Source organism: Heterodontus francisci, unplaced genomic scaffold (assembly GCF_036365525.1).
Source record: "Heterodontus francisci isolate sHetFra1 unplaced genomic scaffold, sHetFra1.hap1 HAP1_SCAFFOLD_1194, whole genome shotgun sequence".
Taxonomy (NCBI): Eukaryota; Metazoa; Chordata; class Chondrichthyes; order Heterodontiformes; family Heterodontidae; genus Heterodontus; species Heterodontus francisci.
In genome coordinates this window covers 1-129,594 of record NW_027141049.1, presented here as the reverse complement: position 1 = coordinate 129,594, position 129,594 = coordinate 1, and the positions used below count along the sequence as shown (strand labels likewise).

At 53.7% G+C, this 129,594-nt stretch overlaps 2 protein-coding genes across 3 annotated transcripts; one reads left to right on the top strand and one right to left on the bottom strand.

Moving 5' to 3' along the window:
• Positions 1 to 14,719: 14,719 nt before the first annotated feature.
• On the top strand, positions 14,720 to 80,250 carry LOC137361891 (serine/threonine-protein kinase TAO2-like). 2 transcript variants are annotated; one of them, XM_068026491.1, is made up of 16 exons: positions 14,720 to 15,166; positions 16,639 to 16,710; positions 19,041 to 19,142; positions 19,564 to 19,609; positions 20,585 to 20,681; positions 23,530 to 23,643; positions 28,217 to 28,308; positions 34,286 to 34,379; positions 48,865 to 48,946; positions 57,588 to 57,755; positions 59,770 to 59,976; positions 65,166 to 65,306; positions 66,330 to 66,566; positions 67,656 to 67,784; positions 73,804 to 74,007; positions 78,455 to 80,250. In XM_068026491.1, exons 1-16 carry the CDS (start codon positions 15,035 to 15,037, stop codon positions 80,126 to 80,128), a joined length of 3,591 nt encoding a protein of 1,196 aa, XP_067882592.1. In that variant the 5' UTR covers positions 14,720 to 15,034; the 3' UTR covers positions 80,129 to 80,250. The 2 variants fall into 2 exon arrangements, with proteins under 2 accessions (XP_067882592.1, XP_067882593.1); XM_068026492.1 differs by lacking the exon at positions 67,656 to 67,784.
• A 22,446-nt stretch (positions 80,251 to 102,696) lies between these two features.
• LOC137361892 (dynein assembly factor with WD repeat domains 1-like) lies at positions 102,697 to 118,056 on the bottom strand (the record flags this gene model as incomplete). Its single annotated transcript, XM_068026493.1, has 7 exons — positions 102,697 to 104,067; positions 104,323 to 104,415; positions 105,870 to 105,935; positions 106,031 to 106,130; positions 111,020 to 111,051; positions 116,034 to 116,142; positions 117,867 to 118,056. Coding segments are annotated over 7 exons (824 nt in total), but the record flags the coding sequence as incomplete, so codon positions are not given.
• Positions 118,057 to 129,594: the final 11,538 nt, after the last annotated feature.

Sequence of the window (129,594 nt, the reverse complement as noted above, 5' to 3'; positions counted from 1 at the left end):
TCAGAGTGATGACAGGATAATTAATCAGTGATGACAGGATAATTAATCAGTGATGACAGGATAATTAATCAGAGAGATGACAGGATAATTAATCAGAGAGATGACAGGATAATTAATCAGAGTGATGACAGGATAATTAATCAGTGATGACAGGATAATTAATCAGTGATGACAGGATAATTAATCAGAGTGATGACAGGATAATTAATCAGAGAGATGACAGGATAATTAATCAGAGTGATGACAGGATAATTAATCAGTGATGACAGGATAATTAATCAGAGTGATGACAGGATAATTAATCAGAGAGATGACAGGATAATTAATCAGAGAGATGACAGGATAATTAATCAGTGATGACAGGATAATTAATCAGAGAGATGACAGGATAATTAATCAGAGTGATGACAGGATAATTAATCAGAGAGATGACAGGATAATTAATCAGAGAGATGACAGGATAATTAATCAGAGTGATGACAGGATAATTAATCAGAGATGACAGGATAATTAATCAGAGTGATGACAGGATAATTAATCAGTGATGACAGGATAATTAATCAGAGTGATGACAGGATAATTAATCAGTGATGACAGGATAATTAATCAGAGTGATGACAGGATAATTAATCAGTGATGACAGGATAATTAATCAGAGTGATGACAGGATAATTAATCAGAGAGATGACAGGATAATTAATCAGAGTGATGACAGGATAATTAATCAGAGAGATGACAGGATAATTAATCAGAGAGATGACAGGATAATTAATCAGAGTGATGACAGGATAATTAATCAGTGATGACAGGATAATTAATCAGAGTGATGACAGGATAATTAATCAGTGATGACAGGATAATTAATCAGAGTGATGACAGGATAATTAATCAGAGAGATGACAGGATAATTAATCAGAGTGATGACAGGATAATTAATCAGAGAGATGACAGGATAATTAATCAGAGAGATGACAGGATAATTAATCAGAGTGATGACAGGATAATTAATCAGTGATGACAGGATAATTAATCAGTGATGACAGGATAATTAATCAGAGAGATGACAGGATAATTAATCAGTGATGACAGGATAATTAATCAGTGATGACAGGATAATTAATCAGAGAGATGACAGGATAATTAATCAGAGAGATGACAGGATAATTAATCAGTGATGACAGGATAATTAATCAGAGAGATGACAGGATAATTAATCAGTGATGACAGGATAATTAATCAGAGTGATGACAGGATAATTAATCAGTGATGACAGGATAATTAATCAGTGATGACAGGATAATTAATCAGAGAGATGACAGGATAATTAATCAGAGAGATGACAGGATAATTAATCAGTGATGACAGGATAATTAATCAGTGATGACAGGATAATTAATCAGAGAGATGACAGGATAATTAATCAGTGATGACAGGATAATTAATCAGAGAGATGACAGGATAATTAATCAGAGAGATGACAGGATAATTAATCAGTGATGACAGGATAATTAATCAGTGATGACAGGATAATTAATCAGAGTGATGACAGGATAATTAATCAGTGATGACAGGATAATTAATCAGAGAGATGACAGGATAATTAATCAGAGATGACAGGATAATTAATCAGAGTGATGACAGGATAATTAATCAGTGATGACAGGATAATTAATCAGTGATGACAGGATAATTAATCAGAGTGATGACAGGATAATTAATCAGAGATGACAGGATAATTAATCAGTGATGACAGGATAATTAATCAGAGTGATGACAGGATAATTAATCAGTGATGACAGGATAATTAATCAGAGAGATGACAGGATAATTAATCAGTGATGACAGGATAATTAATCAGAGAGATGACAGGATAATTAATCAGTGATGACAGGATAATTAATCAGAGATGACAGGATAATTAATCAGTGATGACAGGATAATTAATCAGTGATGACAGGATAATTAATCAGAGTGATGACAGGATAATTAATCAGAGAGATGACAGGATAATTAATCAGAGTGATGACAGGATAATTAATCAGTGATGACAGGATAATTAATCAGAGAGATGACAGGATAATTAATCAGAGAGATGACAGGATAATTAATCAGTGATGACAGGATAATTAATCAGAGTGATGACAGGATAATTAATCAGTGATGACAGGATAATTAATCAGAGTGATGACAGGATAATTAATCAGTGATGACAGGATAATTAATCAGAGAGATGACAGGATAATTAATCAGTGATGACAGGATAATTAATCAGAGTGATGACAGGATAATTAATCAGTGATGACAGGATAATTAATCAGAGATGACAGGATAATTAATCAGAGAGATGACAGGATAATTAATCAGTGATGACAGGATAATTAATCAGAGTGATGACAGGATAATTAATCAGTGATGACAGGATAATTAATCAGAGAGATGACAGGATAATTAATCAGTGATGACAGGATAATTAATCAGTGATGACAGGATAATTAATCAGAGAGATGACAGGATAATTAATCAGTGATGACAGGATAATTAATCAGAGTGATGACAGGATAATTAATCAGTGATGACAGGATAATTAATCAGAGAGATGACAGGATAATTAATCAGTGATGACAGGATAATTAATCAGTGATGACAGGATAATTAATCAGAGAGATGACAGGATAATTAATCAGTGATGACAGGATAATTAATCAGAGTGATGACAGGATAATTAATCAGTGATGACAGGATAATTAATCAGAGTGATGACAGGATAATTAATCAGTGATGACAGGATAATTAATCAGAGTGATGACAGGATAATTAATCAGTGATGACAGGATAATTAATCAGAGTGATGACAGGATAATTAATCAGTGATGACAGGATAATTAATCAGAGAGATGACAGGATAATTAATCAGTGATGACAGGATAATTAATCAGAGTGATGACAGGATAATTAATCAGTGATGACAGGATAATTAATCAGAGTGATGACAGGATAATTAATCAGTGATGACAGGATAATTAATCAGAGTGATGACAGGATAATTAATCAGTGATGACAGGATAATTAATCAGAGTGATGACAGGATAATTAATCAGTGATGACAGGATAATTAATCAGAGAGATGACAGGATAATTAATCAGTGATGACAGGATAATTAATCAGTGATGACAGGATAATTAATCAGAGTGATGACAGGATAATTAATCAGAGAGATGACAGGATAATTAATCAGTGATGACAGGATAATTAATCAGAGAGATGACAGGATAATTAATCAGTGATGACAGGATAATTAATCAGAGTGATGACAGGATAATTAATCAGTGATGACAGGATAATTAATCAGAGAGATGACAGGATAATTAATCAGTGATGACAGGATAATTAATCAGAGTGATGACAGGATAATTAATCAGTGATGACAGGATAATTAATCAGAGAGATGACAGGATAATTAATCAGAGAGATGACAGGATAATTAATCAGTGATGACAGGATAATTAATCAGAGTGATGACAGGATAATTAATCAGTGATGACAGGATAATTAATCAGAGTGATGACAGGATAATTAATCAGTGATGACAGGATAATTAATCAGAGTGATGACAGGATAATTAATCAGTGATGACAGGATAATTAATCAGAGTGATGACAGGATAATTAATCAGAGTGATGACAGGATAATTAATCAGTGATGACAGGATAATTAATCAGAGTGATGACAGGATAATTAATCAGTGATGACAGGATAATTAATCAGAGTGATGACAGGATAATTAATCAGTGATGACAGGATAATTAATCAGAGAGATGACAGGATAATTAATCAGAGATGACAGGATAATTAATCAGAGAGATGACAGGATAATTAATCAGTGATGACAGGATAATTAATCAGAGTGATGACAGGATAATTAATCAGTGATGACAGGATAATTAATCAGAGAGATGACAGGATAATTAATCAGAGATGACAGGATAATTAATCAGAGAGATGACAGGATAATTAATCAGTGATGACAGGATAATTAATCAGAGTGATGACAGGATAATTAATCAGTGATGACAGGATAATTAATCAGAGTGATGACAGGATAATTAATCAGTGATGACAGGATAATTAATCAGTGATGACAGGATAATTAATCAGAGTGATGACAGGATAATTAATCAGAGTGATGACAGGATAATTAATCAGAGAGATGACAGGATAATTAATCAGTGATGACAGGATAATTAATCAGAGTGATGACAGGATAATTAATCAGTGATGACAGGATAATTAATCAGAGTGATGACAGGATAATTAATCAGAGTGATGACAGGATAATTAATCAGTGATGACAGGATAATTAATCAGAGTGATGACAGGATAATTAATCAGTGATGACAGGATAATTAATCAGAGTGATGACAGGATAATTAATCAGAGATGACAGGATAATTAATCAGTGATGACAGGATAATTAATCAGAGTGATGACAGGATAATTAATCAGAGATGACAGGATAATTAATCAGAGATGACAGGATAATTAATCAGAGAGATGACAGGATAATTAATCAGTGATGACAGGATAATTAATCAGTGATGACAGGATAATTAATCAGAGATGACAGGATAATTAATCAGAGAGATGACAGGATAATTAATCAGTGATGACAGGATAATTAATCAGTGATGACAGGATAATTAATCAGAGAGATGACAGGATAATTAATCAGTGATGACAGGATAATTAATCAGTGATGACAGGATAATTAATCAGAGAGATGACAGGATAATTAATCAGTGATGACAGGATAATTAATCAGAGTGATGACAGGATAATTAATCAGTGATGACAGGATAATTAATCAGAGATGACAGGATAATTAATCAGAGAGATGACAGGATAATTAATCAGAGAGATGACAGGATAATTAATCAGTGATGACAGGATAATTAATCAGAGTGATGACAGGATAATTAATCAGTGATGACAGGATAATTAATCAGAGAGATGACAGGATAATTAATCAGAGTGATGACAGGATAATTAATCAGAGAGATGACAGGATAATTAATCAGTGATGACAGGATAATTAATCAGAGAGATGACAGGATAATTAATCAGAGTGATGACAGGATAATTAATCAGAGAGATGACAGGATAATTAATCAGTGATGACAGGATAATTAATCAGTGATGACAGGATAATTAATCAGAGATGACAGGATAATTAATCAGAGAGATGACAGGATAATTAATCAGAGTGATGACAGGATAATTAATCAGTGATGACAGGATAATTAATCAGTGATGACAGGATAATTAATCAGAGTGATGACAGGATAATTAATCAGTGATGACAGGATAATTAATCAGTGATGACAGGATAATTAATCAGAGTGATGACAGGATAATTAATCAGTGATGACAGGATAATTAATCAGAGTGATGACAGGATAATTAATCAGTGATGACAGGATAATTAATCAGAGTGATGACAGGATAATTAATCAGAGATGACAGGATAATTAATCAGAGATGACAGGATAATTAATCAGTGATGACAGGATAATTAATCAGAGTGATGACAGTATAATTAATCAGTGATGACAGGATAATTAATCAGAGATGACAGGATAATTAATCAGAGATGACAGGATAATTAATCAGTGATGACAGGATAATTCATCAGAGTGATGACAGGATAATTAATCAGTGATGACAGGATAATTAATCAGAGAGATGACAGGATAATTAATCAGTGATGACAGGATAATTAATCAGAGAGATGACAGGATAATTAATCAGAGTGATGACAGGATAATTAATCAGTGATGACAGGATAATTAATCAGAGAGATGACAGGATAATTAATCAGAGTGATGACAGGATAATTAATCAGTGATGACAGGATAATTAATCAGAGAGATGACAGGATAATTAATCAGTGATGACAGGATAATTAATCAGAGTGATGACAGGATAATTAATCAGAGAGATGACAGGATAATTAATCAGAGAGATGACAGGATAATTAATCAGAGATGACAGGATAATTAATCAGAGTGATGACAGGATAATTAATCAGTGATGACAGGATAATTAATCAGTGATGACAGGATAATTAATCAGAGTGATGACAGGATAATTAATCTGTGATGACAGGATAATTAATCAGAGATGACAGGATAATTAATCAGTGATGACAGGATAATTAATCAGAGTGATGACAGGATAATTAATCAGTGATGACAGGATAATTAATCAGTGATGACAGGATAATTAATCAGAGATGACAGGATAATTAATCAGTGATGACAGGATAATTAATCAGAGAGATGACAGGATAATTAATCAGTGATGACAGGATAATTAATCAGTGATGACAGGATAATTAATCAGAGTGATGACAGGATAATTAATCAGTGATGACAGGATAATTAATCAGAGATGACAGGATAATTAATCAGAGTGATGACAGGATAATTAATCAGAGATGACAGGATAATTAATCAGTGATGACAGGATAATTAATCAGAGAGATGACAGGATAATTAATCAGAGATGACAGGATAATTAATCAGTGATGACAGGATAATTAATCAGAGTGATGACAGGATAATTAATCAGAGATGACAGGATAATTAATCAGTGATGACAGGATAATTAATCAGAGAGATGACAGGATAATTAATCAGAGTGATGACAGGATAATTAATCAGAGAGATGACAGGATAATTAATCAGTGATGACAGGATAATTAATCAGAGATGACAGGATAATTAATCAGAGAGATGACAGGATAATTAATCAGAGAGATGACAGGATAATTAATCAGTGATGACAGGATAATTAATCAGAGAGATGACAGTATAATTAATCAGAGATGACAGGATAATTAATCAGTGATGACAGGATAATTAATCAGAGATGACAGGATAATTAATCAGAGAGATGACAGGATAATTAATCAGAGATGACAGGATAATTAATCAGAGTGATGACAGGATAATTAATCAGAGATGACAGGATAATTAATCAGAGAGATGACAGGATAATTAATCAGTGATGACAGGATAATTAATCAGAGATGACAGGATAATTAATCAGAGAGATGACAGGATAATTAATCAGTGATGACAGGATAATTAATCAGAGTGATGACAGGATAATTAATCAGAGAGATGACAGGATAATTAATCAGAGTGATGACAGGATAATTAATCAGAGATGACAGGATAATTAATCAGAGAGATGACAGGATAATTAATCAGAGTGATGACAGGATAATTAATCAGAGTGATGACAGGATAATTAATCAGAGATGACAGGATAATTAATCAGTGATGACAGGATAATTAATCAGAGTGATGACAGGATAATTAATCAGAGAGATGACAGGATAATTAATCAGAGTGATGACAGGATAATTAATCAGTGATGACAGGATAATTAATCAGAGAGATGACAGGATAATTAATCAGAGTGATGACAGGATAATTAATCAGTGATGACAGGATAATTAATCAGAGAGATGACAGGATAATTAATCAGTGATGACAGGATAATTAATCAGAGAGATGACAGGATAATTAATCAGAGTGATGACAGGATAATTAATCAGAGTGATGACAGGATAATTAATCAGAGATGACAGGATAATTAATCAGTGATGACAGGATAATTAATCAGAGAGATGACAGGATAATTAATCAGAGTGATGACAGGATAATTAATCAGAGTGATGACAGGATAATTAATCAGTGATGACAGGATAATTAATCAGAGAGATGACAGGATAATTAATCAGAGAGATGACAGGATAATTAATCAGTGATGACAGGATAATTAATCAGAGAGATGACAGGATAATTAATCAGAGTGATGACAGGATAATTAATCAGAGAGATGACAGGATAATTAATCAGAGTGATGACAGGATAATTAATCAGAGTGATGACAGGATAATTAATCAGTGATGACAGGATAATTAATCAGAGAGATGACAGGATAATTAATCAGTGATGACAGGATAATTAATCAGAGATGACAGGATAATTAATCAGAGATGACAGGATAATTAATCAGAGAGATGACAGGATAATTAATCAGAGTGATGACAGGATAATTAATCAGTGATGACAGGATAATTAATCAGAGAGATGACAGGATAATTAATCAGAGATGACAGGATAATTAATCAGAGATGACAGGATAATTAATCAGAGAGATGACAGGATAATTAATCAGTGATGACAGGATAATTAATCAGAGAGATGACAGGATAATTAATCAGAGTGATGACAGGATAATTAATCAGAGTGATGACAGGATAATTAATCAGTGATGACAGGATAATTAATCAGAGAGATGACAGGATAATTAATCAGTGATGACAGGATAATTAATCAGTGATGACAGGATAATTAATCAGAGATGACAGGATAATTAATCAGAGATGACAGGATAATTAATCAGAGAGATGACAGGATAATTAATCAGTGATGACAGGATAATTAATCAGAGAGATGACAGGATAATTAATCAGTGATGACAGGATAATTAATCAGTGATGACAGGATAATTAATCAGAGATGACAGGATAATTAATCAGAGATGACAGGATAATTAATCAGTGATGACAGGATAATTAATCAGAGAGATGACAGGATAATTAATCAGTGATGACAGGATAATTAATCAGTGATGACAGGATAATTAATCAGAGAGATGACAGGATAATTAATCAGTGATGACAGGATAATTAATCAGAGAGATGACAGGATAATTAATCAGAGTGATGACAGGATAATTAATCAGAGAGATGACAGGATAATTAATCAGAGATGACAGGATAATTAATCAGAGTGATGACAGGATAATTAATCAGTGATGACAGGATAATTAATCAGAGAGATGACAGGATAATTAATCAGAGAGATGACAGGATAATTAATCAGTGATGACAGGATAATTAATCAGAGTGATGACAGGATAATTAATCAGTGATGACAGGATAATTAATCAGAGAGATGACAGGATAATTAATCAGAGAGATGACAGGATAATTAATCAGTGATGACAGGATAATTAATCAGTGATGACAGGATAATTAATCAGAGAGATGACAGGATAATTAATCAGTGATGACAGGATAATTAATCAGTGATGACAGGATAATTAATCAGAGTGATGACAGGATAATTAATCAGTGATGACAGGATAATTAATCAGAGAGATGACAGGATAATTAATCAGAGAGATGACAGGATAATTAATCAGTGATGACAGGATAATTAATCAGAGTGATGACAGGATAATTAATCAGTGATGACAGGATAATTAATCAGAGAGATGACAGGATAATTAATCAGTGATGACAGGATAATTAATCAGTGATGACAGGATAATTAATCAGTGATGACAGGATAATTAATCAGAGAGATGACAGGATAATTAATCAGAGAGATGACAGGATAATTAATCAGTGATGACAGGATAATTAATCAGTGATGACAGGATAATTAATCAGTGATGACAGGATAATTAATCAGAGAGATGACAGGATAATTAATCAGAGTGATGACAGGATAATTAATCAGAGTGATGACAGGATAATTAATCAGTGATGACAGGATAATTAATCAGAGTGATGACAGGATAATTAATCAGAGTGATGACAGGATAATTAATCAGTGATGACAGGATAATTAATCAGAGAGATGACAGGATAATTAATCAGTGATGACAGGATAATTAATCAGAGATGACAGGATAATTAATCAGAGATGACAGGATAATTAATCAGTGATGACAGGATAATTAATCAGAGAGATGACAGGATAATTAATCAGAGAGATGACAGGATAATTAATCAGTGATGACAGGATAATTAATCAGAGATGACAGGATAATTAATCAGTGATGACAGGATAATTAATCAGAGAGATGACAGGATAATTAATCAGAGAGATGACAGGATAATTAATCAGTGATGACAGGATAATTAATCAGAGAGATGACAGGATAATTAATCAGTGATGACAGGATAATTAATCAGAGATGACAGGATAATTAATCAGTGATGACAGGATAATTAATCAGTGATGACAGGATAATTAATCAGAGAGATGACAGGATAATTAATCAGTGATGACAGGATAATTAATCAGAGAGATGACAGGATAATTAATCAGAGTGATGACAGGATAATTAATCAGAGTGATGACAGGATAATTAATCAGTGATGACAGGATAATTAATCAGAGAGATGACAGGATAATTAATCAGAGAGATGACAGGATAATTAATCAGTGATGACAGGATAATTAATCAGAGAGATGACAGGATAATTAATCAGAGTGATGACAGGATAATTAATCAGAGTGATGACAGGATAATTAATCAGTGATGACAGGATAATTAATCAGAGAGATGACAGGATAATTAATCAGTGATGACAGGATAATTAATCAGTGATGACAGGATAATTAATCAGAGTGATGACAGGATAATTAATCAGAGTGATGACAGGATAATTAATCAGAGAGATGACAGGATAATTAATCAGAGAGATGACAGGATAATTAATCAGTGATGACAGGATAATTAATCAGTGATGACAGGATAATTAATCAGAGTGATGACAGGATAATTAATCAGAGTGATGACAGGATAATTAATCAGAGAGATGACAGGATAATTAATCAGTGATGACAGGATAATTAATCAGAGAGATGACAGGATAATTAATCAGAGAGATGACAGGATAATTAATCAGTGATGACAGGATAATTAATCAGAGAGATGACAGGATAATTAATCAGAGTGATGACAGGATAATTAATCAGAGTGATGACAGGATAATTAATCAGTGATGACAGGATAATTAATCAGAGTGATGACAGGATAATTAATCAGTGATGACAGGATAATTAATCAGTGATGACAGGATAATTAATCAGAGAGATGACAGGATAATTAATCAGAGTGATGACAGGATAATTAATCAGAGAGATGACAGGATAATTAATCAGAGAGATGACAGGATAATTAATCAGTGATGACAGGATAATTAATCAGAGAGATGACAGGATAATTAATCAGAGTGATGACAGGATAATTAATCAGAGTGATGACAGGATAATTAATCAGTGATGACAGGATAATTAATCAGAGAGATGACAGGATAATTAATCAGAGTGATGACAGGATAATTAATCAGTGATGACAGGATAATTAATCAGAGTGATGACAGGATAATTAATCAGTGATGACAGGATAATTAATCAGAGAGATGACAGGATAATTAATCAGTGATGACAGGATAATTAATCAGAGAGATGACAGGATAATTAATCAGAGTGATGACAGGATAATTAATCAGTGATGACAGGATAATTAATCAGAGAGATGACAGGATAATTAATCAGAGTGATGACAGGATAATTAATCAGTGATGACAGGATAATTAATCAGAGTGATGACAGGATAATTAATCAGTGATGACAGGATAATTAATCAGAGAGATGACAGGATAATTAATCAGAGTGATGACAGGATAATTAATCAGAGTGATGACAGGATAATTAATCAGTGATGACAGGATAATTAATCAGAGAGATGACAGGATAATTAATCAGAGTGATGACAGGATAATTAATCAGTGATGACAGGATAATTAATCAGAGTGATGACAGGATAATTAATCAGTGATGACAGGATAATTAATCAGAGAGATGACAGGATAATTAATCAGAGTGATGACAGGATAATTAATCAGTGATGACAGGATAATTAATCAGAGTGATGACAGGATAATTAATCAGTGATGACAGGATAATTAATCAGAGAGATGACAGGATAATTAATCAGAGTGATGACAGGATAATTAATCAGAGTGATGACAGGATAATTAATCAGTGATGACAGGATAATTAATCAGAGAGATGACAGGATAATTAATCAGAGTGATGACAGGATAATTAATCAGTGATGACAGGATAATTAATCAGAGTGATGACAGGATAATTAATCAGTGATGACAGGATAATTAATCAGTGATGACAGGATAATTAATCAGTGATGACAGGATAATTAATCAGAGAGATGACAGGATAATTAATCAGTGATGACAGGATAATTAATCAGAGTGATGACAGGATAATTAATCAGAGTGATGACAGGATAATTAATCAGAGAGATGACAGGATAATTAATCAGTGATGACAGGATAATTAATCAGAGATGACAGGATAATTTATCAGAGAGATGACAGGATAATTAATCAGTGATGACAGGATAATTAATCAGTGATGACAGGATAATTAATCAGAGTGATGACAGGATAATTAATCAGTGATGACAGGATAATTAATCAGAGTGATGACAGGATAATTAATCAGTGATGACAGGATAATTAATCAGTGATGACAGGATAATTAATCAGAGTGATGACAGGATAATTAATCAGTGATGACAGGATAATTAATCAGAGAGATGACAGGATAATTAATCAGTGATGACAGGATAATTAATCAGAGTGATGACAGGATAATTAATCAGTGATGACAGGATAATTAATCAGTGATGACAGGATAATTAATCAGAGAGATGACCGGATAATTAATCAGTGATGACAGGATAATTAATCAGAGTGATGACAGGATAATTAATCAGAGATGACAGGATAATTAATCAGAGATGACAGGATAATTAATCAGTGATGACAGGATAATTAATCAGTGATGACAGGATAATTAATCAGAGAGATGACAGGATAATTAATCAGTGATGACAGGATAATTAATCAGAGAGATGACAGGATAATTAATCAGTGATGACAGGATAATTAATCAGAGAGATGACAGGATAATTAATCAGTGATGACAGGATAATTAATCAGAGATGACAGGATAATTAATCAGTGATGACAGGATAATTAATCAGAGTGATGACAGGATAATTAATCAGTGATGACAGGATAATTAATCAGTGATGACAGGATAATTAATCAGAGAGATGACAGGATAATTAATCAGAGAGATGACAGGATAATTAATCAGAGTGATGACAGGATAATTAATCAGTGATGACAGGATAATTAATCAGTGATGACAGGATAATTAATCAGAGTGATGACAGGATAATTAATCAGTGATGACAGGATAATTAATCAGAGAGATGACAGGATAATTAATCAGTGATGACAGGATAATTAATCAGAGTGATGACAGGATAATTAATCAGTGATGACAGGATAATTAATCAGAGAGATGACAGGATAATTAATCAGTGATGACAGGATAATTAATCAGAGATGACAGGATAATTAATCAGTGATGACAGGATAATTAATCAGTGATGACAGGATAATTAATCAGAGAGATGACAGGATAATTAATCAGTGATGACAGGATAATTAATCAGAGTGATGACAGGATAATTAATCAGGTTTTTGTATCAGTAAATAATCCGGGTCAAGGGGCTGAATGGCCTCCTCCTATTGTTCCTGTGTAACAGGGATGAGGGGCTGAATGGACTCCTCCTGTTGTTCCTGTGTAACAGGGACGAGGGGCTGAATGGCCTCCTCTTGTTGTTCCTGTCTAACAGGGTCGAGGGGCTGAATGGCCTCTGCTGTTGTTCCTGTGTAACATGGTTGAGGCGCTGAATGGCCTCCTGCTGTTGTTCCTGTGTAACAGGGTCGAGGGGCTGAATGGCCTCCTCCTGTTGCTCTTTCTGCCTCTTTGTGCAGCCTGTGTCTTGGGCTCATAGCAACGTAGAAAATATGAGCCGGAGTAATCCATTCGGCCCTTCGAGCCATGGCTGATCATCCAACTCAGTAACCTGTTCCCTCTTTCTCCCCATACCCTTTGATCCCTTTAGCCCCAAGAGCTATATCTAACTCCTTCTTGAAAACATACAATGTTTCGGCTTCAACCGCTTTCTGTAGTAGTGAATTCCACAGGCTCACCACTCTGGGTGAAGAAATTTCTCCTCATCGCAGTCCTGAAAGGTTTACCCCGTATCCTTAGACTATGACCCCTGGTTCTGGGCTCCCCCACCATCGGGAACATCCTTCCTGCATCTACCCTGTCAAGTCCTGTTAGAATTTTATAGGTTTCTATGAGATCCCCCCTCACTCTTCTGAACTCCAGTGAATATAATCCTAACCGACTCAATCTCTCCTCATGCGTCAGTCCCGCCATCCCAGGAATCAGTCTGGTAAACCTTCGCTGCATTCCCTCTATAGCAAGAACATCCTTCCTCAGATAAGGAGACCAAAACTGCACACAATATTCCAGGTGTGGCCTCACCAAGGCCCTGTATAATTGCAGCAAGACATCCCTGCTCCTGTACTCGAATCCTCTCACTATGAAGACCAACATACCGTTTGCCTTTTTTACCGTCTGTTGCACCTGCATGCTTACCTTCAGCGACTGGTGTACGAGAACACCCAGGTCTCGCTGCATATTCCCCTCCCTCAGTTTATAGCCGTTCAGATAATCTGCCTTCCTGTTTTTGCTACCAAAGTGGATAACCTCACATTTATCCACATTATACTGCATCTGCCATGCATTAGCCCACTCACTCAACTTGTCCAAATCACCCTAAAGCCTCACTGCATCCTCCTCACAACTCACCCTCCCACCCAGTTTTGTGTCATCTGCAAATTTGGAGATATTACATTTAGTTCCCTCATCTAAATCATTAATGTATATTGTGAATAGCTGGGGTCCTAGCAACGATCCCTGCGGTACCCCACTAGTCACTGCCTGCCATTCGGGAAAAGACCCATTTATCCCTACTCTTTGTTTCCTGTCTGCCAACCAATGTTCTATCCATTGCAATACACTACCCCCACTCCCTGGACTCTGCATTGACATTGTCTCTCACTTTCTCTCTCTCTCTAGCTCTCTATGTGACGCTCACTCATCGACTGCATCGATCCCCACCCCCCCCCCCCCCCCCCCCACCACCGCTGCCCAGGCGGAGGAGTCGGGCTCTGACCCCTGACCCTAGGCTCCAGTATCCATTATGCTCTCCAATTCCCGAGCTGGAAATCTGAAAGACCCGGAGGTGGCGGAGCTTTTCTACAAGGATGATCCGGAGAAGCTGTTTGTGGACCTGCGGGAGATTGGCCATGGCAGCTTCGGAGCGGTGTACTTCGTGAGTGCTGGGGCTGGGGGGGGGGTGTGTCAACACCGGTGTCCTTCCATCCCCCTCTCCCGTCCATCCCACCATCTCCCCCCCACCCCACCCCACCACCATCTACCTCAAGTCACAGTGTGGGTGGGGGCAGGGAGTCAGTGGGGAACAGGGGAGACTGTGGGGGTGAAAGGGGAGTCAGCGGGGGAGGAGACAGCGGGGGAGGGGGGAGACGGGGTGGGGCAGGGGGAGTCAGCGGGGGAGGAGACAGCAGGGGAGGGGGGAGATGGGGTGGGGCAGGGGGAGTCAGCGGGGGAGGAGACAGCAGGGGAGGGGGGAGATGGGGTGGGGCAGGGGGAGTCAGCGGGGGAGGGGGGAGATGGGGTGGGGCAGGGGGAGTCAGCGGGGGAGGAGACAGCAGGGGAGGGGGGAGATGGGGTGGGGCAGGGGGAGTCAGCGGGGGAGGGGGGAGATGGGGTGGGGCAGGGGGAGTCAGTGGGGAACAGGGGGAGACTGTGGGAGTGAAAGGTGAGTCAGCGGGGGGGGGAGACAGCGGGGGTGGGGGAGTGGGAGACAGCAGGGAACTGGGGGAGTCAGTGGGATCAGGGGGAGATTCTCTCTCCAAGTGGAGCTCAGACTGTCGACTTGTTCTGTGTCTGCAGGGGGGGGGGAGACAGCGGGGGTGGGGGAGACAGTGGGATCAGGGGGAGTTAGCGGGGGAGGGGGGAGACGGGGTGGGGCAGGGGGAGTCAGTGGGATCGGGGAGATTCTCTCTCCAAGTGGAGCTCAGACTTTCGACTTGTTCTGTGTCTGCAGGGGGGGGGGAGACAGCGGGGGAGGGGGGGGTGACAGTGGGGGTGGGGGAGACAGCGGGGGTGGGGGAGACAGTGGGATCAGGGGGAGTTAGCGGGGGAGGGGGGAGACGGGGTGGGGCAGGGGGAGTCAGTGGGATCGGGGAGATTCTCTCTCCAGGTGGAGCTCAGACTTTCGACTTGTTCTGTGTCTGCAGGGGGGGGGGGAGACAGCGGGGGAGGGGGGGTGACAGTGGGGGTGGGGGAGACAGCGGGGGTGGGGGAGTGGGAGACAGCAGGGAACTGGGGGAGACAGTGGGATCGGGGGGAGATTCTCTCTCCAAGTGGAGCTCAGACTGTCGACTTGTTCTCTGTCTGCAGGGGGGGGGAGACAGCGGGGGAGGGGGGGGACAGTGGGGGTGGGGGAGACAGCGGGGGTGGGGGAGTGGGAGACAGCAGGGAACTGGGGGAGACAGTGGGATCAGGGGGAGATTCTCTCTCCAAGTGGAGCTCAGACTGTCGACTTGTTCTCTGTCTGCAGGGGGGGGGGAGACAGCGGGGGAGGGGGGGGACAGTGGGGGTGGGGGAGACAGCGGGGGTGGGGGAGTGGGAGACAGCAGGGAACTGGGGGAGACAGTGGGATCAGGGGGAGATTCTCTCTCCAAGTGGAGCTCAGACTGTCAACTTGTTCTGTGTCTGCAGGCGCGGGACATGCGAAGCAGTGAAGTGGTCGCCATTAAGAAGATGTCGTACAGCGGGAAGCAGTCCAATGAGGTAATGGCGGCAAGTGTGTGAGCGTCAGACGGGGGTGTCTGCGCGTCTCAGACGGGGGTGTCTCTGCGTCTCAGACGGGGGTGTCTCTGCGTCTCAGACAGGGGTGTCGGCGCCTAAGACGGGGATGGCTCTGCGTCTCAGACAGGGGTGTCGGCGCCTCAGACGGGGATGGCTCTGCGTCTCAGACGGGGGTGTCTCTGGGTCTCAGATGGGGTGTCTGCGCGTCTCAGTCAGGGGTGACTGTGTCTCAGACGGGGGTGTCTGTGCCTCAGACGGGGTGACTCTGTCTCAGACGGGGGTGACTCTGTCTCAGACGGGGGTGTCTCTGCGTCTCTGACAGGGTGTCTGTGTCTCAGACGGGGGTGTCTGTGTCTCAGACGGGAGTGTCTGTGTCTTAGACGGGGTGACTCTGTCTCAGACGGGGGTGTCTCTGCGTCTCTGACGGGGTGACTCTGTCTCAGACAGGGGTGTCTGTGTCTCAGACGGGGTGACTGTGTCCAGACGGGGTGACTCTGTCTCAGACGGGGTGACTCTGTCTCAGACGGGGGTGTCTGTGTCTCAGACGGGGTGACTGTGTCCAGACGGGGTGTCTGTGTCTCAGATTGGGGTGTCTGTGCCTCAGACGGGGTGACTCTGTCTCAGACGTTGGTGTCTCCGACGGGGTGTCTGTGTCTCAGACGGGGTGACTCTGTCTCAGACGGGGTGACTCTGTCTCAGACAGGGGTGTCTGTGTCTCAGACGGGGGTGTCTATGTCTCAGACGGGGTGACTCTGTCTCAGACGGGTGTCTCTGCGTCTCAGACGGGGTGTCTCTGCGTCTCAGACGGGGTGTCTCTGCGTCTCAGACGGGGGTGTCTGTGTCTCAGACGGGGTGTCTCTGCGTCTCAGACGGGGGTGTCTGTGCCTCAGACGGGGGTATCGGTGTCTCAGACGGGGTGTCTCTGCGTCTCAGACGGGGTGTCTCTGCGTCTCAGACGGGGTGTCTCTGCGTCTCAGAAGGGGGTGTCTGTGTCTCAGACGGGGTGTCTCTGCGTCTCAGACGGGGTGTCTCTGCGTCTCAGACGGGGGTGTCTGTGTCTCAGACGGGGTGTCTCTGCGTCTCAGACGGGGTGTGTCTGCGTCTCAGACGGGTGTGTCTGCGTCTCAGACGGGTGTCTCTGCGTCTCAGACGGGGGTGTCTGTGTCTCAGACGGGATGACTGTCTCAGACGGGGGTATCTGTGTCTCAGACGGGGTGTCTCTGCGTCTCAGACGGGGTGTCTCTGCGTCTCAGACGGGGGTGTCTGCGTCTCAGACGGGGTGTCTCTGCGTCTCAGACGGGGTGTCTCTGAGTCTCAGACGGGGTGTCTCTGCGTCTCAGACGGGGGTGTCTGTGTCTCAGACGGGGTGTCTCTGCGTCTCAGACGGGGTGTCTCTGCGTCTCAGACGGGGGTGTCTGTATCTCAGACGGGGTGTCTCTGCGTCTCAGATGGGGTGTCTCTGCGTCTCAGACGGGGTGTCTCTGCGTCTCAGACGGGGGTGTCTGTGTCTCAGACGGGGTGTCTCTGCGTCTCAGACGGGGGTGTCTGTGCCTCAGACGGGGGTATCGGTGTCTCAGACGGGGTGTCTCTGCGTCTCAGACGGGGTGTCTCTGCGTCTCAGAAGGGGGTGTCTGTGTCTCAGACGGGGTGTCTCTGCGTCTCAGACGGGGTGTCTCTGCGTCTCAGACGGGGTGTCTCTGCGTCTCAGACGGGGTGTCTCTGCGTCTCAGACGGGGGTGTCTGTGTCTCAGACGGGGTGTCTCTGTGTCTCAGACGGGGTGTCTCTGCGTCTCAGACGGGGTGTGTCTGCGTCTCAGACGGGTGTGTCTGCGTCTCAGACGGGGTGTCTCTGCGTCTCAGACGGGGGTGTCTGTGTCTCAGACGGGATGACTGTCTCAGACGGGGGTATCTGTGTCTCAGACGGGGTGTCTCTGCGTCTCAGACGGGGTGTCTCTGCGTCTCAGACGGGGGTGTCTGCGTCTCAGACGGGGTGTCTCTGCGTCTCAGACGGGGTGTCTCTGCGTTTCAGACGGGGTGTCTCTGCGTCTCAGACGGGGGTGTCTGTGTCTCAGACGGGGTGTCTCTGCGTCTCAGACGGGGTGTCTCTGCGTTTCAGACGGGGTGTCTCTGCGTCTCAGACGGGGGTGTCTGTGTCTCAGACGGGGTGTCTCTGCGTCTCAGACGGGGGTGTCTGTATCTCAGACGGGGTGTCTCTGCGTCTCAGACGGGGTGTCTCTGCGTCTCAGACGGGGGTGTCTGTGTCTCAGACGGGGTGTCTGTCTGTGGTGTCTGACAGTTTTTCTCTCTGACAGAAATGGCAGGACATTATTAAAGAGGTGAAATTTCTGCAGAATCTTCGCCACCCGAACACCATTGAGTATAAAGGCTGCTACCTCCGGGAACACACCGCCTGGGTAGGTCGGCGTTAAGAGGAGGGGGCTTCCAGCCTGACCCCGATCCGGACCCTGACCCCCGACCCTGATCCCGACCGCGATCCGGACCCAGACCCTCAATCCGGATCCTGACACCTCTCACCCCCCCGATCCTGACCCTCGACCCTGACCGCCGATCCGGACCCTGACCCCCGACCGCGATCCGGACCCAGACCCTCAATCCGGATCCTGACCCCCCCCGATCCTGACCCTCGACCCTGACCTCCGATCCGGATCTCGACCCTCGACCCTGACCCCCATCTGGACCTCGACCCTGACCCTCAGTCCAGACCCTGAACCTCGATCTGGACCCGAACCCCGACCCTCGACCCGGACCCTGGCCTGTGATTTTCGCTGTCTCTTATTCAGCCTCTGGCTGAAGTTTTTGTTTGTTTTTTTCCAGTTGGTTATGGAATACTGCCTGGGTTCAGCCTCCGACCTCCTGGAGGGTGAGTACAAGCTTCGATCACATTGCCTGTTGTCCCCCGCTGCCCCCTGACCCCCGGCCTCTGCTGCCTCACCGCCCCGGGCTGCAGCTGTCCCCCAAAGGGGTCCATGTTCCGGCAGCCCGGTGTCACCGTCCCGGCGTTCCGGTGTCTCTGTGTCTCAGGCAGTCCATGTGCCGGCGTCCCGGTGTTTCCGGATCCCGGTCAGTCCATGTGCCGGCGTCCCGGTGTCTCTGGATCCCGGTCAGTCCGTGTGCCGGCGTCCCGGTGTCTCCGGTTCCTGGTAAGTCCATGTGCCGGCGTCCCTGTGTCTCCGGATCCCGGTCAGTCCGTGTGCCGGTGTCTCGGTGTCTCCGGATCCCGGTCAGTCCGTGTGCCGGCGTCTCGGTGTCTCCGGATCCCGGTCAGTCCGTGTGCTGGCGTTCCAATGTCTTTGTGTCCGGTCAGTCCATGTGCCCGCGTCCCTGTGTCTCCGGATCCCGGTCAGTCTGTGTGCCGACGTCCCGGTGTCTCCGGATCCCGGTCAGTCCGTGTGCCGACGTCCCGGTGTCTCCGGATCCCGGTCAGTCTGTGTGCCGGCGTCCTGGTGTCTCCGGATCCCGGTCAGTCTGTGTGTCGGTGTCCCGGTGTCTCCGGATCCCGGTCAGTCTGTGTGTCGGTGTCCCGGTGTCTCCGGATCCCGGTCAGTCTGTGTGTCGGTGTCCCGGTGTCTCCGGATCCCGGTCAGTCTGTGTGTCGGTGTCCCGGTGTCTCCGGATCCCGGTCAGTCTGTGTGTCGGTGTCCCGGTGTCTCCGGATCCCGGTCAGTCTGTGTGCCGACGTCCCGGTGTCTCTGTGTCCCAGGCAGTCTAGGTGTCTCCAGGTCCCGGTGTCTCTGTCTCCCGGGCAGTTCCTGTGCCGGCATTCCGGAATTCCCATGTCACGGGCAGTCCGTGTGCCAGCGTTCCTGTGTCTGAAGCTATTTTCCTTATTTTCCAGTTCACCGGAAACCGCTACAAGAAGTGGAGATTGCTGTCATCACCCATGGTGCCTTGCAGGGCTTGGCGTATCTACACTCTCACAACATGATCCACAGGTGAGGGGGCACGGTATGATTGGGATCCGTATCCTGGGGAGAGTCGGTGCCCGTGGGGACCTGTATCCTGGGGAGAGTCGGTGCCCGTGGGGATCTGTATCCTGGGGAGAGTCGGTGCCCGTGGGGACCTGTATCCTGGGGAGAGTCGATGCCCGTGGGGATCTGTATCCTGGGGAGAGTCGGTGCCCCTGGGGACCTGTATCCTGGGGAGAGTCGGTGCCCGTGGGGATCTGTATCCTGGGGAGAGTCGGTGCCCGTGGGGATCTGTACCCCGGGGAGAGTCGGTGCCCGTGGGGATCTGTACCCCGGGGAGAGTCGGTGCCCGTGGGGATCTGTATCCTGGGGAGAGTCGGTGCCCATGGGGATCTGTATCCTGGGGAGAGTCGGTGCCCGTGGGGATCTGTATCCTGGGGAGAGTCGGTGCCCGTGGGGATCTGTATCCTGGGGAGAGTCGGTGCCCGTGGGGACCTGTATCCTGGGGAGAGTCGGTGCCCGTGGGGATCTGTATCCTGGGGAGAGTCGGTGCCCGTGGGGACCTGTATCCTGGGGAGAGTCGGTGCCCGTGGGGATCTGTATCCTGGGGAGAGTCGGTGCCCGTGGGGACCTGTATCCTGGGGAGAGTCGATGCCCGTGGGGATCTGTATCCTGGGGAGAGTCGGTGCCCCTGGGGACCTGTATCCTGGGGAGAGTCGGTGCCCGTGGGGATCTGTATCCTGGGGAGAGTCGGTGCCCGTGGGGATCTGTACCCCGGGGAGAGTCGGTGCCCGTGGGGATCTGTACCCCGGGGAGAGTCGGTGCCCGTGGGGATCTGTATCCTGGGGAGAGTCGGTGCCCATGGGGATCTGTATCCTGGGGAGAGTCGGTGCCCGTGGGGATCTGTATCCTGGGGAGAGTCGGTGCCCGTGGGGATCTGTATCCTGGGGAGAGTCGGTGCCCGTGGGGATCTGTACCCCGGGGAGAGTCGGTGCCCGTGGGGATCTGTATCCTGGGGAGAGTCGGTGCCCGTGGGGACCTGTATCCTGGGGAGAGTCGGTGCCCGTGGGGATCTGTATCCTGGGGAGAGCCGGTGCCCGTGGGGATCTGTACCCCGGGGAGGGTCGGTGCCTATGGGGACCCGTATGCCGGGGAGAGTCGGTGCCTGTGGAGACCCGTATCCTGGGGAAAGTTGGAGCCTGTACCCCGGGGAAAGTCGGTGCCCGTGGGGATCTGTATCCTGGGGAGATTCGGTGCCCATAGGGACCTGCACCCCGGGGAGAGTCAGTGTCCGTGGGGATCTGTACCCCGGGGAGAGTCGGTGCCTATGGGGACCCGTATGCCGGGGAGAGTCGGTGCCTGTGGAGACCCGTATCCTGGGGAAAGTTGGAGCCTGTACCCCGGGGAGAGTCGGTGCCCGTGGGGATCTGTATTATGGGGAGATTCGGTGCCCGTGGGGACCTGTATCCTGGGGAGAGTCAGTGTCCGTGGGGATCTGTACCCCGGGGAGAGTCGGTGCCTATGGGGACCCGTATGCCGGGGAGAGTCGGTGCCTGTGGAGACCCGTATCCTGGGGAAAGATGGTGCCTGTACCCCGGGGAGAGTGGGCTCCCGAGGGGACCCGCACCCCGAGGGAGTGGGTGCCCATGGGGATCTGTATCCTGGGGAGAGTCGGTGTCAGTGGGGACCCGTATCCCGGGGACAGTTGATTCCCATGAGGACCTGTACCCCGGGGAGAGTCGGCACCTTGGGGACCCGTAACCCAGGGAGAGTCGGTGCCTCCGGGGATCCGTACCCCAGGGAGAGTCGGTGGTAGAATTCACTACCACAGAAAGCAGTTGAGGCCAAAACATTATATGTTTTCAAGAAGGAGTTAGATATAGCTCTTGGGTCTAAAGGGATCAAAGGGTATGGGGAGAAAGCGGGAACAGTTTACTGAATTGGATGATCAGCCATGATCACAATGAACGGCAGAGCTGGCTCGATGGGCCGAATGGCCTACGCCTGCTCCTATTTTCTATGTTTTTATGTTTCTGTGGTGCCCGTGGGTGACCCGTACCCCGTGGAGAGTCTGTGCCCGTGGGGACCCGGAGCCCGGGGAGAGTTGGTGCCCGTGGGGGAACTGTACAGAGCAGAGAGTCGGTGCCCATGGGGTCCCGTACCCCGCAGAGACCCTGTGCCCGTGGGGACCCGGACGGAGCGAATCGGTGCCCATGGGGTCCCGTACCCCGTGGAGAGTCGGTGCCCGTGGGGGACCCGGAGCCAGGAATATGGTGCCCGTGGGGGACCTGTACACAGCATAGAGTCGGTGCCCATGGGGGACCCGGAGCCCACGGGGACCCGTACCCCGCAGAGAGTCGGTGCCCATGGGGAACCTGTATCCCGCGGAGAGTCGGTGCCCTTGGGGGGTCCGGAGCCCGGGGAGACTCGGTGCCCATGGTGAGCCTGTATCCCGTGGAGAGTCGGTGCCCTTGGGGGGTCCGGAGCCCGGGGAGACTCGGTGCCCATGGGGGACCTGTACCCCGCGGAGAGTTGGTGCCCGTGGGGGACCCGTACCCCGCGGAGAGTCGGTGCCCATGGGGGACCCATACCCCGCGGAGAGTCGGTGCCCATGGGGGACCCGTACCCCAGGGAGACTCGGTGCCCATGGGGGACCCGTACCCCACGGAGAGCCGGTGCCTGTGGGGGAACCCGTACCCCGCGGAGAGTCGGTGCCCATGGGGGACCCGTACCCTGCGGAGAGTCGGTGCCCGTGGGGGACCCGTACCCCAGGGAGAGTCGGAGCCCGTGGGGATGCAGAGCCCGGGTGAGAAAAGGATTGTTCTGAGCAGTAATGCCAGTTTCTGACTTTTCCTCCCACCCCCACTCCCTGTAGAGATGTGAAGGCTGGCAATGTGCTGCTGACAGAGCTGGGACAAGTCAAACTAGCAGACTTTGGCTCTGCTTCCATCGTTGCTCCCGCCAACTCCTTCGTGGGGACGCCATATTGGTATGTACGACTGTCTCTCTCCCTCCCTGCCTCCCTCTTTCCCTCCTCCTGCCTCCCTCTTTCCCTCCCTCCCTCCCTCCTCCTGCCTCCCTCTTTCCCTCCCTCCCTCCCTCCCTCCTCCTGCCTCCCTCTTTCCCTCCCTCCCTCCCTCCTCCTGCCTCCCTCTTTCCCTCCCTCTTTCCCTCCCTCCTCCTGCCTCCCTCTTTCCCTCCCTCCCTCCCTCCTCCTGCCTCCCTCTTTCCCTCCCTCTTTCCCTCCCTCCTCCTGCCTCCCTCTTTCCCTCCCTCACTCAAAGAGCAAAGAGCAAAGAAAATTACAGCACAGGAACAGGCCCTTCGGCCCTCCAAGCCTGCGCCGATCCAGATCCTCTATCTAAACCTGTCGCCTATTTTCTAAGGGTCTGTATCTCTTTACTTCCTGCCCATTCATGTATCTGTCTAGTTACATCTTAAAAGACGCTATCGTGCCCGCGTCTACCACCTCCGCTGGCAACGCGTTCCAGGCACCCACCACCCTCTGCGTAAAGAACTTTCCACGCATATCCCCCCTAAACTTTTCCCCTTTCACTTTGAACTCGTGTCCCCTAGTAATTGAATCCCCCACTCTGGGGAAAAAGCTTCTTGCTATCCACCCTGTCTATACCTCTCATGATTTTGTACACCTCAATCAGGTCCCCCCTCAACCTCCGTCTTTCTAATGAAAATAATCCTAATCTACTCAACCTCTCTTCATAGCTAGCGCCCTCCATACCAGGCAACATCCTGGTGAACCTCCTCTGCACCCTCTCCAAAGCATCTACATCCTTTTGGTAATGTGGCGACCAGAACTGCACGCAGTGTTCCAAATGTGGCCGAACCAAAGTCCTATACAACTGTAACATGACCTGCCAACTCTTGTACTCGATACCCCGTCCGATGAAAGAAAGCATGCCGTATGCCTTCTTGACCACTCTATTTACCTGCGTTGCCACCTTCAGGGAACAATGGACCTGAACACCCAAATCTCTGTACATCAATTTTCCCCAGGACTTTTCCATTTACTGTATAGTTCACTCTTGAATTGGATCTTCCAAAATGCATCACCTCACATTTACCCTGATTGAACTCCATCTGCCATTTCTCTGCCCAACTCTCCAATCTATCTAGATTCTGCTGTATTCTCTGACAGTCCCCTTCACTATCTGCGACTCCACCAATCTTAGTGTCGTCTGCAAACTTGCTAATCAGTCCACCTATACTTTCCTCCAAATCATTTATGTATATCACAAACAACAGTGGTCCCAGCACGGATCCCTGTGGAACACCACTGGTCACACGTCTCCATTTTGAGAAACTCCCTTCCACTGCTACTCTCTGTCTCCTGTTGCCCAGCCAGTTCTTTATCCATCTAGCTAGTACACCCTGGACCCCATGCGACTTCACTTTCTCCATCAGCCTACCATGGGGAACCTTATCAAACGCCTTACTGAAGTCCATGTATATGACATCTACAGCCCTTCCCTCATCAATCAACTTTGTCACTTCCTCAAAGAATTCTATTAAGTTGGTTAGACATGACCTTCCCTGCACAAAACCATGTTGCCTATCACTGATAAGCCCATTTTCTTCCAAATGGGAATAGATCCTATCCCTCAGTATCTTCTCCAGCAGCTTCCCTACCACTGACGTCAGGCTCACCGGTCTATAATTACCTGGATTATCCCTGCTACCCTTCTTAAACAAGGGGACAACATTAGCAATTCTCCAGTCCTCCAGGACCTCACCCGTGTTTAAGGATGCTGCAAAGATATCTGTTAAGGCCCCAGCTATTTCCTCTCTCGCTTTCCTCAGTAACCTGGGATAGATCCCATCCGGACCTGGGGACTTGTCCACCTTAATGCCCTTTAGAATACCCAACACTTCCTCCCTCCTTATGCCGACTTGACCTAGAGTAATCAAACATCTGTCCCTAACCTCAACATCCGTCATGTCCCTCTCCTCGGTGAATACCGATGCAAAGTACTCGTTTAGAATCTCACCCATTTTCTCTGACTCCACGCATAACTTTCCTCCTTTGTCCTTGAGTGGGCCAATCCTTTCTCTAGTTACCCTCTTGCTCCTTATATATGAATAAAAGGCTTTGGGATTTTCCTTAACCCTGTTTGCTAAAGATATTTCATGACCCCTTTTAGCCCTCTTAATTCCTCGTTTCAGATTGTGCCTACAATCCCGATATTCTTTCAAAGCTTCGTCTTTCATCAGCCGCCTAGACCTTATGTATGCTTCCTTTTTCCTCTTAGCTAGTCTCACAATTTCACCTGTCATCCATGGTTCCCTAATCTTGCCATTTCTAGCCCTCATTTTCACAGGAACATGTCTCTCCTGCACGCTAATCAACCTCTCTTTAAAAGCCTCCCACATATCAAATGTGGATTTACCTTCAAACAGCTGCTCCCAATCTACATTCCCCAGCTCCTGCCGAATTTTGGTATAGTTGGCCTTCCCCCAATTTAGCACTCTTCTTTTCGGACCACTCTCGTCTTTGTCCATGAGTACTTTAAAGCTTACGGAATTGTGATCACTATTCCCAAAGTAGTCCCCTACTGAAACGTCAACCACCTGGCCCGGCTCATTCCCCAACACCAGGTCCAGTTTGGCCCCTTCCCGAGTTGGACTATTTACATACTGCTCTAGAAAACCCTCCTGGATGCTCCTTACAAATTCTGCTTCATCTAGACCTCTAACACTAAGTGAATCCCAGTCAATGTTGGGAAAATTAAAATCTCCTATCACCACTACCCTGTTGCTCCTACAGCTTTCCATAATCTGTTTACATATTTGTACCTCTATCTCACGCTCGCTGTTGGGAGGCCTGTAGTACAGCCCCAACATTGTTACCGCACCCTTCCTATTTCTGAGTTCTGCCCATATTGCCTCACAGCTCGAGTCCTCCATAGTGCCTTCCTTCAGCACAGCTGTGATATCCTCTTTGACCAGTAATGCAACTCCTCCACCCCTTTTACCTCCCTCTCTATCCCGCCTGAAGCATCGGTATCCTGGGATATTTAGTTGCCAATCATGCCCTTCCCTTAACCAAGTCTCAGTAATAGCTGCTCCTCCTGCCTCCCTCTTTCCCTCCCTCCCTCCTCCTGCCTCCCTCTTTCCCTCCCTCCCTCTCTCCCTCCTCCTGCCTCCCTCTTTCCCTCCCTCCCTCCCTCCTCCTGCCTCCCTCTTTCCCTCCTCCTCCTGCCTCCCTCCCTCTGTCTGTCTCTCTGGATTTGTTAAGGGAAGATCTTGTTTGACCAACTTGATTGAATTTTTTGAAGTAACAAGGAAGATAGATGAGGGTAGTGTAGTTGATGTGGTCTACATGGATTTTGACAAGGTCCCACAAGGCAGACTGGTTAAAATAATAAAATCCCTTGGGATCCATGGAAATGCAGCAAGGTGGATACAAAATTGTCTCAGTGGCAGGAAACAAAGGGTAATTGTTGACGGGTGTTTTAGCAACTGGAGGGCTGTTTCCAGTGGTGTTCCATAGGGCTCAGTACTGGGTCCCCTGCTTTTTGTGGTATATATTAACAATTTGGATGTAAATGTAGGGGGCACGATCGAGAAGTTTTCAGACGACACAAAGATTGGTCGTGTGGTAGACAGTGAGGAGGATAGCTGTAGGCTGCAGGAAGATATTTATGGTCTGGTCAGATGGACAGAAAAGTGACAAATGGAATTCAACCCGGAGAAGTGTGAGGTGATGCATTTGGGGAGGTCAAACAAGGGAAAGGAATACACGATTAATGGGAAAATACTGAGAAGTGTAGAGGAAGTGAGGGACCTGGGAGTGAATGTCCTCAGAACCCTGAAGGTAGCAGGACAGGTCGATAAGGTGGTTAAGAATACATATGGAATCCTTTCCTTTATTAGCCAGGGTATAGAATGTAAGAGCAGGGAGGTTATGCTGGAACTGTATAAATCATTGGTTAGGCCACAACTTGAGTACTATGTGCAGTTCTGGTCACCTCACTACAGAAAGGATGTAATTGCACTGGAGAGGGTACAGAGGAGATTTACGAGGATGTTTCCAGGACTGGAAAAATGCAGCTATGAGGAAAGATTGGATAGGCTGGGGTTGTTCTCCTTGGAACAGAGAAGGGAGACCTGATTGAAATGTACAAAAGGTTGTGGGACCTGGATAGAGTGGAGGTGAAGGGTCTATTCACCTTAACAGAGAGGTCAGTGACGAGGGGGCAGAGATTTAAAGTGATTGGTAGAAGAATTAGAGGGGAGATGAGGAAAAGCGTTTTCACCCAGAGGGTGGTGGGGGTCTGGAAAGGGTAGTTGAGGCAGAAACCCTCAACTCATTTAAAAGGAGTCTGGGTGTGAACTTCAAGTGCTGTAATCTGCAGGGCTACGGACCAAATGCTGGAAGGTGGGATTAGAATGGGTGGATCGTTTTTCGGCCAGCACAGACACGATGGGCCAAGTGGCCTCTTTCGGTGCCTTAAACCTCCTATGATCTCTGATTCCCCCGCCCCCCCCCCCCCCACCCGTCTCTCTCCCTCCCCCCGCTCACTCACTCCCCTTTCTGTTTATAGGATGGCCCCTGAAGTAATCCTGGCCATGGATGAGGGACAGTATGATGGCAAAGTTGATGTCTGGTCCCTTGGGATCACCTGCATTGAACTTGGTGAGTGCTCCGTCGCGGCGTGCAGTCACGGTTACAGTGTGCACTCACGGTGCGCGGTTACAGTGCTCGGTCACGGCGTACAGTCACGGTTACAGTGCTCAGTCTCGGCGTGCAGTCACGGTTACAGTGCTCGGTCACGGCGTACAGTCACGGTTACAGTGTGCACTCACGGTGTGCGGTTACAGTGCTCGGTCACGGCGTACAGTCACGGTTACAGTGCTCGGTCACGGCGTGCAGTCACGGTTACAGTGCTCGGTCACGGCGAACAGTCATGGTTACAGTGCTCAGTCTCGGCGTGCAGTCACAGTTACAGTGCTCGGTCACGGCGTGCAGTCACGGTTACAGTGCTCAGTCACGGCGTGCAGTCACAGTTACAGTGCTCAGTCACGGTGTGCAGTCACAGTTACAGTGCTCGGTCACGGCGTGCAGTCACGGTTACAGTGCTCGGTCACGGCGTACAGTCACGGTTACAGTACTCAGTCACGGCGTACAGTCACGGTTACAGTGCTCGGTCACGGCGTGCAGTCACGGTTACAGTGCTCGGTCACAGCGTGCAGTCACGGTTACAGTGCTCGGTCACGGCGAACAGTCATGGTTACAGTGCTCAGTCTCGGCGTGCAGTCACGGTTACAGTGCTCAGTCACGGCGTACAGTCACGGTTACAGTGCTCGGTCACAGCGTGCAGTCACGGTTACAGTGCTCGGTCACGGCGAACAGTCATGGTTACAGTGCTCAGTCTCGGCGTGCAGTCATGGTTACAGTGCTCAGTCACGGCGTACAGTCACGGTTACAGTGCTCGGTCACGGCGTGCAGTCACAGTTACAGTGCTCAGTCACGGCGTGCAGTCACAGTTACAGTGCTCAGTCACGGCGTGCAGTCACAGTTACAGTGCTCGGTCACGGCGAACAGTCATGGTTACAGTGCTCAGTCTCGGCGTGCAGTCACGGTTATAGTGCTCGGTCACGGCGTGCAGTCACGGTTACAGTGCTCAGTCACGGCGTACAGTCATGGTTACAGTGCTCAGTCTCGGCGTGCAGTCACAGTTATAGTGCTCGGTCACGGCGTGCAGTCACGGTTACAGTGCTCAGTCACGGCGTACAGTCATGGTTACAGTGCTCAGTCACGGCGTACAGTCACAGTTACAGTGCTCGGTCACAGCGTGCAGTCACGGTTACAGTGCTTAGTCTCGGCGTGCAGTCACAGTTACAGTGCTCAGTCACGGCGTGCAGTCACAGTTACAGTGCTCAGTCACGGCGTGCAGTCACAGTTACAGTGCTCGGTCACGGCGTGCAGTCACGGTTACAGTGCTCAGTCATGGCGTGCAGTCACGGTTACAGTGCTCAGTCACGGTGTACAGTCACAGTTACAGTGCTCAGTCACGGCGTGCAGTCACAGTTACAGTGCTCAGTCACGGCGTGCAGTCACGGTTACAGTGCTCAGTCACGGCGTACAGTCACGGTTACAGTGCTCGGTCACGGCGTACAGTCACGGTTACAGTGCTCAGTCTCGGCGTGCAGTCACAGTTACAGTGCTCAGTCACGGCGTGCAGTCACAGTTACAGTGCTCAGTCACGGCGTGCAGTCACGGTTACAGTGCTCAGTCACGGCGTACAGTCACGGTTACAGTGCTCGGTCACGGCGTACAGTCACGGTTACAGTGCTCAGTCACGGCGTGCAGTCACGGTTACAGTGCTCAGTCACGGCGTACAGTCACAGTTACAGTGCTCAGTCACGGCGTGCAGTCACAGTTACAGTGCTCAGTCACGGCGTGCAGTCACAGTTACAGTGCTCGGTCACGGCGAACAGTCATGGTTACAGTGCTCGGTCACGGCGTACAGTCACAGTTACAGTGCTCAGTCACGGCGTGCAGTCACAGTTACAGTGCTCAGTCACGGCGTGCAGTCATGGTTACAGTGCTCGGTCACGGCGAACAGTCATGGTTACAGTGCTCGGTCACGGCGTACAGTCACGGTTACAGTGCTCAGTCACGGCGTGCAGTCACAGTTACAGTGCTCAGTCACGGCGTGCAGTCACAGTTACAGTGCTCAGTCTCGGCGTGCAGTCACGGTTACAGTGCTCAGTCACGGCGTGCAGTCACAGTTACAGTGCTCAGTCACGGCGTGCAGTCACAGTTACAGTGCTCAGTCACGGCGTGCAGTCACGGTTACAGTGCTCGTTCACGGCGTACAGTCACGGTTACAGTGCTCAGTCACGGCGTGCAGTCACGGTTACAGTGCTCGGTCACAGCGTGCAGTCACGGTTACAGTGCTCGGTCACAGCGTGCAGTCACGGTTACAGTGCTCGGTCACAGCGTGCAGTCACGGTTACAGTGCTCAGTCACGGCGTGCAGTCACTGTTACAGTGCTCAGTCACGGCGTGCAGTCACGGTTACAGTGCTCGGTCTCGGCGTACAGTCACAGTTACAGTGCTCAGTCTCGGCGTGCAGTCACGGTTACAGTGCTCAGTCACGGCGTGCAGTCACAGTTACAGTGCTCAGTCACGGCGTGCAGTCACAGTTACAGTGCTCAGTCACGGCGTGCAGTCACGGTTACAGTGCTCGTTCACGGCGTACAGTCACGGTTACAGTGCTCAGTCACGGCGTGCAGTCACGGTTACAGTGCTCGGTCACAGCGTGCAGTCACGGTTACAGTGCTCGGTCACAGCGTGCAGTCACGGTTACAGTGCTCGGTCACAGCGTGCAGTCACGGTTACAGTGCTCAGTCACGGCGTGCAGTCACTGTTACAGTGCTCAGTCACGGCGTGCAGTCACGGTTACAGTGCTCGGTCTCGGCGTACAGTCACAGTTACAGTGCTCAGTCACGGCGTACAGTCACGGTTACAGTGCTCAGTCACGGCGTACAGTCACGGTTACAGTGCTCAGTCTCGGCGTGCAGTCACAGTTACAGTGCTCGGTCACGGCGTGCAGTCATGGTTACAGTGCTCAGTCACGGCGTGCAGTCACAGTTACAGTGCTCAGTCACGGCGTACAGTCACGGTTACAGTGCTCAGTCTCGGCGTGCAGTCACAGTTACAGTGCTCAGTCACGGCGTACAGTCACGGTTACAGTGCTCAGTCACGGCGTACAGTCACGGTTACAGTGCTCAGTCTCGGCGTGCAGTCACGGTTACAGTGCTTAGTCACGGCGTGCAGTCACGGTTACAGTGCTCAGTCACGGCGTGCAGTCACGGTTACAGTGCTTAGTCACGGCGTGCAGTCACGGTTACAGTGCTCAGTCACGGCGTGCAGTCACGGTTACAGTGCTTAGTCACGGCGTGCAGTCATGGTTACAGTGCTTAGTCACGGCGTACAGTCACGGTTACAGTGCTTAGTCACGGCGTACAGTCACGGTTTCAGTGCTCGGTCACAGCGTGCACTCACAGTGCGTGGTTACAATGCTCGGTCGCTGTTTGCAGTCACGGTGCGTGGTTACAATGCTCGGTCACGGCGTGCACGCACGGTGCATGGTTACAGTGCTCGGTCGCGGTGTGCACTCACGGTGCATGGTTACAGTGCTCGGTCGCGGTGTGCACTCACGGTGCATGGTTACAGTGCTCGGTCACGGCGTGCAGTCACAGTGCGTGGTTACAGTGCTCGGTCGCGGTGTGCAGTCACGGTGCGTGGTTACAGTGCTCGGTCGTGGTGTGCAGTCACGGTGCATGGTTACAGTGCTCGGTCACGACGTACACTCACGGTGCGTGGTTACAGTGCTCGGTCACGGCGTGCACTCACGGTGCGTGGTTACAGTGCTCGGTCACGGCGTGCACTCACGGTGCGTGGTTACAGTGCTCGGTCGTGGTGTGCACGCACGGTGCATGGTTACAGTGCTCGGTCACGACGTACACTCATGGTGCGTGGTTACAGTACAGTGTGATGGCACGCAGTCACGGTGCGCGGCTGTGGTGCTTGGTCGAGGCACATGGTCACGGTGTGCATTTGTGGAGCGCAGTCAGTTTGTGGGCGTTTGTGGGTCTGTGTATCACTCTGCTGGTCTGAGTGGGTCTGTGTATCGCTCTGCTAGTCTGTGTATCACTCTGCTGGTCTGAGTGGGTCTGTATATCGCTCTGCTGGTCTGTGTATCGCTCTGCTGGTCTGTGTGGATCTGTGTATTGCTCTGCTGGTCTGTGCTGGTCTGTGTATCACTCTGCTGGTCTATGCGGGTCAGTGTATCACTCTGCTGGTCTGTATGGGTATGTGTATCACTCTGCGGGTCTGTATATCACTCTGCTGGTCTGTGTATCACTCTGCTGGTCTGTGTGGGTCTGTGTATCACTCTGCTGGCCTGTGTGGATCTGTGTAACCACTCTGCTGGCCTGTGTGGGTCTGTGTATCACTCTGCTGGCCTGTGTGTCACTCTGCTGGCCTGTGTGTCACTCTGCTGGCCTGTGTATCACTCTGTTGGCCTGTGCAGGTCTGTGTATCACTCTGCTGGTCTGTGTATCACTCTGCTGGTCTGTGTATATCTCTGCGGGTCTGTGTATCACTCTGCTGGTCTGTGTGGGTCTGTGAATCACTCTGCTGGTCTGTGTATCACTCTGCTGGTCTCTGCGGGTCCGTGTATCTCTCTGCGGGTCCGTGTATCTCTCTGCTGGTCCGTGTATCTCTCTGCTGGTCTATGTATCACTCTGCTGGCCTGTGTGGGTCTGTGTGTCACTCTGCTGGTCTGTGTGTCACTCTGCTGGTCTGTGTGTCACTCTGCTGGTCTGTGTGTCACTCTGCTGACCTGTGTGGGTCTGTGTGTCACTCTTCTGGCCTGTGTATCACTCTGCTGGTCTGTGTGGGTCTGTGTATCACTCTGCTGGTCTGAGTGGGTCTGTGTATCACTACTGTTTTGTGTGGGTCTGTGCATCACTCTGCTGGTCTGTGCGGGTCTGTGTATCGCTCTGCTGGTTGGTGTTGTGTCTGTGTATCACTGCTGGTCTGTGTGGGTCTGTGTGTCACTGCTGGTCTGTGTGGGTCTGTGTGTCACTCTGCTGGTCTCTACGGGTCTGTGTATCACTCTGCTAGGCTGTGTATCTCTCCTGGTCTGTGTGGATCTGTGTATCACTCTGCTGGTCTGTGTGTCACTCTGCTGGTCTCTGTGGGTCTGTGTATCATTGCTGATCTGTGTGGGTCTGTGTATCGCTCTGCTGGTCTGTGTATCACTCTGCTGGTCTGTGTGGGTCCGTGTATCACTCTGCTGGTCTGTGTATTACTCTGCTGGTCTGTGTGGGTCTGTGTATCACTCTGCTGGTCTGTGTGGGTCTGTGTATCACTCTACTGGTCTCTGCTGGCCTTTGTGCTCCCAGATCCACACATTCTTGCCCCACCGCTGAGATTTCTGCTCTTGCTGCCAACACACACTCAGCCCCCTCCCCCCGCTGTCCTGCCCCCCTTCTCTCCCTCTCTCTCTGTCTCCCCCTCGCTTCCTCTCTCTCTCCCTCTCGACTTCTCTCTCTATCTTCTTCTCTCTCTCTCTGTCTGTATCACTCCCCCCTCCTCTCTCTCTCCCTCTCGACCTCTTTCTCTTTCTCTCTCTCTCTCTCTCTCTCTCCTCCCTTTTCTCTCTCCTCCTCTCTCTGTCCCTCTCCTCCTCTCTCTCCTCTCTCTCTCTGCTCCCTTTTCTGTCTCCTCTCTTTCTCTCTCTCTATGTCCCCTTTTCTCTCTCTCTCTCCCTCTCCTCCTCTTTCTCTCTCTCTCTCTCTGTCTCTCCCTCGCTTCCTCTCCCTATCTTCTTCTCCTCTCTCTCTGTCTGTATCTCTCCCCCTCCCCTCTCTCTCTCTCTCTATGTTCCCTTTTCTCTCTCTCTCCCTCTCCTTTCTCTCTCTCTCTCCTCCTCTCTCTCTCCTCCTCTCTTTCTCTCTCCTCTCTCTCTCTCTGTCTCACCTTGCCCCTCACTCTCTCTCTCTCTCTCTCTCTCCCTCTCCTTTCTCTCTCTCTCTCCTCCTCTCTCTCTCTCTGTCTCACCTTGCCCCTCACTCTCTCTCTTTCTCTGCTTACAGCTGAGAGGAAACCTCCTCTATTTAACATGAATGCAATGAGTGCCTTATATCACATTGCACAGAATGAGTCGCCTGTTCTACAGTCCAATCACTGGTAAGATCTGCATTATTCACATTCCCTTCGTGGTCTGTCAGATTGAGGAGCTCATTCTGGGTTGGTGATGTACCATAAGGTGGAGCTGTCAGCTCTGACAGTCAGTTCCCAGTCCCTGTCAGCTCTGACAGTCAGTTCCCAGTCTCTGTCCGCTCTGACAGTCAGTTCCCAGTCCCTGTCAGCTCTGACAGTCAGTTCCCAGTCCCTGTCCGCTCTGACAGTCAGTTCCCAGTCTCTGTCCGCTCTGACAGTCAGTTCCCAGTCCCTGTCCGCTCGGACGGTCAGTTCCCAGTCTCTGTCCGCTCTGACAGTCAGTTCCCAGTCTCTGTCCGCTCTGACGGTCAGTTCCCAGTCTCTGTCCGCTCTGACAGTCAGTTCCCAGTCTCTGTCCGCTCTGACAGTCAGTTCCCAGTCCCTGTCCGCTCTGACAGTCAGTTCCCAGTCTCTGTCCGCTCTGACAGTCAGTTCCCAGTCCCTGTCCGCTCTGACAGTCAGTTCCCAGTCCCTGTCAGCTCTGACAGTCAGTTCCCAGTCTCTGTCCGCTCTGACAGTCAGTTCCCAGTCTCTGTCCGCTCTGACAGTCAGTTCCCAGTCCCTGTCCGCTCTGACGGTCAGTTCCCAGTCCCTGTCCGCTCTGACGGTCAGTTCCCAGTCTCTGTCAGCTCGGACGGTCAGTTCCCAGTCTCTGTCAGCTCTGACAGTCAGTTCCCAGTCTCTGTCCGCTCTGACGGTCAGTTCCCAGTCTCTGTCAGCTCGGACGGTCAGTTCCCAGTCTCTGTCAGCTCTGACAGTCAGTTCACAGTCTCTGTCCGCTCTGACAGTCAGTTCCCAGTCCCTGTCCGCTCTGACGGTCAGTTCCCAGTCTCTGTCCGCTCTGACAGTCAGTTCCCAGTCCCTGTCAGCTCTGACAGTCAGTTCCCAGTCTCTGTCAGCTCTGACAGTCAGTTCCCAGTCTCTGTCCGCTCTGACAGTCAGTTCCCAGTCTCTGTCCGCTCTGACGGTCAGTTCCCAGTCTCTGTCAGCTCTGACAGTCAGTTCCCAGTCCCTGTCCGCTCTGACAGTCAGTTCCCAGTCCCTGTCAGCTCTGACAGTCAGTTCCCAGTCCCTGTCCGCTCTGACAGTCAGTTCCCAGTCTCTGTCCGCTCTGACAGTCAGTTCCCAGTCTCTGTCAGCTCTGACAGTCAGTTCCCAGTCCCTGTCCGCTCTGACGGTCAGTTCCCAGTCTCTGTCCGCTCTGACGGTCAGTTCCCAGTCCCTGTCCGCTCTGACGGTCAGTTCCCAGTCTCTGTCTGCTCTGACGGTCAGTTCCCAGTCCCTGTCCGCTCTGACAGTCAGTTCCCAGTCCCTGTCCGCTCTGACAGTCAGTTCCCAGTCTCTGTCCGCTCTGACAGTCAGTTCCCAGTCTCTGTCCGCTCTGACAGTCAGTTCCCAGTCCCTGTCCGCTCTGACGGTCAGTTCCCAGTCTCTGTCCGCTCTGACAGTCAGTTCCCAGTCTCTGTCCGCTCTGACAGTCAGTTCCCAGTCTCTGTCCGCTCTGACAGTCAGTTCCCAGTCCCTGTCCGCTCTGACGGTCAGTTCCCAGTCTCTGTCCGCTCTGACAGTCAGTTCCCAGTCCCTGTCCGCTCTGACAGTCAGTTCCCAGTCTCTGTCAGCTCTGACAGTCAGTTCCCAGTCCCTGTCAGCTCTGACAGTCAGTTCCCAGTCTCTGTCCGCTCTGACAGTCAGTTCCCAGTCTCTGTCCGCTCTGACAGTCAGTTCCCAGTCCCTGTCAGCTCTGACGGTCAGTTCCCAGTCTCTGTCAGCTTTGACAGTCAGGTCCCAGTCCCTGTCCGCTCTGACAGTCAGTTCCCAGTCCCTGTCCGCTCTGACGGTCAGTTCCCAGTCTCTGTCAGCTTTGACAGTCAGGTCCCAGTCCCTATCCGCTCTGACAGTCAGTTCCCAGTCCCTGTCCGCTCTGACAGTCAGTTCCCAGTCTCTGTCCGCTCTGACGGTCAGTTCCCAGTCTCTGTCCGCTCTGACGGTCAGTTCCCAGTCTCTGTCCGCTCTGACAGTCAGTTCCCAGTCCCTGTCCGCTCTGACAGTCAGTTCCCAGTCCCTGTCAGCTCTGACAGTCAGTTCCCAGTCTCTGTCCGCTCTGACAGTCAGTTCCCAGTCTCTGTCCGCTCTGACAGTCAGTTCCCAGTCTCTGTCCGCTCTGACAGTCAGTTCCCAGTCTCTGTCCGCTCTGACGGTCAGTTCCCAGTCCCTGTCCGCTCTGACGGTCAGTTCCCAGTCTCTGTCAGCTCTGACTGTCAGTTCCCAGTCTCTGTCCGCTCTGACAGTCAGTTCCCAGTCTCTGTCCGCTCTGACAGTCAGTTCCCAGTCTCTGTCCGCTCTGACAGTCAGTTCCCAGTCCCTGTCAGCTCTGACAGTCAGTTCCCAGTCTCTGTCAGCTCTGACGGTCAGTTCCCAGTCTCTGTCCGCTCTGACAGTCAGTTCCCAGTCTCTGTCCGCTCGGACGGTCAGTTCCCAGTCCCTGTCAGCTCTGACAGTCAGTTCCCAGTCTCTGTCCGCTCTGACAGTCAGTTCCCAGTCTCTGTCCGCTCTGACAGTCAGTTCCCAGTCTCTGTCCGCTCTGACGGTCAGTTCCCAGTCTCTGTCCGCTCTGACAGTCAGTTCCCAGTCTCTGTCCGCTCTGACAGTCAGTTCCCAGTCTCTGTCCGCTCTGACAGTCAGTTCCCAGTCTCTGTCCGCTCTGACGGTCAGTTCCCAGTCTCTGTCCGCTCTGACAGTCAGTTCCCAGTCCCTGTCAGCTTTGACAGTCAGTTCCCAGTCCCTGTCAGCTCTGACAGTCAGTTCCCAGTCCCTGTCAGCTCTGACAGTCAGTTCCCAGTCTCTGTCCGCTCTGACAGTCAGTTCCCAGTCCCTGTCAGCTCTGACAGTCAGTTCCCAGTCCCTGTCAGCTCTGACGGTCAGTTCCCAGTCCCTGTCAGCTCTGACGGTCAGTTCCCAGTCCCTGTCCGCTCTGACAGTCAGTTCCCAGTCCCTGTCAGCTCTGACAGTCAGTTCCCAGTCTCTGTCCGCTCTGACAGTCAGTTCCCAGTCCCTGTCAGCTCTGACAGTCAGTTCCCAGTCTCTGTCCGCTCTGACGGTCAGTTCCCAGTCTCTGTCCGCTCTGACAGTCAGTTCCCAGTCCCTGTCCGCTCTGACGGTCAGTTCCCAGTCTCTGTCCGCTCGGACGGTCAGTTCCCAGTCTCTGTCCGATCTGACGGTCAGTTCCCAGTCTCTGTCCGCTCTGACGGTCAGTTCCCAGTCTCTGTCCGCTCTGACAGTCAGTTCCCAGTCTCTGTCCGCTCTGACAGTCAGTTCCCAGTCTCTGTCCGCTCTGACAGTCAGTTCCCAGTCTCTGTCCGCTCTGACAGTCAGTTCCCAGTCCCTGTCAGCTCTGACAGTCAGTTCCCAGTCTCTGTCCGCTCGGACGGTCAGTTCCCAGTCTCTGTCCGCTCGGACGGTCAGTTCCCAGTCTCTGTCCGCTCTGACGGTCAGTTCCCAGTCTCTGTCCGCTCTGACGGTCAGTTCCCAGTCTCTGTCCGCTCGGACGGTCAGTTCCCAGTCTCTGTCCGCTCTGACGGTCAGTTCCCAGTCCCTGTCAGCTCTGACGGTCAGTTCCCAGTCCCTGTCAGCTCTGACGGTCAGTTCCCAGTCCCTGTCAGCTCTGACGGTCAGTTCCCAGTCTCTGTCAGCTCTGACGGTCAGTTCCCAGTCTCTGTCCGCTCTGACGGTCAGTTCCCAGTCCCTGTCAGCTCTGACGGTCAGTTCCCAGTCCCTGTCAGCTCTGACGGTCAGTTCCCAGTCTCTGTCCGCTCTGACAGTCAGTTCCCAGTCCCTGTCCGCTCTGACAGTCAGTTCCCAGTCTCTGTCCGCTCTGACAGTCAGTTCCCAGTCCCTGTCCGCTCTGACAGTCAGTTCCCAGTCCCTGTCAGCTCTGACAGTCAGTTCCCAGTCTCTGTCCGCTCTGACGGTCAGTTCCCAGTCTCTGTCCGCTCTGACGGTCAGTTCCCAGTCCCTGTCAGCTCTGACAGTCAGTTCCCAGTCTCTGTCCGCTCTGACAGTCAGTGCCCAGTCTCTGTCCGCTCTGACAGTCAGTTCCCAGTCCCTGTCCGCTCGGACGGTCAGTTCCCAGTCTCTGTCCGCTCTGACAGTCAGTTCCCAGTCCCTGTCCGCTCGGACGGTCAGTTCCCAGTCCCTGTCAGCTCTGACAGTCAGTTCCCAGTCTCTGTCCGCTCTGACAGTCAGTTCCCAGTCTCTGTCAGCTCTGACAGTCAGTTCCCAGTCTCTGTCCGCTCTGACGGTCAGTTCCCAGTCTCTGTCCGCTCTGACAGTCAGTTCCCAGTCCCTGTCCGCTCTGACAGTCAGTTCCCAGTCCCTGTCCGCTCTGACAGTCAGTTCCCAGTCTCTGTCCGCTCTGACAGTCAGTTCCCAGTCCCTGTCCGCTCTGACGGTCAGTTCCCAGTCCCTGTCCGCTCTGACGGTCAGTTCCCAGTCTCTGTCAGCTCGGACGGTCAGTTCCCAGTCTCTGTCCGCTCTGACAGTCAGTTCCCAGTCCCTGTCCGCTCTGACAGTCAGTTCCCAGTCCCTGTCCGCTCTGACAGTCAGTTCCCAGTCTCTGTCCGCTCTGACAGTCAGTTCCCAGTCCCTGTCCGCTCGGACGGTCAGTTCCCAGTCTCTGTCCGCTCTGACAGTCAGTTCCCAGTCTCTGTCCGCTCTGACAGTCAGTTCCCAGTCTCTGTCCGCTCTGACAGTCAGTTCCCAGTCCCTGTCCGCTCTGACAGTCAGTTCCCAGTCTCTGTCCGCTCTGACAGTCAGTTCCCAGTCTCTGTCCGCTCTGACAGTCAGTTCCCAGTCTCTGTCCGCTCTGACAGTCAGTTCCCAGTCTCTGTCCGCTCTGACGGTCAGTTCCCAGTCCCTGTCCGCTCTGACAGTCAGTTCCCAGTCCCTGTCAGCTCTGACAGTCAGTTCCCAGTCTCTGTCCGCTCTGACAGTCAGTTCCCAGTCTCTGTCCGCTCTGACAGTCAGTTCCCAGTCTCTGTCCGCTCTGACAGTCAGTTCCCAGTCCCTGTCCGCTCTGACGGTCAGTTCCCAGTCTCTGTCCGCTCTGACAGTCAGTTCCCAGTCTCTGTCCGCTCTGACAGTCAGTTCCCAGTCTCTGTCCGCTCTGACAGTCAGTTCCCAGTCCCTGTCCGCTCTGACGGTCAGTTCCCAGTCTCTGTCCGCTCTGACAGTCAGTTCCCAGTCCCTGTCCGCTCTGACAGTCAGTTCCCAGTCTCTGTCCGCTCTGACGGTCAGTTCCCAGTCCCTGTCCGCTCTGACAGTCAGTTCCCAGTCTCTGTCCGCTCTGACGGTCAGTTCCCAGTCTCTGTCCGCTCTGACGGTCAGTTCCCAGTCTCTGTCCGCTCTGACAGTCAGTTCCCAGTCCCTGTCAGCTCAGACAGTCAGTTCCCAGTCCCTGTCCGCTCTGACGGTCAGTTCCCAGTCTCTGTCCGATCTGACAGTCAGTTCCCAGTCCCTGTCCGCTCTGACAGTCAGTTCCCAGTCTCTGTCCGCTCTGACAGTCAGTTCCCAGTCCCTGTCCGCTCAGACAGTCAGTTCCCAGTCCATGTCCGCTCTGACGGTCAGTTCCCAGTCTCTGTCCGCTCTGACAGTCAGTTCCCAGTCCATGTCCGCTCTGACAGTCAGTTCCCAGTCCCTGTCCGCTCTGACAGTCAGTTCCCAGTCTCTGTCCGCTCTGACAGTCAGTTCCCAGTCTCTGTCAGCTCTGACGGTCAGTTCCCAGTCTCTGTCCGCTCTGACAGTCAGTTCCCAGTCTCTGTCCGCTCTGACAGTCAGTTCCCAGTCTCTGTCAGCTCTGACAGTCAGTTCCCAGTCCCTGTCAGCTTTGACAGTCAGTTCCCAGTCCCTGTCCGCTCTGACAGTCAGTTCCCAGTCTCTGTCCGCTCTGACAGTCAGTTCCCAGTCTCTGTCCGCTCTGACAGTCAGTTCCCAGTCCCTGTCAGCTCTGACAGTCAGTTCCCAGTCCCTGTCCGCTCTGACGGTCAGTTCCCAGTCTCTGTCCGCTCTGACAGTCAGTTCCCAGTCACTGTCCGCTCTGACAGTCAGTTCCCAGTCTCTGTCCGCTCTGACAGTCAGTTCCCAGTCTCTGTCCGCTCTGACAGTCAGTTCCCAGTCTCTGTCCGCTCTGACAGTCAGTTCCCAGTCCCTGTCCGCTCTGACAGTCAGTTCCCAGTCCCTGTCCGCTCGGACGGTCAGTTCCCAGTCCCTGTCAGCTCTGACGGTCAGTTCCCAGTCCCTGTCCGCTCTGACGGTCAGTTCCCAGTCCCTGTCCGCTCTGACAGTCAGTTCCCAGTCCATGTCCGCTCTGACGGTCAGTTCCCAGTCCCTGTCCGCTCTGACAGTCAGTTCCCAGTCCCTGTCCGCTCTGACAGTCAGTTCCCAGTCCCTGTCAGCTCTGACGGTCAGTTCCCAGTCTCTGTCCGCTCTGACGGTCAGTTCCCAGTCTCTGTCCACTCTGACAGTCAGTTCCCAGTCTCTGTCCGCTCTGACAGTCAGTTCCCAGTCCATGTCCGCTCTGACGGTCAGTTCCCAGTCCATGTCCGCTCTGACGGTCAGTTCCCAGTCCCTGTCCGCTCTGACGGTCAGTTCCCAGTCCCTGTCCGCTCTGACAGTCAGTTCCCAGTCTCTGTCCGCTCTGACGGTCAGTTCCCAGTCCATGTCCGCTCTGACGGTCAGTTCCCAGTCTCTGTCCGCTCTGACAGTCAGTTCCCAGTCCCTGTCCGCTCTGACAGTCAGTTCCCAGTCTCTGTCCGCTCTGACAGTCAGTTCCCAGTCTCTGTCCGCTCTGACAGTCAGTTCCCAGTCCCTGTCCGCTCTGACGGTCAGTTCCCAGTCTCTGTCCGCTCTGACGGTCAGTTCCCAGTCCCTGTCCGCTCTGACGGTCAGTTCCCAGTCTCTGTCCGCTCGGACGGTCAGTTCCCAGTCCCTGTCAGCTCTGACAGTCAGTTCCCAGTCTCTGTCCGCTCTGACAGTCAGTTCCCAGTCCCTGTCAGCTCTGACAGTCAGTTCCCAGTCTCTGTCCGCTCTGACAGTCAGTTCCCAGTCTCTGTCCGCTCTGACAGTCAGTTCCCAGTCTCTGTCCGCTCTGACAGTCAGTTCCCAGTCTCTGTCCGCTCTGACAGTCAGTTCCCAGTCCCTGTCCGCTCTGACGGTCAGTTCCCAGTCTCTGTCCGCTCTGACAGTCAGTTCCCAGTCCCTGTCCGCTCTGACAGTCAGTTCCCAGTCTCTGTCAGCTCTGACGGTCAGTTCCCAGTCCCTGTCCGCTCTGACAGTCAGTTCCCAGTCTCTGTCCGCTCTGACGGTCAGTTCCCAGTCTCTGTCCGCTCGGACGGTCAGTTCCCAGTCTCTGTCCGCTCTGACAGTCAGTTCCCAGTCCCTGTCCGCTCTGACAGTCAGTTCCCAGTCTCTGTCCGCTCTGACGGTCAGTTCCCAGTCTCTGTCCGCTCTGACAGTCAGTTCCCAGTCCCTGTCCGCTCTGACAGTCAGTTCCCAGTCTCTGTCCGCTCTGACGGTCAGTTCCCAGTCTCTGTCCGCTCTGACAGTTAGTTCCCAGTCTCTGTCCGCTCGGACGGTCAGTTCCCAGTCTCTGTCCGCTCTGACAGTCAGTTCCCAGTCTCTGTCCGCTCTGACAGTCAGTTCCCAGTCCCTGTCCGCTCTGACGGTCAGTTCCCAGTCTCTGTCCGCTCTGACAGTCAGTTCCCAGTCTCTGTCCGCTCTGACGGTCAGTTCCCAGTCTCTGTCCGCTCTGACAGTCAGTTCCCAGTCTCTGTCCGCTCTGACAGTCAGTTCCCAGTCCCTGTCCGCTCTGACGGTCAGTTCCCAGTCTCTGTCCGCTCTGACAGTCAGTTCCCAGTCTCTGTCCGCTCTGACAGTCAGTTCCCAGTCCCTGTCCGCTCTGACGGTCAGTTCCCAGTCCCTGTCCGCTCTGACGGTCAGTTCCCAGTCTCTGTCCGCTCTGACAGTCAGTTCCCAGTCTCTGTCCGCTCTGACAGTCAGTTCCCAGTCCCTGTCCGCTCTGACGGTCAGTTCCCAGTCTCTGTCCGCTCTGACAGTCAGTTCCCAGTCTCTGTCCGCTCTGACAGTCAGTTCCCAGTCCCTGTCCGCTCTGACGGTCAGTTCCCAGTCTCTGTCCGCTCTGACAGTCAGCTCCCAGTCCCTGTCCGCTCTGACGGTCAGTTCCCAGTCTCTGTCCGCTCTGACGGTCAGTTCCCAGTCTCTGTCCGCTCTGACAGTCAGTTCCCAGTCTCTGTCCGCTCGGACGGTCAGTTCCCAGTCTCTGTCCGATCTGACGGTCAGTTCCCAGTCCCTGTCAGCTCTGACGGTCAGTTCCCAGTCCCTGTCAGCTCTGACGGTCAGTTCCCAGTCTCTGTCCGCTCTGACAGTCAGTTCCCAGTCCCTGTCAGCTCTGACAGTCAGTTCCCAGTCCCTGTCCGCTCTGACGGTCAGTTCCCAGTCTCTGTCCGCTCTGACAGTCAGTTCCCAGTCCCTGTCCGCTCTGACAGTCAGTTCCCAGTCCCTGTCCGCTCTGACAGTCAGTTCCCAGTCCCTGTCAGCTCTGACAGTCAGTTCCCAGTCCCTGTCCGCTCTGACGGTCAGTTCCCAGTCTCTGTCCGCTCTGACAGTCAGTTCCCAGTCCCTGTCCGCTCTGACAGTCAGTTCCCAGTCCCTGTCCGCTCTGACGGTCAGTTCCCAGTCTCTGTCCGCTCTGACAGTCAGTTCCCAGTCCCTGTCAGCTCTGACGGTCAGTTCCCAGTCCCTGTCCGCTCTGACAGTCAGTTCCCAGTCCCTGTCCGCTCTGACAGTCAGTTCCCAGTCCATGTCCCCTTTGACAGTCAGTTCCCAGTCCCTGTCAGCTCTGACAGTCAGTTCCCAGTCTCTGTCCGCTCGGACGGTCAGTTCCCAGTCTCTGTCCGCTCGGACGGTCAGTTCCCAGTCTCTGTCCGCTCTGACGGTCAGTTCCCAGTCTCTGTCCGCTCTGACGGTCAGTTCCCAGTCTCTGTCCGCTCGGACGGTCAGTTCCCAGTCTCTGTCCGCTCTGACGGTCAGTTCCCAGTCCCTGTCAGCTCTGACGGTCAGTTCCCAGTCCCTGTCAGCTCTGACGGTCAGTTCCCAGTCCCTGTCAGCTCTGACGGTCAGTTCCCAGTCCCTGTCAGCTCTGACGGTCAGTTCCCAGTCTCTGTCAGCTCTGACGGTCAGTTCCCAGTCTCTGTCCGCTCTGACGGTCAGTTCCCAGTCCCTGTCAGCTCTGACGGTCAGTTCCCAGTCCCTGTCAGCTCTGACGGTCAGTTCCCAGTCTCTGTCCGCTCTGACGGTCAGTTCCCAGTCTCTGTCCGCTCTGACGGTCAGTTCCCAGTCTCTGTCCGCTCTGACGGTCAGTTCCCAGTCTCTGTCCGCTCTGACGTTCAGTTCCCAGTCTCTGTCCGCTTTGACAGTCAGTTCCCAGTCCCTGTCCGCTCTGACAGTCAGTTCCCAGTCTCTGTCAGCTCTGACGGTCAGTTCCCAGTCTCTGTCAGCTCTGACGGTCAGTTCCCAGTCTCTGTCCGCTCTGACAGTCAGTTCCCAGTCCCTGTCCGCTCTGACAGTCAGTTCCCAGTCCCTGTCCGCTCTGACAGTCAGTTCCCAGTCCCTGTCCGCTCTGACGGTCAGTTCCCAGTCTCTGTCCGCTCTGACGGTCCGTTCCCAGTCCCTGTCCGCTCTGACGGTCAGTTCCCAGTCTCTGCCCGCTCCGGTGGCCAGTTCCTGGTCTCTGTCCGGTCCGGTGGTCGGTTCCCGGTTTCTGTCAGTTCTGACAGTCAGTTCCCAGTCCCTGTCTGCTCTGACAGTCAGTTCCCAGACCCTGTCCGCTCTGACAGTCAGTTCCAAGTCCCTGTCAGCTCTGACGGTCAGTTCCCAGTCTCTGTCCGCTCTGACAGTCAGTTCCCAGTCCATGTCCACTCTGACAGTCAGTTCCCAGTCCCTGTCCGCTCCGACAGTCAGTTCCCAGTCCCTATCAGCTCTGACAGTCAGTTCCCAGGCTCTGTCCGCTCTGACGGTCAGTTCCCAGTCTCTGCCCGCTCCGGTGGCCAGTTCCCGGTCCCTGTCCGGTCCGGCGGTCGGTTCCTGGTTTCTGTCCAGTCCGGCGGTCAGTTCCTGGTCTCTTTTCGGTCCAGCGGTCAGTTCCCGGTCTCTGTCCAGTCCGGCGGTCAGTTCGGAGTCTCTCTCCAGTCCGGCGGTCATTTCCCGGTCTCTGTCCAGTCCGGCGGTCAGTTCGGAGTTTGTCTCCAGTCCGGCGGTCACTTCCCTGTCTCTGCCCAGTCTGGCTCTCAGTTCCCGATCTCTGCCAAGTCCGGCGGTCGGTTCCCAGTCTCTGCGGGTCCGGCGGTCAGTTCCCGGTCTCTGCCCGGTCTGGCGGTCGGTTCCCGGTCTCTGCCCGGTCCGGCGGTCAGTTCCCGATCTCTACCAAGTCCGGTGGTCAGTTCCCGATCTCTGCCAAGTCCGGCGGTCGGTTCCCGGTCTCTGCCATGTCCGGCGGTCGGTTCCCGGTCTCTGCCCGGTCCGGCGGTCGGTTCCCGGTCTCTGCCCGGTCCGGCGGTCGGTTCCCGGTCTCTGCCCGGTCCGGCGGTCGGTTCCCGGTCTCTGTCATGTCCGGCGGTCGGTTCCCGGTCTCTGCTCGTTCCGGCGGTCGGTTCCCGATCTCTGCCCGGTCCGGCGGTCGATTCCCGATCTCTGCCAAGTCCGGCGGTCAGTTCCCGGTCTCTGCCCGGTCCGGCGGTCAGTTCCCGGTCTTTGCCCGGTCCGGCGGTCGGTTCCCGGTCTCTGCCCGATCCGGCGGTCGGTTCCCGGTCTCTGCCAAGTCCGGCGGTCGGTTCCCGGTCTCTGCCCGGTCCGGCGGTCAGTTCCCGATCTCTGCCAAGTCCGGCGGTCGGTTCCCGGTCTCTGCCCGGTCCGGCGGTCAGTTCCCGGTCCCTGTCCGCTCTGACAGTCAGTTCCCAGTCCCTGTCCGCTCTGACGGTCACCCCAGTCTCTGTCAGCTCTGACAGTCAGTTCCCAGTCCATGTCCGCTCTGACGGTCAGTTCCCAGTCTCTGTCCGCTCTGACAGTCCGTTCCCAGTCCCTGTCCGCTCTGACAGTCAGTTCCCAGTCTCTGCCCGCTCCGGTGGCCAGTTCCTGGTCTCTGTCCGGTCCGGTGGTCGGTTCCCGGTTTCTGTCAGTTCTGACAGTCAGTTCCCAGTCCCTGTCTGCTCTGACAGTCAGTTCCCAGACCCTGTCCGCTCTGACAGTCAGTTCCCAGTCCCTGTCAGCTCTGACGGTCAGTTCCCAGTCTCTGTCCGCTCTGACAGTCAGTTCCCAGTCCATGTCCACTCTGACAGTCAGTTCCCAGTCCCTGTCCGCTCCGACAGTCAGTTCCCAGTCCCTATCAGCTCTGACAGTCAGTTCCCAGGCTCTGTCCGCTCTGACGGTCAGTTCCCAGTCTCTGCCCGCTCCGGTGGCCAGTTCCCGGTCCCTGTCCGGTCCGGCGGTCGGTTCCTGGTTTCTGTCCAGTCCGGCGGTCAGTTCCTGGTCTCTTTTCGGTCCAGCGGTCAGTTCCCGGTCTCTGTCCAGTCCGGCGGTCAGTTCGGAGTCTCTCTCCAGTCCGGCGGTCATTTCCCGGTCTCTGTCCAGTCCGGCGGTCAGTTCGGAGTTTGTCTCCAGTCCGGCGGTCACTTCCCTGTCTCTGCCCAGTCTGGCTCTCAGTTCCCGATCTCTGCCAAGTCCGGCGGTCGGTTCCCAGTCTCTGCGGGTCCGGCGGTCAGTTCCCGGTCTCTGCCCGGTCTGGCGGTCGGTTCCCGGTCTCTGCCCGGTCCGGCGGTCAGTTCCCGATCTCTACCAAGTCCGGTGGTCAGTTCCCGATCTCTGCCAAGTCCGGCGGTCGGTTCCCGGTCTCTGCCAAGTCCGGCGGTCGGTTCCCGGTCTCTGCCCGGTCCGGCGGTCGGTTCCCGGTCTCTGCCCGGTCCGGCGGTCGGTTCCCGGTCTCTGCCCGGTCCGGCGGTCGGTTCCCGGTCTCTGTCATGTCCGGCGGTCGGTTCCCAGTCTCTGCGGGTCCGGCGGTCAGTTCCCGGTCTCTGCCCGGTCTGGCGGTCGGTTCCCGGTCTCTGCCCGGTCCGGCGGTCAGTTCCCGATCTCTACCAAGTCCGGTGGTCAGTTCCCGATCTCTGCCAAGTCCGGCGGTCGGTTCCCGGTCTCTGCCAAGTCCGGCGGTCGGTTCCCGGTCTCTGCCCGGTCCGGCGGTCGGTTCCCGGTCTCTGCCCGGTCCGGCGGTCGGTTCCCGGTCTCTGCCCGGTCCGGCGGTCGGTTCCCGGTCTCTGTCATGTCCGGCGGTCGGTTCCCGGTCTCTGCTCGTTCCGGCGGTCGGTTCCCGATCTCTGCCCGGTCCGGCGGTCGATTCCCGATCTCTGCCAAGTCCGGCGGTCAGTTCCCGGTCTCTGCCCGGTCCGGCGGTCAGTTCCCGGTCTTTGCCCGGTCCGGCGGTCGGTTCCCGGTCTCTGCCCGATCCGGCGGTCGGTTCCCGGTCTCTGCCAAGTCCGGCGGTCGGTTCCCGGTCTCTGCCCGGTCTGACAGTCAGTTCCCAGTCCCTGTCCGCTCTGACGGTCACCCCTGTCTCTGTCAGCTCTGACAGTCAGTTCCCAGTCCATGTCCGCTCTGACGGTCAGTTCCCAGTCTCTGTCCGCTCTGACAGTCCGTTCCCAGTCCCTGTCCGCTCTGACAGTCAGTTCCCAGTCTCTGCCCGCTCCGGTGGCCAGTTCCTGGTCTCTGTCCGGTCCGGTGGTCGGTTCCCGGTTTCTGTCAGTTCTGACAGTCAGTTCCCAGTCCCTGTCTGCTCTGACAGTCAGTTCCCAGACCCTGTCCGCTCTGACAGTCAGTTCCCAGTCCCTGTCAGCTCTGACGGTCAGTTCCCAGTCTCTGTCCGCTCTGACAGTCAGTTCCCAGTCCATGTCCACTCTGACAGTCAGTTCCCAGTCCCTGTCCGCTCCGACAGTCAGTTCCCAGTCCCTATCAGCTCTGACAGTCAGTTCCCAGGCTCTGTCCGCTCTGACGGTCAGTTCCCAGTCTCTGCCCGCTCCGGTGGCCAGTTCCCGGTCCCTGTCCGGTCCGGCGGTCGGTTCCTGGTTACTGTCCAGTCCGGCGGTCAGTTCCTGGTCTCTTTTCGGTCCAGCGGTCAGTTCCCGGTCTCTGTCCAGTCCGGCGGTCAGTTCGGAGTCTCTCTCCAGTCCGGCGGTCATTTCCCGGTCTCTGTCCAGTCCGGCGGTCAGTTCGGAGTTTGTCTCCAGTCCGGCGGTCACTTCCCTGTCTCTGCCCAGTCTGGCTCTCAGTTCCCGATCTCTGCCAAGTCCGGCGGTCGGTTCCCAGTCTCTGCGGGTCCGGCGGTCAGTTCCCGGTCTCTGCCCGGTCTGGCGGTCGGTTCCCGGTCTCTGCCCGGTCCGGCGGTCAGTTCCCGATCTCTACCAAGTCCGGTGGTCAGTTCCCGATCTCTGCCAAGTCCGGCGGTCGGTTCCCGGTCTCTGCCAAGTCCGGCGGTCGGTTCCCGGTCTCTGCCCGGTCCGGCGGTCGGTTCCCGGTCTCTGCCCGGTCCGGCGGTCGGTTCCCGGTCTCTGTCATGTCCGGCGGTCGGTTCCCGGTCTCTGCCCGGTCCGGCGGTCGGTTCCCGGTCTCTGCTCGTTCCGGCGGTCGGTTCCCGATCTCTGCCCGGTCCGGCGGTCGATTCCCGATCTCTGCCAAGTCCGGCGGTCAGTTCCCGGTCTCTGCCCGGTCCGGCGGTCAGTTCCCGGTCTTTGCCCGGTCCGGCGGTCGGTTCCCGGTCTCTGCCCGATCCGGCGGTCGGTTCCCGGTCTCTGCCAAGTCCGGCGGTCGGTTCCCGGTCTCTGCCCGGTCCGGCGGTCAGTTCCCGATCTCTGCCAAGTCCGGCGGTCGGTTCCCGGTCTCTGCCCGGTCCGGCGGTCAGTTCCCGGTCTCTGCCCGGTCCGGCGGTCAGTTCCCGATCTCTGCCAAGTCCGGCGGTCAGTTCCCGGTCTCTGCCCGGTCCGGCGGTCAGTTCCCGGTCTCTGCCCGGTCCGGCGGTCGGTTCCCGGTCTCTGCCCGGTCCGGCGGTCGGTTCCCGGTCTCTGCCCGATCCGGCGGTCGGTTCCCGGTCTCTGCCAGGTCCGGCGGTCGGTTCCCGGTCTCTGCCCGGTCCGGCGGTCAGTTCCCGATCTCTGCCAAGTCCGGCGGTCAGTTCCCGGTCTCTGTCCGCTCAGGCCGTCGGTTCCCGGTCTCTGCCCGATCCGGCAGTCAGTTCCCGATCTCTGCCAAGTCCGGCGGTCAGTTCCCGGTCTCTGTCCGCATAGGCCGTCGGTTCCCGGTCTCTCTTCCCACTGTTTGTTCTGCTCTCATCTTTTCCCAGGTCAGATTATTTTCGGAATTTTGTGGATTCCTGCTTACAGAAGATTCCGCAGGATCGACCCACCTCTGATGTCCTTCTCAAGGTATCTGATCCTACAACCCTCCCGATCCCTGTCACCTCCTCCAGTCCCTACAACCCTCCCGATCCCTGTCACCTCCTCCAGTCCCTACAACCCTCCCGATCCCTGTCACCTCCTCCAGTCCCTACAACCCTCCAGATCCCTGTAACCTCCTCCAGTCCCTACAATCCTCTCTATCTCTGTAACCTCCTCCAGTCCCCACAACCCTCCCGATCCCTGTCACCTCCTCCAGTCCCTACAACCCTCCCTATCTCTGTAACCTCCTCCAGCCCCTACAACCCTCCCGATCCCTGTAACATCCTCCAGTCCCTACAACCCTCCCTATCTCTGTAAGCTCCTCCAGCCCCTACAACCCTCCCTATCTCTGTAACCTCCTCCAGCCCCTACAACCCTCCCTATCTCTGTAAGCTCCTCCAGCCCCTACAACCCTCCCTATCTCTGTAACCTCCTCCAGTCCCTACAACCCTCCCGATCCCTGTAACCTCCTCCAGTCCCTACAACCCTCCCTATCTCTGTAACATCCTCCAGTCCCGACAACCCTCCCGATCCCTGTAACCTCCTCCAGTCCCTACAACCTTCCCTATCTCTGTAACCTCCTCCAGTCCCTACAACCCTCCCGATCCCTGTAACCTCCTCCAGTCCCTACAACCCTCCCGATCCCTGTAACCTCCTCCAGTCCCTACAACCCTCCCGATCCCTGTAACCTCCTCCAGTCCCAACAACCCTCCCTATCCCTGTAACCTCCTCCAGCCCCTACAACCCTCCAGATCCCTGTAACTTCCTCCAGTCCCTACAACCCTCCCTGTCTCTGTAAGCTCCTCCAACCCCTACAACCCTCCCTATCTCTGTAACCTCCTCCAGTCCCTACAACCCTCCCTATCTCTGTAACATCCTCCAGTACCTACAACCCTCCCGCTCCCTGTAACCTCCTCAAGTCCCTACAACCCTCCCGATCCCTGTAACCTCCTCCAGTCCCTACAACCTTCCCTATCTCTGTAACCTCCTCCAGCCCCGACAACCCTCCCTATCTCCTCCTCCAGTCCCTACAACCCTCCCTATCTCTGTAACCTCCTCCAGCCCCTACAACCCTCCCTATCTCCTCCTCCAGCCCCTACAACCCTCCCTATCTCCTCCTCCAGCCCCTACAACCCTCCCTATCACTGTAACCTCCTCCAGCCCCTACAACCCTCCCTATCTCTGCAACCTCCTCCAGCCCCTACAACCCTCCCTATCTCTGTAACCTCCTCCAGCCCCGACAACCCTCCCTACAGAGTACTGGGCTAATGGAAAGATTCTTGGTAGTGTAGATGAACAGAGAGATCTTGGTGTCCAGGTACATAAATCCCTGAAAGTTGCTACCCAGGTTAATCGGGCTGTTAAGAAGGCATATGGTGTGTTAGCTTTTATTAGTAGGGGGATCGAGTTTCGGAGCCACGAGGTCATGCTGCAGCAGTCCAAAACTCTGGTGAGACTGCACCTGGAGTATTGCGTGCAGTTCTGGTCACCGCATTATAGGAAGGATGTGGAAGCTTTGGAAAGGGTGCAGAGGAGATTTACTAGGATGTTGCCTGGTATGGAGGGAAGGTCTTACGAGGAAAGGCTGAGGGACTTGAGGTTGTTTTCGTTAGAGAGAAGGAGGAGGAGAGGTGACTTAATAGAGACATATAAGATAATCAGAGGGTTAGATAGGGTGGATAGTGAGAGTCTTTTTCCTCGGATGGTGATGGCCAACACGAGGGGACATAGCTTTAAGTTGAGGGGTGATAGATATAGGACAGATGTTAGAGGTAGTTTCTTTACTCAGAGAGTAGTAGGGGCGTGGAACGCCCTGCCTGCAGCAGTAGTAGACTCGCCAACTTTAAGGGCATTGAAGTGGTCATTGGATAAACATATGGATGAAAATGGAATAGTGTAGATCAGATGGTTTCACAGGTCGGCGCAACATCGAGGGCCGAAGGGCCTGTACTGCGCGGTAATGTTCTAATTCTATCTCCTCCTCCAGCCCCTGCACCCCTCCCTATCCCTGTAACCTCCTCCAGTCCCGACAATCCTCCCGATCCCTGTAACCTCCTCCAGCCCCTGCACCCCTCCCTATCCCTGTGACCTCCTCCAGCCCCTACAACCCTCCCTATCTCTGTAACCTCCTCCAGCCCCTGCACCCCTCCCTATCCCTGTAACCTCCTCCAGTCCCGACAATCCTCCCGATCCCTGTAACCTCCTGCAGCCTTACAACCCTCCCTATCTCTGTAACCTCCTCCAGCCCCCTGCAACCCTCCCTATCTCTATAAACTCCTCCAGCCCCCTTCAACCCTCCCTATCTCTAAACTCCTCCAGTCCCTACAACCCTCCCTATCTCTGTAAACTCCTCCAGCCCCCGGCAACCCTCCCTATCTCTGTAACCTCCTCCAGCCCCTACAACCCTCCCTATCTCTGTAACCTCCTCCAGCCCCTACAACCCTCCCTATCTCTGTAACCTCCTCCAGCCCCTGCAACCCTTCCTATCTCTGTAACCTCCTCCAGCCCTACAACCCTCCCTATCTCTGTAACCTCCTCCAGTCCCTACAACCCTCCCTATCTCTGTAACCTCCTCCAACCCCTACGACCCTCCCTATCTCTGTAACCTCCTCCAGCCCCTACAACCCTCCCTATCTCTGTAACCTCCTCCAGCCCCTGCAACCCTTCCTATCTCTGTAACCTCCTCCAGCCCTACAACCCTCCCTATCTCTGTAACCTCCCCCAGCCCTACAACCCTCCCTATCTCTGTAACCTCCTCCAGCTTTACAACCTGTGTCTGCGTGGGTTTCCTCCGGGTGCTCCGGTTTCCTCCCACATGCCAAAGACTTGCAGGTTGATAGGTTAATTGGCCATTATAAAATTGCCCCTAGTATAGGTAGGTGGTAGGGAAATATATAGGGACAGGTGGGGATGTGATAGGAATATGGGATTAGTGTAGGATTAGTATAAATGGGTGGTTGATGGTCGGCACAGACTCGGTGGGCCGAAGGGCCTGTTTCAGTGCTGTATCTCTAAACTAAACTAAACTAAACTAAACCCTCCCTATCTCTGTAACCTCCTCCAACCCCTGCAACCCTTCCTATCTCTGTAACCTCCTCCAGCCCTACAACCCTCCCTATCTCTGTAACCTCCTCCAACCCCTACAACCCTCCCTATCTCTGTAACCTCCTCCAGCCCTACAACCCTCCCTATCTCTGTAACCTCCTCCAACCCCTACAACCCTCCCTATCTCTGTACCCTCCTCCAGCCCCTGCAACCCTTCCTATCTCTGTAACCTCCTCCAGCCCTACAACCCTCCCTATCTCTGTAACCTCCTCCAGCCCTACAACCCTCCCTATCTCTGTAACCTCCTCCAGCCTTACAACCCTCCCTATCTCTGTAACCTCCTCCAGCCCTACAACCCTCCCTATCTCTGTAACCTCCTCCAGCCCTACAACCCTCCCTATCTCTGTAACCTCCTCCAGCCCTACAACCCTCCCTATCTCTGTAACCTCCTCCAGCCTTACAACCCTCCCTATCTCTGTAACCTCCTCCAGCCCTACAACCCTCCCTATCTCTGTAACCTCCTCCAGCCCTACAACCCTCCCTATCTCTGTAACCTCCTCCAGCCTTACAACCCTCCCTATCTCTGTAACCTCCACCAGTTCCTACAACCCTCCCTATCTCTGTAACCTCCCTCCATACCCTACACCTCTCCCTATCTCTGTTACCTCCTTCAGCCCCTACAACCCTCCCTATCTCTGTAACCTCCTCCAGTCCCTACACCCCTCCCTATCTCTGTAACCTCCCTCCATACCCTACACCTCTCCCTATCTCTGTTACCTCCTTCAGCCCCTACAACCCTCCCTATCTCTGTAACCTCCTCCATACCCTACACCTCTCCCTATCTCTGTTACCTCCTTCAGCCCCTACAACCCTCCCTATCTCTGTAACCTTCCTCCAGTCCCTACACCCCTCCCTTTCTCTGAAACCTCCCTCCAGTCCCTACACCCCTCCCTATCTCTGTAACCTCCCTCCAGCCCCTACAACCCTCCCTATCTCTGTAACCTCCCTCCATTCCCTACGACCCTCCGAGATCTCTGCAGTCCTCCAATACCGGCCTCTTGACCATTCCCCGATTCCCATCGCTCTGCCATTGGCGGCCGTTGCTTCAGCTGCCTGGAGCCCAGAGCTCTGGGATTCCCTCCCTAACCCTCTCCCCACCCCTGCCACCTCCCCCCCCCCACCCCCCCGCCCCCGCTGCCCCTCTCCTCGTCTAAGGCGCTTCTGAAAACCGATCTCTTTGACTGAGCTTTTGGTCGCCTGTCCCTGATATCTCCTGACCTGGTTTGGGGTTAAATTCTGTCTGATTTACACTCCTGTGAAGAGCTTTGGGACATTATATACAGTTAAAGGTGATATATAAATGTAAGTTGTGCGTAGTCCTGCAGTGTCTGTGGGCAGTTTGTGAATTAGATTTGAGTTTGAATAAGCTAGTCTCAGTAACGGAGACGACGAAACCATCACCGATTGTTGGAAAACCCCATCTGGTTCACTAATGTCCTTTAGGGACGGAAATCTGCCATCCTTACCCGATCTGGCCTACATGTGACTCCAGGCCCACAGCCAGTGTGACCAGCTGCCCTCTGAAACCCCCCGGGGAGGGGGATGGGGGTTATCGCGGGTCTGACCCCCGGGGAGGGGGATGGGGGTTACCGAGCGTCTAATCCCGGGGAGGAGGATGGGGGTTATCGCGGGTCTGACCCCCGGGGAGGGGGATGGGGGTTACCGAGGGTCTGATCCCGGGGAGGGGGATGGGGGTTACCGAGGGTCTGATCCCGGGGAGGGGGATGGGGGTTACCGAGGGTCTGACCCCCCGGGGAGGGGGATGGGGGTTTATCGAGGGTCTGACCTCCGGGGAGGAGGATGGGGGTTACCGAGGGTCTGATCCCGGGGAGGGGGATGGGGGTTTATCGAGGGTCTGACCCCCGGGGAGGGGGATGGGGGTTACCGAGGGTCTGATCCCGGGGAGGGGGATGGGGGTTTATCGAGGGTCTGACCCCCGGGGAAGAGGATGGGGGTTACCGAGGGTCTGATCCCGGGGAGGGGGATGGGGGTTTATCGAGGGTCTGACCTCCGGGGAGGAGGATGGGGGTTACCGAGGGTCTGATCCCGGGGAGGGGGATGGGGGTTTATCGAGGGTCTGATCCCGGGGAGGGGGATGGGGGTTATCGAGGGTCTGACCCCCCCAGGGAGGAGGATGGGGGTTACCGAGGGTCTGATCCCCGGGGAGGGGGATGGGGGTTATCGAGGGTCTGATCCCCGGGGAGGTGGATGGGGGTTATCGAGGGTCTGACCCCCCCGGGGAGGGGGATGGAGGTTACTGAGGGTCTGACCCCCGGGGAGGGGGATGGGGGTTACCGAGGGTCTGATCCCCGGGGAGGGGGATGGGGGTTATCGAGGGTCTGACCCCCGGGGAGGGGGATGGGGGGTTATCGAGGGTCTGATCCCCGGGGAGGGGGATGGGGGTTTATCGAGGGTCTGATCCCCGGGGAGGGGGATGGGGGTTTATCGAGGGTCTGACCCCCGGGGAGGGGGATGGGGGTTTATCGAGGGTCTGACCCCCGGGGAGGGGGATGGGGGTTTATCGAGGGTCTGATCCCCGGGGAGGGGGATGGGGGTTTATCGAGGGTCTGATCCCCGGGGAAGGGGATGGGGGTTATCGAGGGTCTGATCCTGGGGAGGGGGATGGGGGTTTATCGAGGGTCTGATCCCGGGGAGGAGGATGGGGGTTTATCGAGGGTCTGATCCCCGGGGAGGGGGATGGGGGTTTATCGAGGGTCTGACCCCCGGGGAGGGGGATGGGGGTTTATCGAGGGTCTGACCCCCGGGGAGGGGGATGGGGTTTATCGAGGGTCTGACCCCCGGGGAGGGGGATGGGGTTACCGAGGGTCTGATCCCCAGGGAGGGGGGATGGAGGTTATCGAGGGTCTGATCCCCAGGGAGGGGGATGGGGGTTTAATCGAGGGTCTGATCCCGGGGAGGAGGATGGGGGTTTATCGAGGGTCTGATCCCCGGGGAGGGGGATGGGGGTTTATCGAGGGTCTGACCCCCGGGGAGGGGGATGGGGGTTTATCGAGGGTCTGACCCCCGGGGAGGGGGATGGGGGTTATCGAGGGTCTGACCCCGGGGAGGGGATGGGGGTTACCGAGGGTCTGACCCCTGGGGAGGGGGGTGTGGGTTTATCAAGGGTCGACCCCCGCGGAGGGGGATGGGGGTTACTGAGGGTCTGACCCCCGGGGAGGGGGGTGTGTGTTATCGAGGGTCTGACCCTCCCGGGGAGGGCGATGGGGGTTATCGAGGGTCTGACCCCCCCGGGGAGGGGCGTGTGTGTTTATCGAGGTCTGACCCCCCCGGGGAGGGGGATGGAGGTTACTGAGGGTCTGACCCCCGGGAGGAGGATGGGGGTTACCGAGGGTCTGATCCCCCGGGGAGGGGGATGGGGGTTATCGAGGGTCTGATCCCCCGGGGAGGGGGATGGGGGTTATCGAGGGTCTGATCCCCGGGGAGGAGGATGGGGGTTACCGAGGGTCTGATCCCCAGGGAGGGGGATGGGGGTTATCGAGGGTCTGATCCTGGGAGGAGGATGGGGGTTTATCGAGGGTCTGATCCCGGGGAGGAGGATGGGGGTTTATCGAGGGTCTGATCCCCGGGGAGGAGGATGGGGGTTTATCGAGGGTCTGACCCCCGGGGAGGGGGATGGGGGTTTATCGAGGGTCTGACCCCCGGGAGGGGGATGGGGGTTTATCGAGGTCTGATCCCCGGGGAAGGGGATGGGGGTTATCGAGGGTCTGACCCCGGGGAGGGGGATGGGGGTTACCGAGGGTCTGACCCCTGGGGAGGGGGGGTGTGGATTATCAAGGGTCTGACCCCCGCGGAGGGGGATGGGGGTTACTGAGGGTCTGACCCCGGGGAGGGGGGTGTGTGTTATCGAGGGGTCTGACCCTCCCGGGGAGGGGGATGGGGGTTATCGAGGGTCTGACCCCCCCGGGGAGGGGGATGTGTGTTATCGAGGGTCTGACCCCTGGGGAGGGGGGGTGTGGGTTATCAAGGGTCTGACCCCCGCGGAGGGGGATGGGGGTTACTGAGGGTCTGACCCCCGGGGAGGGGGGTGTGTGTTATCGAGGGTCTGACCCTCCCGGGGAGGGGGATGGGGGTTATCGAGGGTCTGACCCCCCCGGGGAGGGGGATGTGTGTTATCGAGGGTCTGACCCCCCCGGGGAGGGGGGATGGAGGTTACTGAGGGTCTGATGACCCCCGGGGAGGTGGATGGGGGTTATCGAGGGTCTGACCCCCCCCGGGGAGGAGGATGGGGGGTTACCGAGGGTCTGACCCCCGGGAGGGGGATGGGGGTTATCGAGGGTCTGACCCCCGGGGAGGGGGATGGGGGTTATCGAGGGTCTGACCCCCGGGGAGGGGGATGGGGGTTTATCGAGGGTCTGATCCCCGGGGAAGGGGATGGGGGTTTATCGAGGGTCTGATCCCCGGGGAGGGGGATGGGGGTTTATCGAGGGTCTGACCCCCGGGGAGGGGGATGGGGGTTATCGAGGGTCTGACCCCCGGGGAGGGGGATGGGGGTTTATCGAGGGTCTGATCCCCGGGGAAGGGGATGGGGGTTATCGAGGGTCTGACCCCGGGGAGGGGGATGGGGGTTACCGAGGGTCTGACCTCCGGGGAGGTGGATGGGGGTTACCGAGGGTCTGAGCCCCGGGGAGGTGGATGGGGGTTACCGAGGGTCTGACCCCCCCGGGGAGGTGGATGGGGGTTACCGAGGGTCTGAGCCCCGGGAGGTGGATGGGGGTTACCGACGGTCTGACCCCCCCGGGGAGGGGGGTGTGTGTTATCGATGGTCTGACCCCCCCGGGGAGGGGGATGGGGGTTACCGAGGGTCTGACCCCCGGGGAGGTGGATGGGGGTTACCGAGGGTCTGACCCCCGGGGAGGTGGATGGGGGTTACCGAGGGTCTGACCCCCCCGGGGAGGTGGATGGGGGTTACCGAGGGTCTGAGCCCCGGGGAGGTGGATGGGGGTTACCGACGGTCTGACCCCCCCGGGGAGGGGGGTGTGTGTTATCGATGGTCTGACCCCCCCGGGGAGGGGGATGGGGGTTACCGAGGGTCTGACCCCCGGGGAGGTGGATGGGGGTTACCGAGGGTCTGACTCCTGGGGAAGTGGGGTATGTTATCAGAGTAAATAATGAGAAACTGTTCCCAGTGGTGGGTGGGTCGGTAACCGGGGTTGGGGAGGCGGTGGTGGGTGGACACAGCGATGGGTGAAAGAACCAGAGGTGACGCGAGGAAACATTGTTTTAACGGCGTGAGTTGTTGTGATCTGGAACGAGCTGCCTGAAAGGGAGGAGGAAGGAGATTCAATAGTGACTTTCAAAAGGGGGAAATCGGAGAAATACTGGAAAGGGGGAAAAATTTACAGGGGAAGGGGGGGGGGGGGTGGTGGAGTGGAATTAACTGGATCGATCTTTCAAACAGACAGCACAGGCTCGATGGGCCGAATGGCGGTCAGATTTGTTCAGGGAGCAGGAAGCTTCTCGTCTTGGGTGCCGATTGACCTCGATTCTGTGTCTTTGTTCCCAGCACGTGTTTGTAAAGAGAGATCGGCCTCAGACTGTAATCATGGATCTCATTCAGCGAACAAAGGACGCAGTTCGTGAACTTGACAACCTGCAGTACCGCAAAATGAAGAAGATCCTTTTCCAGGAAACCCGCAATGGCCCCACGGCCGAGACACAAGAGGATGACGAGGTATTAAATAACGGCAAGATGCCCCATCGTCAAGAACCTGAGTGACCAGTCCCAGTGCTGTCTGTCTCTCCGATCCCCCACACAGAGTGACCGGTCCCAGTGCTGTCTGTCTCTCCGATCCCCCACACAGAGTGACCGGTCCCAGTGCTGTCTGTCCCTCCAATCCCTCACACAGAGTGACCGGTCCCAGTGCTGTCTGTCTCTCCGATCCCCCACACAGAGTGACCAGTCCCAGTGCTGTCTGTCCCTCCGATCCCCCACACAGAGTGACCGGTCCCAGTACTGTCTGTCTCTCCGATCCCCCACACAGAGTGACCAGTCCCAGTGCTGTCTGTCTCTCCGATCTCCCACACAGAGTGACCAGTCCCAGTGCTGTCTGTCCCTCCGATCCCCCACTCAGAGTGACCAGTCCCAGTGCTGTCTGTCTCTCCGATCCCTCACACAGAGTGACCAGTCCCAGTGCTGTCTGTCTCTCCGATCCCCCACTCAGAGTGACCGGTCCCAGTGCTGTCTGTCCCTCCGATCCCCCACTCAGAGTGACCGGTCCCAGTGCTGTCTGTCCCTCCGATCCCTCACTCAGAGTGACCGGTCCCAGTGCTGTCTGTCCCTCCGATCCCCCACTCAGAGTGACCGGTCCCAGTGCTGTCTGTCCCTCCGATCCCCCACACAGAGTGACCGGTCCCAGTGCTGTCTGTCCCTCCGATCCCACACTCAGAGTGACCGGTCCCAGTGCTGTCTGTCCCTCCGATCCCCCACTCAGAGTGACCGGTCCCAGTGCTGTCTGTCCCTCCGATCCCCCACTCAGAGTGACCGGTCCCAGTGCTGTCTGTCTCTCCGATCCCCCACACAGAGTGACCGGTCCCAGTGCTGTCTGTCTCTCCGATCCCTCACACAGAGTGACTGGTCCCAGTGCTGTCTGTCCCTCCGATCCCTCACTCAGAGTGACCGGTCCCAGTGCTGCCTGTCCCTCCGATCCCTCACTCAGAGTGACCGGTCCCAGTGCTGTCTGTCTCTCCGATCCCCCACACAGAGTGACCAGTCCCAGTGCTGTCTGTCTCTCCAATCCCTCACACAGAGTGACCAGTCCCAGTGCTGTCTGTCCCTCCGATCCCCCACACAGAGTGACCGGTCCCAGTGATGTCTGTCCCTCCGATCCCTCACTCAGAGTGACCGGTCCCAGTGCTGTCTGTCTCTCCGATCCCTCACTCAGAGTGACCGGTCCCAGTGCTGTCTGTCTGTCCGTTCCCCCACTCAGAGTGACCGGTCCCAGTGCTGTCTGTCTCTCCGATCCCTCACTCAGAGTGACCGGTCCCAGTGCTGTCTGTCCCTCCGATCCCTCGCTCAGAGTGACCGGTCACAGTACTGTCTGTCCCTCCGATCCCTCACTCAGAGTGACCGGTCCCAGTGCTGTCTGTCTGTCCGTTCCCCCACTCAGAGTGACCGGTCCCAGTGCTGTCTGTCTCTCCGATCCCTCACTCAGAGTGACCGGTCCCAGTGCTGTCTGTCCCTCCGATCCCTCACTCAGAGTGACCGGTCCCAGTGCTGTCTGTCTCTCCGATCCCTCGCTCAGAGCGACCGGTCACAGTACTGTCTGTCCCTCCGATCCCTCACTCAGAGTGACCGGTCCCAGTGCTGTCTGTCTGTCCGTTCCCCCACTCAGAGTGACCGGTCCCAGTGCTGTCTGTCTCTCCGATCCCTCACTCAGAGTGACCGGTCCCAGTGCTGTCTATCCCTCCGATCCCTCGCTCAGAGTGACCGGTCACAGTACTGTCTGTCTCTCCGATCCCTCACTCAGAGTGACCGGTCCCAGTGCTGTCTGTCCCTCCGATCCCTCGCTCAGAGTGACCGGTCACAGTACTGTCTGTCTCTCCGATCCCTCACTCAGAGTGACCGGTCCCAGTGCTGTCTGTCCCTCCGATCCCTCGCTCAGAGTGACCGGTCACAGTACTGTCTGTCTCCGACCACTGTGTATAACGGAATACTGGATGTGTTGACCATGCTCTCTCTCCTCCAGGAGTTGGATGGCTCTGCAGGACGGACAGGGACTATAAACAGTGTGGAGAGCAGTCACTCTGTGCCCAGCATGTCCATTAGTGCCAGCAGCCAGAGCAGTAGTGTTAACAGCCTCGCGGACGCATCTGATGACAACAGTGAGATTGCTATGATGCAAGAAGGGGATCACACGGTCACCTCCAACAGCTCGGTGATCCACCTGCGGCCGGTCAGTACCCGGGGGGTGGGGGGGGGGGGGGGGAATCACATGGTCACCTCCAACAGCTCGGTGATCCACCTGCGGCCGGTCAGTACCCGGGGGTGGGGGCGTGGAATCACACTGTCACCTCCAACAGCTCGGTGATCCACCTGCGGCCGGTCAGTACCCGGGGGGTGGGGGGGGGGGGAATCACACTGTCACCTCCAACAGCTCGGTGATCCACCTGCGGCCGGTCAGTACCCGGGGGGTGGGGGGGGGGGAATCACACTGTCACCTCCAACAGCTCGGTGATCCACCTGCGGCCGGTCAGTACCCGGGGGGTGGGGGGGGGGGAAATCACATGGTCACCTCCAACAGCTCGGTGATCCACCTGCGGCCGGTCAGTACCCGGGGGGTGGGGGGGGGGGAAATCACATGGTCACCTCCAACAGCTCGGTGATCCACCTGCGGCCGGTCAGTACCCGGGGGTGGAGGGGGGGGGGGAATCACATGGTCACCTCCAACAGCTCGGTGATCCACCTGCGGCCGGTCAGTACCCGGGGGTGGGGGGGTGGAATCACACGGTCACCTCCAACAGTTCGGTGATCCACCTGCGGCCGGTCAGTACCCGGGGGTGGGGGGGTGGAATCACACTGTCACCTCCAACAGCTCGGTGATCCACCTGCGGCCGGTCAGTACCCGGGGGGAAGAGTGATCACAAGCTGTCTGTCTGTGGACTTGGGGCTGTTTTGGGGTTTGGTCTGTGTCTATGTTCACCCAGAGGGTGTTTGGAATCTGGAACACAATGTCTGAAGGGGTGGTAGAGGCACAACATTTAAGAACTATTTAGATGAGCACTGGAAATGTCATAGCGTACAAGGCTACGGGCCACGTGCTGGGAAATGGGATTAGAATAGATAGGTGCTTGATGGCCGGCACAGACACGATGGGCTGAAGAGTCTGTTTCTGTGCTGTATAACTCTATGGGCTGTTTTGGGGTTCGGTCTGTGTCTGTGGGCTGTTTTGGGGTTCAGTCTATGTGGACTGTTTTGGGGTTTGGTCTGTGTGGGCTGTTTTGGGGTTCGGTCTGTGTCTGTGGGCCATTTTGGGGTTCAGCCTGTGTCTGTGGGCTGTTTTGAGGTTCGGTCTGTGTCTGTGGGCTGTTTTGGGGTTCGGTCTATGTGGGCTGTTTTGGGGTTCGGTCTGTGGCTGTGGGCTGTTCTGGGGTTCGGTCTGTGTGTGTGGGCTGTTTTGGGGCTCGGTCTGTGTCTGTGGGCTGTTTTGGGGCTCGGTCTGTGTCTGTGGGCTGTTTTGGGGTTCGGTCTGTGTGTGTGGGCTGTTCTGGGGTTCGGTCTGTGTCTGTGGGCTGTTTTGGGGCTCGGTCTGTGTCTGGGCTGTTTTGGGGTTCAGTCTGTGTGTATGGACTGTTTTGGGGTTCTGTCTGTGTCTGTGGGCTGTTTCTGGTTCAGCCTGTGTCTGTGGGCTGTTTTGGGGTTCAGCCTGTGTCTGTGGGCTGTTTTGGGGTTCTTTCTGTGTCTGTGGGCTGCTTTGGGGTTCGGTCTGTGTCTGTGGGCTGTTTCGGGGTTTGGTCTGTGTCTGGGCTGCTTTGGGGTTCGCTCTGTGTGTATGGACTGTTTTGGGGTTCGGTCTGTGGGCTATTTTGGGGTTTGGTGTGTGTCTTTGGGCTGTTTTGGGGTTCTGTCTGTGTCTGTGGGCTGTTTTGGGGTTTGGTCTGTGTCTGTGGCCTGTTTTGGGGTTCGGTCTGTGTCTGTGGGCTGGTTTGGGGTTCGGTCTGTGTCTCTGGGCTGTTTTGGGGTTCGGTCTGTGTCTCTGGGCTGCTTTGGGGTTCGGTCTGTGTCTGTGGGCTGTTTTGGGGTTCAGTCTGTGTGTCTGGGCTGTTTTGCGGTTCGGTCTGTGTCTGTGGGCTGTTTTGGGGTTCAGTCTGTGTCTGTGGGCTGTTTTGGGGTTCGGTCTGTTGCTGTGGGATGTTTTGGGGTTCGGTCTGTGTCTGTGAGCTGTTTTGGGGTTCGGTCTGTGTCTGTGGGCTGGTTTGGGGTTCGGTTTGTGTCTCTGGGCTGTTTTGGGGTTCGGTCTGTGTCTGTGGGATGTTTTGGGGTTCGGTCTGTGTCTGTGGGATGTTTTGGGGTTCGGTCTGTGTCTGTGGGCTGGTTTGGGGTTCGGTCTGTGTCTCTGGGCTGTTTTGGGGTTCGGTCTGTGTCTGTGAGCTGTTTTCGGGTTCGGTCTGTGTCTGTGGGCTGATTTGGGGTTCGGTCTGTGTCTCTGGGCTGTTTTGGGGTTCGGTCTGTGTCTGTGGGCTGATTTGGGGTTCAGTCTGTGTGTCTGAGCTGTTTTGGGGTTCGGTCTGTGTCTGTGGGCTGTTTTGGGGTTCAGTCTGTGTCTGTGGGCTGTTTTGGGGTTCGGTCTGTTGCTGTGGGATGTTTTGGGGTTCGGTCTGTGTCTGTGAGCTGTTTTCGGGTTCGGTCTGTGTCTCTGGGCTGTTTTGGGGTTCGGTCTGTGTGTGTGGGCTGTTTTGGGGTTCGATCTGTGTGTGTGGGCTGTTTTGGGGTTCGGTCTGTGTCTGGGCTGTTCTGGGGTTCGGTCTGTGTGTATGGACTGTTTTGGGGTTCTGTCTGTGTCTGTGGGCTGTTTTGGGGTTCAGCCTGTGTCAGTGGGCTATTATGGGGTTCGGTCTGTGTCTGTGGGCTGTTTTGGGGTTCGGTCTGTGTCTGTGGGCTGTTTTGGGGTTTGGTCTGTGTCTGTGGGCTGTTTTGGGGTTCGGTCTGTGTTTGTGGGCTGTTTTGGTGTTCGGTCTGTGTTTGTGGGCTGCTTTGGGGTTCGGTCTGTGTGTATGGACTGTTTTGGGGTTCGGTCTGTGTCTGTGGGCTGTTTTGGGGTCCGGTTTGTGTCTGTGGGCTGTTTTGGGGTTCGGTCTGTGTTTGTGGGCTGTTTTGGGGTTCGGTGTGTGTCTGTGGGCTGTTTTGGGGTTCGGTGTGTGTCTCTGGGCTGTTTTGGGGTTCGGTCTGTGTTTGTGGGCTGTTTTGGGGTTCAGTCTGTGTTTGTGGGCTGTTTTGGGGTTCGGTCTGTGTCTGTGGGCTGTTTTGGGGTTCAGTCTGTGTCTGTGAGCTGTTTTCGGGTTCGGTCTGTGTCTGTGGGCTGTTTTGGGGTCCGGTTTGTGTCTGTGGGCTGTTTTGGGGTTCGGTCTGTGTTTGTGGGCTGTTTTGGGGTTCGGTGTGTGTCTGTGGGCTGTTTTGTGGTTCGATGTGTGTCTTTGGGCTGTTTTGGGGTTCAGTTTGTGTTTGTGGGTTATTTTGGGGTTCGGTCTGTGTTTGTGGCCTGGTTTGGGGTTCAGTCTGTGTCTGTGGGCTGTTTTGGGGTTCGGTGTGTGTCTTTGGGCTGTTTCAGGGTTCTGTCTGTGTCTGTGGGCTGTTTTGGGGTTTGGTCTGTGGCCTGTTATGGGGTTCTGTCTGTGTCTGTGGGCTGGTTTGGGGTTCGGTCTGTGTCTGTGGGCTGTTTTGGGGTTCGGTCTGTGTCTCTGGGCTGATTTGGGATTCATTCTGTGTGTCTGGGCTGTTTTGGGGTTCGGTCTGTGTCTGTGAGCTGTTTTGGGGTTCGGTCTGTGTCTCTGGGCTGTTTTGGGGTTCAGTCAGTGTCTGTGGGCTGTTTTGGGGTTCGGTCTGTTGCTTTGGGATGTTTTGGGGTTCGGTCTGTGTCTGTGGGCTGTTTTGGGGTTTGGTCTGTGTCTGTGGGCTGTTTTGGGGTTTGGTCTGTGTCTGTGGGCTGTTTTGGGGTTCGGTCTGTGTCTGTGGGCTGCTTTGGGGTTCGGTCTGTGTGTGTGGGCTGTTTTGGGGTTCGGTCTGTGTGTATGGACTGTTTTGGGGTTCGGTCTGTGTCTGTGAGCTGTTTTGGGGTTCGGTCTGTGGGCTGTTTTGGGGTTCGGTCTGTGTCTGTGAGCTGTCTTGGGGGTTCGGTCTGTGTCTGTGAGCTGTTTTCGGGTTCGGTCTGTGTCTCTGGGCTGTTTTGGGGTTCGGTCTGTGTCTGTGGGCTGTTTTGGGGTTCGGTCTGTGTCTGTGGGCTGTTTTGGGGTTCGGTCTGTTTGCTGTGCGATGTTTTGGGGTTTGGTCTGTGTCTGTGAGCTGTTTTCGGGTTCAGTCTGTGTCTCTGGGCTGTTTTGGGGTTCTGTCTGTTGCTGTTGGCTGTTTTGGGGTTCGGTCTGTGGGCTGTTTTGGGGTTCGGTCTGTGTCTGTGAGCTGTCTTGGGGGTTCGGTCTGTGTCTGTGAGCTGTTTTCGGGTTCGGTCTGTGTCTCTGGGCTGTTTTGGGGTTCGGTCTGTGTGTGGGCTGTTTTGGGGTTCGGTCTGTGTCTGTGAGCTGTCTTGGGGTTCGGTCTGTGTCTGTGGGCTGTTTCTGGGTTCGGTCTGTGGGCTGTTTTGGGGTTCTGTCTGTGTCTCTGGGATGTTTTGGGGTTCGGTCTGTGTCTGTGAGCTGTTTTCGGGTTCGGTCTGTGTCTGTGGGCTGTTTTGGGGTTCTGTCTGTTGCTGTTGGCTGTTTTGGGGTTCGGTCTGTGGGCTGTTTTGGGGTTCGGTCTGTGTCTGTGAGCTGTCTTGGGGGTTCGGTCTGTGTCTCTGAGCTGTTTTCGGGTTCGGTCTGTGGGCTGTTTTGGGGTTCGGTTTGTGGGCTGTTTTGGGGTTCGGTCTGTGTCTGTGGGCTGTTTTCGGGTTCGGTCTGTGTCTGTGGGCTGTTTTGGGGTTCGGTCTGTGGGCTGTTTTGGGGTTCGGTCTGTGGGCTGTTTTGGGGTTTGGTCTGTGTCTGTGGGCTGTTTTGGGGTTCGGTCTGTGGGCTGTTTCTGTGTTCGGTCTGTGGGCTGTTTTGGGGTTCGGTCTGTGAGCTGGTTTGGGGTTCGGTCTGTGTCTGTGGGCTGTTTCTGTGTTCGGTCTGTGGGCTGTTTTGGGGTTCGGTCTGTGTCTGTGAGCTGTCTTGGGGTTCGGTCTGTGAGCTGTTTTCGGGTTCGGTCTGTGTCTTTGGGCTGTTTTCGGGTTCGGTCTGTGTCTCTGGGCTGTTTTGGGGTTCGGTCTGTGGGCTGTTTTGGGTTTGGTCTGTGTCTGTTGGCTGTTTTGGGGTTCGGTCTGTGGGCTGTTTTGGGGTTCGGTCTGTGGGCTGTTTTGGGGTTCTGTCTCTTTCTCTGGGCTGTTTCATGTTTCTCTTCTCCTGCCTGTTGCTCCAGGGTAGTGATGATCTCTACGATGACCCGTACTCGGGTGAGATGGAACCTCAGCCGCCATCCTCTTCCTCCTCGTGTGCCGCCCGCCGGAGAGCTCATTACCGAAACCGGGAGCACTTCGCCACCATCCGCACAGCATCGCTGGTGAGTTCATCGATCCGGGACACCCCAGTCTCTCCCACTGTTCCACCCCACCCCAACCGCTCTCCCCTCCCGCCTCTCCCGCACTCTGCCCCCGTCCCTCCCACCCCGTCTCTCCCCCCTCCTCCCGTCTCTCCCTCCTCCCCCTGTCTCTCCCTCCTCCCCCGTCTCTCCCCCCTCCCTCCCCCGTCTCTCCCCCCTCCCTCCCTCCCCCCGTCTCTCCCTCCTCCCCCCGTCTCTCCCTCCTCCCCCCGTCTCTCCCCCCTCCCCCGCCTCTCCTTCTCTCCCCCCCGCCTCTCCCGCTCTCCCCCCAGCCTCTCCCGCTCTGCCCCCTCTCCCCGCCTCTCCCGCTCTCCCCCCGCCTCTCCCGCTCTCCCCCCGCCTCTCTCGCTCTCCCCCTGCCTCTCTCGCTCTCCCCCGAGCCTCTCCCACTCTCCCCTCTCCCCTTGTCTCTCCCACTCTCCCCCCCGCCTCTCCCGCTCTTTCCCCCTCTCCCTGTTTCTCCCGCTCTCCCCCCCGCCTCTCCCGCTCTCCCCCCTCTCCCTGTCTCTCTCGCTCTCCCCCCGCCTCTCCCGCTCTCCCCCCTCTCCCTGCCTCTCCCGCTCTCCCGTCTCTCCCGCTCTCCCCCCCGCCTCTCCCGCTCTCCCCCCTCTCCCTGTCTCTCCCGCTCTCCCCCCGCCTCTCCCGCTCTCCCCCCTCTCCCTGTCTCTCTCGCTCTCCCCCCTCTCCCTGCCTCTCCCGCTCTCCCCCCTCTCCCGCTCTCCCCCCTCTCCCTGTCTCTCCCGCTCTCCCCCCCCGCCTCTCCCGCTCTCCCCCCCCGCCTCTCCCGCTCTCCCCCCTCTCCCTGTCTCTCTCGCTCTCCCCACTCTCCCTGCCTCCCCCGCTCTCCCCCCTCTCCCTGTCTCTCTCGCTCTCCCCCCGCCTCTCTCGCTCTCCCCTCTGCCTTCGATGCTATCTTGTCTTTTGCTGCTTGTCTCTTGATATTCCTGTATCCCACTGTCGGAGCTGATGGTTCTTTCTGGGCAGGTGACGAGGCAGATTCAGGAACATGAGCAGGATTCGGCGCTGCGTGAGCAGATGACGGGCTACAAGAGGATGAGACGACAGCACCAGAAACAGCTGATGGCACTGGAGAACAAGCTTAAAGCAGAAATGGACGAACACCAACTGAGACTTGACAAAGAGCTGGAGACACAACGCAATAACTTCGGGGCTGAGTGTGATAAAGTGGTTAAGAAACAGCAAGTCCTTATGGAGAAAGAGGTGAGGGGAAGGGAGGAGGGAGAGGGGGAGAGAGAGAGAGAGAGTGGGAGAAAGAGGGAGTGAGGGGGAGAGAGAGAGGGAGGGAGGGATAGATAGTGCGGGGAAGGGGGGTGGAGAGAGTGTGGGGAGGGAGAGAGAGAGAGAGGAGTGGGGAGGGGGAAAGAGGGAGGAAGGAAGAGGGAGTGTGGGGAGGAGCAAGGACGGAGGGAGGAGCTAGTGGGAGAAGGTGTTGAGATGAGATTCAGGGGCCCGGGTGGGTTCGGGACCCGGGGGGAATGGGGGCGGATTCGGGACCCGATGTGAACGGGGACACGTTCGGGACCCAGGTGAACGGGGGCGGGTTCGGGACCCAGGTGAACGGGGCCGGGTTCGGGACCCAGGTGAACGGGGCCGGGTTCGGGACCCAGGTGAACGGGGGCGGGTTCGGGACCCAGGTGAACGGGGCCGGGTTCGGAACCGGGCGGGTTCGGAACCGGGCGGGTTGGGGACCGGGCGGATTGTGGACCGGGCGGGTTCCGGTCCAGGCGGGTTGGGGACCGGGCGGGTTCGGGACCCAGGCAGTTTCCGGACCGGGTGGATTCGGGTCCGGGCGGGTTGGGGACCGGGTGGGTTCGGGACCGGGCGGATTCGGGTCCCAGGCAGATTCCAGACCGGGCGGGTTCGGGTCCGGGCGAGTTCGGGTCCGGGCGGGTTCGGGACCGGGCGGGTTCGGGACACGGCGGATTGCGGACCGGGCGGGTTCGGGACCAGGCGGGTTCGGGACCAGACGGGTTCGGGACCGGGCGGATACTGGACCGGGCGGGTTCGGGACCGAGAGGATTCGGGACCGGGCGGATTCGGGACCGGGAGGAATCCGGACCGGGCGGATTTGGGCCCGGGCAGATTTCGGACCGAGCGGATTCGGGACCGGGCGGATTCGGTACCGGGCAGATTCTGGACCGGGCGGATTCAGCACCCAGGCGGTTACGGAACCGGGAGGATATGGGTCCGGGCGGGTTCGGGACCGGGAGGATACAGGACCCAGGCGGATTCGGGACCCGGGCGGATTCCGGACTTGTTGGAGCTGAATTCTGATCCTACTCTTCATAGGGAAAGGCAGCTGGAATCGATGAGAAAAAATTCCAGCAGCACATCCTGAGCCAGCAGAAGAAGGAACTGAACAGTTTGTTAGAGTCACAGAAACGGCAGTACAAACTGCGCAAAGAACAGCTCAAGGAGGTGAGAGCAAAGAGGGAGAGTGAGAAACCCATAACCCGGGGAGAGTTGGTGCCCGTGGGGACCCGTACGCTGGGGAGAATTGGCGCCCACGTGGGGGACCCATGACTCAGGGAGAGTCGGTGCCCGTGGGGAACCCATAGCCCGGGGAGAGTTGGTGCCCTTGGGGGTCTCGTATCCTGGGGAGTTTATTGTCCCCCCCTCTCTGTTTATTGCCCCCATTCTCTCTCTGTTTATTGCACCCTCTCTCTCTCTGTTTATTATCCCCCCCTCTCTGTTTATTGCACCCTCTCTCTCTCTGTTTATTATCCCCCCCTCTCTGTTTATTGCCCCCTCTCTCTCTCTGTTTATTGCACCCTCTCTCTCTCTCTCTCTTTATTATCCCCCCCTCTCTGTTTATTGCCCCCTCTCTCTCTCTGTTTATTGCACCCTCTCTCTCTCTCTCTGTTTATTGCACCCTCTCTCTCTCTGTTTATTGTCCCCCCTATCTGTTTATTGCCCCCTCTCTCTCTGTTTATTGCCCCCTCTCTCTCTCTGTTTATTCCTTCCACTCTCTCTGTTTATTGCCCCCTCTCTCTCGCTCTGTTTATTGCTCCCTCCCCCTCTCTCTCTCTGTTTATTGCTCCCTCTTTCTCTCTCTGTTTATTGCTCCCTCTCTCTCTCTGTTTATTGCTCCCTCTCTCTCTCTCTGTTTATTGCTCCCTCTCTCTCTCTCTGTTTATTGCTCCCTCTCTCTCTCTCTGTTTATTGCACCCTCTCTCTCTCTCTTTATTGCTCCCTCTCTCTCTCTGTTTATTGCACCCTCTCTCTCTCTCTCTCTCTCTGTTTATTGCACCCTCTCTCTCTCTCTCTCTGTTTATTGCTCCCCCTCTCTCTCTCTGTTTATTGCCCCCTCTCTCTATCTGTTTATTGCACCCACTCTCTCTCTGTTTATTGCACCCTCTCTCTCTCTGTTTATTATCCCCCCCTCTCTGTTTATTGCCCCCTCTCTCTCTCTCTCTGTTTATTGCTCCCTCTCTCTCTCTCTCTCTCTGTTTATTGCTCCCTCTCTCTCTCTCTCTGTTTATTGCACCCTCTCTCTCTCTCTCTCTGTTTATTGCATCCTCTCTCTCTCTCTCTGTTTATTGCTCCCTCTTTCTCTCTCTGTTTATTGCTCCCTCTCTCTCTCTCTCTCTCTGTTTATTGCTCCCTCTCTCTCTCTCTCTGTTTATTGCACCCTCTCTCTCTCTCTCTCTGTTTATTGCATCCTCTCTCTCTCTCTCTGTTTATTGCTCCCTCTTTCTCTCTCTGTTTATTATCCCCCCCTCTCTGTTTATTGCCCCCTCTCTCTCTCTCTCTGTTTATTGCTCCCTCTCTCTCTCTCTCTCTCTGTTTATTGCTCCCTCTCTCTCTCTCTCTGTTTATTGCATCCTCTCTCTCTCTCTCTGTTTATTGCTCCCTCTTTCTCTCTCTGTTTATCGCTCCCTCTCTCTCTCTCTCTGTTTATTGCACGCTCTCTCTCTCTCTCTCTCTGTTTATTGCTCCCTCTCTCTCTCTCTGTTTATTGCACCCTCTCTCTCTCTCTCTCTCTCTGTTTATTGCACCCTCTCTCTCTCTCTCTCTGTTTATTGCTCCCTCTCTCTCTCTCTGTTTATTGCCCCCTCTCTCTCTCTGTTTATTGCACCTTCTCTCTCTCTGTTTATTGCACCCTCTCTCTCTCTCTCTCTGTTTATTGCACTCTCTCTCTCTCTCTGTTTATTGCACCCTCTCTCTCTGTTTATTATCCCCCCCTCTCTGTTTATTGCCCCCTCTCTCTCTCTGTGTTTATTGCCTCCTCTCTCTCTGTTTATTATCCCCCCCTCTCTGTTTATTGCCCCCTCTCTCTCTCTCTCTCTCTGTTTATTGCCCCCTCTCTCTCTCTCTGTTTATTGCACCCTCTCTCTCTCTCTCTCTGTTTATTGCTCCCTCTCTCTCTCTCTCTGTTTATTGCCCCCTCTCTCTCTCTGTTTATTGCACCCTCTCTCTCTCCCTCTGTTTATTGCACCCTCTCTCTCTCCCTCTGTTTATTGCACCCTCTCTCTCTCTGTTTATTGCACCCTCTCTCTCTCTGTTTATTGTCCCCCCCTCTCTGTTTATTGCCCCCTCTCTCTCTCTCTGTTTATTGCCCCCTCTCTCTCTCTCTCTCTCTGTTTATTGCTCCCTCTCTCTCTCTCTGTTTATTGCCCCCTCTCTCTCTCTGTTTATTGCCCCCTCTCTCTCTCTCTCTCTGTTTATTGCTCCCTCTCTCTCTCTCTCTCTCTCTCTGTTTATAGCCCCCTCTTTCTCTCTGTTTATTGCCCTCTCTCCCTGTTTATTGCTCCCCCTGTCTCTCTTTCTCTCTGTTTATTGCTCTCTCTCTCTCTCTGTTTATTGCTCCCTCACTCTCTCTCTCTCTGTTTTTTGCTCCCTCTCTCTCTTTATTGCTAACTCCCTCTCTCTCTCTGTTTATTGCTCCCTCTCTCTCTCTCTGTTTATTGCTCCCTCTTTCTCTCTCTGTTTATTGCTCCCTCTCTCTCTCTGTTTATTGCTCCCTCTCTCTCTCTGTTTATTGCTCCCTCTTTCTCTCTCTGTTTATTGCTCCCTCTCTCTCTCTGTTTATTGCTCCCTCTCTCTCTCTCTGTTTATTGCTCCCTCTCTCTCTCACTGTTTATTGCTCCCTCTCTCACTCTCTGTTTATTGCACCCTCTCTCTCTCTCTCTCTGTTTATTGCTCCCTCTCTCTCTCTCTGTTTATTGCACCCTCTCTCTCTCTCTGTTTATTGCACCCTCTCTCTCTCTCTCTCTGTTTATTGCTCCCTCTTTCTCTCTCTGTTTATTGCTCCCTCTCTCTCTCTGTTTATTGCTCCCTCTCTCTCTCTCTGTTTATTGCTCCCTCTCTCTCTCTCTGTTTATTGCACCCTCTCTCTCTCTCTGTTTATTGCTCCCTCTCTCTCTCTCTGTTTATTGCACCCTCTCTCTCTCTGTTCATTGCACCCTCTCTCTCACTCTCTGTGTTTATTGCTCCCTCTCACTCTTTCTCTGTTTATTGCACCCTCTCTCTCTCTCTGTTTATTGCACCCTCTCTCTCTCTCTCTCTCTGTTTATTGCTCCCTCTCTCTCTGTTTATTGCCCTTGCTCTCTCTCTGTTTATTGCCCCCTCTCGCTCTCTGTTTATTGCTCCTACTCTCTCTCTCACTTTATTGCCCCCATTCTCTCTGTTTTTTGCCCCCTCTCTCTCTCTCTCTCTGTTTATTGCTCCCTCTCTCTCGCTCTCTCTTTCTCTCTGTTTATTGCTCTCTCTCTCTCTCTCCTTATTGCCCCCCCTCTCTCTCTCTCTCTTATTGCCCCCCTCTTCCTCTTTATTGCCCCCTCTCTCTCGCACTCTCTGTTTATTTCGCTCTCTCTTTCTGTTTATTGCCCACTCTCTCGCTGTTGTTGCCCCCTCTTTCCCTCTCTCTCTGTCTGTTTATTGCTCCCTCTCTCTCTCTCTCTGTTTATTGCCCCCTCTATCTCTCTGTTTATTGCCCCCTCTCTCTCTCTCTCTCTCTCTGTTTATTGCTCCCTCTCTCTCTCTGTTTATTGCTCCCTCTCTCTCTGTTTATTGCACCCTCTCTCTCTCTCTCTCTCTCTCTCTCTCTCTGTTTATTGCACCCTCTCTCTCTTTCTCTGTTTATTGCTCCCTCTCTCTCTCTCTCTGTTTATTGCTCCCTCTCTCTCTCTCTCTCTGTTTATTGCTCCCCCTCTCTCTCTGTTTATTGCTCCCTCTCTCTCGCTCTCTGTTTATTGCCCTCTCTCTCTCTCTCTCTCTCTCTCTGTTTATTGCTCACTCTCTCTCTCTCTGTTTATTGCCCCCTCTCTCTCTCTGTTTATTCCTTCCTCTCTCTCTGTTTATTGCTCCCTCTCTCTCTCTGTTTATTGCTCCCTCCCTCTCTCTCTCTGTTTATTACTCCCTCTCTCTCTCTCTGTTTTTTGCTCCCTCTCGCTCTCTCTCTCTTTCTCTCTGTTTATTGCCCCCTCTCTCTTTCTCTCTGTTTATTGCTCCCTCACTCTCTCTCTCTCTGTTTATTGCTCCCTCACTCTCTCACTCTCTCTCTCTCTGTTTATTGCTCCCTCACTCTCTCTCTCTCTCTGTTTTTTGCTCTCTCTCTCTCTTTATTGTTAACTCTTTCTCTGTCTCTCGCTGTTTATTGCTCTCTCTCTCTCTCTCGCTGTTTATTGCTCTCTCTCTCTCTGTTTATTGCCCCCTCTCTCTCTCTGTTTATTGCTCCCTCACTCTCTCTCTCTCTGTTTTTTGCTCTCTCTCTCTCTCTTTATTGCTAACTCTTTCTCTGTCTCTCGCTGTTTATTGCTCTCTCTCTCTCTCACTCTCTCTCTCTCTGTTTATTGCCCCCTCTCTCTCTCTCTCTCTGTTTATTGCTCCCTCACTCTCTCTCTGTTTTTTGCTCGCTCTCTCTCTCTTTATTGCTAACTCTTTCTCTGTCTCTCGCTGTTTATTGCTCTCTCTCTCTCTCTGTTTATTGCTCCCTCTCTCTCTCTCTCTCTGTTTATTGCTCCCTCTCTCGCTCTCTGTTTATTGCTCTCTCTGTGTTTATTGCTCCCTCTCTCTCTCTCTCTCTCTTTCTCTGTTTATTGCTCCCTCTCTCGCTCTCTGTTTATTGCTCTCTCTCACTCTCTCTCTCTCTGTTTATTGCTCCCTCTCTCTCTGTTTATTGCCCCCTCTCTCTCTCTCTCTGTTTGTTGCCCCCCTTTCTCTCTCTCTCTGTCTGTTTATTGCTCCCTCGCTCTCTATTTATTGCTCCATCTCTCTCTCTCTGATTATTGCTCCCTCTCTCTCTCTCTGTTTATTGCTCCCACTCTCTCTCTGTTTATTGCTCTCTCTCCCTCTCTCTCTCCCTGTTTATTGCTCCCTCTCTCTCTCTCTCTGTTTATTGCTCCCTCTCTCTCTGTTTATTGCTCCCTCTCTCTTTGTTTATTGCCCCCTCTCTCTCTCTCTCTCTGTTTGTTGCCCCCCTTTCTCTCTCTCTCTGTCTGTTTATTGCTCCCTCGCTCTCTGTTTATTGCTCTCTCTCTCTCTCTCTCTGTGTTTATTGCTCCCTCTCTCTCTGATTATTGCTCCCTCTCTCTCTCTCTGTGTTTATTGCCCTCTCTCTCTCTCTCTTTATTGCTCCCTCTCTCTCTCTCTCTTTATTGCTCCCTCCCTCTCTTTCTCTGCGTTTATTGCTCCCTCTCTCTCTCTCTGTTTATTTCCCCCTCTCTCTCTCTCTGTTTATTGCTCCCTCTCTCTCTCTGTTTATTGCTCCCTCTCTCTCTCTCTCTGTTTATTGCTCCCACTCTCTCTCTCTCTTTATTGCCCTCTCTCTCTCTGTTTATTGCCCCCTCTCTCTCTTTCTCTCTGTTTATTGCTCTCTCTCTCTCTCTCTGTTTATTGCTCCCTCTCTCTCTGTTTATTGCTCCCTCTCTCTCTCTCTGATTATTGCTCCCTCTCTCTCTCTCTGATTATTGCTCCCTCCCTCTCTCTCTCTCTGATTATTGCTCCCTCTCTCTCTCTGATTATTGCTCCCTCTCTCTCTCTCTGATTATTGCTCCCTCTCTCTCTCTCTGTGTTTATTGCTCCCTCTCTCTCTCTGTGTTTATTGCTCCCTCTCTCTCTCTCTGATTATTGCTCCCTCTCTCTCTCTCTGTGTTTATTGCTCCCTCTCTCTCTCTCTGATTATTGCTCCCTCTCTCTCTCTCTCTCTGTTTGTTGCACCCTCTCTCTCTCTGTTTATTGCTCCCTCTCTCTCTGTTTATTGCCCCCACTCTCTCTCTGTTTATTGTCCCCCTCTCTCTCTCTGTTTCTTGCCCCCCTCTCTCTCTCTGTTGCCCCCTCTCTCTCTCTGTTTATTGCTCCCCCTCTCTCTCTGTTTATTGCCCCCACTCTCTCTCTCTCTTTATTGTCCCCCCTCTCTCTTTCTCTCCGTTTATTGCCCCCTCTCTCTCTCTCTTTCTCTCTGTTTATCGTCCCCCCTCTCTCTCTGCCCCCACAGGAGCTGCAGGAGAACCAGAGCACCCCGAAGCGTGAGAAACAGGAATGGCTGCTGCGTCAGAAGGAAAATCTGCAGCATTTCCAGGCAGAGGAGGAAGCAAATCTGCTGCGGAGACAGAGACACTACCTGGAGTTACAGTGTCGGCAGTACAGGCGCAAGGCCTTGCTGTCTCGACATAACCTGGAGCAGGATCTGCTCCGCGAGGTGAGCCAAGGGGAGGGTGGGGAGTGTCGGGGGGAGGGGAATGTCGTTGGAGGGGGAGAGTGTGTGTCGGAGGGGGAGGGAGGGAGGGGAGTTTTGGGTGAGTAGTGTCGGCGGAGTCGGGGGTGGGGGGGGTGTAGATTATGTACAGGATTTCCAGTCATTCCCTGCACCCAGTTTGGTCAACGGTAGTGAACAAAACTCCCTCTCTCTCTGACTCTCTGTCTCTGTCTCCTTTCCTCTCTGTCTCTCTCTCTGTCTCCCTCTCTCTCTTTCTCCCTCCCTCCCTCTTTCTCTGTCTCCCTCCCTCCCTCTCTCTCTGTCCCTCTCTGTCTCCCTCCCTCTCCTTCCCTCCCTCTCTCTGTCTCTCTCTCTCTCAGCCTCCCTCCCTCTCTCTCTGTCTCCCTCCCTCCCTCTCTGTCTCCCTCCCTCTCTTTCTGTCCCTCTCTGTCTCACTCCCTCTCTCTCAGCCTCCCTCCTTCCCTCCCTCTCTCTGTCTCTTTCTGTCTCCCTCCCTCTATGTTTTTTTCTCTCTCTCTCTGTTTCCCTCCCTCTCTCTCTGTCCCTCTCTGTCTCCTTCCCTCCCTCTCTCTGTTTTTCTCTCTCTCTCTCTCCCTCCCTCTCTGTCTCCCTCCCTCTCTCTCTGTCCCTCTCTGTCTCCCTCCCTCCCTCTCTCTGTTTTTCTCTCTCTCTCTCCCTCCCTCTCTGTCTCCCTCCCTCTCTCTCTGTCCCTCTCTGTCTCCTTCCCTCCCTCTCTCTGTTTTTCTCTCTCTCTCTCTCCCTCCCTCCCTCCCTCTCTTACAGAATCACAATCATTACAGTGCAGAAGGAGGCCTTTCAGCCCATCGTGTCTGCACTGGCTCTGTGAATGAGCAGTTCCTCAGTTCCATTTCCCCCCCCTTCTCAAACCCTGCACATTCTTCTATTTCCCTTTTGAATGCTTCAATTGAACCTGCCTCCACCACACTCTCAGGCAGTACATTCCAGACCTTAACCACTCGCTGCATGAACCAGTTTTTCCTCGTGTCGCTTTTGCTTCTCTTACCAATTACCTTAAATCTGTGTCCTCTCGTTCCGATCCTTTCACAGAGCAGGAACAGTTTCTCTCGATCTACTCTGTCCAGACCCCTCATGATTTTGAACACCTCGATCAAATCACCTCTCAGCCTTCTCTTCTCCAATGAAAACAGTCCTAACTTCTCCAATCTATCTTCATAACTGAAATTCCTCATCCCTGAAACCATTCTCCTGAATCTTTTCTGTACTCTCTCCAATGTCCTCACATCTTTACTAAAGTACGGTGCCCAGAACTGGACACAATACTTCGGCTGAGGCTGAACTAGTGTCTTATACAAGTTCAACATAACTTCCTTGCTCTTGTTCTCTATGCCCCTATTATTAAAGCCAGGATACTGTATGTAATCAGCGAGCTCGTCCCTGGTATCAGACCCACCGGCCGTCCATGTCTCCGCTTTAAAGACGTCTGCAAACGTGACATGAAGCCCTGTGACATTGATCACAAGTCGTGGGAGTCAGTTGCCAGTGATCGCCAGAGCTGGCGGGCAGCCATAAAGGCGGGGCTAAAGAGTGGCAAGTCGAAGAGACTTAGCAGTTGGCAGGAAAAAAGACAGAAGCGCAAGGGGGGAGCCAACTGTGTAACAGCCCAGACAACCAATTTTATCTGCAGCGCCTGTGGAAGAGTCTGTCATTCTAGAATTGGCCTTTATAGCCACTCCAGGCGCTGCTCCACAAACCACTGACCACCTCCAGGCGCTTGCCCATTGTCTCTCAAGACAAGGAGGCCAAAGAAGACTGTATGCTTCATGAACCACTCTCTCAACCTGTCCTGTCACCTTCAATGATTTATGCACATATACCCCTAGGTCCCTCTGCTCCTGAACCCCCTTTAGAATTGTACCCTTTATTCTATATTGTGTCCATGTTCTTCCTACCAAAATGAATCACTTCACATTTCTCTGCATTGAACTTCATCTGCCACCTGTCTCCCCATTCCACCAACTTGTCTATGTCCTTTTGAATTTCTACACTATCCTCCTCACAGTTCACAATGCTTCCAAGTTTCGTATCATCTGCAAAGTGTGAAATTGTGCCCTGTACACCAAGGTCGAGGTCATTAATATATATGGGGAAAAGCAAGGGTCCCAACACTGATCCCTGGGGAACTCCACTACAAACCTTCCTCCTGCCCGAAGAACATCATTAACCACTACTCTCTGTTTCCTGTCACTGCCAATTCCGGATCCACATTGATACCGTCCCTCTTAGTCCATGAGCTACAAGTTTGTTCACAAGTCTGTTGTGTGGCACTCTATCAAACACCTTTTGAAAGTCCATGTACACCACGTCAACAGCATTGCCCTCAACAACCCTCTTTGTTACCTCCTCAAAAAACTCCAGCAAGTTAGTTAAACATGATTTTCCCGGTCCATGCTGGATTTCCTTAATTAACTCACATTTGTCCATGTGACTATTGATTTTGTCCCGAATTATTTTTTCTAGAAGTTTTTTCCCACCACCGAAGTTAAACTGACTGGCCTTTAATTGCTGGGCTTATCTTTACACCTTTGTTTGAACAAGGGTGTAACGTTTGCAATTCTCCAGTCCTCTGGCACCACCCCCGACTCTAAGGAAGACTGAAAACTTATGGCCAGTGCCTCTGCAATTTCCACCCTCACTTCCCTCAGTATCCTTGGATGCATCTCATCTGGTCCTGGAGCTTTATCCACTTTAAGTACAGACAGTCTATCTGATACTTCCTCTTTATCAATTTTAAACCCCTCTTGTGTCTGACTTACCTCCTCTTTCACCATTTCATGGTTTGCAACTTCTTCCTTGGTAAAGACAGATGCAAAGTATTCATTTAATAATTCAGCTATGCCCTCTGCCTCCATGTATAAATCCCCTTTCTGATCCCTAATCAGCCCCAATCCTCCTTTTACCACCCTTTTACTATTTATATGCCTATAGAAAACTTTGGTATTTCCTTTAATGCTAGCTGCCAGTCTCTTCTCATGCTCTCTCTTTGCTTCTCTTATTTGCTTTTTCACTTCCCCTCTGGACCTTCCATATTCAGCCTGGTTCTCAATAGTATTTTCTACCTGACATCTGTCATAAGCACACTTTTTCTTCTTTATCTTAATCTCTACCTCTTTTGTCATCCAGGGAGCTCTGGATTTATTTGCTCTACTTTTCCCCTTCGCGGGAACACATCTCGACTATGCCCGGACTATCTCTTCTTTGAAGGTAGCCCATTGTTCATCTAGCAGTTTTCCTGCCAGCTTTTGACTCCAATTTATTCGCCCCAGTTCCATTCTTACCCCATTGAAGTTGGCCTTTCCCCCAGTTAATTATTCTTACTCTGGATTGCTCTTTGGCCTATAGACAACACTGAGCAATGTAACTGCACCTAACTTGCTCTTTTTCTCCATCACTGCAATACTCTCCTTAATCAATACCCCCACCCCCACCCCCTTTATTCCCTTCCCTACCTTTCCTGAACACCTTGTATCCAGGAATATTTAACACCCAGTCCTGCCCTTCTTTGAGCCAGGTCTCTGTTATAGCCACAACATCATATTTCCACATGTCAATCTTCCCTTTACCTCACCAGTCTTAGTAACCACACTCCCTGCATTCACATACATGCACATTCACTCTGATTCAGACTTTATTACTTTGTCCCTTACTCTGACCCCAAATAATAACGTACTATTTCCTACTCTAGTGCTATCTATCTCCCCCAGTATTCTGTGCACCCTGGTATTCCTCTGTAATACTTGCTCCTGGTTCCCGCACCCCTGACAAGTTACCAGTTTTGCTTCCCTCCAATCTGAGCTCCCTCCCCCTCTCTCTCCCCCCTCTATCTGCCTGTCTTTCTCTCTCTCTCTGTTTCTCTCTCTGTCTGTTTCTTTCTGTCTCTCTCCCTCCCTCTCTCTGTCTCTCTCTCTGTCATAGTAAATAGGAGCAGGAGTAGGCCATTCGGCCCTTCGAGCCTGCTCCGCCATTCATTATGGTCATGGCCGATCATCCAACTCAGTAACCTGTTCCCGCTTTCTCCCCATACCCTTTGATCCCTTTAGACCCAAGAGCTATATCTAACTCCTTCTTGAAAACATACAATGTTTTGGCCTCAACTGCTTTCTGTGGTAGCGAATTCCACAGGTTCACCACTCTCTGGGTGAAGAAATTTCTCCTCATCTCAGTCCTGAAAGTTTACCCCGTGTCCTTAGACTATGACCCCTGGTTCTGGGCTCCCCCACCATCGGGAACATCCTTCCTGCATCTACCCTGTCAAGTCCTGTTAGAATTTTATAGGTTTCTATGAGATGCCCCCTCACTCTTCTGAGCTCCAGCGAATATAATCGTATCCTAACTGTCTCTCTCTGTGCTCTGTGTCTAATGGATTCTCTCTCTTTCCCTCTCTCCACAGGAACTGAACAAGAAGCAAACTCAAAAGGACTTGGAGTGTGCAATGTTACTTAGACACCACGAGTCTACACAGGAGCAGGAGTTCCGTCACCTGAACACGGTGCAGCGAACTCGCACGGAGCTGATTCGATTGCAGCACCAGACTGAGCTCAGCAACCAGCTCGACTACAACAAGCGGCGGGAGCAGGAACTCAGGCAGAAGCACGTAGCCGAGATTCGGCAGCAGCCCAAGTGTCTGAAAGTAGGTTCCAGGGGGGATTCGGACGGTGAACGGGAGGATCGGGAGGGCTCTCTCGAGGACCTGAGACTAGGCTGGGGCCCCAGGGAGGGGGAGAGGGGCAGGGGAGCTGCCCTGGGGGGTTCCCTCGAGGACCTGAGACTGGGCTGGGACCCCGGGGAGGGGGAGAGGGGCTGGGGAGCTGCCCTGGGGGGTTCCCTCGAGGACCTGAGACTGGGCTGGGACCCCGGGGAGGGGGAGAGGGGCTGGGGAGCTGCCCTGGGGGGTTCCCTCGAGGACCTGAGACTGGGCTGGGACCCCGGGGAGAGGGGCGGGGGAGCTGCCCTGGGGGGTTCCCTCGAGGACCTGAGACTGGGCTGGGACCCCGGGGAGAGGGGCAGGGGCGATGGCTCTCCAGCTGAAGTGCCCTACTTTGAACTGCAGTCGTCTGACCCTGGGCCTCAGCCCCACCCACTGCCCTCAGCCCACTCCTTCCCCGACTCCTACGAGGACGGCCTGGAGCTGCCCGACCTGGATGACACACAGCTGCTGGAGGCTCCCCACCAGCACCCGACCTCCCTGATCCCGCTCCTGTCCTCCCCCCACCTGCTGTGCGCTTCCCTGGCTTTGCTGGTGGCTTCGTGCCCCAGTTCAGTGCTACTCTTCTTCCTGCTGGTCATTCTGCTGGCCCTGTCACAGACAGGTCCCCAGAGTCGCCTGGGTTCCCTGCTGCTGGCTGTCGAGGTAGTTGTGGTCAGCTTAGCTGCCTCCTATGTCCTGCTCCACCTTCTATTCTCCATTTCCACATCCCTTTTCCTCCTCCTGGTCAGGCTGGTCAGCGGCCTCAGCGTGCTGGCCCTCAGCTGCCGCCTCTCCCTCTACTATGTCCCCGTCATGCTGGGGGCTGCTTATTTCTTCACCTCTCCCGGGCTCTTCCTCTCCCTCTACCTGCTTATCGTGCTGGTACTGCAGCCAGCCCACCGCTGGGTCCGGTGCATCCCCAGGAGAGGCCGCAGGCTCTGGGTGCGTCTCCTCCTCCGACTGCCCCGGCCTGTCTTCCTGGCGGCCCAGCGCTGCGGCCTGGCCGACGAGAAGAGCCTCTTCTCCGTCTTCCCCAAGGCAGGCCGGGATTTGTCCAGGAGCCGGCTGCCCGTCCCAGCCCGAGGCCGGTCGGAGAGGAAGGGGCTGCGGGCCTGGGCGTGCGGCCTGGCCGCCGGTGCCAAACGCCAGCTCTGCAACCTGCCCAGGGCGCTGGTGTCCAGGCTGCCCCACTCCGGCCTCCGCTGGCTTAGGCGGGTCGGCCTACTGAGAGCCAGGAGGCCGAGCCGCATCCCGCGGCTGCTGCCCAGGGAGAAACGCAAACCGAAGCCCAGGCTCCGGTCCGGAGTCAGGCCCAGGGCAACGGGTAGGGAGCAGGCCCGAAACTCCTTCCGTCGCTCAGCCATCTGGATCCCCTAGGAGGCCCCAGACTGTGAGGGGCCGGATAACTGGTGCAAGTTGGGGGACTGGTCAGTCCCGGGGAGGGTGGGAGACCGAGGGTCACTGGTCAGTCCCGGGGAGGGTGGGAGACCGAGGGTCACTGGTCAGTCCCGGGGAGGGAGGGAGACTGAGGGTCACTGGTCACTCCCGGGGAGGGAGGGAGACTGAGGGTCACTGGTCAGTCCCGGGGAGGGTGGGTGACCGAGGGTAACTGGTCAATCCCGGGGAGGGAGGGAGACCGAGGGTCACTGGTCAATCCCAGAGAGGGAGGGATCAAGGGTCACGGGTCAGTCCGGGCAGAGGGAGGGAGAGGGGGAAACAGGGGTCACTGGTCAGTCCGGACAGAGGGAGGGAGTGGGGGAAACAGGGGTCACTGGTCAGCACCGGCAGAGGGAGTGAGAGGGGGGACCAAGAGTCACTGGTCAGTCTGGACAGAGGGAGGGAGTGGGGGAAACAGGGGTCACTGGTCAGCACCGGCAGAGGGAGGGAGAGGGGGAACTGAGGGTCACTGGTCAGTCCTGGGGAAGGAGGGAGGACAGTGTCAGTTGTCTGTAGGACGGTGTCTGGAGTCTGGGATATAGTCAGGAGCAGAGTCTGGGGGAGTGTCTGGGGCGGAGTCTGGGGGAGTGTCTGGGGCGGAGTCTGGGGGAGTGTCTGTGGTGGAGTCTGGGGGAGTGTCTGTGGTGGAGTCTGGGGGAGTGTCTGGACAGAGGTCATGGGCGGAGTCTGGGGAAGTGTCTGGACAGGTCTGGGGTGGAGTCTGGGGGAGTGTCTGGGGTGGAGACTGGGGGAGTATCTGGACAGAGGTCTGGGGCAGAGTATGGGGGAGTGTCTGGGGTGGAGACTGGGGAAGTGTCTGGGGTGGAGTCTGGGGGAGTGTCTGGGGTGGAGTCTGGGGGAGTGTCTGGGGCAGAGTCTGGGGAAGTGTCTGGACAGATCTGGGGTGGAGTCTGGGGGAGTGTCTGGGGTGGAGACTGGGGGAGTGTCTGGGGCGGAGACTGGGGAAGTGTCTGGGGTGGAGTCTGGGGGAGTGTCTGGGGCAGAGTCTGGGGAAGTGTCTGGACAGATCTGGGGTGGAGTCTGGGGGAGTGTCTGGGGTGGAGACTGGGGGAGTGTCTGGGGCAGAGTCTGGGGAAGTGTCTGGACAGATCTGGGGTGGAGTCTGGGGGAGTGTCTGGGGTGGAGACTGGGGGAGTGTCTGGGGCGGAGACTGGGGAAGTGTCTGGGGTGGAGTCTGGGGGAGTGTCTGGGGCAGAGTCTGGGGAAGTGTCTGGACAGGTCTGGGGTGGAGTCTGGGGGAGTATCTGGACAGAGGTCTGGGGCGGAGTATGGGGGAGTGTCTGGGGTGGAGACTGGGGAAGTGTCTGGGGTGGAGTCTGGGGGAGTGTCTGGGGCAGAGTCTGGGGAAGTGTCTGGACAGGTCTGGGGTGGAGTCTGGGGGAGTGTCTGGGGTGGAGACTGGGGGAGTATCTGGACAGAGGTCTGGGGCGGAGTATGGGGGAGTGTCTGGGGTGGAGACTGGGGGAGTGTCTGGGGAAGTGTCTGGGGTGGAGTCTGGGGGAGTGTCTGGGGGAGTGTCTGGGGCAGAGTCTGGGGAAGTGTCTGGACAGGTCTGGGGTGGAGTCTGGGGGAGTGTCTGGGGTGGAGACTGGGGGAGTATCTGGACAGAGGTCTGGGGCGGAGTATGGGGGAGTGTCTGGGGCGGAGTCTGGGGGAGTGTCTGGGGGAGTGTCTGGGGCAGAGTCTGGGGAAGTGTCTGGACAGGTCTGGGGTGGAGTCTGGGGGAGTGTCTGGGGTGGAGTCTGGGGGAGTGTCTGGGGCAGAGTCTGGGGAAGTGTCTGGACAGGTCTGGGGTGGAGTCTGGGGGAGTGTCTGGGGTGGAGACTGGGGACTGGGGGAGTATCTGGACAGAGGTCTGGGGCGGAGTATGGGGGAGTGTCTGGGGTGGAGACTGGGGGAGTGTCTGGGGAAGTGTCTGGGGTGGAGACTGGGGGAGTATCTGGACAGAGGTCTGGGACAGAGTATGGGGGAGTGTCTGGGGCGGAGACTGGGGAAGTGTCTGGGGAAGTGTCTGGGGTGGAGTCTGGGGGAGTGTCTGGGGCAGAGTCTGGGGAAGTGTCTGGACAGGTCTGGGGTGGAGTCTGGGGGAGTGTCTGGGGTGGAGACTGGGGGAGTGTCTGGGGAAGTGTCTGGGGGAGTGTCTGGGGTGGAGACTGGGGGAGTGTCTGGGGTGGAGACTGGGGGAGTGTCTGGGGAAGTGTCTGGGGTGGAGACTGGGGGAGTGTCTGGGGAAGTGTCTGGGGTGGAGACTGGGGGAGTGTCTGGGGTGGAGACTGGGGGAGTGTCTGGGGAAGTGTCTGGGGGAGTGTCTGGGGTGGAGACTGGGGGAGTGTCTGGGGTGGAGACTGGGGGAGTGTCTGGGGTGGAGACTGGGGGAGTGTCTGGGGTGGAGACTGGGGGAGTGTCTGGGGTGGAGTCTGGGGGAGTGTCTGGACAGAGGTCTGGGGCGGAGACTGGGGGAGTGTCTGGGGTGGAGACTGGGGGAGTGTCTGGGGTGGAGTCTGGGGTGGTGTCTGGGGAAGTGTCTGGGGAAGTGTCTGGGGTGGAGACTGGGGGAATGTCTGGGGAAGTGTCTGGGTTGGAGTCTGGGGGAGTGTCTGGACAGAGGTTTGTGCTGGAGTCTCTGCTCCTGCTACGTGTTTGTTTACATATGAATTATTTTCTTTTCTCCATTATTAAATTATTATATGTTGATTTTCTTTTCCCTGTGGATTCTGTATCTATTGTTTTTGTCCCGATTTGTTTTGGTGATTTTATTTTTGAAATAAACGTCATAAAATTTGTTTAAGCTTCATCTGACATCAGCGGATTTATTTCAATTAGAAGAACAGAGAGATGAAGGGGGGACAATAGGGGGTGAGGAGGGGGAGAGTGTGGAGGATAGGGGGTGAGGAGGAGAGAGTGGGGTGGATAGGGGGAGAGGAGGGGGAGAGTGTGGAGGATAGGGGGTGAGGAGGGGGAGAGTGTGGAGGATAGGGGGTGAGGAGGGGAGAGTGGGGTGGATAGGGGGAGAGGAGGGGTGAGTGGGGTCTATAGGGGGGGAGTGGGGTGGTTCAGGGGTGAGATGGGGGGGGTGGGTTGGATAGGGGGTGAGGAGGGAGTAATGGGGTGGTTAGGGGGTGAGGAGGGGGGAATGGGGTGGATAGGGGATGAGGAGGGAGGGTGGGGTGGATAGGGGGTGAGGAGGGGGGAGAGTGGGGACGATAGCGGGTGAGGAGGGGGGACAATTACCACAGCTGCCCCCTGTAGGGTTTACACAGAGCAGTCGTGGACAATTAGCAGTGATCACATTTTGAGTGAACTCACGAGAATCACCATCCTATCTTCACCCTGACGCCACCCCGAGTTCCTGCTCCTGATCACTGTCCAGTGACCCCTGGGTTAGAGAGAGAGAGGGGGAAATCAACCAGGGTTCCTGCTCCTGATCACTGTCCAGTGACCCCTGGGTTAGAGAGAGAGAGGGGGAAATCAGTCAGGGTTCCTGCTCCTGATCACTGTCCAGTGACCCCTGGGTTAGAGAGAGAGGGGGAAATCAGCCAGGGTTCCTGCTCCTGGTCACTGTCCTGTGACCCCTGGGTTAGAGAGAGAGAGGGGGAAATCAACCAGGGTTCCTGCTCCTGATCTCTGTCCAGTGACCCCTGGGTTAGAGAGAGAGAGGGGAAATCAGCCAGGGTTCCTGCTCCTGATCACTGTCCAGTGACCCCTGGGTTCGAGAGAGCGGGGGAAATCAGCCAGGGTTCCTGCTCCCGATCACTGTCCACTGACCCCTGGGTTAGAGAGAGGGGGAAATCAGCCAGGGTTCCTGCTCCTGATCACTGTCCAGTGACCCCTGGGTTAGAGAGAGAGAGGCAAATCAGCCAGGGTTCCTGCTCCTGATCACAGACCAGTGACCCCTGGGTTAGAGAGAGAGGGGAAATCAGCCAGGGTTCCTGCTCCTGATCACTGTCCAGTGACCCCTGGGTTAGAGAGAGGCAAATCAGCCAGGGTTCCTGCTCCTGATCACTGTCCAGTGACCCCTGGGTTAGAGAGAGAGAGGGGAAATCAGCCAGGGTTCCTGCTCCTGATCACTGTCCAGTGACCCCTGGGTTAGAGAGAGAGGGGAAGTCAGCCAGGGTTCCTGCTCCTGATCACTGTCCAGTGACCCCTGGGTTAGAGAGAGAGAGGGGGAAATCAGCCAGGGTTCCTGCTCCTGATCACTGTCCCGTGACCCCTGGGTTAGAGAGAGAGGGGAAATCAGCCAGGGTTCCTGCTCCTGATCACTGTCCAGTGACCCCTGGGTTAGAGAGCGAGGGAAATCAGCCAGGGTTCCTGTTCCTGATCACTGTCCAGTGACCCCTGGGTTCGAGAGAGGGGGGAAATCAGCCAGGGTTCCTGCTCCTGATCACTGTCCACTGACCCCTGGGTTAGAGAGAGAGGGGAAATCAGCCAGGGTTTCTGCTCCTGATCACTGTCCAGTGACCCCTGGGTTAGAGAGAGAGGAAATCAGCCAGGGTTCCTGCTCCTGATCACTGTCCACTGACCCCTGGGTTAGAGAGAGGGGTGAAATCAGCCAGGGTTCCTGCTCCTGATCACTGTCCAGTGACCCCTGGGTTAGAGAGAGAGGAAATCAGCCAGGGTTCCTGCTCCTGATCACTGTCCAGTGACCCCTGGGTTAGAGAGAGAGAGAGGGGAAATCAGCCAGGGTTCCTGCTCCTGATCACTGTCCAGTGACCCCTGGGTTTGAGAGAGAGAGAGGGGGAAATCAGGCAGGGTTCCTGCTCCTGATCACTGTCCAGTGATTCCTGTCTCGGGACAGTTTCCGCAATGGCTCTCCTGGACTCCAGTGACTGTTGAGGTTGTGATGAATGTTTTCTGTTATCCATCTCTCCCTTTCCCCCTTCACTTCCACCCTTCTCCCTCTTGCACGCTCTCTCCATCCGCGCTTGCTTCCTCTGCTAACCCCCCCCCCCCGCTTGCACGCTCTCCCCCTTTCACTGTCTCTCTCCCCCTTTCACTGTCTCTCTACCCCTCTCTATCTTGCTCCCCTCTTTCTGCCTCACTCTACGACCCTGAGCCTATCACTTACCCTCCCACAGTCGAAGGAGTTGCAGATTAAGAAGCAGTTCCAGGACACGTGTAAGATTCAGACTCGACAATATAAAGCCCTGAGAAACCACCTGCTTGAAACGACAGTGAAGAGTGAGCACAAAGCGGTCTTAAAACGGCTGAAGGATGAACAGACTCGCAAACTGGCCATCCTGGCTGAACAGTATGACCACAGCATCAACGAGATGTTGTCCACCCAGGCAGTGAGTGTCGGCTGTCAGGGGTCAATTACACTGCGTTGGGGCGTAATCATAGAGTACAGCTCGCGTTACCCCTGGGGAGAGTCCAGCTCCCGTTGCCCCCGGGGAGAGTCCAGCTCCCGGTGCCCCCGGGGAGAGTCCAGCTCCCGTTACCCCCGGGGAGAGTCCAGCTCCCGGTGCCCCCGGGGAGTGTCCAGCTCCCGTTACCCCCGGGGAGAGTCCAGCTCCCGGTGCTCTCGGGGAGAGTCCAGCTCCTGTTACCCCGGGGAGAGTCCAGCTCCCGTTACCTCCGGGGAGAGTCCAGCTCCCGGTGCCCCCGGGGAGAGTCCAGCTCCCGTTACCTCCGGGGAGAGTCCAGCTCCCGGTGCCCCCGGGGAGAGTCCAGCTCCGTTACCCCTGGGGAGAGTCCAGCTCCCGGTGCCCCCGGGAAGAGTCCAGCTCCCGGTGCCCCCGGGGAGAGTCCAGCTCCCGTTACCCCCGGGGAGAGTCCAGCTCCCGGTGCTCTCAGGGAGAGTCCAGCTCCTGTTACCCCGGGGAGAGTCCAGCTCCCGTTACCTCCGGGAAGAGTCCAGCTCCCGGTGCCCCCGGGGAGAGTCCAGCTCCCGTTACCTCCGGGGAGAGTCCAGCTCCCGTTACCTCCGGGGAGAGTCCAGCTCCCGGTGCCCCCGGGGAGAGTCCAGCTCCCGTTATCCCCGGGGAGAGTCCAGCTCGCGTTACCCCCAGGGAGAGTCCAGCTCCCGTTACCCCCCGGGGAGAGTCCAGCTCGCGTTACCCCCGGGGAGAATCCAGCTTCCGTTACCCCGGGGAGAGTCCAGCTCCCATTACCCCCGGGGAGAGTCCAGCTCCCATTAACCCCGGGGAGAGTCCAGCTCCCGTTACCCTGGGGCGAATCCAGCTCCCATCCCCCAGGGAGAGTCGGTGCCCGTGAAGGACCCGTACCCTGGGGAGAGTTGGTGCCCGTGGAGGACCCGTACCCCGGGAATAGTCGGTGCCTGTGGGGACTTGTAGCCCGGGGAGAGTCGGTGCCCGTGGAGACTTGTACCCTGGGGAGAGTCGGTGCCTGTGGGGACCTGTACCCTGGGGAGAGTCGGTGCCCGTGGAGGACCCGTACCCTCGGAATATTCGGTGCCTGTGGGGACTTGTACCCCGGGGAGAGTCGGTTCCCGTGGAGACTTGTACCCTGGGGAGAGTCGGTGCCCGTGGGGACCTGTACCCCGGGGAGAGTTGGTGCCCATGGCGACCCGTACCCCGGGGAGAGTCGGTGCCCGTGGAGACTTGTACTCCAGGGAGAGCAGGTGCCCGATGAGACTTGTACCCCGGGGAGAGTTGGTGCCCGTGGAGACTTTTACCCCGGGGAGAGTCGGTGCCCGTGGGGGCCCGTACCCTGGGAAGAGTCGGTGCCTGTGGGGACTTGTACCGCATGAGAGTAGGGAGTGGATTGGACTTCATCCATCTTCTTCCATGATGTGTTTTCTTGTTTGCATTTTGATTTACAGCTGTAAGATAAATCTCCCTGTCTCCTCCCCGCCCCCCGTCTCCTCCCCATCTCCCTGTCTCCTCCCCCCTCCCTCTCCTCCCCATCTCACTCCGTCTCCACCCCCCTCCCTGTCTCCTCCCCCCTCCCTGTCTCCTCCCCATCTCCCTGTCTCCTCCCCCCCTCCCTGTCTCCTCCCCCCCTCCCTGTCTCCTCCCCCCCTCCGTCTTTTCCCCCCTCCCTGTCTCCTCCCCATCTCCCTGTCTCCTCCCCCCTCCCTGTCTCCTCCCCCCCTCCGTCTTTTCCCCCCTCCCTGTCTCCTCCCCATCTCCCTGTCTCCTCCCCCCTCCCTGTCTCCTCCCCATCTCCCTGTCTCCTCCCCATCTCCCTGTCTCCTCCCCCTCCCTGTCTCCTCCCCCCTCCGTCTTTTCCCCCCTCCCTGTCTCCTCCCCCCTCCCCATCTCCTCCCCCCTCCGTCTCCACCCCCCTCCCTGTCTCCTCCCCATCTCCCTGTCTCCTCCCCCCCCTCTCTGTCTCCCCCCCCCCCCCGTCTCCCACCCCGTCTCCTCCCCCCTCCGTCTCCACCCCCCTCCCTGTCTCCTCCCCATCTCCCTGTCTCCTCCCCCCCTCCCTGTCTCCTCCCCATCTCCCTTTCTCCTCCCCCCCTCCGTCTTTTCCCCCCTCCCGTCTCCTCCCCCTCTCTGTCTCCTCCCCCCCGTCTCCCACCTCGTCTCCTCCCCCCTCCTGTCTCCCTCCTCCCCCTCTCTGTCTCCCTTTCCCCTCCTCTGTCTCCCACCCCCCTCTCTGTCTCCCCCTCCTCTATCTCCCCCCCTCTGTCTCCCCCCCTTGTTTCCCCCCTCTCTGTCTCCCCCCCGTCTCCCTCCCTCTCCTCTGTCTCTCTTCCCCACCTCTCTGTCTCCTCCCTCCCCTCTCTGTCTCCCTACCTCCATCTCTGTCTCCCTCCCTCCAACTCTGTCTCCCTCCCCCCTCTCTGTCTCCCTCCCTCCTCTCTCTGTCTCCCACTCCCCCGTCTCTGTCTCCCCCCCCCCCCGTCTCCCTCCCCCCCTTCCCTGTCTCCCTCCTCATCCTCTGTCTCCCTCCCCCTCTCTGTCTCCTCCCCCCCGTCTCCCACCTCGTCTCCTCCCCCCTCCTGTCTCCCTCCTCCCCCTCTCTGTCTCCCTTTCCCCTCCTCTGTCTCCCACCCCCCTCTCTGTCTCCCCCTCCTCTATCTCCCCCCCTCTGTCTCCCCCCCTTGTTTCCCCCCTCTCTGTCTCCCCCCCGTCTCCCTCCCTCTCCTCTGTCTCTCTTCCCCACCTCTCTGTCTCCTCCCTCCCCTCTCTGTCTCCCTACCTCCATCTCTGTCTCCCTCCCTCCAACTCTGTCTCCCTCCCCCCTCTCTGTCTCCCTCCCTCCTCTCTCTGTCTCCCACTCCCCCGTCTCTGTCTCCCCCCCCCCCCCGTCTCCCTCCCCCCCTTCTCTGTCTCACTCCTCATCCTCTGTCTCCCTCCCCCTCTCTGTCTCCTCCCCCCTCCTGTCTCCCTCCCCCCCTCCATGTCTCCCTCCTCCCCCTCTCTGTCTCCCTTCCCCCTCCTCTTGTCTCCCACCCCCTCTCTGTCTCCCCCTCCTCTATCTCCCCCCCTCTGTTTCCACCCCTCTCTCTCCCACCCTTCTGTTTCCCCCCTCTCTCTCTCCCCTCCGTCTCTCTCCCCCTCTCTTTCTCCCTCTCACCTCTCTGTCTCCCTCCCTCTCTTTCTCCCTCCCCTGTCTCCCTCCCTCTCCTCTGTCTCTCTCCCCCACCTCTCTGTCTCCTCCCACCCCTCTCTGTCTCCCTACCTCCATCTCTGGCTCCTTCCCTCCAACTCTGTTTCCCTCCCCACCTCTCTGTCTCCCTCCCCCCTCTCTGTCTCCCTCCCCCCTCTCTGTCTCCCTCCCCCCGCTCTCTATCTCCCTCCCCCCCTCTCTGTCTCCCCTCCCCCCCCGTCTCCCTCCCTCCTCTCTCTGTCTCCCTCCCCCCGTCTCCCTCCCTCCTCTCTCTGCCTCCCACTCCCCCGTCTCTGTCTCCCCCACCCCCCCGTCTCCCTCCCCCCATCTCTGTCTCCCTCCCCCCCACTTCTCTGTCTCCCTCCCCCTCCTCTGTCTCCCTCCCCCCCCGGTATCCCTCCCCCCCGTCTCCCTCCCCCTCCTCTGTCTCCCTCCCCCCCCGGTATCCCTCCCCCCCGTCTCCCTCCCCCTCCTCTGTCTCCTCCCTCCCCTCTCTCTCTCCCTACCTCCATCTCTGTCTCCCTCCCTCCAACTCTGTCTCCCACTCCCCCGTCTCTGTCTCCCCACCCCCCCCATCTCTGTCTCCCTCCCCCCACTAATCTGTCTCCCCCCACTAATCTGTCTCCCCCCCCTCCTCTGTCTCCCTCCCCCTCCTCTGTCTCCTCCCCCGTCTCCCACCCCGTCTCCTCCGCCCTCCCGTCTCCCTCCCCCCCTCCATGTCTCCCTCCTCCCCCTCTCTGTCTCCCCCCCTTCTGTTTCCACCCCTCTCTCTCCCCCCCTCTCTCTCTCCCCTCCGTCTCTCTCCCCCTCTCTTTCTCCCTCTCACCTCTCTGTCTCCCCCCCCCCCGTCTCCCTCCCCTGTCTCCCTCCCCCTCCTCTGTCTCTCTCCCCCACCTCTCTGTCTCCTTCCTCCCCTCTCTCTCTCTCCCTACCTCCATCTCTGTCTCCCTCCCCCCCTCTCTGTCTCCCTCCCCCCCTCTCTGTCTCCCTCCCCCCTCTCTGTCTCCCTCCCCCCTCTCTGTCTCCTCCCTCCCCTCTCTGTCTCCCTACCTCCATCTCTGTCTCCCTCCCTCCAACTCTGTCTCCCTCCCCCCCTCTCTGTCTCCCTCCCCCCGCTCTCTATCTCCCTCCCCCCTCTGTCTCCCCTCCCCCCCGTCTCCCTCCCTCCTCTCTCTGTCTCCTTCCCCTCATCTCACTCCCTTCTCTTTCTGTCTCCCACTCCCCCGTCTCTGTCTCCCCCCCCCCGTCTCCCTCCCCCCCGATCTCTGTCTCCCTCCCCCCCCTCTGTCTCCCTCCTCATCCTCTGTCTCCCTCCCCCCCGTCTCCCTCCCCCCCTCTCTGTCTCCCTCTCCCCCCCTCTCTGTCTCCCTCCCCCCCATCTGTCTCCCTCCCCCCCCTCTGTCTCCCTCCTCATCCTCTGTCTCCCTCCCCCCCGTCTCCCTCCCCCCCTCTCTGTCTCCCTCTCCCCCCCTCTCTGTCTCCCTCTCCCCCCCTCTCTGTCTCCCTACCCCCCTCTCTGTCTCCCTCTCCCCCCCTCTCTGTCTCCCTACCCCCCTCTCTGTCTCCTCTCTAGCTACGACTGGACGAGACGCAGGAGTCTGAGTATCAGGTTCTCCGTTTGCAGCTGCAGCAGGAGCTGGAACTGCTCAATGCTTACCAGAGCAAAATCAAGATTCACACAGACGCCCAGCACGAGCGAGAGATCAAGGAGCTGGAGCAGAGAGTGTCCATCCGACGGGCTCTCTTAGAGCAAAGGGTAAGGGTCCGCAGGGCGTCTGCGGGCTGGGAGTGCGGGTCAGGGTTTAGAGGTCAGGTGGGTCACCTCGTGCTCTCTAACCTCCCCTGTTGTGCTCTGCAGATTGAGGAAGAGATGCTAACATTACAGACTGAGCGTTCAGATCGAATCCGGAGTTTACTGGAACGTCAAGCCCGGGAAATCGAAGCCTTCGACTCCGAGAGCTTACGGCTGGGTTTTAGTAACATGTCCCTGAGTGGCCTCCCCCCGGCTTCAGCTTTCACCCACTCCTACCAGGTCTCTAACCCTGCCTGGGGCTCCCGGCCCCCTACCCGGGGAGTAGTCCAGTGGAGCCAAGGAGGGATTCCGGGCGCAGTCCCGGGGCCGGGCCCTGGCTCTGGGATGCCTCAGTCCTGGAGACAGCCTCCGGTCCTGGGCCCGGGAGCCTGGGCTCACCCAGCGCCTGTGCCCGGCTCTCGAGGAAGCAGCCTCGCCCTTCGCAACAGCCCTCAAGCCCTGCGGCGGACAGCATCGGGTGGACAGGCTGAGCCTGGGATCAGCCGCAGCACCAGCATCACATCCCAGATCTCCAACGGTTCACAGCTGTCCTACTGTTCACAGCTGTCCTACTCCTGACCCCTGACCCCGAACCCCACCGGCCGCCCAGCGCTGACCCCTTCGGAATCATCACTGCCCGAGCCCGCCCATACTCGACCTCCTCTCCCCTAACTCCCTTAACTCGCCCTCCCCTCCCTCAACCCCGCCCTCCCCAACACCCTCGCCCTCTCCTCTGCCCTCCCCTCCCCTGTCCCCCTCTCCTCTCTCTCTCTGACAGACCCACCCCTGTCCCCCTCTCCCCTCTCTCTCTGACAGACCCTCCCTGTCCCCCCTCTCCCTCTCTCTCTCTGACAGACCCTCCCCTGTCCCCCTCTCCCTCTCTGACAGACCCTCCCCTGTCCCCCTATCCCTCTCTCTCTCTGACAGACCCTCCCCTGTCCCCCTCTCTCTCTGACAAACCTCCCCTGTCCCCCCACCTCTCTCTCTCTGACAGACCCTCCCCTGACCCCCCCTCTCTCTCTGACAGACCCTCCCCTGTCCCCCCCCTCTCTCTCTCTGACAGACCCTCCCCTGTCCCCCCCCCCTCTCTCTCTCTGACAGACCCTCCCCTGTCCCCTCTCTCTCTCTCTGGGCAGACCCTCCCCTGTCCCCCTCTCTCTCTCTCTCTCTCTGACAGCCCCTCCCCTGTCCCCCCCTCTGTCTCTCTCTCTCTGACAGACCCTCCCTGTCCCCCTCTCTCTCTCTCTGACAGACCCTCCCCTGTCCCCCTCTCTCTCTCTCTCTCAGACAGACCCTCCCCTGTCCCCCTCTCTCTCTCTCTGACGGACCCTCCCCTGTCCCCCCCCCTCTCTCTCTGACAGACCCTCCCCTGTCCCCCTCTCTCTCTCATCTCTCTGACAGACCCTCCCCTGTCCCCCCCCCTCTCCCTCTCTCTCTCTGACAGACCCTCCCCTGTCCCCCTCTCCCTCTCTGACAGGACCCTCCCTGTCCCCCTATCCCTCTCTCTCTCTGACCAGACCCTCCCCTGTCCCCCTCTCTCTCTGACAAACCTCCCCTGTCCCCCCACCTCTCTCTCTCTGACAGACCCTCCCTGACCCCCCTCTCTCTCTGACAGACCCTCCCCCTGTCCCCCCCCTCTCTCTCTCTGACAGACCCTCCCCTGTCCCCCCCCCCTCTCTCTCTCTGACAGACCCTCCCCTGTCCCCCTCTCTCTCTCTCTGGGCAGACCCTCCCCTGTCCCCCTCTCTCTCTCTCTCTCTCTGACAGACCCTCCCCTGTCCCCCTCTCTCTCTCTCTGGGCAGACCCTCCCCTGTCCCCCTCTCTCTCTCTCTCTCTGACAGCCCCTCCCCTGTCCCCCCCTCTGTCTCTCTCTCTCTGACAGACCCTCCCCTGTCCCCCTCTCTCTCTCTCTGACAGACCCTCCCCTGTCCCCCTCTCTCTCTCTCTCTCAGACAGACCCTCCCCTGTCCCCCTCTCTCTCTCTCTGACGGACCCTCCCCTGTCCCCCCCCCCTCTCTCTCTGACAGACCCTCCCCTGTCCCCCTCTCTCTCTCTCTCTCTGACAGACCCTCCCTGTCCCCCTCTCTCTCTCTCTCTGACAGACCCTCCCCGTCCCCCTCTCTCTCTGGGCAGACCCTCCCCTGTCCTCTCTCTCTCTCTCTCTGACAGACCCTCCCCTGTCCCCCTCTCTTGACAGACCCTCCCCTGTCCCCCTCTCTCTCTCTCTCTCTGACAGACTCTCCCCGTCCCCCTCTCCCTCTGACAGACCCTCCCCTGTCCCCCTCTCTCTCTGACAAACCTCCCCTGTCCCCCCCTCTCTCTCTCTCTGACAGACCCTCCCCTGACCCCCCCTCTCTCTCTGACAGACCCTCCCCTGTCCCCCCCCCCCTCTCTCTCTCTGACAGACCCTCCCCTGTCCCCCCCCCTCTCTCTCTCTGACAGACCCTCCCCTGTCCCCCCCTCTCTCTCTGACAGATCCACCCCTGTCCCCCCCCTCTCTCTCTCTGACAGACCCTCCCCTGTCCCCCTCACTCACTCTGACAGACCCTCCCCTGTCCCCCGCCCCCCTCTCTCTCTCTCTGACCGACCCTCCCCTGTCCCCCTCACTCTCTCTCTCTCTGGGCAGACCCTCCCCTGTCCCCCTCTCTCTCTCTCACTTTCTGGGCAGACCCTCCCCTGTCTCCCCCCACCCCCCTCTCCCACTCTCTCTCTGGGCAGATCCTCCCCTGTCCCCCTCTCTCTCTCTTTGGGCAGACCCTCCCCTGTCCCCCTCTCTTGCTCTCTGGGCAGACCCTCCCCTGTCCCCCTCTCCCTCTCTCTCTGACAGACCCTCCCCTGTCCCCCTCTCTCTCTCTCTCTCTCTGACAGACCCTCCCCTGTCCCCCTCTCTCTCTCTCTGGGCAGACCCTCCCCTGTCCCCCTCTCTCTCTCTCTCTCTCTCTGACAGCCCCTCCCCTGTCCCCCCCTCTCCCTCTCTCTCTCTGACAGACCTCCCTGTCCCCCCTCTCCTCTCTGACAGACCCTCCCTGTCCCCCTATCCCTCTCTCTCTCTGACAGACCCTCCCCTGTCCCCCTCTCTCTCTGACAAACCTCCCCTGTCCCCCCACCTCTCTCTCTCTGACAGACCCTCCCCTGACCCCCCCTCTCTCTCTGACAGACCCTCCCCTGTCCCCCCCCTCTCCTCTCTGACAGACCCTCCCCTGTCCCCCCCCCCTCTCTCTCTCTGACAGACCCTCCCTGTCCCCCCCTCTCCTCTCTCTGGGCAGACCCTCCCCTGTCCCCCTCTCTCTCTCTCTCTCTCTGACAGACCCTCCCCTGTCCCCCTCTCTCTCTCTCTGGGCAGACCCTCCCCTGTCCCCCTCTCTCTCTCCTCTCCTCTGACAGCCCCTCCCCTGTCCCCCCCTCTGTCTCTCTCTCTCTGACAGACCCTCCCCTGTCCCCCTCTCTCTCTCTCTGACAGACCCTCCCCTGTCCCCCTCTCTCTCTCTCTCTCAGACAGTCCCTCCCTGTCCCCCTCTCTCTCTCTCTGACGGACCCTCCCCTGTCCCCCCCCCTCTCTCTCTGACAGACCCTCCCCTGTCCCCCCTCTCTCTCTCTCTCTCTGACAGACCCTCCCCTGTCCCCCTCTCTCTCTCTCTCTGACAGACCCTCCCCGTCCCCCTCTCTCTCTGGGCAGACCCTCCCCTGTCCCTCTCTCTCTCTCTCTCTGACAGACCCTCCCCTGTCCCCCTCTCTCTGACAGACCCTCCCCTGTCCCCCTCTCTCTCTCTCTCTCTGACAGACTCTCCCCGTCCCCCTCTCCCTCTGACAGACCCTCCCCTGTCCCCCTCTCTCTCTGACAAACCTCCCCTGTCCCCCCCTCTCTCTCTCTCTCTGACAGACCCTCCCCTGACCCCCCCTCTCTCTCTGACAGACCCTCCCCTGTCCCCCCCCCCCTCTCTCTCTCTGACAGACCCTCCCCTGTCCCCCCCCTCTCTCTCTCTGACAGACCCTCCCCTGTCCCCCCCTCTCTCTCTGACAGATCCACCCCTGTCCCCCCCCTCTCTCTCTCTGACAGACCCTCCCCTGTCCCCCTCACTCACTCTGACAGACCCTCCCCTGTCCCCCGCCCCCTCTCTCCTCTCTCTGACCGACCCTCCCCTGTCCCCCTCACTCTCTCTCTCTCTGGGCAGACCCTCCCCTGTCCCCCTCTCTCTCTCTCACTTTCTGGGCAGACCCTCCCCTGTCTCCCCCCACCCCCCTCTCCCACTCTCTCTCTGGGCAGATCCTCCCCGTCCCCCTCTCTCTCTCTTTGGGCAGACCCTCCCCTGTCCCCCTCTCTTGCTCTCTGGGCAGACCCTCCCCTGTCCCCTCTCCCTCTCTCTCTGACAGACCCTCCCCTGTCCCCCTCTCTCTCTCTCTCTCTCTGACAGACCCTCCCCTGTCCCCCTCTCTCTCTCTCTGGGCAGACCCTCCCCTGTCCCCTCTCTCTCTCTCTCTCTCTCTGACAGCCCCTCCCCTGTCCCCCCCTCTGTCTCTCTCTCTCTGACAGGACCCTCCCCTGTCCCCCCTCTCTCTCTCTGACAGACCCTCCCCTGTCCCCCTCTCTCTCTCTCTCTCAGACAGACCCTCCCCTGTCCCCCTCTCCTCTCTCTGACGGACCCTCCCCTGTCCCCCCCCTCTCTCTCTGACAGACCCTCCCCTGTCCCCTCTCTCTCTTCTCTCTCTGACAGACCCTCCCCTGTCCCCCTCTCTCTCTCTCTCTGACAGACCCTCCCCGTCCCCTCTCTCTCTGGGCAGACCCTCCCCTGTCCCTCTCTCTCTCTCTCTCTGACAGACCCTCCCCTGTCCCCCTCTCTCTGACAGACCCTCCCCTGTCCCCCTCTCTCTCTCTCTCTCTGACAGACCCTCCCCGTCCCCCTCTCCCTCTGACAGACCCTCCCCTGTCCCCCTCTCTCTCTGACAAACCTCCCCTGTCCCCCCCTCTCTCTCTCTCTGACAGACCCTCCCCTGACCCCCCCTCTCTCTCTGACAGACCCTCCCCTGTCCCCCCCCCCCTCTCTCTCTCTGACAGACCCTCCCCTGTCCCCCCCCCTCTCTCTCTCTGACAGACCCTCCCCTGTCCCCCCCTCTCTCTCTGACAGATCCACCCCTGTCCCCCCCTCTCTCTCTCTGACAGACCCTCCCCTGGTCCCCCCTCACTCACTCTGACAGACCCTCCCCTGTCCCCCGCCCCCCTCTCTCTCTCTCTGACCGACCCTCCCCTGTCCCCCTCACTCTCTCTCTCTCTGGCAGACCCTCCCCTGTCCCCCTCTCTCTCTCTCACTTTCTGGGCAGACCCTCCCCTGTCTCCCCCCACCCCCCTCTCCCACTCTCTCTCTGGGCAGATCCTCCCCTGTCCCCCTCTCTCTCTCTTTGCGGCAGACACTCCACTGTCCCCTCGCTCTCTCTTGCTCTCTGGCAGACCCTCCCCTGTCCCCCTCTCCTCTCTCTCTGACAGACCCTCCCCTGTCCCCCTCTCTCTCTCTCTCTCTGACAGACCCACCCCTGCCCCCTCTCTCTCTCTCTCTCAGACAGACCCTCCCGTGTCCCCCTCTCTCTCTCTCTGACAGACCCTCCCCTGTCCCCCCCCCCTCTCTCTCTGACAGACCCTCCCCTGTCCCCCTCACTCACTCTGACAGACCCTCCCCTGTCCCCCTCTCTCTCTCTCTCTCAGACAGACCCTCCCGTGTCCCCCTCTCTCTCTCTCTGACCGACCCTCCCCTGTCCCCCTCACTCTCTCTCTCTCTGGGCAGACCCTCCCCTGTCCCCCTCTCTCTCTCTCACTTTCTGGGCAGACCCTCCCCTGTCTCCCCCCACCCCCCTCTCCCACTCTCTCTCTGGGCAGATCCTCCCCTGTCCCCCTCTTTCTCTCTTTGGGCAGACACTCCACTGTCCCCTCGCTCTCTCTTGCTCTCTGGCAGACCCTCCCCTGTCCCCCTCTCCCTCTCTCTCTGACAGACCCTCCCCTGTCCCCCTCTCTCTCTCTCTCTCTGACAGACCCTCCCCTGTCCCCCTCTCTCTCTCTCTCTCAGACAGACCCTCCCGTGTCCCCCTCTCTCTCTCTCTGACAGACCCTCCCCTGTCCCCCCCCCTCTCCTCTGACAGACCCTCCCCTGTCCCCTCTCTCTCTCTCTCTCTGACAAGACCCTCCCCTGTCCCCCTCTCTCTCTCTCTCTGACAGACCCTCCCCGTCCCCCTCTCTCTCTGGGCAGACCCTCCCCTGTCCCTCTCTCTCTCTCTCTCTGACAGACCCTCCCCTGTCCCCTCTCTCTGACAGACCCTCCCCTGTCCCCTCTCTCTCTCTCTCTCTGACAGACCCTCCCCGTCCCCCTCTCCTCTGACAGACCCTCCCCTGTCCACCTCTCTCTCTCTCTCTCTGACAGACCCTCACCCCCTGTCCCCCTCCCTCTCTCTCTGTGACAGACCCTCCCTGTCCCCCTCTCTCTCTCTCTGACAGACCCTCCCTGTCCCCCACTCTCTCTCTGACAGACCCTCCCCTGTCCCCCTCTCTCTCTCTCTGGGCAGACCCTCCCCTGTCCCCCTCTCTCTCTCTCTGACAGACCCTCCCCTGTCCCCCTCACTCACTCTCTCTCTGACAGACCCTCCCCTGTCCCCCTCTCTCTCTCTCTGGGTAGACCCTCCCCTGTCCCCCTCTCTCTCTGACAGGACCCTCCCCTGTCCCTCTCTCTCTCTCTCTCTGACAGACCCTCCCCTGTCCCCCACTCTCTCTCTCTGGGCAGACCCTCCCCTGTCCCCCTCTCTCTCTGGGCAGACCCTCCCCTGTCCCCCTCTCTCTCTCTCTGACAGACCCTCCCCTGTCCCCCTCTCTCTCTGGGCAGACCCTCCCCTGTCCCGCTCTCTCTCTCTCTGACAGACCCTCCCCTGTCCCCCTCTCTCTCTCTCTGGGCAGACCCTCCTCTGTCCCCCTCTCTCTCTCTCTCACAGACCCTCCCCTGTCCCCCTCTCTCTCTCTCTGGGCAGACCCTCCCCTGTCCCCCTCTCTCTCTCTCACAGACCCTCCCTGTCCCCCTCTCTCTCTCTGAAAGACCCTCCCCTGTCCCCCCTCTCCCTCTCTGACAAACCTCCCCTGTCCCCCTCTCTCTCTGACAAACCTCCCCTGTCCCCCCCTCTCTCTCTCTCTGACAGACCCTCCCCTGTCCCCCCCCCTCTCTCTCTCTCTGACAGACCCTCCCCTGTCCCCCCCCCCTCTCTCTCTCTGACAGACCCTCCCCTGTCCCCCCCTCTCTCTCTGACAGATCCACCCCTGTCCCCCCCCTCTCTCTCTCTGACAGACCCTCCCCTGTCCCCCTCACTCACTCTGACAGACCCTCCCCTGTCCCCCGCCCCGCTCTCTCTCTGACAGACCCTCCCCGTCCCCCTCTCTCTCTGGGCAGACCCTCCCCTGTCCCCCTCTCTCTCTCTCTCTCTCTGACAGACCCTCCCCTGTCCCCCTCTCTCTGACAGACCCTCCCCTGTCCCCCTCTCTCTCTCTCTCTCTGACAGACCCTCCCCGTCCCCCTCTCCCTCTGACAGACCCTCCCCTGTCCACCTCTCTCTCTCTCTCTCTGACAGACCCTCCCCTGTCCCCCTCCCCCTCTCTCTGTGACAGACCCTCCCTGTCCCCCTCTCTCTCTCTCTGACAGACCCTCCCCTGTCCCCCACTCTCTCTCTGACAGACCCTCCCCTGTCCCCCTCTCTCTCTCTCTGGGCAGACCCTCCCCTGTCCCCCACTCTCTCTCTCTGGGCAGACCCTCCCCTGTCCCCCTCTCTCTCTCTCTGGGCAGACCCTCCCCTGTCCCCCTCTCTCTCTGACAGACCCTCCCCTGTCCCCCTCTCTCTCTCTCTGGGCAGACCCTCCCCTGTCCCGCTCTCTCTCTCTCTGACAGACCCTCCCCTGTCCCCCTCTCTCTCTCTCTGGGCAGACCCTCCTCTGTCCCCCTCTCTCTCTCTCTCACAGACCCTCCCCTGTCCCCCTCTCTCTCTCTCTGGGCAGACCCTCCCCTGTCCCCCTCTCTCTCTCTCACAGACCCTCCCCTGTCCCCCTCTCTCTCTCTGACAGACCCTCCCCTGTCCCCCCTCTCCCTCTCTGACAAACCTCCCCTGTCCCCCTCTCTCTCTGACAAACCTCCCCTGTCCCCCCCTCTCTCTCTCTCTGACAGACCCTCCCCTGTCCCCCCCCTCTCTCTCTCTCTGACAGACCCTCCCCTGTCCCCCCCCCTCTCTCTCTCTGACAGACCCTCCCCTGTCCCCCCCTCTCTCTCTGACAGATCCACCCCTGTCCCCCCCCTCTCTCTCTCTGACAGACCCTCCCCTGTCCCCCTCACTGACTCTGACAGACCCTCCCCTGTCCCCCGCCCCGCTCTCTCTCTCTCTGACCGACCCTCCCCTGTCCCCCTCACTCTCTCTCTCTCTGGGCAGACCCTCCCCTGTCCCCCTCTCTCTCTCTCACTTTCTGGGCAGACCCTCCCCTGTCTCCCCCCACCCCCCTCTCCCACTCTCTCTCTGGGCAGATCCTCCCCTGTCCCCCTCTCTCTCTCTTTGGGCAGACCCTCCCCTGTCCCCCTCTCTCTCTCTTTGGGCAGACACTCCACTGTCCCCTCGCTCTCTCTTGCTCTCTGGGCAGCCCCTCCCCTGTCCCCCTCTCCCTCTCTCTCTGACAGACCCTCCCCTGTCCCCCTCTCTCTCTCTCTCTCTGACAGACCCTCCCCTGTCCCCCTCTCTCTCTCTCTGGGCAGACCCTCCCCTGTCCCCCTCTCTCTCTCTCTCTCTCTGACAGACCCTCCCCTGTCCCCCCCCCTCTCTCTCTCGCTCTCTGACAGACCCTCCCCTGTCCCCCTCTCTCTCTCTCTGACAGACCCTCCCCTGTCCCCCTCTCTCTCTCTCTCTCAGACAGACCCTCCCCTGTCCCCCTCTCTCTCTCTCTGACAGACCCTCCCCTGTCCCCCCCCCCTCTCTCTCTGACAGACCCTCCCCTGTCCCCCTCTCTCTCTCTCTCTCTGACAGACCCTCCCCTGTCCCCCTCTCTCTCTCTCTCTCTGACAGACCCTCCCCGTCCCCCTCTCTCTCTGGGCAGACCCTCCCCTGTCCCTCTCTCTCTCTCTCTCTGACAGACCCTCCCCTGTCCCCCTCTCTCTGACAGACCCTCCCCTGTCCCCCTCTCTCTCTCTCTCTCTGACAGACCCTCCCCGTCCCCCTCTCCCTCTGACAGACCCTCCCCTGTCCACCTCTCTCTCTCTCTCTCTGACAGACCCTCCCCTGTCCCCCTCCCTCTCTCTCTGTGACAGACCCTCCCCTGTTCCCCTCTCTCTCTCTCTGGGCAGACCCTCCCCTGTCTCTCTCTCTCTCTGACAGACCCTCCCCTGTCCCCCACTCTCTCTCTGACAGACCCTCCCCTGTCCCCCTCTCTCTCTCTCTGGGCAGACCCTCCCCTGTCCCCCTCTCTCTTTCTCTGACAGACCCTCCCCTGTCCCCCTCACTCTCTCTCTCTCTGACAGACCGTCCCCTGTCCCCCTCTCTCTCTCTCTGGGCAGACCCTCCCCTGTCCCCCTCTCTCTCTGACAGACCCTCCCCTGTCCCCCTCTCTCTCTCTATGACAGACCCTCCACTGTCACCCTCTCTCTCTCTCTGACAGATCCTCCCCTGTCCCCCTCTCTCTCTCTCTGGGCAGACCCTCCCCTGTCCCCCTCTCTCTCTCTCTCTCTGGGCAGACCCTCCCCTGTCCCCCACTCTCTCTCTGACAGACCCTCCCCTGTCCCCCTCTCTCTCTCTCTCTCTGGGCAGACCCTCCCCTGTCCCCCACTCTCTCTCTCTCTGACAGACCCTCCCCTGTCCCCCTCTGTCTCTCTCTCTCTGACAGACCCACCCCTGTCCCCCTCTCTCTCTCTCTCTCTGACAGACCCTCCCCTGTCCCCCTCTCTCTCTCTCTCACAGACCCTCCCCTGTCCCCCCTCCCTCTCTCTCTCTCTGACAGACCCTCCCCTGTCCCCCTCACTCTCTCTCTCTCTGACAGACCCTCCCCTGTCCCCCTCGCTCTCTCTCTGGGCAGACCCTCCCCTGTCTCTCTCTCTCTCTGACAGACCCTCCCCTGTCCCCCACTCTCTCTCTGACAGACCCTCCCCTGTCCCCCTCACTCTCTCTCTCTCTGACAGACCCTCCCCTGTCCCCCTCACTCTCTCTCTCTCTGACAGACCCTCCCCTGTCCCACCCCCCTCTCTCTCTCTGACAGACCCTCCCCTGTCCCCCTCTCTCTCTCTCTCTCTGGGCAGACCCTCCCCTGTCCCCCTCTCTCTCTGACAGACCCTCCCCTGTCCCCCTCTCTCTCTCTCTGACAGACCCTACCCTGTCCCCCTCTCTCTGACAGACCCACCCCTGTCCCACTCTCTCTGACAGACCGTCCCCTGTCCCCCTCTCTCTCTGGGCAGACCCTCCCCTGTCCCCCACTCTCTCTCTCTCTGACAGACCCTCCCCTGTCCCCCTCTCTCTCTGGGCAGACCCTCCCCTGTCCCCCACTCTCTCTCTCTCTGACAGACCCTCCCCTGTCCCCCTCTCTCTCTGGGCAGACCCTCCCCTGTCCCCCACTCTCTCTCTCTCTGACAGACCCTCCCCTGTCCCCCACTCTCTCTGGGCAGACCCTCCCCTGTCCCCCACTCTCTCTCTCTCTGACAGACCCTCCCCTGTCCCCCTCTCTCTCTCTCTCTGGGCAGACCCTCCCCTGTCCCCCCTTCTCTCTCTCTTTGACAGACCCTCCCCTGTCCCCCCCCCTCTCTCTCTGACAGACCCTCCCCTGTCCCCCCCCCTCTCTCTCTCTGACAGACCCTCCCCTGTCCCCCCCTCTCTCTCTGACAGACCCTCCCCTGTCCCCCTCACTCTCTCTGACAAACCTCCCCGTCCCCCTCTCTCTCTCTGACAGACCCTCCCCTGTCCCCCCTCTCCCTCTCTGACAAACCTCCCCTGTCCCCCTCTCTCTCTGACAAACCTCCCCTGTCCCCCCCTCTCTCTCTCTCTGACAGACCCTCCCCTGACCCCCCCTCTCTCTCTGACAGACCCTCCCCTGTCCCCCCCCCTCTCTCTCTGACAGACCCTCCCCTGTCCCCCCTCTCCCTCTCTGACAAACCTCCCCTGTCCCCCTCTCTCTCTGACAAACCTCCCCTGTCCCCCCCTCTCTCTCTCTCTGACAGACCCTCCCCTGACCCCCCCTCTCTCTCTGACAGACCCTCCCCTGTCCTCCCCCCCTCTCTCTCTCTCTGACAGACCCTCCCCTGTCCCCCCCCCTCTCTCTCTCTGACAGACCCTCCCCTGTCCCCCCCCTCTCTCTCTCTCTCTCTGGGTAGGCCCTCCCCTGTCCCCCCCTCTCTCTCACTCTGGGCAGACCCTCCCCTGTCCCCTCGCGCTCTCTCTCTCTCTCTCTCTGACAGACCCTCCCCTGTCCCCCTCACTCTCTCTCTCTCTGGGCAGACCCTCCCCTGTCGCCTCGCTCTCTCTCTCTCTGTCTTCTCTGGACAGACCCTCCCCTGTCACTCACTCTCTTTGGGCAGACCCTCCCCTGCCTCCCCCCGCCCCCCCCCCCCCCCTCTCTCTGTCTCAGCAGACCCTCCCCTGTCCCCCTCTCTCTCTCTGACAGACCCTCCCCTGCCTCCCCCCGCCCCCCCCCACTCTCTCTGTCTCAGCAGACGCTCCCCTGTCCCCCTCTCTCTCTGGCCACACCCCCCCCCCCCTCTCTCTCTCTGGGCAGACACTCCCCTGTCCCCCTCTCCATCTGGGCAGACCCTCCCGTCCCCCTCTCTCTGGTCCCATGTTCCAGTTGAAGCAGGGCCTGTTTCTCACTCGCTGTGACTGCTTTGTTTAAGTGAAAGTTCATGTTTCCTTTAAATGTGTTGCTGTGATGATGTATTGTATAAAGATTTGACACCTGTGACTCCTTGTGTTCTCTTGACTTGCACACTGAAACGACAAACTGCATTTCCTGCCTTTAAAACACAGCTGAAGGTTGCTGTATTCGAGAGAGAAACAATTCCTGTTTATTCAGCACCTTGGAATTTCACAAAGTTATTTACAACGAATGATATTCTTTCCAAGTGTAATCACTGTTGTAAGAAATGGAACAGCCAAATTGCACACAGTAAGATCCCACAAAAAGCAATTTGGTGATGACCCTCCGACAGTGTGACACTCCCTCAGTACCGACCCTCCGACAGTGCAGAGCTCCCTCAGTACTGACCCTCCGATAGTGCGGTACTCCCTCGGTACTGACCCTCCAACAGTGCGGCGCTCCCTCAGTACCGACCCTCCGACAGTGCAGAGCTCTCTCAGTACTGACCCTGCGACAGTGCGGAGCTCCCTCAGTACTGACCCTCCGACAGTGCGGAGCTCCCTCAGTACTGACCCTCCGACAGAGCAGCACTCCCTCGGTAGTGACCTTCCGACAACACTGCGCTCCCTCAGTACTGACCCTCCGACGGACCGGCACTCCCTCAGTACTGACCCTCCGACAGAGCAGCACTCCCTCGGTAGTGACCCTCCGACAACACTGCGCTCCCTCAGTACTGATCCTCCGACAGTGCAGAGCTCCCTCAGTACTGACCCTCTGAGTCTTGAAAATCTCTCATCTGACTGAATAATCCAATGGGCTCCCTACCACAAGGAGAATGAAATGTAAAAAATGTTTATTCAGAAAATGCAGCAAAATAGTGTCAGTTATTTACAGGAGCACAAAACAATGAAACTACAGAATTTTTTTTTTTTAGATTAGAGATACAGCACTGAAACAGGCCCTTCGGCCCACCGAGTCTGTGCCGACCATCAACCACCCATTTATACTTATCCTACACTAATCCCATATTCCTACCAAACATCCCCACCTGTCCCTATATTTCCCTACCACCTACCTATACTAGTGGCAATTTATAATGGCCAATTTACCTATCAACCTGCAAGTCTTTTGGCTTGTGGGAGGAAACCGGAGCACCCGGAGAAAACCCACGCAGACACAGGGAGAACTTGCAAACTCCACACAGGCAGTACCCGGAATCGAACCCGGGTCCCTGGAGCTGTGAGGCTGCGGTGAATTTGATAGGGAATCGGTGTTAGACTGTGTCCATGTATGTTTATCTCTGTGGGTCTACTCTCACTTTGTGTCTGTGTGTGTCTCTTTTACTCCCTCTCTATTTGTGTGTTGCCTTCTGTGCATCTCTACATTTATCTATATGTGTGTGTTTGCATTTGTCTGTCTAGATATTTGTGTGTCTCTAAGCATGTTCTGTGTGTTTGTCCATCTGTGAGGTAGGGGAGAGGTTAGGAATAGGACAGGGGATTTCCTGCTGTAGTGACTCCGTCCTCTGACCAGCTCCTGTCGCACTCTGGTGTAATCAGGACCCGAGACTGGTCTCTCTGCGATTCGGCCTCTTCCTGCTCCAGAAGGTAGACGTGTTCCCCGCTGCATGCTGCGATCAGCGGCCTCCCCAATCCGGCTGTGGTGATGTCAATACTGTAAACACCTTGGGGCAGGTTCACGAGCCGACCCACTGTCTGAAATACAATAGAACAATCAGACAACAGGACTTCCCGAACTCGCCATGTCCCGGGATGGTGGGTGGGGGTCAGGAATCTCAGCCTCACACAGAAGGAAATTGGGAAGAGGACAGGGCGGGGCGAATATAAACAGAGTGTGAAAGACAGGAGACAAGGACAGTCACCCCACCCCCACCGCCCCTTCATTGCCCCCGAACCTCGTGAACTCTCAGCCCTCTAAGTACAAAGTGACCCGAGCCACCTCGGACTCACCGCCATCGAGTCCCGTTCAACAAGTCGACAGATGTTGTTCCTGGTCCCAGCAGCGATGAGGTGATCAGATCCCAGCCAACGGCAGCTGTAGGTCTGCACGGAGGGAGGGATAAATAAAGCAGGATATACAACACCCCCACCTCAGAGAGCAGACGCGTCATCCACCCGCCCTGACCCTTCCCGCAGGGACCCGTACCCCGGGGAGAGTCGCTGCCCGTGGGAGACCCGTACCCCGGGGAGAGTCGCTGCCCGTGGGAGACCCGTACCCCGGGGAGAGTCGGGGCCCGTGGAAGACCCGTACCCCGGGGAGAGTCGCTGCCCGTGGGAGACCCGTACCCCGGGGAGAGTCGCTGCCCGTGGGAGACCCGTACCCTGGGGAGATTTGGTGCCCTTGGGGGACCCGTACCTCGGGAGAGTCGGTGCCCGTTGGGGACCTGTATCCGGGGGAGAGTCGGGGCCCGTGGAAGACCCGTACCCCGGGGAGAGTCGGTACCTGTGGGGGACCCGTACCCTGGGGCGAGTCGGTGCCCATGGGGGACCTGTACCCGGGGCAGAGTCGCTGCCCGTGGGAGACCCGTATACCAGGGAGAGTCGGTGCCCATGGAGGACCCGTACCCCGGGGAGCATCGGACCCCATGGGGGACCCGTACCCCGGGGAGATTTGGTGCCCGTGGGGGACCCGTACCCCGGGGAGAGTCGCTGCCCGTGGGAGACCCGTACCCTGGGGAGAGTCGGGGCCCGTGGGAGACCCATACCCCGGGCAGAGTCGCTGCCCGTGGGAGACCCATATACCAGGGAGAGTCGGTGCCCATGGAGGACCCGTACCCCGGGGAGAGTCAGTGCCCGTGGGGGACACGTACCCCGGGGAGAGTCGGTGCCCGTGGGGGACATGTACCTGTGGGAGAGTCGGTGCCCGTGGGGGACCCGTACCCGGAGGAGACTCGGTGCCCGTGGGGGACCCGTACCTGGGGGAGAGTTGGTGCCCGTGGGGTTCCCGTACCCTGGGGAGAGTCGGTGCCCGTGGGGGACCCGTACCCGTAGGAGAGTCAGTGCCCATGGGGGACCCGTACCCCGAGGAGAGTCGGTGCCCGTGGGGGACCCGTACCCCGGGGAGAGTCGGTGCCCGTGGGGGACATGTACCTGTGGGAGAGTCGGTGCCCGTGGGGGACCCGTACCCGGAGGAGACTCGGTGCCCGTGGGGGACCCGTACCTGGGGGAGAGTTGGTGCCCGTGGGGTTCCCGTACCCTGGGGAGAGTCGGTGCCCGTGGGGGACCCGTACCCGGAGGAGAGTCAGTGCCCATGGGGGACCCGTACCCCGAGGAGAGTCGGTGCCCGTGGGGGACCCGTACCCCGGGGAGAGTCGGTGCCCGTGGGGGACCCGTACCACGGGGAGCGTCGGTGCCCTTGGGGGACCCGTACCACGGTGAGAGTCGGTGCCCGTGGGGGACCCGGACCCTGGAGAGTGTCGGTGACCATGGGGGACCCGTACCCTGGAGAGTGTCGGTGACCATGGGGGACCCGTACCCCAGTTCCTGAACTAACTCACCAGGCTAGGACCCCTGTCATCCTCAGGAATATTTTGCACCTTCTCTCCAGAAGCGTAGTCCCAGACCTGAGTGAGAAAACAAAGCGAGGTGACAGTAAGTTCTTGTCATCCACTAAGTATTAAGTGACAGGTTCCCATGGCTGAAAGTCAGGACTCCTCACCTCCAAACTGTTTTCTCTTCGCCAGGAACCGGTCAGGATCTCATTGGTCTCTGGGTGAATCTGCAGGGCATCTCCACAAAGGTGAGGGCCATAAATCCTCCTGGAAGCAAGGATACCCTTCACAAAGCAGCACAGAGTCTCTCCCAGTGACAGTCCCCCATCCCGGTGTTAATTACAGAGTCTCTCCCAGTGACAATCCCCCGTCCCGGGGTTAATTACAGAGCCTCTCCCAGTGACAGTCCCCGTCCCGGGGTTAATTACAGAGTCTCTCCCAGTGACAGTCCCCGTCCCGGGGTTAATTACAGAGTCTCTCCCAGTGACAGTCCCCCATCCTGGGGTTAATTACAGAGTCTCTCCCAGTGACAGTCCCCGTCCCGGTGTTAATTACAGAGTCTCTCCCAGTGACAGTCCCCCGTCACGGGGTTAATTACAGAGTCTCTCCCAGTGACAGTCCCCCATCCTGGGGTTAATTACAGAGTCTCTCCCAGTGACAGTCCCCGTCCCGTGGTTAATTACAGAGTCTCTCCAGGTGACAGAACCCCGTCCTGGGGTTAATTACAGAGCCTCTCCCAGTGACAGTCCCCCGTCCCGGGGTTAATTACAGAGTCTCTCCCAGTGACAGTCCCCCGTCCCGGGGTTAATTACAGAGTCTCTCCCAGTGACAGTCCCCCGTCCCGGGGTTAATTACAGAGTCTCTCCCAGTGACACTCCCCCGTCCCGGGGTTAATTACAGAGTCTCTCCCAGTGACAGTCCCCCGTCACGGGGTTAATTACAGAGTCTCACCCAGTGACAGTCCCCCGTCCCGGGGTTAATTACAGAGTCTCTCCCAGTGACAGTCCCCCGTCCCGGGGTTAATTACAGAGTCTCTCCCAGTGACAGTCCCCCGTCCCGGGGTTAATTACAGAGTCTCTCCCAGTGACAGTCCCCCGTCCCGGGGTTAATTACAGAGTCTCTCCCAGTGACAGTCCCCGTCCCGGTGTTAATTACAGAGTCTCTCCCAGTGACAGTCCCCCATCCTGGGGTTAATTACAGAGTCTCTCCCAGTGACAGTCCCCGTCCCGTGGTTAATTACAGAGTCTCTCCAGGTGACAGAACCCCGTCCTGGGGTTAATTACAGAGCCTCTCCCAGTGACAGTCCCCCGTCCCGGGGTTAATTACAGAGTCTCTCCCAGTGACAGTCCCCCGTCCCGGGGTTAATTACAGAGTCTCTCCCAGTGACAGTCCCCCGTCCCGGGGTTAATTACAGAGTCTCTCCCAGTGACACTCCCCCGTCCCGGGGTTAATTACAGAGTCTCTCCCAGTGACAGTCCCCCGTCACGGGGTTAATTACAGAGTCTCACCCAGTGACAGTCCCCCGTCCCGGGGTTAATTACAGAGTCTCTCCCAGTGACAGTCCCCCGTCCCGGGGTTAATTACAGAGTCTCTCCCAGTGACAGTCCCCGTCCCGGTGTTAATTACAGAGTCTCTCCCAGTGACAGTCCCCCATCCCGGGGTTAATTACAGAGTCTCTCCTAGTGACAGTCCCCCGTCCCGGGGTTAATTACAGAGTCTCTCCCAGTGACAGTCCCCCGTCACGGGGTTAATTACAGAGTCTCTCTCCCAGTGACAGTCCCCCGTCCCGGGGTTAATTACAGAGTCTCTCCCAGTGACAGTCTCCATCCTGGGGTTAATTACAGAGTCTCTCCCAGTGACAGTCTCCATCCTGGGGTTAATTACAGAGTCTCTCCCAGTGACAGTCCCCCGTCCCGGGGTTAATTACAGAGTCTCACCCAGTGACAGTCCCCATCCTGGGGTTAATTACAGAGTCTCTCCCAGTGACAGTCCCCCGTCCCGGTGTTAATTACAGAGTCTCTCCCAGTGACAGTCCCCCGTCCCGGGGTTAATTACAGAGTCTCACCCAGTGACAGTCCCCCGTCCCGGGGTTAATTACAGAGCCTCTCCCAGTGACAGTCCCCCATCCCGTGGTTAATTACAGAGTCTCACCCAGTGACAGTCCCCCGTCTCGGGGCTAATTACAGAGTCTCTCCCAGTGACACTCCCCCGTCCCGGGGTTAATTACAGAGTCTCTCCCAGTGACAGTCCCCCGTCACGGGGTTAATTACAGAGTCTCACCCAGTGACAGTCCCCCGTCCCGGGGTTAATTACAGAGTCTCTCCCAGTGACAGTCCCCCGTCCCGGGGTTAATTACAGAGTCTCTCCCAGTGACAGTCCCCCGTCCCGGGGTTAATTACAGAGTCTCTCCCAGTGACAGTCCCCATCCTGGGGTTAATTACAGAGTCTCTCCCAGTGACAGTCCCCGTCCCGGTGTTAATTACAGAGTCTCTCCCAGTGACAGTCCCCGTCCCGGTGTTAATTACAGAGTCTCTCCCAGTGACAGTCCCCGTCCCGGTGTTAATTAGAGTCTCACCCAGTGACAGTCCCCCGTCCCGGGGTTAATTACAGAGTCTCTCCCAGTGACAGTCCCCCGTCCCGGGGTTAATTACAGAGTCTCTCCCAGTGACAGTCCCCGTCCCGGTGTTAATTACAGAGTCTCTCCCAGTGACAGTCCCCCGTCCCGGGGTTAATTACAGAGTCTCTCCCAGTGACAGTCCCCCGTCCCGGGGTTAATTACAGAGTCTCTCCCAGTGACAGTCCCCGTCCCGGTGTTAATTACAGAGTCTCACCCAGTGACAGTCCCCGTCCCGGTGTTAATTACAGAGTCTCACCCAGTGACAGTCCCCGTCCCGGTGTTAATTACAGAGTCTCTCCCAGTGACAGTCCCCGTCCCGGGGTTAATTACAGAGTCTCTCCCAGTGACAGTCCCCCGTCCCGGGGTTAATTACAGAGTCTCTCCCAGTGACAGTCCCCATCCTGGGGTTAATTACAGAGTCTCTCCCAGTGACAGTCCCCGTCCCGTTGTTAATTACAGAGTCTCTCCCAGTGACAGTCCCCCATCCCGGGGTTAATTACAGAGTCTCTCCCAGTGACAGTCCCCCGTCCCGGGGTTAATTACAGAGTCTCTCCCAGTGACAATCCCCGTCCCGGTGTTAATTACAGAGTCTCTCCCAGTGACAGTCCCCCGTCCCGGGGTTAATTACAGAGTCTCTCCCAGTGACAGTCCCCGTCCCGGGGTTAATTACAGAGTCTCTCCCAGTGACAGTCCTCCGTCCCGGGGTTAATTACAGAGTCTCTCCCAGTGACAGTCCCCGTCCCGGTGTTAATTACAGAGTCTCTCCCAGTGACAGTCCCCCATCCCGGGGTTAATTACAGAGTCTCTCCCAGTGACAGTCCCCCGTCCCGGGGTTAATTACAGAGTCTCTCCCAGTGACAATCCCCGTCCCGGTGTTAATTACAGAGTCTCTCCCAGTGACAGTCCCCCGTCCCGGGGTTAATTACAGAGTCTCTCCCAGTGACAGTCCCCGTCCCGGGGTTAATTACAGAGTCTCTCCCAGTGACAGTCCTCCGTCCCGGGGTTAATTACAGAGTCTCTCCCAGTGACAGTCCCCGTCCCGGTGTTAATTACAGAGTCTCACCCAGTGACAGTCCCCGTCCCGGGGTTAATTACAGAGCCTCTCCCAGTGACAGTCCCCCATCCCGTGGTTAATTACAGAGTCTCACCCAGTGACAGTCCCCGTCCCGGTGTTAATTACAGAGTCTCTCCCAGTGAGAGTCCCCGTCCAGGAGTTAATTACAGAGTCTCTCCCAGTGACAGTCCCCATCCTGGGGTTAATTACAGAGTCTCTCCCAGTGACAGTCCCCCGTCCCGGGGTTAATTACAGAGTCTCTCCCAGTGACAGTCCCCGTCCCGGGGTTAATTACAGAGTCTCTCCCAGTGACAGTCCCCCATCCCGTGGTTAATTACAGAGTCTCTCCCAGTGAGAGTCCCCGTCCAGGAGTTAATTACAGAGTCTCTCCCAGTGACAGTCCCCATCCTGGGGTTAATTACAGAGTCTCTCCCAGTGACAGTCCCCCGTCCCGGGGTTAATTACAGAGTCTCTCCCAGTGACAGTCCCCCGTCCCGGGGTTAATTACAGAGTCTCTCCCAGTGACAGTCCCCCATCCCGTGGTTAATTACAGAGTCTCACCCAGTGACAGTCCCCCGTCCCGGGGTTAATTACAGAGTCTCTCCCAGTGAGAGTCCCCCGTCCCGGGGTTAATTACAGAGTCTCTCCCAGTGACAGTCCCCCGTCCCGTGGTTAATTACAGAGTCTCTCCCAGTGACAGTCCCCCGTCACGTGGTTAATTACAGAGTCTCTCCCAGTGAGAGTCCCCCGTCCCGGGGTTAATTACAGAGTCTCTCCCAGTGACAGTCCCCCGTCCCGTGGTTAATTACAGAGTCTCTCCCAGTGAGAGTCCCCGTCCAGGAGTTAATTACAGAGTCTCTCCCAGTGACAGTCCCCATCCTGGGGTTAATTACAGAGTCTCTCCCAGTGACAGTCCCCCATCCCGTGGTTAATTACAGAGTCTCTCCCAGTGAGAGTCCCCGTCCAGGAGTTAATTACAGAGTCTCTCCCAGTGACAGTCCCCATCCTGGGGTTAATTACAGAGTCTCTCCCAGTGACAGTCCCCCGTCACGTGGTTAATTACAGAGTCTCTCCCAGTGACAGTCCCCCATCCCGTGGTTAATTACAGAGTCTCTCCCAGTGAGAGTCCCCGTCCAGGAGTTAATTACAGAGTCTCTCCCAGTGACAGTCCCCATCCTGGGGTTAATTACAGAGTCTCTCCCAGTGAGAGTCCCCGTCCAGGAGTTAATTACAGAGTCTCTCCCAGTGACAGTCCCCATCCTGGGGTTAATTACAGAGTCTCTCCCAGTGACAGTCCCCCGTCCCGGGGTTAATTACAGAGTCTCTCCCAGTGACAGTCCCCCGTCCCGGTGTTAATTACAGTCTCTCCCAGTGACAGTCCCCCGTCCCGGGGTTAATTACAGAGTCTCTCCCAGTGACAGTCCCCCGTCCTGGGGTTAAATACCGAGTCTCTCCCAGTAACAGTCTCCTCCCCCTCCCCAGTACCTGATTGAATGTGGATGATTCTCATTCCAAAACTAGAGGGAGAAAAACGGAGAGTTTCATTGGTAAATAAATGTTTTTTTTAATGTGTGAGAGTAACACATTCAGCTTGCTCAGTCAGAGTTCATGCATAAATGGATCATAATTTGGTACTCACTGAAACACACGGAGCAGGAAAGACACTGGCAATTTTCCCCCGCCGGCGGGTCCCAAATAGCTGGGGCCTGGCTGGGCTGTGTGATGCCTCCTCGGACTGTGTGATTCCTCCCCGGACTGTGTGATTCCTCCCCGGACTGTGTGATTCCCCTCTGGGTTGTGTGATTCTCCCCTGGACTGTGTGATTCCTCCCCGGACTGTGTGATTCCCCTCTGGGTTGTGTGATTCCTCCCCGGACTGTGTGATTCCCCTCTGGGTTGTGTGATTCTCCCCTGGACTGTGTGATTCCTCCTCGGACTGTGTGATTCCTCTCTGGGCTGTGTGATTCCCCTCTGGGTTGTGTGATTCCCCTCTGGGTTGTGTGATTCTCCCCTGGACTGTGTGATTCCTCCCCGGACTGTGTGATTCCTCTCTGGGCTGTGTGATTCCTCCCCGGACTGTGTGATTCCCCTCTGGGCTGTGTGATTCCCCTCTGGGCTGTGTGATTCCTCCCCGGACTGTGTGATTCCTCCCCGGACTGTGTGATTCCTCTCTGGACTGTGTGATTCCTCCCCGGACTGTGTGATTCCTCCCTGGACTGTGTGATTCCTCCCCGGACTGTGTGATTCCTCTCTGGACTGTGTGATTCCTCCCCGGACTGTGTGATTCCTCCCTGGACTGTGTGATTCCTCCCCGGACTGTGTGATTGCTCTCTGGGCTGTGTGATTCCTCCCCGGACTGTGTGATTCCTCTCTGGGTTGTGTGATTCCTCCCCGGACTATGTGATTCCTCTCTGGGCTGTGTGATTCCTCTCTGGGCTGTGTGATTCCTCCCCGGACTGTGTGATTCCTCCCTGGACTGTGTGATTCCTCCCCGGACTGTGTGATTGCTCTCTGGGCTGTGTGATTCCTCCCCGGACTGTGTGATTCCTCTCTGGGCTGTGTGATTCCTCCCCGGACTGTGTGATTCCCCTCTGGGCTGTGTGATTCCTCCCCGGACTATGTGATTCCTCTCTGGGCTGTGTGATTCCTCTCTGGGCTGTGTGATTCCTCTCTGGGCTGTGTGATTCCTCCCTGGACTGTGTGATTGCTCTCTGGGCGGTGTGATTCCTCCCCGGACTGTGTGATTGCTCTCTGGGCTGTGTGATTCCTCCCCGGACTGTGTGATTCCTCCCCGGACTGTGTGATTCCTCTCTGGGCTGTGTGATTCCTCCCCGGACTGTGTGATTGCTCTCTGGGCTGTGTGATTCCTCCCCGGACTGTGTGATTCCTCCCCGGACTATGTGATTCCTCTCTGGGCTGTGTGATTCCTCTCTGGGCTGTGTGATTCCTCCCCGGACTGTGTGATTGCTCTCTGGGCTGTGTGATTCCTCCCCGGACTGTGTGATTGCTCCCTGGACTGTGTGATTCCTCCCCGGACTGTGTGATTCCCCTCTGGGTTGTGTGATTCTCCCCTGGACTGTGTGATTCCTCCTCGGACTGTGTGATTCCTCTCTGGGCTGTGTGATTCCCCTCTGGGTTGTGTGATTCCCCCCTGGACTGTGTGATTCTCCCCTGGACTGTGTGATTCCTCCTCGGACTGTGTGATTCCTCTCTGGGCTGTGTGATTCCTCCCCGGACTGTGTGATTCCTCCCCGGACTGTGTGATTCTCCCCTGGACTGTGTGATTCCTCCCCGGACTGTGTGATTCCCCTCTGGGCTGTGTGATTCCTCCCCGGACTGTGTGATTCCTCCCCGGACTGTGTGATTCCTCTCTGGACTGTGTGATTCCTCCCCGGACTGTGTGATTCCTCCCTGGACTGTGTGATTCCTCCCCGGACTGTGTGATTCCTCTCTGGACTGTGTGATTCCTCCCCGGACTGTGTGATTCCTCCCTGGACTGTGTGATTCCTCCCCGGACTGTGTGATTGCTCTCTGGGCTGTGTGATTCCTCCCCGGACTGTGTGATTCCTCTCTGGGCTGTGTGATTCCTCCCCGGACTGTGTGATTCCCCTCTGGGCTGTGTGATTCCTCCCCGGACTATGTGATTCCTCTCTGGGCTGTGTGATTCCTCTCTGGGCTGTGTGATTCCTCCCCGGACTGTGTGATTCCTCCCTGGACTGTGTGATTCCTCCCCGGACTGTGTGCTGGTCTCTGGGCTGTGTGATTCCTCCCCGGACTGTGTGATTCCTCCCTGGACTGTGTGATTCCTCCCCGGACTGTGTGATTGCTCTCTGGGCTGTGTGATTCCTCCCCGGACTGTGTGATTCCCCTCTGGGCTGTGTGATTCCCCTCTGGACTGTGTGATTCCTCCCCGGACTATGTGATTCCTCCCCGGACTGTGTGATTCCCCTCTGGGCTGTGTGATTCCTCCCCGGACTGTGTGATTCCTCTCTGGGCTGTGTGATTCCTCCCCGGACTGTGTGATTCTCCCCTGGACTGTGTGATTCTTCCCCGGACTATGTGATTCCTCTCTGGGCTGTGTGATTCCTCCCCGGACTGTGTGATTCCCCTCTGGGCTGTGTGATTCTCCCCTGGACTGTGTGATTCCTCCCCGGACTGTGTGATTCCTCCCCGGACTGTGTGATTCCTCTCTGGGCTGTGTGATTCCCCTCTGGCCTGTGTGATTCTCCCCTGGACTGTGTGATTCCTCTCTGGGCTGTGTGATTCCTCTCTGGGCTGTGTGATTCCTCTCTGGGCTGTGTGATTGCTCTCTGGGCTGTATGATTCCCCTCTGGCCTGTGTGATTCTCCCCTGGACTGTGTGATTCCTCTCTGGGCTGTGTGATTCCCCTCTGGCCTGTGTGATTCTCCCCTGGACTGTGTGATTCTTCCCCTGACTGTGTGATTCCTCTCTGGGCTGTGTGATTCCTCCCCGGACTGTGTGATTGCTCTCTGGGCTGCGTGATTCCCCTCTGGGCTGTGTGATTCCCCCCTGGACTGTGTGATTCCTCCCCGGACTGTGTGATTCCTCCCCGGACTATGTGATTCCTCTCTGGGCTGTGTGATTCCTCCCCGGGCTGTGTGATTCCTCCCCGGGCTATGTGATTGCTCTCTGGGCTGTGTGATTCCCCTCTGGGCTGTGTGATTCCCCTCTGGGCTGTGTGATTCCCCTCTGGGCTGTGTGATTCTCCCCTGGACTGTGTGATTCCCCCCTGGACTGTGTGATTCATCCCCGGACTCTGTGATTCCTCTCTGGGCTGTGTGATTCCTCCCCGGGCTGTGTGATTCCTCCACGGACTGTGTGATTCCTCCCCGGACTATGTGATTCCTCCCCGGGCTGTGTGATTCCTCCCCGGGCTGTGTGATTCCTCCCCGGGCTGTGTGATTCTTCCCCGGACTATGTGATTCCTCTCTGGGCTGTGTGATTCCTCTCTGGGCTGTGTGATTGCTCTCTGGGCTGTGTGATTGCTCTCTGGGCTGTATGATTCCCCTCTGGCATGTGTGATTCTCCCCTGGACTGTGTGATTCCTCTCTGGGCTGTGTGATTCCCCTCTGGCCTGTGTGATTCTCCCCTGGACTGTGTGATTCTTCCCCGGACTGTGTGATTCCTCTCTGGGCTGTGTGATTCCTCCCCGGACTGTGTGATTGCTCTCTGGGCTGTGTGATTCCCCTCTGGGCTGTGTGATTCCCCCCTGGACTGTGTGATTTCTCCCCGGACTGTGTGATTCCTCCCCGGACTATGTGATTCCTCTCTGGGCTGTGTGATTCCTCTCTGGGCTGTGTGATTCCTCCCCGGACTGTGTGATTGCTCTCTGGGCTGTGTGATTCCTCCCCGGACTGTGTGATTCCTCCCTGGACTGTGTGATTCCTCCCCGGGCTGTGTGATTGCTCTCTGGGCTGTGTGATTCCTCCCCGGACTGTGTGATTCCTCCCCGGGCTGTGTGATTCCTCCCCGGGCTATGTGATTCCTCTCTGGGCTGTGTGATTCCTCCCCGGACTGTGTGATTGCTCTCTGGGCTGTGTGATTCCCCTCTGGGCTGTGTGATTCCCCTCTGGGCTGTGTGATTCTCCCCTGGACTGTGTGATTCTTCCCCGGACTGTGTGATTCCCCCCTGGACTGTGTGATTCATCCCCGGACTCTGTGATTCCTCTCTGGGCTGTGTGATTCCTCCCCGGGCTGTGTGATTCCTCCACGGACTGTGTGATTCCTCCCCGGACTATGTGATTCCTCCCCGGGCTGTGTGATTCCTCCCCGGGCTGTGTGATTCCTCCCCGGGCTGTGTGATTCCTCCACGGACTGTGTGATTCCTTTCCGGACTATGTGATTCCCCCCGGGCTGTGTGATTCCCCTCTGGACTGTGTGATTCCTCCCCGGACTGTGTGATTCCCCCCTGGGCTGTGTGATTTCCCCCCGGGCTGTGTGATTCCTCCCCGAGCTGTGTGATTCCCCCCTGGGCTGTGTGATTTCCCCCCGGGCTGTGTGATTTCCTCCCGGGCTGTGTGATTTCCCCCTGGGCTGTGTGATTCCTCCGGGTCGGCCTGTGTGATTTCCCTCCGGTTCTGCCTGTGTGATTACCCCCCGGGTCTGCCTGTGTGATTTCCCTCCAGGTCAGCCTGTGTGATTTCCCTCCAGGTCAGCCTGTGTGACTTCCCTCCGGGTCGGCCTGTGTGATTTCCCTCCGGTTCTGCTTGTGTGATTACCCCCCAGGTCTGCCTGTGTGATTTCCCTCCAGATCAGCCTGAGTGATTTCCCTCCGGGTCGGCCTGTGTGATTTCCCTCCGGGTCAGCCTGTGATGATGTCCCCCCGGGCCGGACTGTGCAACCTTTTCCCGCATCGCGACCTTTTCCCGGGCTGTGACCTTTCCCCGGGCTGCAACCTTTTCCCGGCCCTGAGCTTTTCCCAGGCCGTCACCTATCGCCGGGCTGTGACCTTTTTACCGGCCCATCTCCTTACTTCCTACCTGCACAGTGTCGTCCCATCCACCTGATATCAGCTCAGTAAAGGTCCCAGGATGAAATTTCAGTGCAAAGACTCGGGACTGATGGCCATCCATCAACATCAGGGAGGGGCTAGATGTAAAATAGAAACAGTTCATGTCAGAGGGAACCAGGAGGGAGAATAAGGTGGCAACCAAACAGAGTTCACATGTGAATGGTTTACTCAGTGAGGGCCTCTCAGTCTCTGTCCCGCTCGGTTTCTGTCTCTATCTCTCACAATATACCCAGGCAGAGTAAACATTATTTTGTGAAAGGGAAATCTTGTTTGACAAATCTATTTTTGAGGATGTAACTCGCAGGGTAGATAAGGGAAAATCAATAGATGTAGTGTATTTGGATTTTCAATAAGGGGCCACACAAAGTTATTCCACACAATTAGGACTCGGGGTTGTGGGTAATAGTATAAATTGAGGATTTGTTAATGGACAGAAAAGAGTGGGGATAAACAGGACCTTTTCCGGTTGGCAGGCAGTAACTAGCAGGGTACAACAGGGATCAGTGCTTGGGACTCAGCTATTTACAATCTATATTAATAACTTGGATGAGGGGACCGAGTGTAACGTATGCAAGTTTGCTGACGATACAAAGTTAAGGTGGGCAGGAACATGGCAGATGGAATACAATGTGAGGAAGTGTGAAGTTATTCGCTTTGGTAGGAAAAACAGAAAAGCAGAATATTGTTTTGAAAGGTGAGAGACGGAAATGTTTGCATTCCGAGAGACCTGGGTGTCCTCGTACATGAATCACAGAAAGTTAACATGCAGGGACAGCAAGCAATTAGGAAGGTAAATGGTACGTTAGCTTTTGTTCCGAAGGGATTGGAGTGTAAGAGAGACAAAGTCTCACTACAATTATACAGGGCATTGGTGAGACCACACCTGGAGTATTGAGTCCAGTTTTGGTCTCCTTATCTAAGGAAGGATATAGTTGTCCGAGAGGGATTGTAACGAAGGTTCACTGGACTGGTTCCTGGGATGAGGGGATTGTCCTATGAGGAGAGATCGAGTCGAACGGGCTGATAGAGTTTAGAAGAATGAGAGGTGATCTCATTGAAACATATAGAATTCTGAAGGGGTTTTGACAGGGTAGATGCTGAGAGTCTGTTTCCCCCCCTCACCCCCGGGGCTGGAGAGTCTCGAACACCAGGGGGGGGGTGGTCACAGTCTCAGGATAAGGGCTCGGCCGTTTCACACTGAGATGAGGAGAAATTTCTTCACTCGGAGGGTGGTGAATCTTTGGAATTCTCGATCCCAGAGAGCTGTGGATGATCGGTCGTTGAGTATATTCGAGACAGAGATGGGTAGATTTTTGGGCACTGAGGGAATGAAAGGATATGGGGAGAGGGAATGAAAGGATATGGGGAGAGGGCAGGAAGGCAGAGTCGAGGCAGTAAATCACCTGTGATCATATTGAATGGGAGAGTGGTTTCGAGCGGCTGAATGGCCTCCTCCTGTCCCTATTTCTTATGTTCTCTATCTCTCTCTATCTGTCTTTAACTCACTCTCTCTCCCTCAGCCTGTCTGTCTCTCCCCAGACAGTTGGATAGGTTGTCTAACTGGCGGTTGGTGTTGGGGTGGTGGTGTGTGTGTAGGGAGTGGGAGGACGTATAGAGAAGTGGGAGATTGATGGGGGGATGGGCTTGATCAGTTAGTCCACATGCCCTTGGAAACACAAGCCATCTCGGACACGGGCACCTCCTCGGAAACACAGGTGCACCCTCACAAAACAACCGCTGGGAAACGCGTCCGCTCGGACACGGGCACCCACTGAAAACACGCACCGCCTCGGACATACACCTGGACATGAAAGTGAGCAGACAGTCCCGAGTGATCGAATCATACAGACGGATGGAACCTGCCGTCCCTCCGGTGGCGAAATGGGTTCCTGAAGGATTAAATGCAGCTGTCAGTGTCTCCTGTTCTTCCACGATTGTGTGCAGGCATTTCTGGGTCGACACATGCCACAATTTCACTTTCCCACTGGCATCTGAGCAGGAAATGAAACACAGAGATAGGTGAATACAGGGTATTTAAACACAGAGATAGGTGAATGCAGGGTATTTGAACACAGAGATAGGTGAATACAGGGTATTTAAACACAGAGATAGGTGAATACAGGGTATTTGAACACAGAGATATGTGAATACAGGGTATTTAAACAGAGATAGGTGAATACAGGGTATTTAAACAGAGATAGGTGAATACAGGGTATTTAAACACAGAGATAGGTGAATACAGGGTATTTAAACAGAGATAGGTGAATACAGGGTATTTAAACAGAGATAGGTGAATACAGGGTATTTAAACAGAGATAGGTGAATACAGGGTATTTAAACACAGAGATAGCTGCATACAGGGTATTTGAACACTGAGATAGGTGAATACAGGGTATTTAAACACAGAGATAGGTCAATACAGGGTATTTAAACTCAGAAATAAGTGAATAGAGGGTATTTCAACACAGAGATAGGTGAACACAGGATATTTAAACACTGAGATAGGTCAATACAGGGTATTTAAACTCAGAAATAAGTGAATAGAGGGTATTTCAACACAGAGATAGGTGAATACAGGGTATTTAAACACAGAGATAGGTGAATACAGGGTATTTAAACACAGAGATAGCTGCATACAGGGTATTTGAACACTGAGAGAGGTGAATACAGGGTATTTAAACACAGAGATAGGTAAATGCAGGGTATTTAAACACAGCGATAGGTGAATACAGGGTATTTAAACACAGAGATAGGTGAATTCAGGGTATTTAAACACAGAGATAGGTGAATACAGGGTATTTAAACACAGAAATAGGTGAATACAGGGTATTTAAACACAGAAATAAGTGAATAGAGGGATTGAAACTCAGCGATAGGTGAATACAGGGCTTTTAAACACTGAGATAGGCGAATACAGGGTATTTAAACAGAGATAGGTGAATACAGGGCTTTTAAACACTGAGATAGGTGAATACAGGGTATTTAAACACAGAGATAGGTGAATACAGGGCATTAAAACACAGAGATAGGTGAATACAGGGTATTTAAACACAGAGATAGGTGAATACAGGATATTGAAACAAAAATAGGTGAATACAAGGTATTTAAACACAGAGATAGGTGAATACAGGGTATTTAAACACAGAGATAGGTGAATACAGGGTATTTAAACACAGAGATAGGTGAATACAGGATATTGAAACAAAGAAATAGGTGAATACAGGGTATTTAAACACAGCGATAGGTGAATACAGGATATTGAAACAAAGAAATAGGTGAATACAGGGTATTTAAACACAGAGATAAGTGAATACAGGGTATTTAAACACAGAGAAAGGTGAATACAGGGTATTTAAACACAGAGAAAGGTGAATACAGGGTATTTAAACACAGAGATAGGTGAATACAGGATATTGAAACAAAGAAATAGGTGAATACAGGGTATTTAAACACAGAGATAGGTCAATACAGGGTATTTAAACACAGAGATAGGTGAATACAGGGTATTTAAACAGAGATAGGTCAATACAGGGCTTTTAAACACTGAGATAGGCGAATACAGGGCATTTAAACACAGAAATAAGTGAATAGAGGGATTGAAACTCAGCGATAGGTGAATACAGGGCTTTTAAACACTGAGATAGGTGAATACAGGGCTTTTAAACACTGAGATAGGTGAATACAGGGTATTTAAACACAGAGATAGGTGAATACAGGGTATTTAAACACAGAGATAGGTGAATACAGGATATTGAAACAAAAATAGGTGAATACAAGGTATTTAAACACAGAGATAGGTGAATACAGGGTATTTAAACACAGAGATAGGTGAATACAGGGTATTTAAACACAGAGATAGGTGAATACAGGATATTGAAACAAAAATAGGTGAATACAGGATATTGAAACAAAGAAATAGGTGAATACAGGGTATTTAAACACAGCGATAGGTGAATACAGGATATTGAAACAAAGAAATAGGTGAATACAGGGTATTTAAACACAGCGATAGGTGAATACAGGGTATTTAAACACAGAGATAAGTGAATACAGGGTATTTAAACACAGAGAAAGGTGAATAAAGGGTATTTAAACACAGAGATAGGTGAATACAGGATATTGAAACAAAGAAATAGGTGAATACAGGGTATTTAAACACAGAGATAGGTCAATACAGGGTATTTAAACACAGAGATAGGTGAATACAGGGTATTTAAACAGAGATAGGTCAATACAGGATATTGAAACAAAGAAATAGGTGAATACAGGGTATTTAAACACAGAGATAGGTCAATACAGGGCTTTTAAACACTGAGATAGGCGAATACAGGGCATTTAAACACAGATAGGTGAATACAGGGTATTTAAACACAGATAGGTCAATACAGGGCTTTTAAACACTGAGATAGGCGAATACAGGGCATTTAAACACAGATAGGTGAATACAGGGTATTTAAACAGAGATAGGTGAATACAGGGCTTTTAAACACTGAGATAGGTGAATACAGGGCATTAAAACACAGAGATAGGTGAATACAGGGTATTTAAACACAGAGAAAGGTGAATACAGGGTATTTAAACACAGAGATAGGTGAATACAGGATATTGAAACAAAGAAATAGGTGAATACAGGGTATTTAAACACAGAGATAGGTGAATACAGGGTATTTAAACACAGAGATAGGTGAATACGGGGTATTTAAACACAGAGAAAGGTGAATACAGGGTATTTAAACACAGAGATAGGTGAATACAGGATATTGAAACAAAGAAATAGGTGAATACAGGGTATTTAAACACAGAGATAGGTGAATACAGGGTATTTAAACACAGAGATAGGTGAATACGGGGTATTTAAACACAGAGAAAGGTGAATACAGGGTATTTAAACACAGAGATAGGTGAATACAGGATATTGAAACAAAGAAATAGGTGAATACAGGGTATTTAAACACAGATAGGTGAATACAGGGTATTTAAACACAGAGATAGGTGAATACAGGGTATTTAAACACAGATAGGTGAATACAGGGTATTTAAACACAGAGATAGGTGAATACAGGGTATTTAAACACATTTAGGTAAATACAGGGTATTTAAACACAGAGATAGGTGAATACGGTATTTAAACACAGAGATAGGTGAATACAGGGTATTTAAACACAGAGATAGGTGAATACAGGGTATTTAAACACAGATAGGTAAATACAGGGTATTTAAACACAGAGATAGGTGAATACAGGGTATTTAAACACAGAGATAGCTGAATACAGGGTATTTAAACACAGAGATAGGTGAATACAGGGTATTTAAACACAGATAGGTAAATACAGGGTATTTAAACACAGAGATAGGTGAATACAGGGTATTTAAACACAGAGATAGGTGAATACAGGGTACTTAAACACAGATAGGTAAATACAGGGTATTTAAACACAGAGATAGGTGAATACTGGGTATTTAAACACAGAGATAGGTGAATACAGGGTATTTAAACACAGAAATAAGTGAATAGAGGGAGTGAAACACAGAAATAGGTGAATACAGGGTATTTAAACACAGAGATAGGTGAATACAGGGTATTTAAACACTGAGATAGGTGAATACAGGGATTGAAACACAGAGATAGGTGAATACAGGGTATTTAAACACAGAGATAGGTGAATACAGGGTATTTAAACACAGAGATAGGTGAATACAGGGTATTTAAACAGAGAGATAGGTGAATACAGGGTATTTAAATACACAGATAGGTGAATACAGGGTATTTAAACACAGATAGGTGAATACAGGGTATTTTAACACAGAGATAGGTGAATACAGGGTATTTAAACACAGAGATAGGTGAATACAGGGTATTGAAACACAGAAATGAGTGAATACAGGGATTGAAACACAGAAATAGGTGAATACAGGGTATTTAAACACAGATAGGTGAATACAGGGTATTTTAACACAGAGATAGGTCAATACAGGGTATTTAAACACAGAGATAGGTGAATACAGGGTATTTAAACAGAGAGATAGGTGAATACAGGGTATTTAAACACAGATAGGTGAATACAGGGTATTTTAACACAGAGATAGGTGAATACAGGGTATTGAAACACAGAAATGAGTGAATACAGGGATTGAAACACAGAAATAGGTGAATACAGGGTATTTAAACACAGATAGGTGAATACAGGATATTTAAACACAGAGACAGGTGAATACAGGGATTGAAACACAGAAATAGGTGAATACAGGGTAGTTAAACACAGATAGGTGAATACAGGGTATTTAAACACAGATAGGTGAATACAGGGTATTTAAACACAGAGATAGGTGAATACAGGGATTGAAACACAGAGATAGGTGAATACAGGGTATTGAACCACAGAAATAGGTGAATACAGGGTATTTAAACACAGAGATAGGTGAATACAGGGTATTTAAACACAGAGATAGGTGAATACAGGGTATTTAAACACAGATAGGTGAATACAGGGATTGAAACACAGAGATAGGTGAATACAGGGTATTTTAACACAGAGATAGGTGAATACAGGGTATTTAAACACAGATAGGTGAATACAGGGTATTTAAACAGAGATAGGTGAATACAGGGTATTTTAACACAGAGATAGGTGAATACAGGGTATTTTAACACAGAGATAGGTGAATACAGGGTATTGAACCACAGAAATAGATGAATACAGGGATTGAAACACAGAGATAGGTGAATACAGGGTATTTAAACACAGATAGGCGAATACAGGGTATTTAAACACAGATAGGTGAATACAGGGTATTTATACACAGAGATAGGTGAATACAGGGTATTTAAACACAGATAGGTGAATACAGGGATTGAAACACAGAGATAGGTGAATACAGGGTATTTAAACACACAGATAGGTGAATACAGGGTTTTTAAACACAGATAGGTGAATACAGGGTATTTTAACACAGAGATAGGTGAATACAGGGTATTTAAACACAGAAATGAGTGAATACAGGGATTGAAACACAGCAATAGGTGAATACAGGGATTGAAACACAGAGATAGGTGAATACAGGGTATTTAAACACAGAGATAGGTGAATACAGGGTATTTAAACACAGATAGGTGAATACAGGGTATTTAAACACAGAGATAGGTGAATACAGAGTATTTAAACACAGATAGGTGAATACAGGGTATTTAAACACAGAGATAGGTGAATACAGGGTATTTAAACACAGAGATAGGTGAATACAGGGTATTTAAACAGAGATAGGTGAATACAGGGTATTTAAACACAGAGATAGGTGAATACAGGGTATTTAAACAGAGATAGGTGAATACAGGGTATTTAAACACAGAGATATGTGAATACAGGGTATTTAAACAGAGATAGGTGAATACAGGGTATTTAAACACAGAGATAGGTGAATACAGGGTATTTGAACACAGAGATAGCTGAATACAGGGTATTTGAACACAGATAGGTGAATACAGGGTATTTAAACACAGAGATATGTGAATACAGGGTATTTAAACAGAGAGATAGGTGAATACAGGGATTGAAACACAGAGATAGGTGAATACAGGGTATTTAAACACACAGATAGGTGAATACAGGGTTTTTAAACACAGATAGGTGAATACAGGGTATTTTAACACAGAGATAGGTGAATACAGGGTATTTAAACACAGAAATGAGTGAATACAGGGATTGAAACACAGCAATAGGTGAATACAGGGATTGAAACACAGAGATAGGTGAATACAGGGTATTTAAACACAGAGATAGGTGAATACAGGGTATTTAAACACAGATAGGTGAATACAGGGTATTTAAACACAGAGATAGGTGAATACAGGGTATTTAAACACAGATAGGTGAATACAGGGTATTTAAACACAGAGATAGGTGAATACAGGGTATTTAAACACAGATAGGTAAATACAGGGTATTTAAACACAGAGAAATGTGAATACAGGGTATTGAAACACAGAAATGAGTGAATACAGGGATTGAAACACAGAAATAGGTGAATACAGGGTATTTAAACACAGATAGGTGAATACAGGGTATTTTAACACAGAGATAGGTGAATACAGGATATATAAACACAGAGAAAGGTGAATACAGGGTATTTAAACACAGAGATAGGTGAATACAGGGTATTTAAACACAGATAGGTGAATACAGGGTATTTAAACACAGAGATAGGTGAATACAGGATATTTAAACACAGAGAAAGGTGAATACAGGGTATTTAAACACAGATAGGTGAATACAGGGTATTTAAACACAGAGATAGGTGAATACAGGGTATTTAAACACAGAGATAGGTGAATACAGGGATTGAAACACAGAGATAGGTGAATACAGGGTATTGAAACACAGATAGGTGAATACAGGGTATTTAAACACTGAGATAGGTGAATACAGGGATTGAAACACAGAGATAGGTGAATACAGGGTATTTTAACACAGAGATAGGTGAATACAGGGTATTTAAACACAGAGATAGGTGAATACAGGGTATTGAACCACAGAAATAGATGAATACAGGGATTGAAACACAGAGATAGGTGAATACAGGGTATTTAAACACAGAGATAGGTGAATACAGGGTATTTAAACACAGATAGGTGAATACAGGGTATTTAAACACAGAGATAGGTGAATACAGGATATTTAAACACAGAGAAAGGTGAATACAGGGTATTTAAACACAGATAGGTGAATACAGGGTATTTAAACACAGAGATAGGTGAATACAGGGTATTTAAACACAGAGATAGGTGAATACAGGGATTGAAACACAGAGATAGGTGAATACAGGGTATTGAAACACAGATAGGTGAATACAGGGTATTTAAACACTGAGATAGGTGAATACAGGGATTGAAACACAGAGATAGGTGAATACAGGGTATTTTAACACAAAGATAGGTGAATACAGGGTATTTAAACACAGAGATAGGTGAATACAGGGTATTGAAACACAGATAGGTGAATACAGGGTATTTAAACACAGAAATAGGTGAATACAGGGATTGAAACACAGAGATAGGTGAATACAGGGTATTTAAACACAGATAGGTGAATACAGGGTATTTAAACACAGAGATAGGTGAATACAGGGTATTTAAACACAGAGATAGGTGAATACAGGGTATTGAAACACAGAGATATGTGAATACAGGGTATTTAAACACAGATAGGTGAATACAGGGTATTTAAACACAGATAGGTGAATACAGGGTATTTAAACACAGATAGGTGAATACAGGGTATTTAAACACAGATAGGTGAATACAGGGTATTTAAACACAGATAGGTGAATACAGGGTATTTTAACACAGAAATAGGTGAATACAGGGATTGAAACACAGAAATAGGTGAATACAGGGTATTTTAACACAGAAATAGGTGAATACAGGGATTGAAACACAGATAGGTGAATACAGGGTATTTAAACACAGAGATAGGTGAATACAGGGATTGAAACACAGAGATAGGTGAATACAGGGTATTTAAACACAGAAATAGGTGAATACAGGGTATTTTAACACAGAAATAGGTGAATACAGGGATTGAAACACAGAGATAGGTGAATACAGGGTATTTAAACACAGAAATAGGTGAATACAGGGTATTTAAACACAGAAATAGGTGAATACAGGGTATTTTAACACAGAAATAGGTGAATACAGGGATTGAAACACAGAGATAGGTGAATACAGGGTATTTAAACACAGAAATAGGTGAATACAGGGTATTTAAACACAGAAATAGGTGAATACAGGGTATTTTAACACAGAAATAGGTGAATACAGGGATTGAAACACAGAGATAGGTGAATACAGGGTATTTAAACACAGAAATAGGTGAATACAGGGTATTTAAACAAAGAAATAGGTGAATACAGGGTATTTAAACACAGAAATAGGTGAATACAGGGTATTTTAACACAGAAATAGGTGAATACAGGGATTGAAACACAGAGATAGGTGAATACAGGGTATTTAAACACAGAAATAGGTGAATACAGGGTATTTTAACACAGAAATAGGTGAATACAGGGATTGAAACACAGAGATAGGTGAATACAGGGTATTTAAACACAGAAATAGGTGAATACAGGGTATTTAAACACAGAAATAGGTGAATACAGGGTATTTTAACACAGAAATAGGTGAATACAGGGATTGAAACACAGAGATAGGTGAATACAGGGTATTTAAACACAGAAATAGGTGAATACAGGGTATTTAAACACAGAGATAGGTGAATACAGGGATTGAAACACAGAGATAGGTGAATACAGGGTATTTAAACACAGAAATAGGTGAATACAGGGTATTTAAACACAGAGATAGGTGAATACAGGGTATTTAAACACAGAGATAGGTGAATACAGGGTATTTAAACACAGAGATAGGTGAATACAGGGTATTTAAACACAGAGATAGGTGAATACAGGGTATTTAAACACAGAAATAGGTGAATACAGGGATTGAAACACAGAGATAGGTGAATACAGGGTATTTAAACACAGATAGGTGAATACAGGGTATTTAAACACAGATAGGTGAATACAGGGTATTTAAACACAGATAGGTGAATACAGGGTATTTAAACACAGATAGGTGAATACAGGGTATTTAAACACAGATAGGTGAATACAGGGTATTTTAACACAGAAATAGGTGAATACAGGGATTGAAACACAGAAATAGGTGAATACAGGGTATTTTAACACAGAAATAGGTGAATACAGGGATTGAAACACAGATAGGTGAATACAGGGTATTTAAACACAGAGATAGGTGAATACAGGGATTGAAACACAGAGATAGGTGAATACAGGGTATTTAAACACAGAAATAGGTGAATACAGGGTATTTAAACACAGAAATAGGTGAATACAGGGTATTTTAACACAGAAATAGGTGAATACAGGGTATTTTAACACAGAAATAGGTGAATACAGGGTATTTAAACACAGAAATAGGTGAATACAGGGTATTTAAACACAGAAATAGGTGAATACAGGGTATTTTAACACAGAAATAGGTGAATACAGGGATTGAAACACAGAAATAGGTGAATACAGGGATTGAAACACAGAGATAGGTGAATACAGGGTATTTTAACACAGAAATAGGTGAATACAGGGATTGAAACACAGAGATAGGTGAATACAGGGTATTTAAACACAGAGATAGGTGAATACAGGGTATTTTAACACAGAAATAGGTGAATACAGGGATTGAAACACAGATAGGTGAATACAGGGTATTTAAACACAGATAGGTGAATACAGGGTATTTTAACACAGAAATAGGTGAATACAGGGATTGAAACACAGAAATAGGTGAATACAGGGATTGAAACACAGAAATAGGTGAATACAGGGATTGAAACACAGATAGGTGAATACAGGGTATTTAAACACAGATAGGTGAATACAGGGTATTTAAACACAGAGATAGGTGAATACAGGGTATTTTAACACAGAAATAGGTGAATACAGGGATTGAAACACAGATAGGTGAATACAGGGTATTTAAACACAGATAGGTGAATACAGGGTATTTTAACACAGAAATAGGTGAATACAGGGATTGAAACACAGAAATAGGTGAATACAGGGATTGAAACACAGAAATAGGTGAATACAGGGTATTTAAACACAGAGATAGGTGAATACAGGGTATTTTAACACAGAAATAGGTGAATACAGGGATTGAAACACAGATAGGTGAATACAGGGTATTTAAACACAGATAGGTGAATACAGGGTATTTAAACACAGAGATAGGTGAATACAGGGTATTTTAACACAGAAATAGGTGAATACAGGGATTGAAACACAGAAATAGGTGAATACAGGGTATTTAAACACAGAGATAGGTGAATACAGGGTATTTTAACACAGAAATAGGTGAATACAGGGATTGAAACACAGAAATAGGTGAATACAGGGTATTTAAACACAGAGATAGGTGAATACAGGGTATTTTAACACAGAAATAGGTGAATACAGGGATTGAAACACAGAAATAGGTGAATACAGGGTATTTTAACACAGAGATCGGTGAATACAGGGATTGAAACACAGAGATAGGTGAATACAGGGATTGAAACACAGAAATAGGTGAATACAGGGTATTTAAACACAGATAGGTGAATACAGGGTATTTTAACACAGAAATAGGTGAATACAGGGATTGAAACACAGAGATAGGTGAATACAGGGATTGAAACACAGAAATAGGTGAATACAGGGTATTTAAACACAGAGATAGGTGAATACAGGGTATTTAAACACAGATAGGTGAATACAGGGTATTTAAACACAGAGATAGGTGAATACAGGGTATTTAAACACATTTAGGTAAATACAGGGTATTTAAACACAGAGATAGGTGAATACGGTATTTAAACACAGAGATAGGTGAATACAGGGTATTTAAACACAGAGATAGGTGAATACAGGGTATTTAAACACAGATAGGTAAATACAGGGTATTTAAACACAGAGATAGGTGAATACAGGGTATTTAAACACAGAGATAGCTGAATACAGGGTATTTAAACACAGAGATAGGTGAATACAGGGTATTTAAACACAGATAGGTAAATACAGGGTATTTAAACACAGAGATAGGTGAATACAGGGTATTTAAACACAGAGATAGGTGAATACAGGGTACTTAAACACAGATAGGTAAATACAGGGTATTTAAACACAGAGATAGGTGAATACTGGGTATTTAAACACAGAGATAGGTGAATACAGGGTATTTAAACACAGAAATAAGTGAATAGAGGGAGTGAAACACAGAAATAGGTGAATACAGGGTATTTAAACACAGAGATAGGTGAATACAGGGTATTTAAACACTGAGATAGGTGAATACAGGGATTGAAACACAGAGATAGGTGAATACAGGGTATTTAAACACAGAGATAGGTGAATACAGGGTATTTAAACACAGAGATAGGTGAATACAGGGTATTTAAACAGAGAGATAGGTGAATACAGGGTATTTAAATACACAGATAGGTGAATACAGGGTATTTAAACACAGATAGGTGAATACAGGGTATTTTAACACAGAGATAGGTGAATACAGGGTATTTAAACACAGAGATAGGTGAATACAGGGTATTGAAACACAGAAATGAGTGAATACAGGGATTGAAACACAGAAATAGGTGAATACAGGGTATTTAAACACAGATAGGTGAATACAGGGTATTTTAACACAGAGATAGGTCAATACAGGGTATTTAAACACAGAGATAGGTGAATACAGGGTATTTAAACAGAGAGATAGGTGAATACAGGGTATTTAAACACAGATAGGTGAATACAGGGTATTTTAACACAGAGATAGGTGAATACAGGGTATTGAAACACAGAAATGAGTGAATACAGGGATTGAAACACAGAAATAGGTGAATACAGGGTATTTAAACACAGATAGGTGAATACAGGATATTTAAACACAGAGACAGGTGAATACAGGGATTGAAACA

Bases quoted from the DNA above. Each gene is read 5' to 3' on its own strand.
- LOC137361891 (XM_068026491.1), top strand. From the start codon at position 15,035: ATGCTCTCCAATTCCCGAGCTGGAAATCTGAAAGACCCGGAGGTGGCG. The intron at 15,167-16,638 runs GTGAGTGCTGGG...CTGTGTCTGCAG, and splicing joins GCTTCGGAGCGGTGTACTTC to GCGCGGGACATGCGAAGCAG. The intron at 66,567-67,655 runs GTGAGGGGAAGG...TACTCTTCATAG, and splicing joins AAGTCCTTATGGAGAAAGAG to GGAAAGGCAGCTGGAATCGA.